Source organism: Tasmannia lanceolata, unplaced genomic scaffold (genome assembly GCF_043159265.1).
Source record: "Tasmannia lanceolata isolate RefF3 unplaced genomic scaffold, GAP_Taslan_0.1 ptg000005l, whole genome shotgun sequence".
In the NCBI taxonomy this organism is placed as follows: Eukaryota; Viridiplantae; Streptophyta; class Magnoliopsida; order Canellales; family Winteraceae; genus Tasmannia; species Tasmannia lanceolata.
This window is the reverse complement of record NW_027518682.1, coordinates 19,103,362-19,230,025: the sequence shown is the minus strand read 5'-3', so window position 1 is coordinate 19,230,025 and position 126,664 is coordinate 19,103,362. Positions and strand designations below refer to the sequence as shown.

The following is a 126,664-nucleotide window of genomic DNA, read 5'->3' as shown; positions in this document are numbered from 1 at the left end:
CTCAGCAGTGGTGCTACTGGAAGAAGCCCCCGCTTGGGAAAGTGAAAATCAACTCTGATGCGTCGTTAACCGATGGGAATGCTGGTATTGGAGGAATTATGAGAAATCATGAAGGTATCTGCATTAAATTCATGTTGAAGTCGAAGCTATTCACCTGCTGGAATTAAATGCCATTCTTCAAGGTGTGGGGATTGTTAGTGATTTTGCATTTTCAAAATCATGTATATTACATGTTTTAGTGTTTTGGAAAATGTTTTATCAAAAGCGTTTGGGAAAAAGAAAATGTTTTCTTGGAAATATTTGCTTTTACAAAAGGATGTAGAAGTGTAGTTGAAAAGATAGTCCCACATCGGATGAGAGAAAAGAAAGAGAAGGGCTTATAAAGCACTACCTTTTCTAACTCTTGTTGATTGCACATTGGGTTGAACCCATGGTTGGACCCGCGGGACGGTGCAACGCACCGTTGGCACACGCGCACGCGCGCGCGCGGCGTGGGCAATGGGCAATGGGCAATGGGCTATAGGGCGCATATTGGCGCTTTATTGGCGCTTTATTGGAGCCTTTAATTTTTCCAGATTTGATCTGCACCGTTGGATCAAGATGAAGGTGGACCGGTCGGATGGGTGGGTCAAATGGTTCGCAGGCCCATCAAGCCGAATGGTTCAGTTGGGTTGGGCTTCGGTTCGGGCCTAACGGTCGGCCCAACGGGCCCATGACTCCAACGGTCAAAGGGTGTGATCAAATGGGTTGTGTCCCTTCCCCCAACGGTCATGTGCCAAGGGGGTGCGATCCACACCATAGATGGTTGATCTAACGATGACTGGGTTGGAGAGAGGTTTTACTCAAACCAACAGTCACCTCTAGAATCGATCATGACCATTCAATATCAATGGGTGCGATCTAACGGTCAGATTTCAAACATTCTGGAAAGGTGCCCTGTAGAGGTGTTTTTCACACTGAAAAGTCACCAGATGGTCTATAAAAAATGTGCAAACTTCAGTCATTGAATATAGAAATCGAATTGGCAATTCTGACTGATTTTACACTCTCTTCTACACTCCTACAAAAATCCCCAAGTATTTCTACATACTGTTTTTCTTTTGTTTACTGTTCTAGATACTGTTTTTCTGCAGAAACAGAATCTAGAGATTTCTCTAAGGCTTGAAATTTCGGAATGGCATTTCGGGTTTGATTCCGCTAGTGCTACGCGTCATCAAACATTAGTAGGGCTTCCCTACTAGGCTTCATTGTATCTTGGAGGCAATTCGCGGATCCCCTTTGCACACTACTAGTGGGGGCGAATCTTGTCTTAAGGAAAGTGATATCACGCCTTGAAGCAACAAGTTTCTGTTTTCTATCATCAACAGTACCCTCAACAAATTTTCCAACAATCTTAAGACAAGATTCTTCTACTGTTGTTTCAATGGCACTTTATTCAGTTCGTCAAATGACCCAAGACTTTGTCAAACTCGAACATTTCGACAAAGGAAATTTCAAGCGCTGGCAGAAGAAGTTGCACTTCATTTTAACATCACTCAAAGTGGTCCATCTTCTCACTACTCTAAAGCCGTCAACAAATGAAAATGAAACTTTGGCGGAGGCTCGTGCAAGGATGAAGTGGGAACATGATGACTACATTTGCAAAGGGCACATCTAAATGCTATGTCAGATACACTATTTGACATATATCAAGGCATGGGATCAGCAAGTGAAATCTGGAATGCACTTGAAGCCAAATACTTGGCGGAAGATGCCAGTAGCAAGAAATTCACTGTGAGTCAATTTTTAAATTTTAAAATGGTAGATGATAAGTCTGTTATTGATCAATTACATGAAATACAACATGTAATTAATCAAATTCATTTGCAAGGCATCCTTCTTGATGATTCATTCATTGTCCCGTCAATTATTGACAAACTTCCACCAAATTGGAAAGACTTTAGAAAAAAGTCTAAAACACAAGAAAGAGGAAATGTCTATTGAAGACTTGGCTCAATGCCTCAGGATTGAGGAAGAGTCAAGAATCAGAGACAAGAAAGAAAATGAAACTGTATCCTCTAAGATCCATTTGGTGGAAAATGTCAAGAATTCGAACCAACAAAGAAAAGATAATTGGAAGAGAAACAAACACCCTGAAAAGAATACTAATAAGAATAAGAAAAGAAAGGGTGCTTGTTTCAACTGTGGCAAACCAGGCCATTACAAGAGTGAGTGCCGACTTCTTATCACCAACAGACAAAGAAAAGTTTGTCGCCATGATTTCAGAGGCAAATATGCTTGAAGATGGCAATGATTGGTGGATTGACTCTGGTGCGACGATGCATGTCTGTAAAGACAGGAACCTGTTTTCAACTTATGAAACAGTTGAAGATGGAAGCGTGTTATACATGGGAAATTCGTCGACAGCAGAAGTCAAAGGGAAGGGCAAGGTGGAACTTGAGTTCACATCCGGCAAGCGACTCACTCTAACCGGTGTCTACCATGTACCAGAAGTTAGAAAGAACTTAGTGTCTGGAAGCATTCTCAACAAGAATGGCTTCAAACTTGTATTTGAATCTGACAAGTTCATTCTTTCTAAGGGGGGTACTTTTGTTGGGAAGGGATATATGTATGAAGGGATGTTCAAACTTAATATCAATAAAGTGAATGTCTTTGCTTATGTTTTGGATTCTTCTTTATCTTTATGGCATAATCGTTTAGGACATGTAAATACTAGGAAAATGAATGATATGGTTAAGTTAACCTTAATTCCTAAATATGAAAATGACTTTGTAGATAGATGTAAAACATGCATGCAAACCAAGATAATCACTAAGTCATTTCCTAAAGTAGATAGAACTTCTAACTTGTTAGATTTAATTCATAGTGATGTCTGACATACATAGTGTTCCCACAAAGGGAGGTAAAATGTACTTTGTTACATTTATTGATAATTATTCTAGGTACTGTTATGTTTATCTACTTAGTCATAAAGATGTGGTTTTAGAAAAATTTAAGATTTATAAAACTGAAGTAGAAAACCAATGTATAACAAGCATTAAATGTCTCAGATCAGATAGAGGTAGTGAATATCACTTTCCTCATTTTTGTGAATCAGTAGGCATAGTCTTATCTGACATGGAATCATGGGAAATCTCTCACTCTTGGCGAGAAGCTAATACTGTTGCAGATTTCTTATCTAAAACAGACTGTCCCTTTAAAGGAGAAGACATGGTTCTTGGACTTGCCCACTCCCACATTCAGCAACTCATTAATATGGACTCCGCAGAAACTCTCTATCAGCACATGTAACTGCTCCTCTCACTTGGATGCCGATGGTATGGCTCCGATAGGGTGTAGTATGAATTGAGAATTTGGCCCCTTGGTGTTCATCTGGGCTTCCAGGGTCTTTATTTTTCTGTTGGGATTCCTCTGAGGATTTCTCCTCGTGTTCTTCGGCTCTAATGCCGCTCTATTTGTAGCTGTATTTTTTCTTTTTTGTTTTCTGGTGGGGGTCCTGCCTAACCCCAGCTTACCGATCAGAAGAAAAATAAATAAATAAATTTGTTGTCACAAATACACTAGAGGGGGCTGTCTAGGGTAGAAATGGGCCGAATACCACAAGTTTCACTAAAGGCCTTTGGTAACACGTTGATAGGATGACCCTAGGGCGCCATTGATCAATAAGCCTCTTTTTGGGTTCTGCCAACAAATTCTAACCAATTGATTTATGTATGTAATATTGTGCGTGGCATTTCTGCTTGGCATAGGACTCGGACTATTTCAAGCGCGACAGGATGTTCTACAACTTTAAGTTTTTCTTTGTTGAACCCTAGATTGAGGGTTAGGATCATCTTATCTAGGTCAAATCAACAATTATGGGCCCCACTTATAGTGGCCAGTCAGATCAATGTTGGGCCAAGAAATCAGCGAGGGTGAGAATAACATAACTAATCATTTCTTACTTGAAAAACGAGGAAGTGCCTTCCTGGGTCACCGGAAAAAGGTTTTTTTCTAGTAATTTAGCAAAGCACATTATTCGTAGACAATATATTTAAGGGATTTGCTAGGCAATTTCGCCGTGCAGACATTTCTCGTCTCACTTTTGTAAGAGAGAACAACCTCACGGTCTAACTTTTTAGTAGATTTTGTCTTATTTATTTAATTTATATGATCTCACGCAAAAGTGAGCCCCATGTAAGGGCCCATCAGATGAATAGTTTGGATCACCCAAACAATGTCGGCCCCGCTCTGTAATAATTAAAGGGATTTGCTAGGGACTATTGCATAAGGCATTTCGCGGAACAGCTGTTGCATGAGTGAGCAGCCACGGAGGCTCACTTTTCAACAGATTTGGTCCTCATTCATTTAATTTGTTTGAGGTGGCTGTGCTCACATGCAACAGCCAATCCGCGAAATGCCTTCTGTGATGGTCCATAGCAAATCCCATGCTTAAATAGATTATCTTAATTTAATTATCTGTATTTAAAACGTAAAAGGATTAACATTCATAAGGTTTTAATAGGGAGATGATATTTCGCATACACACATTTCTCGTCTCACTTTTGCAAGAAAGAACAACCTCACGGTCTCACTTTTTAACAGAGTTTGTCTTACTCATTTAATTAATCTGATCTCATGCAAAAGTGAGCCCCACGTAAGGGCCCATCAAAAGAATGGTTTGGATTACCCAAACAATGTGGGACCCACTCTATTTTTGGTCGACCGACCATATTATATAGTAATAATTAAAGGGATTTGATAGGGACGATTGCATAAGGCATTTCGCGGAACGGCTTTTGCACTAGTGAGCAGCCATCGAGCTCACTTTTCAACAGATTTGGTCCTCATTCATTTAATTTGTCTGAGGTGGCTGTCCTCACATGCAACAGCCGTTCCACGAAATGCCTTCGGTGATGGTCCATAGCAAATCTCATAATTAAAAAGATCATCTTAATTTAACTATGTGTTCTATTAGGTATGAGGAAAGTGTTCCTGCGCAGCTGCACAGGGAGCTTCCCTGCGCTAAGTAATGACTGGCACCACTTTTGTGCCATAAGGGATCCAAAGGAAGGCCTATCAATTGGATGGTTCAGATCAATCAAGAGTGGGCCCCATTATGTCGTGTTAGACACCATCATGTTGTATTACAATGAGGCATTCCTCAATTTTCCAATTTATCAGTCATTATTTGATATATCGGCCAATGATTCAAACTCAATTGCCCATATTTTCCTCAATAAATAAATAAATAAATCTCGGCCAAGAAATCCCGATTTATCCTATTTCTAGGACTCGATCGAAGAGCTGAATCCTAAAAATTCAAGCCTAAGAACAACATGTTACTAATATGAGCCAAACCGGAGTAATGGGCCTGCTTTTGCCAGTCTGGAGTTGGCCCATGTTGCCTTCCTATGGTAGGTGGACATCTACAACAGAGAGAGCAGTTAGGCCTTTTTTTAAATTGCATCTTCAAAAGGGGAGCACATAGGTCAGTTTTATAAGCTACTTATTGTTCCTGGCTTAAGACAGAAGAAACTTACTAAACAGATTTTGATGAACCCTTTTTAAATAATCCCAAAAGTTGGACCCAGCCCATGAGAGATCCGTTTCCATCTGAAGACGACCACCAAAAGTCAGGAAGATGAGGTTAATGTTTTGAGAAGGGAGGCACACTGGCGCACGGACCATAGCTATTAGTGCTTTTATATCTCTCTCAGTTAACTAATGGTTCCAAAGTGACCTTCGATCTTAGATCTAATAAAAATACTAGGTCTGGCACCCGAAGGCCCATAACTTTGGGCCCTTTTCAGCCCAAATGCCAACTTGGCCTAACCCTATCTGGGCCACCTTTGGGTGGGCATACTTACCAGCAGACTAATTTCAATCAATAGTCAAACCAGGTTTGGATCGATTTTGGCCCACTCAAACGTAGGCCATACATACATACCACAACTAATGAAGCTGAGATAACTCAAAAGGATAAAGGGCCCCTACAGGGTGACAAGTACAACATGTTTAACAATTCTTAATGGGTGTTTGAATGGGTCATTCTCGTCTATCCGAAGCAAGATCCGGAGAGACGCGATGGGATATCACTTATTTTGCTTTACCTACGGAATAGTGGTGGCTCAAGTTACGGTGTTTTTCCAAGATTGTCCCTCTCAATTTATAGAAATGACAGAAGTAACCCCCGAGGGGGGAATGTATCAACATGAGCATCTTGAAAACCTCAAAACAAGTGTTAAAAGCTTTAAGAATATCCATATTATAAACAACTTACGGTTATCAACCTTACTATTGTGAAACAACCAATTACTCCAAAAACTTAGGCTGTTAAGAGTTGGTTTTATTTACGTATGACCCCTCTTTTTGGGTTGGTAGTACACATGTATTTTTAATATCAAGATGCTGTTGGGTTTTGAACAGCCTTTCTGCAAAGCCGGTGTAAGTAGCCCTCCCTAGACCCCGCAGCAGCAGAAGCCTCGTGTACTGGGCCGCCCTTCTACTCTTGGGTTTTTAACATAGGACCTGCCATAAGATAATCAGTCTAATACCATGTGAAACAATCAATTATATTACTCCAAAAGCTTAAGTTGTTAGATACTTAGAGTTGGTGCTATTTAATCATTTATACTCTAATATCATGTGAAACAACCAATTACTCTAAAAGCTCGAGTTGTTAGAGTTGGTGTTATTTAATCATTTATACTTGGACAACTACCGACAGTTGTCAAGGTACAAAAGAAGTGATCCTTATTCAGCAGCTCCTCAACTCACTATTAAACAACACCAACAATATAATTCACTCCATTCTTAACCTAGTTAAATCACAACAAAGTGCTAATCTCATAGGTGTATTTGTTGCTCATCCTTTACTTCTGATGATTGGATTGTTGACACGAGTGTTTCTAATCATCTCTCTTTTTCAACAAATCGTTATACAAGTTTCGTACCAAAGACATGGGTGATAAGCTTGGTTTTAAATTACTTCTGATGATCTAGACCGAAACCGAAACGTTCCAAAACCAAAATTGGCGAAATGTACCAAATTTTGGAAATTTTGTGAATTTCTGCAAAATTTGGAAAAAAATATTAATTTTTTATTCCTTTCCCAAATTTCAGCTGCCAAAATTTCGGTAATTTCGGATAAAAAACACGGCATTTTGAGTGTCTTTACCGAATTTCGGGATTTTGGCTGAAATTTCGGTTTCAGCTAGGTCCGAAATTTATGCCGAAACCGAAATTTCAAACCATGGTGATAAGTCCTCGGACTGTTAATTATAAACAGCCTTTAACTAGGTGATTAGAATAATGTAAATAAAGAGAATGGAGGCCATTAGTAAAACGAGGGAGTGCGCATGTCATTTCTGACCTCATGGCCCTTGAATTTTTCCGTTCGCAGGCAGAGACCAAAACATGCGAATGAGACTCGCACATGCGCTTTAACAGGACCACTAAAACGTTTTCTCGAGACTCTTGACTCAACGAATTGTACGAGGTTCTTACTTGACCCAGTCCAATTCAAAAGTGGAAAATTCAAAGGTGTAGTATCTCTATGTTAATACTAGTTTTTAATATAGTTAAAATGTCATTAGCAGTAATTTTTATGAGTGTACATTTTATTTTTAGCATAAATAAAAGGGAAAATGACCAAATGAAAGGACTTTCTACTGACTATGACATATGAAGAGGGGAGACTTGGAAATAACCAATCTATAGTGATGGTGACTGGTTTGCAAGGGTTTAGGACAAAAATACCCTCATTTTTAAAATACCGTCACCTCTCTCTCTCATGGGATGATCCCAACCATCAATTAGAGGGTCACAATTCCTCTCTCTTTCTCTCTCATGGGATGATCCCAACAGTCCATTAGAGGGCTCTCTCTCTCTCGTGGGATGATCCCAACCGTCCATTAGAGGGCTCCAATGCCCCCCTCTCTCTCATGGGATGATCCCAACCGTCCATTAAAGGGCCACAATGCCCCCCTCTCTCTCATGGGATGATCCCAACCGTCTATTAGAGGGCCACAATTCCTCTCTCTTTCTCTCTCATGGGATGATCCCAACAGTCCATTAGAGGGCCACAATGCCCCCCTCTCTCTCTCTCTCTCTCTCGTGGGATGATCCCAACCGTCCATTAGAGGGCCCCAATGCCCCCCTCTCTCTCATGGGATGATCCCAACCGTCCATTAAAGGGCCACAATGCCCCCCTCTCTCTCATGGGATGATCCCAACCGTCTATTAGAGGGTCACAATGCCCCTCTCTCTCTCATGGGATGATCCCAACCGTCCATTAGAGGGCCACAATGCCCTCTTTCTCTCATGGGATGATCCCAACCGTCCATTAGAGGGTCACAATGCCCCTCAGGTTCGTGCACCTCTCTCCGGTATCCTCTTATTCTGAGTGAACCTCCTCTCACAGGTTGGTAGTCTCTCCCTTTCAGTTGTTTAAACCCCTAATTTTTTTTAGAAATCTATGGTTTAAAGCCTTAAAGTTTGGTTTAAACCCCTAATTTTCCCCAAGTTTTTCACAGATTATTGGTTTAAACCTCCAAGTTTGGTTTAGAAATTTAGTTTAGAAAACCCTATATTTTCCCAAATTAGTTGAGAAAACCGTATATTTTGGAAAATCAGTTTAGAAAACTCTATAATTTTCCCAAATCAGTTTAGACTCAAACCAATAAGTTAGGGTTGGTACTCTCTCTCTTTCAGTTTGGAAAATCAGCAACTAAAATCCTAATTTTTTTTTAGAAATCTATGGTTTAAAGCCCTAAAGTTTGGTTATGTTTTTTAGAAATATATGGTTTAAAGTCGTAAAGTTTTGTTTGAACCCCTAATTTATTAGAATTGTATGGTTTAGAGCGTTAAAGTTTGGTTTAAACCCCTAATTGCTTCCAATTTTTTCACAATTTTTTTCGACCCACAATTACGGGCAACTTCTTCCCGCCGATGTATTCAAATGATACCGCATCTTTTACAAAGCCATCTACATGTAAGATAAAAGAAACTCTTCGTTCTACCGTTCTTCTGTTTACACAAAATTAAACCATTGTCAAAATAACCAATTGAAAAAAAATCATTCCAATTAACAAGTAAAGCAGCCATTTTAGAATTATGCACAACTTCAACCACTACTAAATTTTCATAAAACAACATAAACCACTACTAAGACAATTCGGGCCACTTTTAAACACTCTAGACCACTACTAAGTAATGACAAGGAAATATGAACTACTGCTTACCCTATATAAACCACTTATAAATTCTATAAACCACTGTTTAGCCAATATAAACCACTTATAAACACTCTAAACCATTGGTAATCCTAAATAAACAACTTATAAACACTCTAAAACCACTGGTAAGTCTATATAAACCACTTATAAACACTCTAAACCACTGATAGGGTTATATAAATCACTTATAAACACTATAAACCACTGATAAGCCACTCTAAAACCACTGGTAAGTCTATATAAACCACTTCTTACCCTGTATAAACCATGTATAAATACTCTAAACCACTGATAAGCCTACATAAACCACTTATAAACAGTCTAAACCACTGATAGGCTTACCAGTTGTAAAAACTCTAAACCACTGATAAACCTATATAAACCACTTACAAACACTATAAACTACTTCTTACCCTGTATAAACCATGTATAAACACTCTAAACCACTGATAAGCCTACATAAACCACTTATAAACAGTCTAAATCACTGATAGGCTTATATAAGCCACTGTTTACCCTATATAAACCAGTTGTAAATACTCTAAACTACTGATAAGCTTATATAAACCACTTATAAACACTATAAACTACTTCTTACCCTGTATAAACCAATGATAAACACTCTAAACCACTGATAAGCCTACATAAACCACTTATAAACACTCTAAATCACTGATAGGCTTATATAAACCACTGTTTACCCTATATAAACCAGTTGTAAACATTCTAAACCACTTATAAGCCTATATAAACCAATTATAAACACTATAAACTACTGCTCACCCTGTATAAATAATTTATAAATCCTTATAAACCAATTATAAACACTCTAAACCACTGGTAAGCCTTAATAAACCACTAATTACGATTATAAACCACTACGGAGGATTCTTAACCAAAGAAGCTATATAAACCACTTATAAACATCCACTTCAGTACCGGTTTATGGTAGTGAAATACTGGTTAAACTTAAGAAATTAGTGGTTTACAGAAAAATAACAATGATTATAAAGTGTTTAAACTAATTTAAATAAGATTAAATAGTGATTGAAGGCTTTCTGCAATGGAAGACAGTAGTTTAACATGGAAAACTTTCATTCAAGTTTATAAACATGCCTTATAATGGAAAGAGAGGGGAGAGGGGTAAAAATACACATCTTTCCATTAAATGGAAGCTTTCTGCAATGGAATGGTGGTTTCTAGTGAAGATTTTTAAGATTTCCAAATCCAATAACGTTTTTTTCCAATATTTGTTGAAAATGGAGGCGTTGTGCAATGCAATGAAAAGTTAGGAAGGCTTTCACATCTAAAAATGAGGTTTTCAGCAATAGAATGGAGCTTTTGGCATCTAACAATGGAGGTTTTTGGGTTTCAAAAATTGAGGTTTTTGGGTTTTTCATACGTACGTTTTTTTGGTAGGTGGGAGGAAGAAGAAGAAGAGGGAAAAAGGTGGGTTTTGGGATTTGCTTTTCTCTAAATGTAATCATTTCAAAAAGGTGATTTGATAGGGGGGAGAGAGAGAGAGAGAGAGAGAGAGAGAGAGAGAGTCAAGGGCATTTTAGTCATATGCACTCTTGATTGGTGATTTAGAAAACACCCCTCTTAAAATGTCATAGTCAGTAGAAACCCCTTCTATTTGGTCATTTTCCCTAAATAAAATAGCATCAATAAACTTTCATGATTAAGAAAAGGCTTTCAAAACGGGGCTTAGTTTTTTAAATAAAAATGATGAAGAAAATGATCAAAATCATGAAGAAAAGACTATCATGATTATTTGCTCGCTTAGGGAAAGACTTTCAAAACGGGGCTGAGTTTATACACATAAAGACACTCGGGAGGTGGTGATTAGACATTTGGAAGCCACATTCTCTCCCGTTCATCAAACAATTTACCCTAAATATAGGAGATGTGGCCTTGCGAAATTATAGAGTTCCTCTAAACAGTAAAAATAAATTAGAAAACAAGGAATGCTAGAATCAAGAGTGCCCTTGAAAAAACAGCAGCACGAGGTACCCGAGTGAGTTGGAACCATTCATCAAGGTGCATTTATTATTCCTTTATTTTTACATTTTTCATTGATATTATAAATGTGCCTTGATGACTTGGATCCAAGGCACATTTATTCTGAAGGGTGCCTTGAAAAATCAGCCTTGTGGCTGATTTTTTTTTTTTTTTAAGGGCGCACTTCAATTTAGCTTTCATCATAAAAATACATCACAAAGGAAGCCATTACATGTAGAGGTGAGGGATGCTACCCTCATTGGGACTGCGTCATCAAGGTGCATTTAACATTCCTTTATTTTTAAAATTTTCAGTGCTATTATAAATGCACCTTAATGATGTGATCCAATGGGGCTGCCCATGCTGCTAATTTTTGCATATCACATGTAGAGGTGGCAGGAACCCCATTGCTGTGAAACAACTAGTAACTCCAGAAGCTTAAGCTTTTAGAGTTGGTATTATTTAATCATTTATACTTCAACACTCCCCCTCACGGATGCCCCCACTTTTGGGTTCGCCTTACAGATTTTTAATATCAAGGAGTTGTTGGATTTTGAACCCAAGACCTGTAGGGAGACAATCGCTACCATGTGAAAATAACTAATAACTCCAAGAGCATAAGCTTTTAGAGTAGGGGTACTTATTTAATCATTAATCCTTCAACAATTGGAAGGTTGCAACTTGGGTCCGGTTCTATGCGACCCACATCAACCGGTCTGAAAATACCACAGGTTAGGGTTCATAAATCATGGGTATTGGGTTGAGTCGGTTTTGAGGTTGAAAAACCAGATTCAATATAGGATTGGGTCGGGTTTAAAGAAAGGAAAAAAATTCCAAACTCAAAACCTCACTCGACTCTTATACGTATGCTTAATTTGAATTTCTTAATTATCTCTTGGATAACATGACACATTATTTTCTACTATATTGAAATAGTTGCTTTCATTGAGCTGTTCAGGTTTTATATATCAAAAAGGTTTGAAGATTTTCTGCTTTTTATACTCTTTGAAATTAGTCACAATCCTAAGCTAAACATTAAAAACTCAGCCTCAACTAAGAAATTATCTTGGATGGGGTTAGATTTATGAAACTTGGGTTTTCATATAAAAAACTCAATGCGGCCTGACCTGAGATAATTTCTCGGGCTGCATGAACTGAGTTGCTACCCTACTCTTTGCACCCAAAAAATCAGCTAGACACTAAGGACACGTTTGGCTACCATGAATTTGTTTTCATGATAAATCGGTTTCTCCAAGTGGAGACAGGGTGAAGTCGCTAAAAATCAAGAAACAAAATTCAGGAAACTAGTGTTTTTGTTGTTGTGATGTGGCTAAAATCGGGAAAATGTTGATCTGATTATGAGTAGAGTTTATTGTTTCATGATTTTTTGCTACATCTCATCGCCAGAGACACTGGTTTCCTGATTTTTAGCGACTTCACCCCATCTCCACTTGGAGAAACTGATTTATCGTGAAAAGAAAATCATGGTAGCCAAATGTACGCTAAAAGTAGAGGTACATGACACCCATCCCCCTTTGTTTGTCTTTTCAAGAAAATGGCTTCATCTTTGAGAAATTATATGATGAAGGGCTGTATAAAAAGGTAGAGGTGGTACGAGAGACGTACCCCTTAATATTTGATGCAACAGAAGCTCCTCAAAAAATGAGCTGATGTTGGATCAAATGTCAAGGATGAGTACTTGTTTATTGGCCCTTCCTCATATAATTTCTCTTCATTTTTAGGGAGAGACAACCAATTAATTAAAGAGACTGGAGAAATAGCTATATGTGGGAAAATATTAAAAAGAGAGTGGAAAATCATTTCTCAAAAGTAATTGGTTGAGATTAATAACAAAGCCAAACATGTCTGATTTGAGCTATTAAAAAATCCTTATATTTTTTGGGGGGAATTGGTAGCGACCATGTTATAAAAGCAATTCTCAGCTGGCTGTTGCATGAGAGCAGCAACATCAGATAAATTAAATGAATAAGACAAACTCTGCAGAAAACTGAGCCTATGTGGCTGCTCTCTCATGCAACAGCCAGCCGCGAAATGCCTTTCTGTGATGGTCCCTGGCAAATCCCATTTTTTTTAACCCGCAAAATTCCTTTCTCTGATGCAACAGCCACCCGTGAAAAACGTACTTACCCCTGCTCGAACCCAACAGCCAAACGACCAAATCCAAAACGCGTTTGAGGGTTCCTCGACCTTTGGAAATCAGGGAATGTCAATATAAAAAAAAACCCTCTCGTTTTCGCCGCTTCTCGAGTAAAACCGCGTGGGAAATTCGAAAATCCTCCCTCGCCCTTGTTCGCCACTGCCCTTTATGGGCTCTCTACAAAATGAAGCATTTTTTATGATAAGACGAGAGTCCGCACTCTATTTTCTATAGAACGCGTCTAATCGTGCAACGTACGCGGCCAAATTATGTATTTAAACTATGATTCTCCCAAATTTCATAACAAGCTTTCTGCCCTACACCTGCGCTCTCTTTCTTGATGGCTAACACACACCCTTTACCAGCACCAAAACCAAAGATCACAGTCCCTACTGCACCTCGATGGATTCCAACAAGAGGCAAAGTTCTCAAACGAATTTTCAAAATATGTTTTACAGGTCTATGTGGATGTTGCACGAACCCTCAACCCAAAGTAGTTGATTGATTGGAATTCGACTAACTCTCTCTCTTTCTCTCCCTCACTCTTTCCTTATTCTTCTTCCCCAACTCTGTTTTGTTTTTGGGTTCTAGTCAAATACCTTCATGGGTCGACAATTTGGGAAAGTGATGGGAAGGGGACACTGTAGGTGTTTTTTTAAGCGTATTTTCTTTGTATAGCGGAATCTGGAGAGGGAAGGACTGTTTGCAGCTACTCTCTTCTTTTTTTTTCCTTTGTTCAAGTGGCGGCTAGCTTTTTCCGGGGCTGTTTGGATGCATGCATGATGAAAGCAATGACCGAACTACTTTTTGAAGGATTCATTCTCTCAAATTCCATGATGCAAGTAATGCTAACCGGTCTATATGGGGTCGCATATTTCTGAGATTTGAGATCAGCTGGATTTTTCCTAGATCTATTGAATTGTTGTTGCAATAATGGAGCTTTGTGCCTCGGAAGAAGAAAGAGAAAATTTTGTGGGAAGTATGCTTGCTTGCCACTTGGTGGGTGGTATGGAAGGAGAGAAATGCGCGGGTGTTTGAGGGAATGTCCAAGGCTCCTCATTATCTTTATATGCGGATAATTGCTTTGGTTATTAATTGGACGAGATGCCATCCATCTTTCCGGTTTGTCTCAGCGTTTGATCTTTGGGAAGGATGGGGGTGGTGTGCTTGAATAGTGAGTGGGCTAATAAAGTTGTGCAGAGATGGGAACCATCGCCTCAAGGAGTGTTAAAAATAAACTTCGATGGTGCTTGCTTTGGGATTCCTGGTCCAGCCGGGGTGGGAGGTTTATATCGTGATGATGCCGGCAAGGTTCTTTGGTCTTTTTGGGGCCCTTCAGGTGTGACTGACGCTACGGAGGCGGAAGTCCAAGCGGCTTTCAATGGCATAAAAAAGGTGAGTAGGGACCATCCGAAGAGTATAATTGTTGAAGGAGATTTGTTTAATGTTATCCGGTGGCTGAGGGGTGGGATGGCTCCACCTTGGAGGTTTTTGGATATTTTTGACGAAATGGAAGATATATTGGTGGAATAAGATATTGAGTTGATTCATATTAGAAGGTCTGCTAACGAGAAGGCGGACGCTTTGGCTATAAGAGGGGTGATATGCATCTCGATGAATTGGTCTGATCAATTTCCTATTTGATGGCCTAGTCATTTTGTAATTAGTTTTTATTTATATTTTTTTGTTCTGTATCTTTGGGTATTCCCTTTCGGGTGTCCCTTTTGTTTCTTTTAAAATATATGCCATTTCAAAAAAAAGGAAAGAGTTTCTATTCGAGTGTGACATCTCACCGTTGGATCATCAAGGATATCTCCACTAACTCCTGATCATCAAGGATTAATGAAAATCAACCAAGATTAATAGAAAATTTTCAGATTTTATCACTTTCACTGCACAGACTTTTCTCTTATAGATGTCGTCGACGGAATCATTGGAGATTGCTTAATTTTAATCTGAAAATTTACTAATTTAATGGAAACCTGAATGAGCCCCTTTGGCTAGCAGCCCTCAATAATTTATGAACTTTTCTATTTTGGACGACCTAGGCCCTATATGTTTTTTTTATTATTATTTTGAGAACTGATTGCGAGTCCAAGTCTGATTATCGACTCATATTGGTTCCCCAAATCGAAAACAAAGAGGGCCTAAACCTAATTTTCAGTCAAATAATAAATTATGTACTCACAATCGGTTCTCAAGATCCAAAACAAATAGGGCCATGATTCCCCCCAAGGGAATAATAATGTGCCCCCCTTTAACGTGATCTGACATTAAAAAGCATTAAAGTCTACTTCTTAAGGGGGTGAAAAGATCATCTCCCAACAAATAGAGCATTACTTCTTAATTGTTTTGACGCCCCTTCTATTATTCACATACTGTCAAAGCTAATTCTAAGAATCATTTTTTGGGTCCCACCAAAGGTCATTTATTTCTAGTCCAGAGTCCACACCTTTGATCTTGTAAACTATCATGAGGTGCCCAATGGACATTCCATCTGTAAGATAAAGGAGTACAAAAATCAACAGTTTAGCTTTTTGGGCAGTTTTATATAACTAGAATTTATGGATCAAGGAGCTAGGATCATCCGATCCATGCGGGATCGACACCAATGGGCTGGAGTTGTCGTCGCGGCATAAACAATTGATCAGATCACATCCAAGTGGGGTGGATTACGGTTTTGCGATTTAGGAGCAGGTTGGGTTAGGGTTGACCCTCTCGACCCAAGGCTCATGTTGGGTCAGGTTAGGGTTAAGGTCCTTGAGGTAATGCCACCTCGGGGTGTGCTAGGGTTGGAGTTGCACCCCTAACAAGTGGGAGTCACTTGTTCAATCATCCAAGCCATTTATCTGATACGCCTTCTATGGATGGAGCATGCCCCAAAATGCTTCCCCATTGGGTGTATCTTAGTCCTTTGATTTGTGGAGGTTTTATAAATGTACACTTTTTTAGTCCTGTTCTGATAATATCACTTTTCTAATTGGCAATTAAGACCATCTTGTGATTGATTTGTGGAGGTTTTCTAAATGTAGAGTTTTGTAAATAGCACTCACTCTACACCATAACACTTTTCTAATTGCCTATTGAGACCATCTTGTGAATTTTGATCATAATTATTTCTCAAAGCTACATAACTCAACCACTCGGTTTGGTAAGAAGAGTAATTTTCAAAATCCAAAAAGAACAAGGCCGAAGGAATTAGCTGTTGATCACTTCCCTCCCTAGAATAGAATGAATCCTGACTGTAGCTATCCAAAGAGAGATGATCCATCGGTTGATTCCTTACAATGAAGTGTGAAGAAGACAAGTGAAGTGACCACTTACATTTAAGTTCTAACAAAATATTAGACGCAATTGGACCATCAGAACACCCACAGGAAAAACTCCACTCTTTAAAATTCCCAAATGTTCAACGATTCACGCTCCTGTTTCAGGATGATCAAATAAATGGATCAATTCTAGGTCTAGGATCATTCTAAGACAATGTGTGTGGGCCGAGCTGAAACTCATAATGTATGTGGGCCCAAGTGAAGCCCATAATGTGTGTTGGGAGTGGAGCTTTCACATTTGTTTCACTCCCTTAGTAAGTTAGTCGATGTAGGGGGGATGATCAAATAAATGGAGCTTAATATACTTGACCCCTTTCCCATCCCCGGGCCACCCTTTTTAGTTTGAAGATCATGATTATTACCGGCTCTAGGCTCTAGTAGTGGTAGTAGTAGTCTATACACACCACCTCTTATTGCGTAAAAGGGTAGTCACAAATACACTAGAGGGGGCTGTCTAGGATAGAAATGGGACGAATAGATCACTATCCTTTTTTAATAGCTTAAATTAGAGGAGTAATAGGAAAACGGAAATCCGTTTTATAAAAAAGCATGACATCCTCTACTGTGACATGTGTGCAAGTGCGCTAGACAACAAAGAAGAGAGCTCGTATGGGAATATAAATGCCAAAAAAATACATTTGAAAATGACCAAATCATTGTTCATTTTCACTCCCGTCTTTATCTCCTGAACGGAATCCCGTTTTAGAACTGTTTTCACTTAAATTATCACCATATTTGCACCCTATTAATGCTTTCCACCTCGTTCCGTTTTATTTTATTTTATTTTATGAGTAAGCTGGGGTTAGGCAAGACCCCCGCCATTCGGCAAAGACCAGCTGCAGGCTGGGGTTAGGCAAGACCCCCGCCATTCTACACAGAATGATACCATCGCTCGCTTATTTTTATAATGATACTCTTTACTTTATTAAACATAATCTTATAATATTCTTATCTACATTTAACAGCAGGCAAGAAAAGAACAAAGACAGAGAATTGACAACTCCTTATGTTATTAAACATGACTGTAGAGCACTATAATTTAATTAGAAAAGTATAACACAAATTAAATTCGCACTAAAAATGTTAAAAAGATGTTGGAGTCTGGGCATTGTAATTGGTTCTGTTGATCCGACCACCTACCACAAGTTTCACTAAAGGCCTTTGGTAACACGTTGATAGGATGATCCTAGGGCGCCATTGATCAATAAGCCTCTTTTTGGGTTCTGCCAACAAATTCTAACCAATTGATTTATGTATGTAATATTGTGCGTGGCATTTCTGCTTGGCATAGGACTCGGACTATTTCAAGCGCGACAGGATGTTCTACAACATCAACGGTCTGGATTATGCGTACACAATCAGTTGATGCCCATCATAGAAACTAAAAAGGAGGTGACTCATGGACATGGTTTTTAAATTTCGACCGAAATCCGAAATTTCGGATTTCGGATTTCGGTGGAGACCAACACCGAAAAGGACCAAAACCGAAACGGTCATTTATTTCGGCCGAAATTTCGGTTTTTCCAAAATTTGACCCAAAAAAACTGTTTTTTTATATTAATTTAATATTTTACCGAAATTTAATATTAAATAAAATATTTGTTTCGGGTTATGTACCAGATTTCGACCGAAATTTTGAAATTCCATGGACCAAAACCGGTACCGAAACCGAAATTTTAAACCTTGGTCATGGAAGGGAAGGGGAAAATATATCAGCTCTAAAGGTCTAGAATAGGGGTGTAGCTCGGGTTGAAACCAAACTCAACCCAAAACTCTAAACTTTCAACCGGAACCCGATTTCCCATTTGGGTCAGATTTAATCGGGTTGGGTTGACCCAGTTATTGTGATATCTTTCCCCTTTTTGTTTAATGTTCTAAAAAAACAAAATAGAAAAATGGTATTATTTTTAAAATGTCGGACTTTGATGCGGGTCGATCAACCCAACACCTCAACCCGAGCCCGAACCCGACTTGGCTTCAACTTCAGCAACTTAAACCTGAACCCAACTCAAACACAACCCAACCCATGATCTTTTTTGGGTTGAACCTGACCCGAGTTGCACCCCCTAGTCTAGATATGTTTTTAATAAGGAGTGCCAACACTTTGTCACTTTTCTTGTTAACATTTAAATGTAGATTAGAATGCATTTAACAAAGTAATGGTGCCACTATGAAAACAAGCGAGTAAGGATATCATTTCTATAACGCAGTTGCTGCAAATTTGTGTCTGACTACGGGGACAATTGTTGTTAGGATAATAGGATCACTCATAACCGTTATTTTTTGGGCCCCACGTGTGTACAATATCTGTATTGGACAGTTGATCTCGAGGACAGTCAAGAAAAAGATAAATCACATTGTCCTGGCCCAATGCTGAATGGATATGTTTAGGAAACAGGACCAAGATAGGACCAAGATACTTTGATTTCTTACATTTAGGCAAACATGGTCATACGAGTCATATATGCTAATTTTAATTGGTGAATATAATATTATATATATCTGTCTTTTTATATCATTATGACTATTTATTCTGCATCTCCCTGACCAAATCCACCCACGTTAGGATAACTTGTTAATGGTTAATCAAGCTTGATAGATTCACCCTCTGAAACAAGAAGTTCTAGTCCTGGAGGCCAGTGTTTCATTGCTAAGTATAGTTATGGTTTTTTCGGCCGATCTGTCTGTTCAACATATAGATGGCAGTTCCATCTATCAATATCTATGGTCGTTTTCAACTAATTTGTCTTTATTTATCTATTTTCCTTTTTTGATTTTTTCTGGTTCGGCTATCCCACCTAGCCGAGCCATTCCCTTTTATGACTCCAAGCAGGGCCAAACCAATAAAGAAACAAATTGATTCAATGAGCAAAAGGAGAGAGAAGGATTCGAACCCTCGATTGTTCTGAACAAAGAACCCGTTCCCTGTCTTTGTTTCTATTGCATTCTATCTCATCGTATCACATTCTGTTCTACGATATTTGAGAATCACCGTCAATACCTCGCGGTAGATCTGGGATAATCCTTTGTTCCATTGCCCTAAGGCTATTTACAACTAGCCAATTTCAAATTTTCAGATGATGTACTAGCAGTGCATCTTTGATGCAGCCGTCTATATTCCCGAGAGGCCACAATTACCGCGAGTAATTATGTGGAAAGCCGTATTCGATGAAAGTCGTATGTACACTAGAAAAGGAATTTTTCACCCTTTTCCTGTGTGAAAATAATAATGATTCTTGATCCTGTTCGTTAAAGATTACGATTTTCTTTTCCAGGACTATTATAACCATGAGCATGATCTATATAGACACATAGATCCACGGATCCATAAATCTCGATCTGAAAAGAATCAATAGAAAAGGAAAGAATCGGAATTGATCGATCTCTTTCCCGTTTCGCTTGGTGGACCGGGAATGCCCGACTTATCAATTTGTCTGGTAAACTGCTCGGGGTTCACGTAGCCCATGCCGGATTAATCGTATTCTGGGCCGGAGCAATGAACCTATTTGAAGTGGCTCATTTCGTACCAGAGAAACCATACGGGCCAAGGGACAGTTTCAGGTAGACAGTTTCTATGGGGCGTACGCCTCCCAAAAGGTAACGGAGGCGTGCAAAGGTTTCCTCAGGTCACGCTAGATTTACAGATTGTACTTTTCTGGTTAGACCATAAGGATCGAACACCCATATTCTAGGACCGTACATGCCTGTTGCATGAAATGTGCCAAACCCAAAGCAAGCCACTCGATGAAATGGGAAGAATAGGTATCCCAATGCCAAAAAATATTTACCATGTTCAGTAGCTTCTCGATGGCTTCGCTTGCACTGCCAGGAATGAGTGGTTGTTGCGACCATTTTGAAACGATTAAGGATCACCGAAGTAATGTCTAAACCCAATGATTCAAAAGAAAGATAGAGGATACCGGAACAAGGAACCATTCGTTTGATGAGAAATAAAAAGGAATATCAAAAATTCGAGTGGCTGAGCTGAAGCAGCTAGTTTTGAAGTAACATAAAGAAAAGTTCTTCATTACCTAGAATAGAATAACCGCTTAGAATAGCGAAACTTATTATATTTGCCGAGATATCCAAAATGATATGGTTATGATCTTCATTGTGAATTTTGATCAATTTGGCAGGGGAGCCGGCGACCGAAGCCCCGGTGAACGGCGGCAGTAATTATAACGGTCCTAAGGTAGCGAAATTCCTTGTCGAGTAAGTTCCGACCCGCACGAAAGGCGTAACAATTGGAATGATATTAACTTCTATTTATTCATTATCTATGTTACGCCAGATTTTCTATGGATACAAACTATTCAATGTTACAAACTCCTACTATGTGGATACACTCGGACGAATTTTCAATGTTCTTGGAGAGCCTGTTGATAATCTAGGTCCTGTAGATACTCGCACAACATCTCCTATTCATAGTTCTGTACCTGCTTTTATTCCTGTTGAGAAAATCCGCCTGGCAAATCCAGTTCGATCGTCCTCAAATTAAACGAAAAGATAAAAGTAAACAAACAAGTCACAAGATGAACACCAAGATTTTACGTGGTTCGGCCAAACCTATTCCACAGGCAAGAAACACGATCTTCTACTATGAGAAAAACAATATACAAGGATTACAATGGATTAATCTCAAACCTGCAACCCTTTCCTTGCTTCTCAAACCTCAGACCGTACACCAAGAGAAAATCCGAGAGAAAACCCCAAGAGAAACCCAAAAGAATATCCCAAGAAGAAAACACTCTATTCTTCTTCTTCTCCCTTTATCTCTCTCTTCCATTCTCTCTTTCTCTCTCTCCTCACTCTCTCTACTCCAAGAGGCAGCCGACACACCTCTTTCTCCTCTTGCCGTTTTTTTTTATAGCTTAGGCTTTTAGAAAACCTAAAAACATTGTTATTTTGATTTCTACCTTCCCACCCAAGTAACATCACGTGGGTGGGAAATAAGGCAACTTTCCAACAATTCCTAATCACGAATTAAGAATAAAATCAACAACTCTAACTTTTTCTTGGTAAAACCCTAGATTGAGGGATTAGGATCATCTTATCTAGGTCAAATCAACAATCATGGCCCCCACTTATAGTGGCCAGTCAGATCAAGGGATCCTATCACAATCACATCGACGGGACACACATGACCCTAATAGTGGAATGTTGGGCCAAGAAATCAGCGAGGGTGAGAATAACATCAGCCAGATAATAGTGAGAACAACATAACTAATCATTTCTTAGCTGAAAAACGAGGAAGTGCTTGGCTTCCTGGGTCACCGGAAAAAGCTTTTTTTTCTAGTAATAGCAAAGGACATCTTTCGTAGATAATATGGTAGTGATATCAGATAATATATTTAGGGTAGGGATATTCCTCCCCCCTCCCCCCCCCCCAGCAGATATCGTCAGGGAATACCAAGGGGGTGGGGGGGATATCACTACTCTATATTTATGGGATTTGGTAGGCAATTTCGCGTGCAGACATTTCTGGTCTAACTTTTGAAGGAGAGAACAACCTCAGAGTCAACTTTTTAGCAGACTTTGTCTTATTCATTTAATTCATCTGGTCTCATGCAAAAGTCAGCCCCATGTAAGGGCCCATCAAAAGAATGGTTTAGGTCACCCAAACAATGTGGGCCCCACTCAGTAATAATTAAAGGGATTTGCTAGGGACCATTGCATAAGGCATTTCGCGGAACGGCTGTTGCATGAGTGAGCAGCCCGTAGGCTCACTTTTCAACAGATTTGATCCTCATTCATTTAATTTGTCTTAGGTGGCTGTGCTCACATGCAACAGCCGTTCCGCGAAATGCCTTATGTGACGGTCCATAGCAAATCCCATGATTAAATAGATCATCTTAATTTAATTATCTGTTATGTTAGGGATTTAAAATGTAAAGGGATTAACATTCATAAGGTTTTAAAAAGGGAGATGATATTTTCAACCCCCCTAATGCTTTTTGACGTCAAATCACATTATAAGGGGGTGCATGCGTACTAGGGGGGTAAATATCATCGCCCTTTAAGGTTTTAAAAGGGAGATGATATTTTCACCCCCCCCCCCCCCACCCCCCAACGTTTTTTGACGTCAAATCACATTATAAGGGGGTGCATGCGTACTGCAGGGCCCGCGGGGGAGGGGGAGGGGGAGGGGGGGGATATAATCACCCTTTAAATAAACTCTTTTTGTGGCAAGATATTTTAAAATAGAAAGAATTTCTCATTTAAAGAATTGATACCCGCACTAACATACTTTTGTTATGTCACTGCCCACTTTGTTGTGCTTATACTTGATACTTTTCTAAGTGAATGTTGAAATTGAACAGTGTCATTATAAAGAATAATGTAAAACAGAGTGAGTAGTGCCACTATAAAAACATGGTAATACGATATATCAGTAACCCATAAACGCGCCATCTTCATATTATTTTTCTTGTCATCTGTTCGTTTTTTCTGTTGCACTAGTAGAAAGGAAGAGAAGAGAGGTTAAGTCCATGGATGTCCAGCTCCCCATCTCCAACCCATCAGTTCCTCTCTCAGAAATCGATTTGGAATGTTCTTCCAATGAACACCATTGTATCAACAACAGTACAGAAGAAAAGGTGAGCAAGAAAACACAGACCACAAATCACAAACTAATTCGTTTTTTACTGTTGTTCTTTGGAAATTTTCACTTTCTTTCTGATGGATTTGAGTTGGGTTTCAGTATTTGGATTTGAGTTTTCTGTTCTAATTATGTACGTCTCGAGTTTTTGCTTTTGGGCAGGGAGTTCATGGTTGGAAGACTGCTCTTCTTGCTTATAAGACTTTGGGGATTGTTTTTGGTGGCTTGGTTACTTCTCCTCTCTACGTTTATCCTTCCATGAACTTGAAATCTCCGGTGGAGGACGATTACTTGGGGATATACAGCATCATGTTCTGGACTCTTACTCTCATTGGAGTTGTCAAGTACGTATGCATAGCGCTCTACGCTGACGACCACGGAGAAGGTATATACTATACTAAGAAGGATTTCAACTCCATTGTATATCAAGCCCAACTGTTTTTTGATAGTTTGTTTTCTCTGAAAGCCTATTTTCCTTTGTGACATTCTGTGTTTTCTCTGGAATTAGTTTGCCCTGTTGTTTTTTCTCTGAAATTAGTTTTATAGGATATTTGTTTCTCCATTTTTTTCCCCAATTCGGAATAGTTCGATATTTTCACTGTTTTTGTCTCGTAATTGGGTTGATTGGTCTTGTTATTTGGAGTATCAAGTCAATTATATTTCCGTTTCTATTTTCTTAAATTAGCAAAATTGGTGTAGCGGACGTTAGCAATGAGAGATCACGTATTCCCTTTGGTAAAGAACCTTGAATCCACAAGGGAAAGATAAGAGAAAAATTAAGCACTCTTGTTAAACGAAAAACTGATTAAGCATACCACACGACCAATATTTATAGAGTTCTCGCCTTGTTTGAGTTAGTAGTGTAGATTGAGTTTGCGTTAGTAGTGTAATTTGAGTTTGTGCATTAAGAGGAGTTTGAGTGAAGTTAGGAAACAAGGAGAGCTCTCAAAATATTGGTCGTGTGGTGTGCTAAATCAATTTTTCATCCAATAAGATTGCTTAGTTTTTCTATATCTTTCCTTTGTTGATTCAGGGTTCTTCACCTAAAGGGAGACACTGATCAAAAAAAAAAAATAATAATAAAAAAGTATATGCTTGATCAAATATCATCATCATCTGATCATTTCTTTTCAAAAAAAAAATAATAATAATCTAATTATCAATACACCAACAAAAGAAAATATCAATCCTAGCATCCAACTATCATTACCAAGTTACTGACAAAATAATACAGAGTAGAGAGATTAACAATAAGTTTACATATTCTCAATTTCTCATATAAAAAACACCAAGTCACAAGTTACAACAAGCTACCTCTTTGTCTTCAATATCAATACCCTCTTCATTTGTAAAGTGCACGCTCTTCCCATATCCATCCTGGGTTATGAAGAATTCTCTTCCTCAATTGAATATGAGACTTTTCCTTCAAACTTCGACATTGAGTCACCCTTACTCTTAAACAAAAATTTATTTCAATTCAATTGTGGACATTGAACAATGAAGAGTAAAAAAGAAAATTTAAGAAACAATTATACTCTGGCAAACCTAATTTGTCAGGGCTTGGATATACGCGAAGCCAAAGGATGCATAATTGCATACGGCTCCCCTGTTTTGTGTTTCTTTTGGGACCTGAGGGCTTTCACTCATCTTTGCTCTGAAGCCTACGCCTTTTCTCCTCAAGATTATAGTCTTTTAAAGCCATTAACCTATAAAGAAAATGTATTTATGTTTCACATCATGCCACAAGATAACCTCTTATTTATAAATGAAAATGCATTTGCATTTAAATTGACAACTTTATTGATAAACGTCATCTTGATTTGATGTCTGCTTTTAAGGACACATGGTATGAAAATGCAGACCTTACACCCACTCGAATAGTGTACCATATAACCGGTCAAGTGGTTATTCGTAGTGCATAATTCCAGCAAATTTGGATTCAATTAAATCCATAGTCGTTGTTTGCACATGTTTCACACTAATTAACATGAATATTGTTCCTATAGGAAAGGAATCACTTAGTTAGTTAGTTTATGCTTAAAAGTTAAAACATTAACCAATGGAAAGTTGGCAAGGCAAACTAGAAATAAGATAAAAAACAAGTTGGCCACAACTATTGTTGAAGTTCAACAAGCAGCCAATCTTTCTAAATACTTAATTCTGTCAGATGAACTTATATGGAATTCTAGCAAATGAGAAACAAGAAAACAGTTATCCAACAGATCAAATTACTTATATGAAGTAGGCTAAGTAATGTCTATTTGTTGTGTCGAAAATCCTAATATCATTTCCATCAACTACAAGTGTTGTTACACCGAAACCTGTACCCTCCATGGTATCAATAATTGTGCATTTATAATGACAAATTCTAGCTTGGGATGTCACAGTCTTGTGGTCTGTACAAGGTTTTTCCATATTTCCTAGCAGTTAGTGTCTCCTGTTAGCTTCCATAATCAACCTGTGATACATTGCATCTGAGTTTAATCTGTAAAAGTCATCCACAGGAACTTCTTCTCCTTGGTCATTATTGTAATTTGCTTTTACATGTTCCTTAATTCAATGTCACCTATCTTAGTTTGTGCTTGCCCTTTTGCAATTTAACTCATAAACAATATGGTCCTTCTTTCTCATCAATACAAATGAGATGGCATTATTTATTCTGGAAAGATTATGGGAAGTTTAGCATGTCAGTATATAGTACCTACACTATTGCACAATAGGAAGCAATTTGTTTACTCTGACGCTTGAAATTCATCAAGGGCGAATTGCATTGCTACTTTAGAAGTTTAGCTCTCCTCATTACTTTGTACTTTGGGTGCTTACAAGAAAGGATTCTGGAAAATATTTTCATAATTTATGCAACTTGTGAAGCTCTCTCAATATAATTGTTTATGCTTAGTTATTGATCAGTGGCTTGAAATGATGAATTACAGGTGGTACTTTTGCTCTATATTCATTACTATGCAGGCATGCAAATGTTGGCATTCTCCCATCCAAACGTAAAAATACAAACTCAGACATTTCACATGGAAGCCACTACACGAGCACTGAAATGCACAATAAGCTGGGGAAATTCTTTGAACAAAGTGTAGTTGCGCGAAGGTTATTACTTTTTGTTGCCATACTAGGCATGAGCATGCTTATTGGCGACGGCATTCTCACTCCTGCAATTTCAGGTTCCAACTAATCCAATCCATAGTTTTAGTTCAATCAAGAAGTGCTTAATAATTATTTTTAGGGTTACATCTATTTAATTTTTGAACTTCAAACTTGTTTCAGTGTTATCGGCCATGGAAGGATTAAGGGGACCTTTTCCTTCCGTGAGTAAATGTAAGTATTGGTGCAGAGGTGTGTTGTCCTTCCTACATAAGTTGAAGCCTCCGTGTTTGAGAAATCTTTATCTTGTAAATTTCAGCTATTGTTGAAGCTCTCTCTGCCGCAGTTCTGATCGTGTTATTCCTATTCCAAAAATTTGGTACTTCGCAAGTAAGTTTCCTCTTTTCTCCTATCATGGCTGCCTGGACATTCACTACTCCTATGATAGGCATATATAGCATTGTTCGTCACTACCCAAGTATATTCAAATCCATATCACCATATTACATAGTCCATTTATTTCTGCAAAACGGCAAGAAAGGCTGGCTATTGCTCAGTGGAACCGTCCTATGCATTACAGGTATGATAAATTTAGAAGCTGGTTCCCTGCAAGAGATTCTAAAATATTTGAACCATTGTGGAATTTCAATACAATATGTTATATCAGGTTTTGAAGCAATGTTCGCAGATCTTGGGCATTTCAATAGGCGTTCAATTCAGGTATTCTGGTTAACACTATCAATCAAATATTGGTGAGATCTTATGAGGGTGGCCTTTTTACACTGTTTCCCTTCACAGATAGCCTTCCTATTCACCATATATCCTTCTTTGGTTCTCACATATGCGGGGCAAACAGCATATCTGATCAGGAACCTTGACAGTCACAATGATGGGTTTTACAAGTTTGTACCAACTCATGTCTACTGGCCCATGTTCTTCATAGCAACACTAGCAGCAATTGTTGCAAGCCAATCACTAATCTCTGCTACATTTTCCCTAGTCAAGCAATCAGTAGTCCTGGATTACTTCCCTCGTGTTACAGTGGTGCACACATCCCCCTACAAGGAAGGGGAGGTTTACTCTCCAGAAATTAACTACATTCTCATGGTTTTATGTGTTGCCGTCGTACTTGGCTTTGGAGATGGAAAAAATCTTGGAAATGCTTTTGGTATGACAACTAATATACTCCCAATCCATTTCATTTTCTTTACACGTGATTTAAGAAGAAATTCAAGCAATCATAGTGCCTTTCTATTGTCTTTTATATATCTACCATCTACTAATCTATAAAATCTCATTTCAGGTGTTGTTGTTATCCTAGTAATGCTTATCACAACTCTTCTGTTGACACTAGTTATGGTCCTAATCTGGAAAATACCGTTGCTGCTTGCTGGGTTTTACTTCATCATATTTTTCACACTTGAAGGGGTTTATGTAAGTGCAGTTTTCACCAAGATTCCACAAGGTGGATGGCTTCCTTTTGCCATTTCCATAATACTTGCTTTCATAATGTTTGGGTGGTACTATGGGAGGCAGAAAAACATGGACTACGAAATGAACCATAAAATCACTTTAGATAGCCTCGGAGGGCTTTTGTCCAGTCCACAAATCCAAAGAGTTCCAGGATTGTGCTTCTTCTACAGCAATATACAGGATGGGCTGACCCCTGTTCTTGGACACTACATAAAAAACATGCATTCTTTGCATAAAGTCACTGTGTTTACAACTCTCAGATACTTACTGGTGGCCAAAGTCACATCAAAAGAAAGAATTGTCGTCAAGAGATTGGGTCTCACGGGGGTGTATGGGTGTACAATTCAGTATGGATATGCAGATTCTCTCGATCTTGAAGGAGATGACTTTGTGAGTCAGGTTGCTGATAGTTTGCGGGCACACATACAAAAAGGCACAGATGGTTTATCATCCATTGAAGAAGATATATTGGAGCTGGAGAAGGCTAAACTGGAAGGGGTGGTGCATGTGCAGGGAAAGACAAGGTTTCATGTGGGTAAACAATGTGGGTGGTTTGATAAGATCTTACTCAAGTTTTACGAAGCTCTACACAATAATTGTAGGTCAGCATTGCCTGCTTTGGGGATACCCCTTCCACAGAAAATGGAAGTTGGCATGCTTTACGAGGTGTAAAAGAAATTTCTTGTATCAACCACTCTTCTAATCTGAAATGTGTATCTTTCATATTGGTTAGTCTTGGCATATTAGGGGCTACGATTCTGATTTCGTTTCTTAGTTATGATTCTGATTCAAGATTCTGTTTTTCTTATTTTGACTCTCATTCTTTAGAAATATTTTTTGATAATTCTTTAAAAATAATATATGAGGAAATATCAAAACAAGAAATAAATCTTCAAACAGTAAATACAATTATACCATTTATATATGAGGAAATAACAACATAAGAAATAACTCTTCAAACATTAAAGCAACCAAAACAATAGTATGGCAATTGTTTTAGAGTAGGGCAAAAGTGTGGACATTGACCAATGGGTGCTATTTTGGAGAAAAAACCCAATTCCAAGTACAAGGAAGCAACCATATATTGGGTTTTAGGGTGCACATATAGTTGCATCTTTTCATGAAGCATTCCTCAGAAGATCAATTAAACTCCTACAGAGAGAGAGAGAGAGATCATAAATGCATGGTAACACAATTGCATTGGTTATATGGTTTTCTTTCCTGAGTTTCATTGTTATTTTGTACTTACTTTTAATCAATTGACAGTAAACTGTGCTGTACATGGCCCCAATGTATGTTGCAGAATATGTTTATGCAAGCTAATTAGCATTCTTTGCTTGTTGTACTTGTTGTGTCCAACATGTGCTTGTAATTCCAACGGAAGTATCCAACTATCCCTCTAGCATCAACTTTATGTTTATTATTTATTCTCTTTGTTTAAATGATACAAAAGATTAGAAAATAAAAGGTTTCATCATGGTCATTGAACTTGGTCAAAATGTGGCTATTTAGTCAGATTTAACTGATTTACTACTGAAACTGAGGTTTACATATTTAAGTCTTCATGTTGGATTGATGATGATTCCGAGACTTGGAGATACATTCCCATTTGATCTTTATTTGTTCCTGTCATATAATAGAATACAATTGACATTCTGTAATACCATACATTTGGCAATACAGCCTAATGATATAGATCATTAATCTGGGTGGGATCTAGCATAGATGGGTCATGCCAAATCCAAGGTGACAAATATACTGTTTATAGCCCTTGGCCTTCAAACAGAGGATAAAAAAAAAAATGCCCAACATTCATCATTCAACTGGGAACAAATTTTCATAAGAACAACAAAATAAAAGTGAAAGGCCAGAGATTATGGTTAAAACTTAAAACCAACCCGTATTAAAAAAAAAAGAACGTCAAAATCCATGTGAGTAAACCCAAAACAGAGGTGGAAAGTGAAAAATACAATAATTCAAAACTATTGTTCACGAATCTCAAAATAGCAAAACAAATAAAAAGAAAAAAACCGTGATCAACATCATAACAACTGATGGGGTGTGAAAACACCAGCCTCTCACAGGCTGCCACCTGTCCCAGAGTAGGTGAGATCCAGCCTCTCACAGGCTGCCACCTGTCCCAGAGTAGGTGAGATCCAGCCTCTCACAGGCTGCCACCTGTCCCAGAGTAGGTGAGATCCAGCCTCTCACGGGCTGCCACCTGTCCCAGAGTAGGTGAGATCCAGCCTCTCACAGGCTGCCACCTGTCCCAGAGTAGGTGAGATCCAGCCTCTCACAGGCTGCCACCTGTCCCAGAGTAGGTGAGATCCAGCCTCTCACGGGCTGCCACCTGTCCCAGAGTAGGTGAGATCCAGCCTCTCACAGACCACCACCTGTCCTGGACACCTGTCCAGGACACCTCAACAGATCTTCCCTATAAATAGGGGACTAAAGCTCAGACTAATGGGTAATGCTAAAAAACCCTCTTCTCCCTAAAAACTCTGACATTTCCCTTCACTCTTGCTCATACTGACTTGAGTGTCGAAGGACCTGTCCGGAGTAAAATCCGGTCTGGTCTTCTGACCTCGTTTGCCTTGTGCAGGACTAAGCACTCACCACAGGACTCATACTCAACCTCCCTCGTCACTCGCTCTCAGTTCTTACGCCACTGCTGTACCTGTTACCGATTTTTGGTCTAACAGATTGGCGCCATCCGTGGGACTAAGAACTAAAAGCTGTTCTTACATATCTCACTTACAAAAATGGCAGGGCGCAAGAGTGCGCGGTTAGCTTCTGCGCAGAACGACCAAGCCGCGCTACCTCGTAGGACCCGGAGCGGTCGAATCGCCTCGATGGTAGTGGCAGCATCTGCCGACCAAAGCCTTCCTCGCTCGGAGCATCACAATCCCGTGCCCACCTCGGAGCAAGTCCAAGCCCTCTTCCAGCAGATGACGGCCCTTGTTGGTCAGTACCAACAACTACTTCAAGCACCCCCTCCACCTCCTCCAGAGGCCCCGCGATCTGCCCAAGGAGTCCACAGGGGAGAGTCATCACGTCATGGGGAGGGCAGAACTCATCACTCCGCTAGACAAGTTCATCGCCCCATAGTGAGGCACGCCCAGACAGAACCTCATCACCGCGAAAGATCGCGGTCTCGCTCCACGCAGAGGCGCCGGCCTCACGAAGATCGTTTGCCACCGGCAAAATCTCGGCCTCGTCGTAGGAGTCCGGAAAGTCAGTCCGGTTCTGCGGCAAGCCCATTTGTGGGAAGAATCAGGTCCCCAGACCGCAGAACGGATCCGCTGCTACAGAGAATGGAGGAGATGAACCACCGAATAGAGGAATTGACGAAGGATCAGAGCCGGCCCGCCTCCAGAGCGTTCTCAAGCAGAACGCCGTTCACTAGTGATGTCCTGAGTGCTCCAGCACCCAGAGGATTTAAAATGCCTGCCGTCCCTCAGTACGACGGCACTACCGATCCCGTGGATCATTTGGAGACATTTAGAACAATGATGCTCCTCCACGGCGCCTCCGACGGCTTCATCTGCAGAGCCTTCCCAACGACGCTCACTGGCGCGGCAAGAGACTGGTACTCCAGGATCAAACCAAACTCCATCAACAATTTCGATGATTTTGGAGAGGATCTGGTCCGCCATTTCATGAGTAGCCGTAGGCCGAAGAAAACGACTGCATCCCTGATGGCCTTGCGACAGGAGGATAATGAACCCCTGAAGGTGTTCGTCCGCCGCTTCAACAGGGAGGCACTACAGGTGCCCAATTTAGATCCCTCAGCGGCTATGAACGCACTCCTCACCGGTGCAAGATCTGATGATTTTCGTCGAGCGGTGGCTCGGCAAAATCCGCACTCACTGGCGGATCTCATGGCCGGGGCAGAAGAGTACATAACAGTGGAAGAAACACTGGCAGCTCTCAATTCAAACCGGAGGATAACCTCTGAAGAGAAGAATCTGCCTAAACAGCGTAGGGAGGATAAACCTCCCAGGAAAGAGAAGTCTCCACCCCCTCAGAGAAGAGAAGAGAACTTCACACCTCTCAATACCTCTAGAAAGCACATACTGGCGGCAATCAGTGAGGAGGAGTTTGTGAAGTGGCCGCCCAGAATGATCTCCAAGGGAAACAGAAGAGATCCTTCAAAGTACTGTCGGTTTCACAAGGACCACGGCCATGACACAGAGGATTGCTGGCAGCTCAAGGGAGAAATTGAGCAGCTGATCAGCCGGGGTTATTTGAAAAAATACATCCAGAATGACGGCCGCACCCAAGAGCGCAAAGGAAAGAGTCCCCAGGGCCGTAGCCCTCGAAGATCACAGCAGCCCCCTCCTCAAGATAAGACTTCTCAGGTCACCGACGCGCAGCCTGAGGCACCCCGATCTCAACCAAGGGGGGTTATCAATACAATCATGGGCGGACCAGCCGCTGGGGGCACCTCCTCTGCTGCTCGAAAAGCATATGCACGGCAAGTTAACGCCGTTCACACAACCAGCAAAAAGTCAAGAACGGAGAATGAGATCTCCTTCTCGGACGCAGATCTGGACAGCCTTATTTTGCCCCACGACGATGCATTGGTGTTAACCATGCTCGTTGCTAACTGGGAGGTAAAGAAAATTCTTGTGGACAACGGGAGCTCAGCGGATATTCTATACTACCATGCCTTCGAGAAAATGATGATAGGCGACGACCGTCTAAGGCCGGCGAACTCAGATTTGTTCGGCTTCTCCGGAGAGGTCGTAAAAGTGGTAGGACAGATCGAGCTCCCTGTTCTTGTCGGAGATTCACCATGTCAAGCGTTCGCCATGGTTAACTTCCTGGTAGTGAAGGCCACCTCGGTCTATAATGCTATCTTGGGACGGCCTGGCCAGAATCTGATCCGAGCAGTCGCCTCAGCCTACCACCAAAAAATGAAATTCATAACCCCTAATGGCGTGGGGGAAGTTCGCGGAGATCAGCCTCAATCAAGGGAGTGCTATGCAATGGCACTGAAAGGAAAAAACGCAGTGGAATCACTGCCAATCGAACTGCTTGATGTAAGGGACGAACTCAGGGGTACTCAACCCGCTGAGGACCTACTCTCCATCCCACTGTGCCCGGAGGACGGTGAGAAAGTTGCTCTGATCGGTTCCTCCCTTAGTAGTAGCGTTCAACATCAACTCACCGAGTTTCTCCAGGGCAATGCAGATGTCTTTGCATGGGTTCCTGCCGATATGCCCGGCATCGATCCAGAGATCAGCACTCATAGGCTTGGTGTCGATTCAACCTGCAGACCGGTGAAGCAGAAAAGGAGACACTTTGCTTTTGAAAGGCGACAGGCAATAAAAGAAGAAGTGGAGAGGCTTCTGAAGGCTGACTTCATTCGTGAGATTCGATATCCGGACTGGCTAGCAAACGTAGTCCTAGTCAAGAAGACTAATGGAAAGTGGAGAACCTGCGTCGATTTTACTGATCTGAATAAGGCTTGCCCCAAGGACAGTTATCCGCTCCCGAAGATCGATCAGCTCATCGACGCCACAGCAGGTCATGAACTGTTGAGCTTCATGGACGCCTTCTCCGGATATAACCAGATCAGGATGTACGAATCGGATATACCAAAGACCTCATTCGTCACAGATCAAGGGACTTATTGCTACCGAGTCATGCCCTTCGGCCTCAAAAACGCCGGAGCTACTTACCAAAGGCTGGTGAACAGACTTTTTCAGAACCAGATCGGCCGAAATATGGAAGTGTATGTGGATGATATGCTGGTCAAAAGTCGAAGCGCACAGGACCACGTGTCTGATCTCAGAGAAACATTTCAGGTCCTCAAGAAGCACAACATGAAACTCAACCCCACCAAGTGCACTTTTGGTGTCAGCTCGGGGAAGTTCTTGGGATTCATGGTGAGTCAGCGAGGGATAGAAGCAAATCCCGAGAAGATCAGAGCTGTGATAGAGCTTACCGCCCCAAGAACCATCAGAGAAGTTCAGCGGCTCACGGGAATGATAGCGGCATTGGGCCGCTTCATCTCCAAATCGGCGGAGAGATGCCTGCCCTTTTTCAGCGCGGTTAAGGGGCTCAAGACTGCGCCCTGGACGGAAGAATGCCAGATTGCCTTCGACGAGCTGAAAAGGTATCTGTCCTCCCCGCCATTATTGACAAAGCCGGAGCCAGGTGAGGAGTTATTTCTATATCTCTCTGTTAGCTCCACAGCACTGGCAGTTGTCCTCGTCCGCGAAGAGCACCGCCAGCAAAAACCAATCTATTATGTCAGCAAGGTTCTTCACGACGCAGAAACAAGGTACCAGCGGGTCGAGAAATTGGCTTACGCGCTGGTAATGGCTGCAAGAAAATTAAGACCGTACTTTCAAGCTCACACTGTAAAGGTCTTGACTGACCAGCCGCTTCGGCAAGTACTCCATCGACCAGATATCTCCGGACGACTTGTGAAATGGGCCGTAGAGCTGAGCGAGTTCGACATCCAGTACGCTCCAAGGCCAGCCATCAAGGCCCAAGTACTGGCAGATTTCGTAGCAGAGTGCACCATCCCCCAGCAAGTCGCCGACCCTGAAACGGTACTACTCCCAGTTGCAGAGAAAGCGGTTCCTGACGAATGCATAGCAGAAACTCAGACAGAAATCTTGCAACCGCCGGCAGAGCAGGACTCCGTGACCAGCACACCAACTTGGGAAGTATATGTCGACGGTTCTTCAAATAAAAACGGCTGTGGAGCAGGCCTCATCCTCACTGGGCCTGAGGGGTTCACTGCGGATTATGCTCTGAGATTCGGATTCCGTGCGTCCAACAATGAGGCAGAATATGAAGCCCTCCTTGCCGGAATGAACCTAGCAATTCAGACCGGCGCCCGGAAATTAAAAGCATACTGCGACTCACAGCTGGTAGCAAATCAGATCCAAGGGGTCTACGAAGCACGAGATGAGCGTATGGTTAAGTATCTTGCCAAGGTTCATCAACTCTCCAGCCGGTTTGCCAGTTTCGAGGTCATCAGAGTACCACGAACAGAAAATGCCAAAGCAGATGTACTGTCGAAGCTGGCTGCTTCTGGATACACCACTCTTGGAAGCATACGTATGGAATTCCTACAAAGATCTAGCATCGAAAGAGAAGCCGCAGATATAATGCAGGTGGAGAACGAGCCGTGCTGGATGGATGAGATCATTCATTACTTACGGGACGCGAAACTTCCCGAAGATAAGAAGGAAGCCCGTAAGGTGATACAGAGAGCCGCCCGATTCTCCCTCAGCAGTGACATTTTGTATAAAAGGTCCTACACTCTCCCGTACTTGAAGTGTCTGGGACCAAGTAACGCCGCGTACGCATTGCAAGAGACTCATGAAGGAATCTGTGGAGAACATCTGGGGGGCAAAGCCCTGGCGATCAAGGTACTCCTCAGAGGATTGTATTGGCCCACCATACGACAAGACGCGCTGAATCTGGTTAAAAAGTGCGAGAGGTGCCAGAAATTCTCCCCCACCATCCACCAGCCTGCTGTGGCGATGGCCCCAATTATCAGTCCACTCCCTTTTGCAGTATGGGGGATGGACATTCTGGGTCCTTTTCCACCGGCTTCTGGAAAGCGCATATTCGTGGTAGTGGCGATCGACTACTTCACCAAGTGGGTGGAGGCAGAACCTCTAGCCCAGATCACTGAGCAGAATATACAGAATTTCTTCTGGAAGGCAGTGGTCTGCAGATTTGGGATTCCCCGTGCCTTAATCACAGATAACGGCAAACAGTTCGACTGCCGGAACTTTCGGAAGTTCTGCTCTGACCTAAAGATTGAACAGAGATTCACTTCGGTTGCTCACCCCCAGACCAATGGGCAAACGGAAGTAACTAATAGGATCTTGCTTCAAGGGATAAAGAAGAGGCTGGATGAAAAAGCTGGCCGATGGGCAGATGAGCTCTACCATGTTCTGTGGGCTTACCGCACCACTCCTCGCACGACGACTGGTGAATCACCATTCAACCTCTCTTTTGGAACCGAAGCCGTGATACCTGTTGATATAGGCACCCCATCTCCCAGAGTCATCAGTTTCCATGAGCAACTGAACAGCGACGGACTCCGCGCCAATCTCGACTCACTAGAAGAAATCCGGGAGGAATCTCGAATCCGGGTCGCCGCTTATAAGCAGAAGGTGTCGAATTATCACGACTCCAAAATTCGCCCCAGAGAATTCAGGACAGGGGATCTGGTCCTGAGAAAGGCAGCCGTCTCCCAGCCGACGAAAGTAGGGAAACTTTCCCCAACTTGGGAGGGACCCTATCGAGTGAAGGAAGTTATCCGGCCAGGAAGCTACAAGCTAGAGACACTGGAGGAGCACCTATTACCCCACGCATGGAACTCCAAAAACCTCAGGAAATATTATCAGTAGTCGAATTATCCGGCGTGAAAAGGTGATCTTGTAAATTTGTATATTTGTTGTTATGAATAAATAATCTTCTTGCAAATTCAGTGCCACTTTTATATCTGAAAACCCAGTTCACAAAACTTGGGTACTCACTGGAAACCCAGTTCACAAAACTTGGGTACTCACTGGAAACCCAGTTCTTAAACTTGGGTACGCACTGGAAACCCAGTTCTTAAACTTGGGTACTCACTGGAAACCCAGTTCACAAAACTTGGGTACTCACTGGAAACCCAGTTCACAAAACTTGGGTACTCACTGGAAACCCAGTTCTTAAACTTGGGTACTCACTGGAAACTCAGTTCACAAAACTTGGGTACTCACTGGAAACCCAGTTCTTAAACTTGGGTACTCACTGGAAACCCAGTTCAAAACTTGGGTACTCACTAGAAACCCAGTTCACAAAACTTGGGTACTTGTTAAAAGACCAGTTCGTCACAATTCGACCATCAACAGCCTCATTCACAGGTTATCAAAATTAAAAAGACAAAGTCAAGCAAATCACTCAGTTGAGAAGTATCAGAGACAGACAAATGTGATTTCATTGATCAGAATATGTGGGGCCTCGAGGGCCATTACAAAATTCACTTTAAAAATGCTGGTAAGAGTTGTAGGGTCTCAAGGACCATTACAAAAAGAGGTCAAAACGAAAACAAAAAAAAATTCTAAGCATCTAGAAGAGAGGTGATGTCAGCAGGAGCATCAGCAGGAGTATCTGGCTCCTCATCAGTAATCTTCGGCCTGGCAGGGAGAGTCATGTTCTGCATCAATAAGTTTGGATTGCAGGCCTGGAGCTCCTGGAGGCAGTCGTAGTATCCAAGACTATAAGCCTCGCTCGACAGGCTGAAAAGTTCAGCCTCCTTTGCCTCTGTGGCCTCTTTCACTGCCTTCTCCTGCCTTTCAGTAGCTCTTCCTCTTTGAGCCTCCATGGCTTCAGCAGCCTTGGCCAGTTTCCTCTTCTCTGCGGCCAGATCCTCTTTCAACAACCTCCTCTCCTCCTCTATTCGCCCGATGCTCGTTTGAAGCTCCTGCACCTCAGCGGCCAACTTTCCGTTCACCTCTTCAGATGCAGTAATGGCTTGGGAGAACTTCTTACTCTTCTCCTTGAGGTCATTATAGTAGAGCAAGATCTGAAGAAAGAAACAGGCATCAGTATGGTGAAAGGAAGAAATGGGCGGAAAGTTAGCAAATCGAAGCACCACTTCCTTACCTGGTAAGCTGAGGATAACACAGCCTCCTCTCCTGTAGCTGGCGGCTCGTAAAGGACCTGTTGCTTGTCCTTCCGCAGCAAACACTTGCTCATGAGCTCTGCTGCTACTCGGCTCTCGCCTAGGGCAGTGTCATCCTTCAAAACGGCCCAATTGGGTCGAAAGACATGCTCACTAAGCCCCGTGGGAGGACGAGCCCCAGAACCGGTTCCGGTAGAAGCACCACCGGATTTATAAGAGCCACCGCCCTGAGCAAAGGGGCCTATTAGCTTCACCGTAGTCTTGGGCCTCTGGGATGGGGGTGGAGTGCCCTGTGATGGGGCCGGACTCCCCAGTACAGTCGCCTTTCTCTTCTGGCGCTCCTGTTGTGCCTGTGCAGCACCCTCCTGTGCCCGTGGCTGGGCTCCTTGCCTGATTTTCTCGACGGTTGATTGTTTCTTCATCTCTGCAAGACAAATGAGCAGCCAACGGTCAGAAGCAAGTATATAAAAAATAAACAGATTGCATAGACAAGTCTAGCTACATACGTTCTGGAGTCGCGGCACTCACGCCCAGCCCGACCAGAATCGCCTCTTCAGAAAACTCCTTACAACGGATGAGGCCCGATTGCTCGATCTCCTTCCGCATCAAGGCGAATGTTATCCTGTCCTCACCTTCGAGGAGCGGCTTTCGACTCAGTTTTGAGGTATCTGGAGTGTCCCACACTAGAGGGACGGACCAGGGCTCACTGGCCTCCTGATCCACAACATAGAAGAATCTATTCTTCCACGAGTGAATCGACGAAGGAATGCCAGTGATTATCTTCCGTTCAGGGCGCTGGCTAATGTAGATCCAGCCCCCTTCCTTATGCTTCTTCAGGTGTGCACAAGCACGGAACAGTGACAAAGTCACGCTCCTCTCTAACCGACCGTGGACGAGGTATAAAAACCCAACTAATAATCTCCATGAGTTCGGAGCTACCTGGGCCGGGCTAGTCCGTAGTATCGTAGCACCGCTGAGAAAAAGGGGTGCAACGGAAATCGGAGTCCTGCCCTCAGTGACTCCTCATAAATACAGAGGTCCTGGCTCTCGTTGCAGGCTCTGTCTCCCTCTATAGCTGCCCTCAGTTCAAATCTCGGGGGCACACAGTATTTATCCCTGATATCTCCCAGCATAGACCTGGTGAGGTAGTTCTCCTCGACTAGAGCTCGCAAGTTGTATTTTGGATCGGCATCCATCCGCGCTCTAGCGATCACCTCCACCGCCCGGCCAGGAAGGAATGTTGTGGACGCTTCAGCAACGTCGCTCTCAACACTCCCTCCTGCTCGTGGGAGACTACCAGTCAAGGGTGGAGTGGCATTCAGATCTAAGAACACTTCATCCCTATCCCCTCCGTCGTCACTATCTACAAGGTCTATCCTATCAGACGCCCTAGCCACTACAGGCTCCTGAGGCATCCTAAACTCCGAACTACTGCTAGTGGAGGACCCCGTACTGGACTCGGAATTGGAAGTACTACCAGACATAGTAAAAGGAAGGGCTGAGAGGAATACCGGTGAGTGGAGCTCGTAAAGATCTTGGAACGCGACTGCGAGCTACGGGATGCGAACTGCGATCTGCGATCTGCGGACTGCGAGCTGCGAACTGAGAAGTGGAAACTCCCAGAGCAAGAAGAGGAAAAAGATAGAAAAGTAAAAAGTAAAAAGTGAAGGGGGGTAAACCTCCTTATATAGTTTTTAAGAGGCGGTGGGGCAATAAATGCGATGCACGCATCTCGAGGTCATCCGGATTGCGCCACGTGTCCCCTATTTATGACGGACACATTCTCCCACCATCAATACGATCAAGCACGCGCGTAAACATTCACGTCCCAAGAATGGATCTCCGCACTCCGCATTCAGTCCGGAAAAAACCGTACTGGATATAACGCGTTCTCACAAAACGACAAAAATCAGTCCGGTCCGCACCGAACTGGCCGCAAGACGACAAAATTCAGTCCGGAAAAAACCGTACTGGATATAACGCGTTCTCACAAAACGACAAAAATCAGTCCGGTCCGCACCGAACTGGCCGCTAGACGACAAAACTCAGTCCGGAAAAAACCGTACTGAATATAACGCGTTCTCACAAAAGGACAAAAATCAGTCCGGTCCGCACCGAACTGGCCGCAAGACGACAAAAAACAGTCCGGTAAAAAACCGAACAGGATACGGCGCATTCTGAAAAGCGTCAAGAGCCAGTCCGGTTGAAGCCGTACTCCGAACTGCGGGCTGCTATCTCCGTACTGCGACCTCCGGACTGGATACGGCGCATTCTGAAAAGCGTCAAGAGCCAGTCCGGTTGAAGCCGTACTCCGAACTGCGGACTGCGATCTCCGTACTGCGGACTGCGGACTGGATACGGCGCACTCTGAAAAGCGTCAAGAGCCAGTCCGGTTGAATCCGTACTCCGAACTGCGGACTGCGATCTCCGATCTGCGGACTGCGATCTCCGAACGGCGGACTGCGATCTCCGTACTGCGACCTCCGGACTGGATACGGCGCATTCTGAAAAGCGTCAAGAGCCAGTCCGGTTGAAGCCGTACTCCGAACTGCGGACTGCTATCTCCGTACTGCGGACTGCGGACTGGATACGGCGCATTCTGAAAAGCGTCAAGAGCGACCTCCGGATGAAGCCGTACTCCGAACTGCGGACTGCGATCTCCGAGCTGCGAGCTCCGGACTGCGAACTCCAGGCTCTCCATTTCACCTCCGAACAGCATCCGCCCATCCAGAAAAACAACCGACTACACTTTCCCAAGTCCCTCCATGACTTGGAAAACTGGGGGGCAACTGATGGGGTGTGAAAACACCAGCCTCTCACAGGCTGCCACCTGTCCCAGAGTAGGTGAGATCCAGCCTCTCACAGGCTGCCACCTGTCCCAGAGTAGGTGAGATCCAGCCTCTCACAGGCTGCCACCTGTCCCAGAGTAGGTGAGATCCAGCCTCTCACGGGCTGCCACCTGTCCCAGAGTAGGTGAGATCCAGCCTCTCACAGACCACCACCTGTCCAGGACACCTCAACAGATCTTCCCTATAAATAGGGGACTAAAGCTCAGACTAATGGGTAATGCTAAAAAACCCTCTTCTCCCTAAAAACTCTGACATTTCCCTTCACTCTTGCTCATACTGACTTGAGTGTCGAAGGACCTGTCCGGAGTAAAATCCGGTCTGGTCTTCTGACCTCGTTTGCCTTGTGCAGGACTAAGCACTCACCACAGGACTCATACTCAACCTCCCTCGTCACTCGCTCTCAGTTCTTACGCCACTGCTGTACCTGTTACCGATTTTTGGTCTAACAACAACCAAGAAGGCATAGTGTTAGAATTTGTGAGATCACACCGTTGGATTGAGTTGAGAACTCACTGTTGGATTAATAAGGTGTTTGGATGAGGTAGGTAGCTAGATTAGGCTAGTTTAGATTTAGATTATCTTTTCCTGATCAAATCCTTATCTCATGTTTATTCTCTAGCTGTTTTATATAAGCACTGATTAATGTTAATGAAAATCAAGCAAGATTAGGCAATCTTTTCTTTTACAAGATTCCAAGAAAGCCTAACAAAAACACTAACTACTTAGAAACCCTGATTACATGTTACCTCCTTCAACGTCTCTGTATGAACATTGAAATCATGGCACTCCATGATATGTTGTCTCTCTCTGGCATTCTATCGAACAACCAATGTGCATGGTTCATCGTCCCATGCACATCGTCCCGCGGTCCGCCTCATTTGTTTTTAAGAGAGGAAGGAGAAGGGAAAAAGAGAATAAAAGCATGTTTTTTTAGGCTACTGATATTGGCACTACTACGTTTTAATAATTGCACAAACTCTGATTGTCTTTTCTTATTTAATTGGCTTTTAAGAGCTTTTTGGGAAGAGTAATGCTAGGGAAACCGAGAATAGGACCTAAAAAAAGAGACCGAGCTGACGTGAGCAAACAATTATTTTAGGAAAATCCCAGAAAACGTAGATTTCTTTTCAAAACATGGCATATCCTCATTGCAGGTCCCTGTTAGCTACTAAAATTAAGGAGCCGTTTGGACAAGCTGATTTTAGAATCCAGGTTTTTAGTTTGAAAATAGTGTGAAAGAGAGTTCATGATCAGGCTGATGTATGCTGTCCTGACAGTATTTCTTGGATTTCAAATGAGAAATTCAGGTTTTAAAAATCCCTTCTGCATCATGAGATTTCTAAAACCTAGAAATATGGGAGGATCTACTACTCTCTTGCTCATAAAAAGAAGGGCGAGAAGGAAAAAACAAGTCAAAAACGACGGCTGATCCCCTTTGCAACAATTTGAAGAAATTCCAGATTCTAAAATCCGTGTATCCAAACAGCCCCTAAGAGCTTGCTCACGTCACTTGTGATGTTGTGGCGTGAATCAATTTGCCAGTCCCCTTTTAGGCCATATTCTTGGTTTCCCTAGCATTACTCTTTGGAGAACGACAATCACCTTTGACAGCTGTTAATAATAATAAAAGACAAGTTGAGTTAGTGCATTGTCAAAACTTAGTAGTGCCAACATCAATAGCTTTTTTCATTTCGGCCTTTGAGAAATAGATGACTTTCAGGGGACCCACTTTAGACTCGTGAAACTGCCTCTCTTGAGTATTTCACCTCCTCAACTTCGCTTGAAAATGGCCTTCCCGTTGTTTTAGTAAGGGCTGAGATTAATCACACTAAAAGCCTTAGTTTTTAATCTCAGCCATTCACTTTTTTGTGAACGGCTGATTTTTCTTGAGTAATAGCCTTCAATTTTTTTTATAGTTCTGTCCCATCTCCAATAATTATCAATATCATTCCAGCTGATAATAGGCCTTTCTGATAATATGCAGCTCGCTTGCAGCTTGTTGGAGAAGAGAGAGACGAGATAGTGCTGTTCTAGAGGAGAAATGCGAGAGGACTCTTCGATAAACCGGTGAATTATAATACTCTTAATTAAGAGAGTACTTTGATAATGGCACTACATTTAATTTATGTTTTTCTAACTAGCTGTCAAAAGCAATTGTAATTCGTACTTAGCAGCTATTTAATATGGTGAGAATTTATATGATGGGTGGCCGTGAAAACACGTGAAGTCTAAAAAAGTAGCTACGGCCCACTATTTTTTGATGATCCAAACCGTTCATCTGTTTGGGCACAACATATTTATGTTGTGCCCCAAAAATCATTTTCATAGGATGATCCTAACCCTCCGATCCTAACCCTACTTTTTTAGACTTCTCGTGTTTTCACCTATCATATAAATTCTCTAATATGGTAATGGGATATCACTCCCTTTACAAAAAATATTAAATTAAAATAAGGCAAGTGATATATTGACCCCTTTTGATTACTTGAGACACCCAGTAGCAGTGTACGTGGCATTTAGTACCATTGAATCTTTCTGACATGAAGTACATCAGCCCCTCTGCAGTCATTGATACACTCTGGGTGTCCCAAGTAATCAAAAGGGGAGAATTTATATGGTGGTGGTCGTGCAAACATGTGAAGTCTGGAAAGTATGATACGGCCCACTCCATATGATGATCCAAACCATCCATCTGTTTGGGCATAACTTAAATAGGTTGTGCCCCAAAAATCATTTCCATAGGATGATCCTAACCCTCTGATCTGTAAAAGGTTCCATAAATGATTTTTGGGGCAGTACATATACAGATCAGAGGGTTGGGATCATCCTATAGAAATGATTTTTGGGGCACAACCTATTTACGTTGTGCCTCAACAGATGGACAGTTTGGATCATCATATGGAGTGGGCTGTACTTTTTTAGACTTTACGTGTATGCATGGCCACCCATCATATAATTTCTCATCAAGAGGGTATCACTTCCCTAATCATATTTCTAAAGAAGAATTTGCTAGGGACCGTCACGGAAGGCATTTTGCGGACAGGCTGTGAAGGCATTTTGCAGACCTGGTCCCTAACAAATCCCTTCTAAACAAGGACCAGCATCCAAAAGACGCAGTTCATCCCTACAGTGGATGACATGGTGTGCAATTACTCAGTACCCAACATTCATTGCCATTCGATCAAAGCAGCTGAATGTGGATCTTTTTTATTATGTTGTCTCCGCAATGGGGCCCCACCAAAATGAGCGGTCCTAAGCACACTGATATTATGTAAGTGGGCCCGGACTATACCATTTTCTATAGTTGAAAATTTATACCTTTCATTTTCGTTAAACAAATCCTACAACTAAGGGCCCTGTTCGTTTAAGATTATGACAACAGATTGTGAGAGCCAAACCGATTATGAGACTCAAATTCAAGGCCCTGTTCGTTTGGGTTTTTGATAACAGGTGGTGAGCCCCTTCCCAATGATTGGACTCAAATTAAGTAAACCGATTATGAGACTCAAATTCAAGGCCCTGTTCGTTTGGGTTTTTGATAACAGGTGGTGAGCCCCTTCCCAATGATTGGACTCAAATTAAGTAATTTGAGTCCAATTATTGGGATAGGGGCTCACCAACAGTTGTCATAACCCCAAACGAACAGTGCCTAAATGTAATTTTGAGTCCAATAATCGTTTTGGCGCACACACAATCGGTTGTCATAATCTTAAACAAACAGGGCATAAGCTATTGGTAGTTCCACCTACTCCCTATGAAAACTGTGCGGCAATTTGAATATCCTTTAGAACAAGGTCATACTCATACCTTCTGATATGATTTCACTAGATTGTGTCGCCTGGAGAGAGAGAGAGAGAGAGAGAGAGAGAGAGAGGACTTACACTTCACTTTCACTCCTTTCTGTAAATAGAAAGATGCAAAGGTCGCTTTCTTTTACTTTTTTCCTCCACCTGTTCACATTTTCGTGTTTTGTAATGCAGTAATGCGGACCGTGGAGGCTCTGCACCGGCAACAATATAATAACCTCAACTTTCTTCAGCCATATCTTCCCTCAAGACGCAGATCACGAGACTATCTAACGGTTCACATCGCTTTCTTCCCAACCGGACCCACGTCAATGATTTTCCTACGTGGGTCGTGATTTTGGTCTTGGGATCCAGCTTCAGCTTCGTTATCTACCTTTTTGCTTGGCGTGCTCTCTTCTCAATTCCCATCACTCTGTTTTTCATTTCAGACCATGTCGCCCGACACGATTATAAGATACATGACTCGTACTCTCCGACACGGTCAACTCAGTATTTTTTTTTGACTCAGTAGAGTACGTGGAATTTAGTGGGCCTTCGGTCAATGTCATGACTCATAATACGTGCACGCACGTCCTAACTTTACGTATGTTAGAAATTAAAAACACTCAATCACACCCTTATAAATCTACAGTGGGCCCACAAGATGGACCAGATGGGCTTCTTCAGAAATGATGATTTCGGGTGGAACTTCCAAGGTCTTGAGGATCAATGAAGTAGTTTTCTTCAAATTTATTTTTCCCTGGAAAAGACGCCACTTTAGATTCTTGCAATCTTCGATTCTAATCTGTTTTTCTAGCAAAAAAGTTGGCTCCCATTGGTTCACGCAATGAGCCAATGAGAGCTACGGAATTAGCTTCTTAGAGTAGCTTTAGTGCTAACATCTTTTTCATTGCCCAGGTTGCATCTACTGGGTACATTTCACTCACTTCATTAATTAATCATTTATCTAATTTGAAACATTTTCCTAAATTAGGTAAGGAACAAGACTTTGATGAGTTTCTAGTATGACAAGCACACCAAAAACTTTTGCCCCCCCAACATAAGGTAGGTGAAGAAATGTACTGTACCACATCAAAACATCTGAGTTAAGTGTGCTTGAGCAAGACTAGTATTAGGGTGGGTGATCTCTTGGAAAGTCCTTATCTTTTACCTCTTGCTCTAAGCATTCAAACAAAAAGGGGAACTTGCACCTAACCAGGTCAATTAAATAACATGAGTATCACTCATTAAGATATTTCTAACCATTCAATAATACGACTTAATTGTGAACAATTGCTCAATTTTTCTTAATCATCAATTTACAAGCCAATGGTTGAACGATTGGGATCATCTGATACTCTAGTTAATTGTGTCATCTGCATCTAGGGCCTACAAATGAAGGGTCCATTTGAATAGATCAGATCTCACAAGAAATGACGGTTGGATGGTTTGGATATTAAATTAGGAAATTTTGCTTGATTAGGGAACTAGATTAGAATAGGATTATCTCCTTCTCTACTTATTCTCATACTTTTCTTTGTTTATCCTACTGAGTGTGCTAGATAAATAATCATTAGAGCTTAATTATAGATATCACTATACCGTACTAATGTTATGTGAGTGACGTACCCCATATTAGGCTTCTTATAATGTCATTCAAAACTACGAATAATAGGTTTCAACTCCCAAGTAAATTCCTAATTAAGAAAATTAAATACTTTTATTTCAATCTCTTGAATAAACCGAAATTTCGGATTGGCCTGACACCGGCATTGTCATTGCAATTTTGTCTCGGAATTTTCTGAAATTTTTTGGAAAAGAAAAACTTTTCCAGAATTTCCTGCTTTTTCTTTGTTTGATTTTACACATGAAATAAAAGTCATATAAGTTCTACTTAGACTGACCTTCACTTTATAATGATATACCTCTAAGTAGGCCATTCCAATATTAATTCTCTCAATCCTGGAAATGAATAAATTATCAATCTAGAAAGGGTTTTCCACAATAAGGCCCCGTTTGGATACCCACAAGATTAAGATTTGGATTTAGTTCATATTTTGAACAGGATCAGATCCTTTAGATTTCCAAATCAGCTACGACAGTGCAAAGAATTCTGATTTTGAAGTCTGTTATGCGAGACATTATTTGGAAATCAATATTTGTGGCAACTTCCTTCACCGTTGCTGCTCCTCGAAGTTGCTCCGGCAGCAACGAGACATCCATCCCTCTCTTTCTCTCTCTTAAAGCATGATCATGAAGATGATTGACGTAGTCTGTATCCAAAACTCAAATCCAAATCAAAATACAAATACATGAGGTATCCAAACGGGTCCTAAATGTTTTCCTTGCAATTCAAAGAGGACCAAGTTTAAGCCTCGCATCTCAAAATCAAGGTACCCTAACATGCCAGTATGGTGGGGGACCAATTGTGGTCCCACCGACAGCACCACGCATTCCTTACCAACACTGCAGACGTGGACGTAAGTGGGCCCCATCCAATAGGTGGGTTGAACAACTGTAGGAGAGAAATCCGATGGGTCCTGAAAAAGCCAAAACGTTTGTTAGCAAACTTACCTGCACTGTCCAAAAAGAAAAAAAGAAAAGCGTGAATTTGAATTTTGTCGAGCACGTCCTCTCCTCTTTTACATAATTTTTAAAAAACATCATATCTTCGCAATTATTCAGTCCCCCACAGTACACCTCTAATTCCATTTCTTTCTTGTTTTTTAACACAAAATCTCCACAACAAATCACGATAAAGAATAATGGCACCACCTTTTTTGCTTTTTATAGTTTTATTTTTTCTTCTTTTCTCTCTCATTGACTGACTGTGTATTGTGTACTCATATATACAAACTTCCATGGCTCTTTGGGATCTGTCTCTGCTCTTGTGACTATGGCATTTGAGAGCAATCTACTCTCCTGCCCCTCTTTGGGTTGGGATCTCCACAGCTTTGAAGTTTTCAATGCAGATGTGTCTTTGGGTATTTACATAATTACATGTTTTCGATCTTTTTTACTATTGTTGTCCTTTCCATGGATGGGATTTGCTTTCTGAGTTGATTTTTGGTTCAGTTATGCAGGCAACTCCCTTTTCATCCTCAGACACATCTACTGGATATCTTCAAGACGCCATTGATGAGTGGACCGATCGTTGTAAGCGGAGACGGATGCTATTATTCCCTCACGATCAAACAACAAAAGACCCAGATAGTCTTGTTCAAGTAATTTTATAATCTAGTTTATTTTATTTTATTTTCTATTGAAAGAGATTTTCACTTTTGGCTGATTTTAGATGCTAGAACTTACTCTATGATCTTCTTTGGCCTCAGACCTTTTGGAATTCGGATTTCCATGGAGATCCCTTAGAAAACCAGTGGTGCCTTAGTCACGTTAATAATATTATTTCAGGTAAACTTATAAAAACCCATGATGTAATTTCTTAAAAATTTTAATATCCCTCGTTTTAATGGCTGCCATTTAACAGACACCCAACACATTTAAATATTTCGATACAAACTGGATGAACAAATTACTAAGATTATCTATAGAATTTCTGTTTAATTTATAATCTTTTCACTCAGCTTTGATGTTTTATATTCTGCTTTCCCTTTTAGGGAGTGATTAAGCATAATAACGACTTGGATCACTGCTATGAAGCATTTTCTGCATGGTCGGAGAAAGCATTAATGCCTAATTATTGCTCCCCTCGTGGATATTTGGAATCATAACCCGTTGTATATTAAAGTTCTTTTTCTGGCACTCACTGTCCATGTCACAGACTCACAGTCTACATTCACCTGAGAATTTAATGGTGAGTGTATACACAAAAGAATCTGTGTATATACTATTAATGTGCCAGATAATGGGTGCATGGTTGGATGGTTACAACTAGTGAGGCCCATTATCTGCTTCCAACCACCACACTCCAGCAAAAATAGTGTGCTTTATTGAAAAGCTAGGGAGCCGCGAATATATGAATATTCCGTGTATATAACTGTGGCCTTTACTAATACAAAGCTTTTGGGTTTTGATCACAGACGAGAGTCTAAACTACTCAATAAACAGCATTAGCAATGAAGCAACACAGTCAACAGAAACGAAGACACAAGAAAAGTCCATACCCGAATATGAAAATCTTTCTTCTTCATCTTCTTACATAGACACACTGACTACTTTCCAACATGGAAAATGCACCGGAGCTTTAGCGGACCCAAAATCTCCTGGTCAGTGTTGTATACACGAAGCTTTTTTTTCCCACTTTTTGCTACGAGATTTCACTTTTTGTTAAACTTTTTGGTTGTTTAGAGAGTAGGTGTCTTGGGAGAAAGAAGGTGGAAATGAAAGTTGCATACCCATTTGCGTTGGTGAAACCTGGGGGAATTGAAGGGGATGTGACTCTTGATGAGATAAATGAGCGGATCCTGATGCGTCCGACCAGGCCCGTTAGGCACCCGGTTGGAGAATTTGCATGCCTTCCTTGTGTTTCGGCAGATGGGCCTGGGCTTTCTGGAAAAACTGTGGTGGGCCTCACCAGAATCCATACTCAAGGAAGGGGCACTGTCACCATTATCAGAACTAGAGGCTGAATCAAAATAAACCCAGTCCATGCCTTGAAATTATGAATGATTTTAAGGGTACGATGTATGTATGCATGTATGTATTTATCTCTTCTTGTAATTCTAGGCCATGTTTGGCAGCCATGAGAGTTTTTTGTCATGGAATCTTAGTTTATCTAGTAGTGGGAGAGGGCAAGGCCATGAGTGAAGAGATGGTGAGAAGTGGCTCAAAGACAGGAAAAGGAAAAACTTTAGTCAAAAATGAGTTTTTTATTTTCATTTTTCAGCCACTTCACACCATATCCTCACTCATGCCCTTTCAACTCAGTTCCTCTCCTCCTATACCTACCCCTCTCTCAACACTTGGTCATCTAATATTCCCTGAAAAAAATAAAAATAAAAAAACCATGGCCCTAATGATTGGTAAAAATCAATGAAATATTATATTTTGGGGACTAGAACTTTCACTAAGGGTCAGTTTGGTTGCACGTTGTTATCTCGTGGAGTAATGGTGAATTAAAACTTAAGTTGTCAACTGAAATAATAACAGCAATGTACTCTCCTCATAGACTAGTGGCACTGGCAAGTAGTGTTTAGTTGTCAACTGAAATAGTTTATGGTGCGGAGTGTCATTATCAAAATAAAGGGGGAGACAAGGGTGACAAGGCAATCAGTCACCTAGTAGTATGAATCAAAACATGCACACCATAGAGGAAAATTAGATGACGTGGCACCAGTGCACCACAAAACTGGTAAAAACACCTATAAACCCTAGAAATGGGGCATAGAAAGGAGAAGAATAGACTTGAGTTAACTGGAGAGAGTATAAAAATCCCTAGAAATAGTGAAGAAAGAAATACTAAGTTCGAATTGATATTTTTCCTTTCCCTTTTCCTGATTTGTAGGAGCTTTTCATGCTCCTGTCACTCCCTCTCTCTCTCTCAAGTTTGTACCTCTCCTGCCATCTCTCACAACTGGCCCCATAAATATTCCATGGAATATTTTTTCAAGGTTGCCAACATACGGAGAAAAAGTTTTTTCTTGATTCCCAAACATTCTTTTAGTCTACTCCCCTCCAAGTGAATGCCATGTGAAAGACCCTAATGAGTTGTGTGTTTCAAAACAATGTCTTAAAATTTTATACTTCGTATATTTATGTAAAATGATTGTTTTTGGGCAATGATAAATTCGCACCCCCCTCTAGGATATATATATATCGCACCCCTGTAATGTGAAATAAAGTTTTAAAAGCGTTAAAATCTACCGCATACCCTCCTTTTAAGAGTGCGAATTTTCCTACATGGTGTACTAATTTATTTCCGTCGGCATACCAATGAATTCTGCCGGCGTATATCATATTTCCGCCGGCGTACTCTAAAATCTGGAGGCGTACTCTATACGTTTGGAACATATGTTTGAACCCAGAAAATCCGGCAGCGTACTCTATATTCCAGCGGCGTACTCTATATTCCGGTGGTGTACTCTAGAATCCGGCGGCGTACTCGATATGTTTGGAACACATGTTTGAACCCAGAAAATCCGGCAGCGTACTTGATATTCCGGTGGAGTACTCTAGAATCCGGCGGCGTACTCGATACGTTTGGAACACGCGTTTGCACCCAGAAAATCCGGCAGCGTACTCAATATTCCGGCGGCGTACTCGATATGTTTGGAACACATGTTTGAACCCAGAAAATTCGGCAACGTACTCAATATTCCGGCGGCGTACTCTAGAATCCAGCGGCGTACTTATTATCTTTGAACGGGTGTTTCTCGAATCCCGCGGTGTACTTGATATTCCGGCGGAGTACTCTTCAATCCGACAGTGTTCTTAGCCAAAAGAGACGTGAGAAATATTAATATTAGCGTTCTTAGCCAAAAGCTGTGAGAAATAATAAAATATTAATAACGTCACCCTTCTAAGCCAAAAGAGATGTGAGAAATAATAAAATATTTAATAACGTCGCCGTTCTCAACCAAAAATAGATGTGTAAAACAAAATCTTGGAGGACGTGGGTGCGCCACTTGGCACCCAAAATGGTGATATATTGGGATTGTATAAAAAATCTCATCATATCCTACATTTTTAGCAAAATTGTTTCTATTTATTTGAGAAAAAATCTCAACTATGTCCCATGATTTTAGCAAAATTGTTTCTATTTCTCAATATCTTACGTATATTAGCAAAATTTAGGCAAATTAATTGTACTTTGCCCCGTGCATCGCATAGGTTGTCCACTAATATTCAATAACGTAGCTGTTTTCACCGAAAAAATAAGTGAGAAATAATAAAATATTAATTTAAAGATAATGATTGACGTTGGGCTGTGAGGGGCAACATACATGTTGATGTCAGAAGGGCACTGGGGTCTTTTTCCCACCCGAGTTTGAAGAATCACCGTGTAACCGTGTTTGATGCTTCTTTGAAAAGTACCCGAAATCTGTAATTTCTCGAAACTTGCGCCGCATTCCATACTTTTCTCCCGGATCAAAGATGTAGCGTGGAGCTGTGGAACACGTGTGCATAAGCGTGTCAGTGTCTCGTTTTGTGTGCTATTGGTGGAGGCATGTGAGGGATTGCGGCGTGCTATGACTCACCTTCCTTTTCCTCTCTTTTTTCCAAGGCAGGCAGGGGAATGTTTTACGATCTGTACGGTCTCCATATTTCTTTCACTTTTACATTTTGTAACTACCTTTATTCAGCATTTTCGCCCACTTTTGTTTTCCTTTTTACAAAATTTGCTACACTTCCACCACTTTCTTCTTCTTATCCTCAAAATGAAGTCTTTTGCTGATTGTTTTAGCACCGAGCCTGTAGCTAACATAATATAAAGTTGAAAGCTATGAAGAAATCCTTCTCAAGGTTAACACAGAGCGCGTACTTAACATTATTAATCAATACTTCTGCTCAACATCCATTCAGTCTCTAATCTACTAAATCCATCCCAATGTATACTTAATTTTCCCTGGGAAATTATATTCTCCACCCCCCAAACGGTTTCTGTGAGCCCTATAATGTTTTTCTTGGCCTTAAAATCTCATGAATAACGTTAAAGAGGGAATTTTATCCATCCGCTAGGGGGGGGGGGTGTTAGATATCCTTCCCCTTTCCCTTTCATTCAACTTAAGGGCTCGTTTTGGATGGCGAGAAGATTTTGATTTGGATTTCTCACATTTGCAGCCCATTTTGCTTTGTGATTTGGATCTGGATCAAATCCTTGGATTTCCAAATCAGCGATTGACAGTGAAAAAAAATCAGATTTCCAAGTATGCTGTGGAAATAAGGAATTGGAAATCCACAGATCTGGCAGTTCCCTTCACCCTCTTTGCTCCTCAACCTCTTCCCTCCACTAGGAAGTACTCCCTTCCCTCTCTATCTACCTCAACATAGCTGGCAGATCTATTCATTTTGTATTCAAAACTCAATTCCAAATCCAAATACAAAACATGAGGTATCCAAACGGGCCCTAAATGTACTGCTAAATCTATTCCAAAAATGGAAACCCATTTCCATCAATCGAGAAATTATATGGTGTAAGGCCTTACAACAATAAGGCCTTTGTACGGTGGAAGTACCACCCTTGACATTTGATCCAACAGCAGCTCCTCAAAAAGCTCAAAAAGTGAGCTGATGTTGGATCAAATATCAAGGGCGGTACCCCTACCGTATTGTTGTAAGGCCTTACACCATATAAAATCTCCCATCAAGAAAAGAGCAATTACGCAAGTTTTCTTCTTTTCATACTTAATTTTGCATTAAACTTAAATGTAATGCTAAATCTATTCCAAAAATGGCCACCCATTTCCATCAAGAAAAGAGCCAGTATTCAAGTTTTCTTCTTTTCCATGTATTCTATCCATGAACGCCATACATACTCCTGCCATAGACGTTTCTGAAAAATGTCTAAGCTGTGACCCATTAGGTTCCTACAATCACAATATCATTCTTCGTGTTAAATGTTTGAGAACATCTCTGGCCCAGGTCAATAGCATTGCTTCTTGTTTAACTTACTCGGATATACCTAAACACAAATATGGGGAATAGAGAGGTGAAAGCCAGGACTTTGGGTCATATGAGAGAGGCAAGTTAAAGAAGTAAACCAAAAAATTAAAACGGGGCTCGTATGAATGTTGAAAATTTCGAACCCAACCCGAACAAATGAACCAGGTAACATTATACTCTTGTCCACACCATCGGCTAAAGTTAGCAGGTCTGTAGTCGAATTTCCATGGAAAGCTTTTTCTTACATCGCCCTAAAAAAATTCCCACTGCTTTACTGAGCTGTTCTATTGAGAAAACAACAATGGCAACAGTTTATCACTACAATGGTTTAGTTGAACTGGACAGGACCTCAAGAGCCCCCAATTAGTTACCCAGCAACACACTCCAACCAAGAGCTATGGAAATCCACTTCCCATATAAACTAGATAAGATTACTCAGCATTTCAGCAAGAGAAAACAATCACCCTAGAAAAAAGCCAATAAGGATTCAAACGTGTGAAATTGAATGCCACAAAAAAATAACTGGGTGATACAAAAATTCAAATATACGTTCCTTAGGCCATCGCCAAGCCAAATTTCTGAAAACAAGAAAGAACAAAACCATGTCTGAACCGAAGTTGCCATTGCAATTCCAAATAGACATTTACTAAAGGGTCAAAAAAAATAATCACATCATATACAACCGGGCAGATCCCCTTCCCAGTAAAACATAAACCCTGAGAATATTTGGTGCGTGCAAAATTACAATCTAAGGTACAGCAGGTTAGGATACAACATCTGGCTGCAGGAATGGAGAGACTGTAACAAACCGAAACGGCTTTCGAAGAATCATACCCTGATAAAAAGCAGGCACACGCGCAGCCTCCGCAGTGAAGCACTTGCCACATAGAAGAGCCCCACCTTCTCGAAGCCCTGATTTCAAAGAACACCATAATGCAGTTTTTGCCAACAATTGAAGCAAAGATATGGTCCAAATGGTGATATAATCCTTCATGATGAGATGGGCTCGTAGGGATAGGAGAGCCATGGGTGTTTCAGAGCTTCAGCTGCAGTTGGACGCTTCTTTGGGTTTATCTCAAGAAGATGGGCAACAAAATCAATAAAGCCTTGGTCCCCCATGGGCAACCTGTGTCGCAAAGATGTCTTCTTTGGAATCAAGTATTCTAGTCTGTTTGTGTCCTGAAAATAGAACATCAGGTCAATATGAGTTGATTGAATCAAAACCATCAATGATACTCATGGAAGAATTCTTTTTCTGTTCAACACAAGTGTTCTAAAGAGTCAGTGGTTGCTTCCTGGGTAATATCCAAGGTTATGTTACCAAAAGGGGCACCACGAAATGGCTTCCAGTTTCTGTTAGGGAAAAAGGAACAGGGTATTTGACGACTTCTAGAAACACTCCCTTCCCGTAAAAATCACACAATATACAGAACATAATGGGCACGGGCAATGGAACTCATACTGCATCACAAAAGATCCAGTATCCATTACTTAACAGTCCCATTGCAATGGGACAAATACTGCATCACAAAGGTCAAGTATGCATTCACTAGCAGTCCCATTGCATGGTCCGATCAAGGTTTCAGGTTCCAATTTCGGTATGTGTTTCGCTCATGATGGAAATGGAAACATGCAAGTTCAGAAGGAAATTTCGGTGGAAATGCCTTAAAATTACGGAAACGCATGGAAACATATGCAAATGATGGACATTTAAGATGAAACTTCAGGAAATGCTAGAATAAGCACAAACACATGCTCAAAAGCCATCATATAAGGAAAAAAAACCTATAATGGTTTAACAACATCAAACACCTAGTAAGATGTTGTCGCACGTGTACTAAAACAACATATACCATACTTCACATGTAATTCGTATAAATATTTTTTACATAATATATGCGTTGCATTTCACACGTGTCTCATAATTCAATACAGATCACATTTCACTAGTAATTCATATAAAATTTGGGTGGTGATAAATTCGCCCCCAAAACTCCCCCAATCCACCCCACTTAACAGTTGAAGTTAAGTGCCGCTAAGCAGCTGTTAAGGGCGTGGAAAAGGTTCCAACTACACCAAAAGAGGTATTAGTGCTCATTTTCTCCTCTCATCCGCCTCTTCGCTTGTTACCCTTTTCTCTCTATGTAAACAATTTTTATTCTCTCTCTCTTCCTCACAAAAAAAAAAAAAAAACAAAAGAACAAAAACAAAAATAAAACCAAAACAACCCCAACTGAAAACCACCCGGTATCAAAACCCTTATTCCACAGTTAAAATCAATGCCATAAAAAACAATCATATCTACTAGTGTTACAAATGCGCCATCAAACGGTCAATATCACCAACCTTGAAATTGGTCACCATGAAATTGGGGACAACTCTTCGTCATTGTCACCAACTTCAAACCCTAGTCAGGGCCCACCTTCTCAAAGCCCTCTCTACAATCCTCCATCCTCCAAATTGGCACATCCATCCTCCAAATTGGCACCAGACCCACAAATTTGATGGCCAAATACAGCGTCCCGAATTCAAAATTGAAATCATAGCCATTTTGGCCCTTTATTTTTGGTACCGCTTACCTTGATTGCCCCACCCAAACTCTCACACCTTGGTGGGGCGGAAGTCGTAAACGAATGGGGGAGATCAACATCTCACCACCAAGCCTTGAATCAGCAAGGAGAAATTGAAAACAAAAGGCTAAATTTCTTGTTCAATTGAAGATGGTCCATACATCTCCCACAACCTATATTTATAAGCATCAAACCATTGTTTCCTACCCAAGTTACAACCCTTAATAGCAAATAAAATAGAAACTTAAGAATACTTTAGAAACCTAGAATGTGTTAGAAACTCAAGGCAAACAAAGTAGAAAATTAAGGATAATCTAGAATCTACTAGAACCGTCCTACATCATATCCTCTTCACTTGAAAAAAAAACCCGCTCACGAATTGTAATCTGGATTTGGCTCATGATACTCGAATAGATCTGCAACATTGAATGTTCATGATATCGTTATGTCTTTTGGAAGATCAACAACATATGCATTGTCTTTAATCTTCTAGATTATCTGATAGCGGTAGGGGTGTAAACGAGCCGAGCCGAGCATGGCCAGGCTCGGCTCGGCTCGTTAAGCTCAAAAACTAGGTTCGGGCTCGGCTCGAGCTTGAACCAGGCTCGGGCTCGGCTCAGCTCGGGTTATATTATGTTCACACCCCTCATCTTCCCTGGACAGCCCTACTAGTGTAATTTGACTACTTTTTTTACACTATGGGGGGTGGTCCTAGTAACAAATGCGGTTCCAAAAATGAAGTGACATATTTTGCCCCCCCTTTCACTCCCTGGACAACCCTTTCAATGTATATATTAATATAATATATATATATATATATATATATTTAAATATATTAAATTCTTAACGAGCCGAGCCTGGCCTAAATCGGGCTCGGCTCGTTAAGCTTAACGAGCCGGCTCGGCTCGGCTCGTTAAGGATTCGAACCGAGCTCGAGCGAGCTTCCGAGCCCGAGCCAAAATTGACACCCTTAGGTAGCGGCCGATCTTCTCGTTCTTTAGCTTATTATATGTACCTACACGAAAACGCTCTTTCCTTAGATGGACCATCACTTTATCACCTTCTTTGAATATTTTCAAACGCCTATGCTGGTCAACATCCTTCTTCTACTTAGCATTAGCTTCTTACAACTTTTTCTGAATATCGGCATGCACTGTCACAATCCTTTCGACCAATTTGTCACCAGCAACACCCATTCCTGGAAGCTTTGGTAATGATACTAGATCCAATGTACGTTTTGGTGCACGTCCATATACGATCTCGAAAGGAGATTTTCCCGTGGAGCGATTCGTCATATTGTTGACGGCAAACTCAGCTTGAGCAACTGAAAAATCCCACTACTTTGGCTTATCTGAAGACAAACATCGAATGATGTTCCCTAAAGTACGATTCATTACCTATGTCTGACCGTCTGTTTGAGGATGATATGTTTGAAGATGATACGCACTGTTGTATTGTAAGGTAATGTCAAATCGCCTCCATAATGTCCTCCAGATATGGCTTAACAAATTGTGTCACGATCTGAGGTGATCATCGTTGAAATACCAAGTAAAAAATACGACCTCCTTGAAGAGATTGGCTATGTTTGTTGCATCCATCGTCTTTTTGCATCGAATAAAGTGTGCCATTTTAGAAAACCTGCCAACAACTACAAACATTGAATCCATACCTCGTTGAGTCCGCGAAAGACCTAACACAAAGTCTATAGACAAGTCCAGAGAACAACTCGAGGGTGAATTTTTTTCAAGTTGAGGGGATATGATGTATGACAATTCTAATATATTCTAGATTATTCTTAATTTTCTATTTTGTCTGCCTTAAGTTTCTAGCACATTCTAGGTTTCTAAAGTATTCTTAAGTTTCTATTTTGTTTGCCATTAAGGGTTACCGAATCACTCATGCTATAATCTTACACATCCTAGGTCTCTTTGTTTCGTCATCTGGCTTATGTTCCTCATGTAGCATTCAGACAGAATGATTCTATGAAATTACGTTGATACTTCCACATATTGCGGGTAACGTACGAGACATCTTGGGTATGACACAATGGTTTGATGCCTATAAATATAGGTTGTGGGAGATGTACATATCATCTTCGATTGAATAAGAAATTTAGTCTTTTGTCTTCAACTTCTGCCACGCCAAAGTGGTATTTTCGGCAGCCGCCATCAAAAGTTCAGTTCTTCCTGAACTTATCTTCAACCTCCCATCAAAAGCTCAGTCTTCCTGAACTTTTCTTCAACCTCCACCCACCTATCTCCATTGTTTCAGCCCTTCTCCACTTCACGAAAAGCACAAACCTCTCAATTGCAAAACAGCCCTTATCTTTTCTCCCACGTAAACGCTATCTTTTCAAAACAGCCTCAGGACCTTGTAATTCCCACTTCCATAATATTCATGCACATCTGCCCTCCATTCTTGATTTCTTGTGAACCCACAACCCATTAGAATCCATTGATCAACACTGTTTTTGCTCATAGCCTTATAGCCCTTTACAAGCACTTTCTTCCTGAGAACCCATTCTTCTCCTAATCTAAGAACCTGAAAATCAGCTGCATATTCCCTAATATCACCTTTAACCAACAACCCCATCTTAGTAGCCTTCCTAAACCCCTCCCACAATAGCCATATTACTGATCCTGTGAACACATACCCAAACCAGTTAGTGTATGCTCCATTAAAGGCGCCCCAATTTTTCTCTTTTCAGTTCAAAAGCTCCACTTATAGCAGCCCAAATCCTTTGATTAGCTCCCTTCTCTTGCAGCCCAACTTACCATCTTGATTTAACAGCAGCCTCACCTTTTTCTTCTAGCCCTAAACAGCCCCACGCCCCTCGAATTATCAGGCGATTTGCAACCCTCCTGAAGATCCTTCTACCCAAACTGAAGACTACAGTAAATACCCTAGAATTATCTGGCCCTAGGCTCAATTAGTTGACGAGGAGCTCAACTAGGGAGAGAGAGAGAGAGAGAGAGAGAGAGAGAGAGAGAGCAAAAGGAGTTACTGCCTTATTAACATAAACTAGTCATTGAAGGGTGCGGATGTGTGTGTGTGTGTGTGTGTGAGAGAGAGAGAGAGAGAGAGAGAGTGGGTGGGGGGGTGGGTGCGTGGGTGTTGGAGGGGGAGGGGGCGTGGTTCATCACCCTAAATATCTAATAACAGGGTAACACTAATACAGTTACGGTTTTGGTTTTATGCATTTCGGTTTCGATATGTTTCCGGTGGGGATGGAAACTGAAATATTTGATTGTTTCATATTATTTTCGGAACTATGGCACCAATAAACATGCACATAAAGAGGGTGTTTTGATAAGGGTTGGAGACAGTAATTCCTTGCATCTTCAGTGAAGCCATAAATGTTATTTATGAAATGTGTTGAATGAACATCTCCTAACCAGTATTGAAAATGCTAACATACTCATTGTTTTTTTTTTTGAAATGGCAAGATGAATTCTAACATACTCATTGTTTTGATCACTAATTCTTAAGAATTTGAAACAGAAAACGTGAAATGAAAGAAAATTGGTACCTGATTCCTCTCATAAAGCATATGATTCTTTGTGAAATATTTGTATGTATCTCGTCCCTTGGCAAGCATTCCCTGATCAATGGTGCCTATGATTCCAATCACGCGTCCAATTAATGTTGCAGGTGAATCATTCTGAAAGAGAACCTGCACCAATGTGAACTCATTTTAGCCATTGATGCCTAATGCTCATGGATAATTTACCCGCATGGAATTGATAAATAAATTGCATTATATTATAGTCTAAAATCTAACGATAAACATATCACATGAAATGACAATTAAAAGATATCAACTCTCATGTTGATCAATGAATGGATCCAACCGCTAGTTGTGTAAATTAGTTGTAGGAGTAGATTCCAGGGTGGAACTAATAGTTTAGGGAAAAAACAGCAGTAATTGTGATTGTTTAAGAAGCATCCAGTGGTGGAGTTATTTGTAGCGGTAGGGGTAAACATATATTTATAAAAGAAACAACTAGTGGTTCAAGATAATCCCTACTTTATCATGACAATGCTTCTCTAATAGTGAGTGGAAGCGCTGCACAACCCAACACTGGCATTTCATATTATATGCTGCTAAGAGTTCCAAATGGAACTAGGACTCGGATTTTAAATAGGAATGGTTTTGAAGAGATTAGGGTTTGAATAGGTTTATGGCTAGGGTTGAGGTTTGAAGAGATTAGGGATCGAATTGGTTTGTGGCTAGGTTTAAGGATTCGAAATCCTAGCCCTTGGAACCCAAGCCTTAGTCACATTCGGAATCCCTATTTCTATGCGAAATCCTAGTCACAATGCCATTAGAAACACTATCATCCCATTTGAAACCATAGCCCTAATCTTATTAGAAACCGTAATCCTACCATTCCATCTATTTTCTTTCTTGAAAGTCGAGGGCTTTCTCGATTTTTGGGGTGATATGTGTTTTTTGTGTCCTAGAGTGTTCCATTCAATCAACTACCATTTTGTACAAATTCAAGGAGGATGCTTGCTAATGGAGTCATTTTCATTAAGACCAGACTGCAGTTCTGTTTCGCTTGAGATACGGACTGATGTGCCTTTGTTTGAAGCTTAGCGTGCCTTCGTGTAGTAACCATGACTTTATGGGGCCGTTTGAAACTTTGGATCTAGGGAAAAATCAATGTAAAAAAAAAGATCCAGAGTCTAGTAGGTTTGCAATTTCCTCTGAACACAGAAAAATCCAAGGGAAGAATTTTCAAATTAAAATATTCCCTGCATCTAAATACCCCCTGTTATTTGTGGGTTGTGTGTTTCTTTTCGTGGGCTGTTGTTTCTGCATGAGAAGGATCCTATTCATCGTATGGAGTAGCTAGGCTGTTGCATTGTGCTCCACAGAACTATAATTGTAACTGACCTATTTGTGTGGACTGGGCTGTTGCATTGTTCCCGTGTGGACCGTGAAGTTATTTCATGTGAGCTGCCTTGGACTGTTGGATTGTGGATCTGTTACATGTGGGCTGCCTTGGACTGTTGTGTAGCCTTGGCGTAGGCTGATGTGTACCTACAGTGTAGGGTATTGCGCCGCCTTTGTGTGGGACGTTGTGCGGCCTGTGTGGACTGCGGTGCAATCTTCTTGTGGATTGTGGTACACTCTTGTTGTGTAACTGCTTCTCCTGGTCAATTGTGCGGTCTTGGTTTAGATTGTTTCCTTGGATCGTTGCTTCACGTAAACTGATGCCACGAGTGGGTTGTCTTGAACTACAGTGAGTCTTCGTGTGGACTGCTAGTGCAACCTTGTGTAAATTGTTGCAAAATTATGTGCGATTTAAGGTGATGGTTCATGTGGATTCCTTTGAGATGATGTCATTTTTATTTATTTATTTATTTTTAATGACATCATTATTGTTAATCAAGGGTTTAAGGTTTGCTAAATTACTTTTTGGATTTGGTACAAAATACCATTTGGTATGTGGGCCTGGCCAGCAAAGAGCTTCCATCTATGAATAATATGTATTCTAAGTTCTAACATAAAGCATGTTGTGCTGTCTATGTCCTCGCATCAGTGTTGGATAGGAGTCTGCCTTGACATCTACATAACATGCATAGGTGATTATAGTAGAGGACGAGGTATTTTTGGCAGAGGACATGGCCTTGAGTTAGGGGGAAAGCAGTGGCATTGGTAGAGGACGTGAATATAGTGTGATGGTTAGTATTGTGTGCGAGTTGATGTGGTTGAAAACAACTTTTATGAAAGTGATGTGTTTTATAGTTGATAAGTCAATCACCATGTTTCATGAGAGAACTGAGTACATTGAAGTGGATTGTCGGTGCTTGTGAAAAGGTTAGAAGAGCAGACAGTTTGGTGATGCGTGACTGTGTTCTAAGCTGGGCATGGATGACATATATGTTCCAAGCAGGGCATGGATGATATAGTTTAACGTTCATTTATACTATAGTTTTTTAAGTAATGAATTTGCATTAGATACATTATTAGGGTGGTCAAATCCCCATCAAATGGATGTAAAGAACACCTTCTTGCAGGGAAACTATAGAAAGAAGTGATATTGGGTAAACTCCTGGTTTTCAAATTGTTAATGATAGAAGCTATGCTTGGAGATTAAAGAACGCTATTTATAAATTTAAACAAGCTCGTAGATCTACGTTGATACATTCTATCGAGTCTTGAAAGACACAAAAGACACAGGGTATCAGAGGTGTGTAGCAGACAATTCTTTATTCATAAAGAGAACTAAATCCGATATGGTTATTATACTTTGCTATATTGATGAATAGTGATAATATTGAAGTTGAAGCATCATGCTTAGATCAAGACATGACTTTGAAATAAAGGCCTGGCCCCGCTAAATTACATCTATGCATATAGAAGTGATAAGAACTACCAACAGTTGAATGCATTAAGATCCACCAATCTATACAGATAGGAGTATCACCTAAACTTGAGATGATAATAGCATAGAAGGTGATGCATCATAAAGAAAGAATGCTGACGAGCTATTAATACTTTGCTAGAATAAAAATAATGTAGGACCACAATCTGCATCGAAAAATGTCCGAAAATTCCAGCACCCAAAGCACTTGATAACCCACAAAAGTACAATTGTGTGGATGCAACTTACATTGCCAGTGCAAAGTTCGGCTAAGATGCAACCGAGAGACCAAATATCTATCTTCTTATCATATGGAAGTCCCAAAATAACCTCAGGTGCACGATAAGATCGAGATTGCACGTATGAACACAAGTGATCTGTTTGGAAGCAGCTACTACCAAGATCAATGACTTTCACTTCGCACCTGCTGTAACTCTTTACCAAAATGTTCTCAGGCTTCAAATCACAATGAATAAGGCCAAGACCATGTAAAAATTGAAGAGCCTCCAAACACTGAATAGTAATTGACTGCATGAGGAAACTTACAAAACAATGTCATAAACCAGCAGCTAAAATAGAAAATGCAAGCAAATCATTTTGAACTTTAGCAAGAATCCAGTATCATACAAACCTGCAGCCTTGGCATCGTAAAGTAAACCTCTCCTCCAGATTCTCTGTTGAATTTGTGAAATTCATATAAGTTTGCCTTGAGAAGTTCACATACAATCAATAGATGCTCCTGCAGAAGACAAATGACTCAGCTATCAACTCAATGTCTACCATGACAGAGAAGAACAAACAGAGAATAAATATAGGACTCAGAATGTACTACCAAGAACAACTTAGGGAGCCTATTGGGGCATAGCAACGAAACCAATGAAAGAAACAAAGAAATGCGCTTTCCATAAACAAGTGTACTTTTAGAGAGCACCAGGCCAAGAGATGTAGCTTCGTCAAGTATCACAAAAGCCAGAAATTTTAAAATGTTGGTGTTAAGGCTACAAATGCCGTCTTAGTCATTCCAATGTCTAAGGAGAAGTTTCATTTAGTGCATGTCAGTGGAATGCCAATGCCAAAGAAGCGTTAAATTCTAAAAACATTGCCATCTAACAGTACTAGAGAGAGTATTCCTTCTAAAAAATTTGCAGGTAGGAACACAGCATGGAAAATTTCAGATAAAAAGTGAAGTTTTAATAGTGCTTGTGCATCTATCATACTCAAACAATTACTCATAATTCTAAGATTGACTACAGAAGCATAATAAAATCTATTAATGACAAGGAACCGCATGAATCATTCATGAAACCGGTGAACCTTCAATCATTCATGAAACTGCATGAAAACAAAAGCTGTTAATATCGCACTCAATTGAATTTTAAGTCATCTCCTAGGGGCTTCCAAAAGCCGGATCATCATACTCAATTGAATGATACACCAACCGGAACGAAATGCTCTGCCCATTCCCGACGAAACAAAATAGAATCGATGACTAATGGACTGTCCGTTTGACGTTCCCTAGTCTACGGTAAGTAGAGGAGGGTGTTATGTCGCACTAGAAATGTTTCGATTCTCAATGGCACTACCCTGTTCACAATAGAATTTAGTATGACCCAGATATATTTTTGAGATTTCTTTTCTCGATTGACCAGTGCCAGGGCACCATTTTAAGAAAGGATATGAACTAGAGTGTCTCCATTAAAAAATATGGAATAGGAAGCTATTCAAATGGTAGCGATGCCCTCAGTATATGCAGGTTTGCCTTTTTAGAATATTTCATTATCATCCTCTGATTGTAATTTGATTATTAATCAGTTTCCTTGATTTGATTTATAAGATTTGTCTTTTAGTCCGGTTTTAGGCTTTCTATTTCAGTTGTCGTTCGGTCTTTTAGTCTAGTTACTAGCCTTAGCGTAGAAAGCTTCATTTGAAATGTCTTGAAAAAACACTAGTTTAGATAGGCATGAGTGTTTATACCTTTAATGAGACACTTGCCTTAAAAGCTAGTCAAATTGGTCAACTGATTTTGACTTTTCTGAAGTTAACGAGGTGGACTGATCAGTTACTGAGCTGGAGCACTCTTTAGGTTTGATGAGAGAGACCAAGAGTTTCGACTCATGTTGTTCAAGCAGAGGATCTTTTTTCTTTCTTTTCCTTCCTTTCCAGCAGTTCAAGCTGGCAGTAGGTACTACTTGTTGTATTAGTTATACCAATTGTATTAGTGATATCAGTAAGAAGGTTGGAAAGGATTGTTAAGAGAGCCAACAGACACTCTCGGGCAATGTGATTGTGCAGTGATTTGACTGAGATTACCACCATTTTTTTTTAAATGGCAGGATGATTTCATTACCGCCATTTTATCCAACCATCTATTTCATTTCAAACAAGCAATTTTCACAGATTCTAGACATTTGTCTATATACCTGAAAAAAATGAGGACAAAGTTTGTTAGAAATGGGTCCCCTAATATGTACTTTATTTCGTGTGCCTTTCTCATATTCAGCCGTATTAGAATAGATATTTGTCTACAGACCTAGAAAAAAGAGCAACGGCAAAGTTTGGTAGAAATGGAAATTTTCCCTCACCAAACAAAATCGTCTTGGATATCCATAGCTGCCTTTTTTTGAAAAGCGACGGAGATATATTTATAATCATACGAAAGTTACATAACAGAGGGACCAGGAGTCGCTATATAACTACATCGTATGATGGCCTGGGAAATAGCTCCAGGCCCTGAAAAGGCAAAGTTCAAAAAACTGTTCCCCCTTTCCATACCCTTTAGGATCATCACATTCAAGCTGAAATTCCCATCTTTACGATCTTCCTAAGAGATCCTTGAAGACAAAATTATTCTACCAAAAATCTGTGCGATTTTCCCCGAAAATCTTGAAAATGAAATAGAACATTCCCCACCGCAATAGGTCTTTCTCGAAGACCTTGATGATAAACTGCCAAAAGCATAACTTTATACAAAAACTACTGTACAGTATACCCCTAGAAACTCCCCTTCAAGAGGAACACTTTCCCAAACTCTTCAAGAGAGACTCAATTTCAAATTCCAGTCCATCATCTTCTGAAATGAAAGGGGGAGGATTTTCAGGGACCAATTCCAAGTTTAAGCGCATATTTGTCCGAGCAATCCATTATCCAATTTTTGAATTCCCACCGCCTTTGCAGCCTCCCAGCGAATACTCCGCAGTCTCCTCTCATCAACAACCAGCGTTTTGTTGAAGAAAGGGTGTTTGTACATGGGTGTGTGAGTCTCCTTTACATTATGAATCCCAGTTAGACGGAAGAACTCATCAGAATTTAGATGGGCCGCCTCCTTGAACAATTTCCATAGCTGCCTTAACAGGCAAACCTAAAGCTATAAGAGAACATTAAAAACTTGGAAGAACCAGTAATATTTGATGAAAGAATGCCCAACAAGGTGATCCATTGTTGCCTGATGGTCATGGGTTCGAGTCACGGAAACAACCTCTCTGCAAAGCAGGGGTAAGGCTGCATACACCTAGCCCTCCCCAGGCCCCGCACTAGCGGGAGCCTCGTGCACTGGGCCACCCTTTTTTCCAAGAAATAAGTTTAACAGCCCTAACTTTTCGTCAATAAATTTTTCTTCTTTCTACTAACCAGTGCTTTTTCATTGAATTTTCAAGCCTAAGTCATTCCTTGCTAGTTTGTTGATTACGTAAACCTTGATTATTATATATTTAGGTTTTTGCCTCATACATTCAACTACGAACAATGTCAATGATATGATGAAACATGCTAAGTCCACTAAGCAACTAAACATATGCATTTATAAGCTTCTTCTTTTTTTTTTTGGGCATTAGCGTTAAATATGCAAAATGCATTAGCGTTAAATATGCAAAAGGAGAAACTTTGCCCTTATGAATTTTAGAATTATTTTGTGAAGTCTAGTTCATTGGGTGATTGTCTGCAAAAAGAGTGTTGACAGAATAGGTTGTTAAAGAATTGAAAGATGGGATTTGCCCATGCGAGCTTGTCATACTCATAAACATGCACATTTAGCGAATTAGAAATTGCAACATTCAGTCAAAGATGGCTAAGCAGAAAAAAATGTTAATGTTTTGACCTGCTTTCCATTTAACATGAAACCGTATATCACTGAGTTTTGCTCTTATTTCTTTTTGGTTTCATCACCTCTACATGTGTGGGTTTTTTCTATTTAGAAGTCACATGGTTCGGTTCGCAACTTATCGATAACATGTCAAGAGTGATTCCCTCTAGCTCAATATTATTCTCTTTTTATACTTGTCCGCTTCTGCAGCCAAGAAATACAAAGGATTGATAAGATCTTTGAGCTGAAAGCTCTTCTCCAAATAATCTTTAAGTAGCAATCCATGCAATGATGAAGTCGTCAACATATACAAGACCGACAACATCAGCCTTTTATATCTTAGTTTCAGGTTTAAGGATTGAAATATGTAATAGGCGCCCTCCAGGAGATAGATCTCTCTTGCAAGAACATCAGATATGTTGTTAGCAATTTGTGATAGTGATCATAAATGAATAATTGAATAAGCTGAGCATGATAGATTTATAGAGATTGGAAAACATTAAAAGCAGAAATTCAGTTCATTTTAAAAATACCAAATAGCTATAGGAGCCAACATTTATCAAAAAATATACATTAATACAAAACATAAACAAGAGGGAAACATTGAAACAACAAGGCAATTGAACGTCACTTACACGATAATAGAAGTAATCGTACAGGCGTAGAATATGGTACTTGTCAGCTGGATCATTCTTGTTAACAAACTTGAGAAGCTTTATTTCATCAAGGCTCTGATCAAAAAAGTCCTTGTTGTTCTTTATAATTTTCACACAAACATCCAAGCCTGTGTGCAAATCATGTGCTTGAATAGCTTTGCTGAATGCAGCTGATCCTAGATATTCAGTAACATGATAACGACCCGCAATCACTGAATTTAGAACGACGTGGAAGTTTTTATCTTCTTCAAAGCCAGTTCTGAGAAAAATATAACAAATAATCAGACATAAAAATGGCCAGAAAGCAAAAAGCACAGAAAAAGGATAAAAAACTATGGAGATATACAGAATTAGAAATTAGGGTATACATTATTAAAGCAGGGTATAGGAGGTTCAAACAAACAAACGGATAATAAAACATGCCTGTTTTTCCTATGCACAATCTTGAGATTAAAAGTTTCAAATTCGTCCTCCTGAGCCCTTATCTGTCTTACTTGCTCTTGCACCGCTGCCGCTTCTTCATCTTCTAGTGTTGTCGCTGGGTCTTCTTCTCTTGCATTACTTGCTTTGTCATCTTGACCTTTCTTGACATGCTCTCTTTCAACATCACCATAGTTTGAGACTGTTGATGGAGTTGAATTTGTTGATCTTACTGCATTACCAATATTTTCATCCCTAGAATCACTGCTCCTTTGCCTCCATGTGGAAAGCATGTTATCAGTCCCTATCAAACCATTCCCATAATCATCTGCTTCGTCACTAATCACCACATTGGCCTTGCTTGACGACAAAGCTTTACCAGAGTCACCCTGCACCCCATCCCCATCTCTCAACTGAGGTGGGAAAGAAAATCCAAATCCGCCATCACTATAACCAACTCCAAGTGTACCCCTTTCAGGCCCCACAATGCACTTATTTGTATCTTGTTTAGATTTCCCTGTTCTATCCCCATTTGACCTCTCAATGAAACTCTTCTTTTTATCGTGATCATGAAAATACTCCAAGTCCCCTTCACTAATACCTCCAACCAAACTTTCTCGTACTTCATTGTTGATGCCCACCCCAATGGACCTGACTGCACCATGCTGATCATCATCCATGCAAAGGTCATCTGGTCGACGCCGGTCACACTCATTTAAAATTCTATCATTACTTAACAAGATGAGCTCATTAGTCTGAGTAACAAAGCCCTGCCAAACAGGTTCTGACTGCATCAAATTTAGTTCCACGCCATCCATCAGTTGCCCATCATACTGAGCTATCAAATCATTTTCATCTGCTCTTCCATACATTGGGCCCACCGAAAGCCCTATAGGATCCTCTGAAGCACCAACCTGTTCAATATTTTTTGCCTGAAAATACTGCTCACCGGAGAAGTAAGAATCCTCCTCAGTAAACGACTGGTCATCATCCTCATCTTTTGTGGGACCTCTTTCTTTCTGGTCTGGGACACTCCCACGGCCTGTACCCTTTTCATTGTCACTTGGATAATCAATTTCATGAGCCAGAAACCAGGCCTCATCTTCAATAGGCTGTCTCATGTATCCCACATCATCATCGTCATCGTATTCATCAGAATCCCAATATTCATTTGGATAGTCAACGGATCCACTCAATCCATCACCAATAGTTCCAAAACCAGAAACTAGATCAGAAGCATCCTCAGCAATTCCCTGACTTACAGATAGCCAACTATTCCCCACTGTCCTTTTCCCACCTGTTTTCAACATTTATCGGATCAGAAGTTCATATATATATATATATATATATATATATATATATATATATATATATATATATATATATATAATTATTTTTTGAATGGTAAATGATTATATTAGAAGTTCATACTGCAATTATTACAGGTATTTAACAAAAAAGAAAAAAAGAAAATAATGCACTTACAATGCCATAAGCAATTATAATGGGAAATACCTCAGGACTATGGCTTGCAAACCAAATATTGAGCTTCAAGAAATAGTTCAGGAAACAGGTTGAGTAATATTCTGTATATCTGAGCACACAGTTACCATTAGTTTCTTCTAAAGTCAGATGAGTTTACCAGTTACAGTGACCACAACCGATAGTAATAATACACATTTGATAATGATATAGCCCACAACTGATTGTGGATGTCCGTCAGGCATCCAATTGAAGATTCGCCTATGGGACGTACCACGGTTGTCAGCCACAAGAAGCACACAGAAAGAAAAAACATGTTTCTTTCTATGCACAGAAAGAGATGCACACCAGCAGTGGACAACAAGCAAAAAAGTCCTAAGGATGATTAAACCACAAATTTTAGTTTTCAGATTCCATTTCCTGGTGGAAGTTGGATGATACATACTCTAGAAAGTAAATTAAGAGGATATCTGATGCGATTAGGGCTTGATGGCTTGACATCTTTGGCGACAATATAGTTTCTATTTTTCTTTGGTAGACATTTTCTATTTTGCTAATTTTGCTAATTTGGAGCCTTGATGTGGGGGTTGTCCACATAACCTACGGTCCACAGTCCACACCACCTCACACCCCACTCCATTGCATACTTGGAACAGGTTAGCCCCCTAATGAGTAGTATTTATTTGTGACTTAAAGGTATTTAAGTCATTTATCAATTATTTATGATTAAAAAATTCTTATATCCTATTGGTTGGTTATTGATAGGGCTCACACACTTAAGCAAATCTCACCTATAAATATCTTTTTGCGCCCTAATAGAAGCATCATAAGAGAAAAATGTGAATACCAGCCCAAGGTTAGGGTTTCTTCCTCCTTCCCCCTATCTTTCTCCATTTCTCCTCTTTCCTCCTCTATTTCTCCTCTATTCTTTTCCCCTTCTTCCCTTCTTACTTTCCTTCTCTTTCCCTCTTTCTCTTCTTGTTGTCTCAGCCCTTGTTGTTGTCCACTGCAGTCACTTGACTTTCCCCGCAGCCAAAAATCCTCTTTCTCCTCTTTTCCATCTTTCTCCCTCTCCCTTGTTGTTTGGCCCATCTCTGTATCGTAGTGCAGCTGACGACGCGTTTTCTCCCTCTTATTCTCTCTTAGATTAGAACTTTGGTTGATCTGCTACTTCCTTTTCTCCGTGTAACAGCCATTCATCCAGGCTGGTGTTTCATCTTTTCTCTCGGTTGTCCTTGGTCACTTGCAGGAGATCTAGCCCTTGTTTCCCCCCTTCATACCAGTCCCTTTGCTGTCCTTCTTGTTCTCTCTTGTTGAAACTACAGTTCTAGTAGTTCTTTCGCATTCACTTCTACGGGCTGCTATCTTGCTGCTCATTTTCCAACACTTTCCCCCATTCTACATCATATCAGTGGTTGGTGCAAAGATGTGGCCAAAGAGAACTCAACAGAAACCAGATAGATCAAAAATAAAATGCCAAGGCTCACAGGTAAAACCGTAGTGGAGCAGTAGATAGTCAACAGACTTGGTTTCAGCAAGGCACAACGCACAATGGTTGACATGTCAATCATAAGAATCCTGTTAAGACAAGTTGTCCAACTGAATGCAAGAAGATGTGGCAGGGCATGGAAACTTCAGATTCTTCGCACATGCAAGGGAAGGTTTGAAGGATCATGTGATAAAAGAAGGTGCGGACGTCAAAGGAACCATCTGATGCCCATCACCTCATCTCCAAACCCTTTTGTCTGTGCCCACCTACTTATGCTCCGTTTGGTTGCCATTGGGTTTTTATTTGCCAGGAAGTTTGATGGAGAATAGCTTCCATGTAGGACAAATTCCTTGTTTGGTTGCCAAAATAGCTTTGGACTCCCCTTTTACTCCCTTGGATGTTGGGCCACCAAGAAGCAGCATGTGCATAAGATGAGTGTAGATGCGAATGCTTAGATGGATGTGCGGCCACACAAGGTTAGATCGAATAAAAAATGAAGACATCCGTAAAAAGGTGGGGGTGGCACCAATTGAGGAGAAGATGAGAGAGCACCGCTTAAGATGGTTTGGGCATATCCAACATAGTCCTTTGGATGCTCCAGTGAGAAGAAGTGACTCATGCCAAGTTGATGGAGTAAAAAGAGGTAGGGGGAGACCGAAAACAACTTGGGTAGGAACAGTGAGGAAAGACTTGAGGGCTAGAAATATAACAGAGAACATGACCTTGCATAGGATAGAATGGAAGAAATTGATCCATGTAGACGAACCCAACTAGTGTCAGGATTAGACTAAGTCAATTTGAGCCAGGTAGATCCTTTCACCTTCTTCATGAAAATTTTCTAAAGGATTCATTACCCGACCCCAACTAGTTTGGGACAAAGGCTTTGTTGAGTTGAGTTGAGTTGATGTCTCCCATGTAATAATTGTTTGTCTGCTTACATGGACTCCTTGTCCCCTCCTTATAACTTTTAAGCAAAATTATTTCAAAACAAAGACTTTTGGTTGAATTTTCTAGGGAATGGTGCTCTCTCACTTTCTCTCTCTTCCTTCTCTCTCTTCTCTCTCCCTATATTGGTAATGACACACCTACTTATTCCCCTACTCTCCGAGTATATGCCGCGCAATCAAACACTACTCACACTATTCTCCAAGGTTATTCTAGACATATCAAAATGCTTGTCTCCTCCCTTTTGACTTCATATTCCACTACTCTCCGAGCCACCCCCGAGCAACCAAAACGGAGCATTAATGTAAATCAATTTGATTATGGCTATGCGATATGCTACATTATTCACTTACCAATCGAAAAAGTTCCTTTGAAACTCGATGTTCCAGTCCACAACACCATCAATTATGTTATCATTCAAAAAAAGTAACCCCATCAATTGTGTAAATAATCAGCTATGTTGCTTTCTTAGTGGGAAGCGAAACTATAAAGCATTGAGAAAGCATTCTTTAGTGCCCTACTGCCACACCAAGTGTCTAGACATAATCAAATCTTCTCCTCTGCTCCCAGTTGAAAGAGAATCCCCTTTTGGAATGCAAGCTTAAGTTTCAGAACATCCCTCAAAGGCTCCAAAGCACTACCCTTTTAGTCAGTCAGTGAGAGCCCAACCTCCAAAGTTGGAACCGTACTTAGCATCCATCATTAAATGCTAAAAGTGCTCCCTTTCCTCACCAAATCTCCATTGCCATTGGCCCAGTAATGCATATTTCATTAATCTAAACTTCCGAACCACTAAACTTCCTTCATTAAAGGGCTTGCACACATCATTCCAATTAACTAGGGGGTATTTCCTTTTATTTCCATTGTCATTCCATAGGAAGGTTTATTGAAGTTGCTCTATCCTGTGGCTTACTATACCAGTATGTGTTTACATATTTATATTTAAATGAATTGAGGGTGAAATGTAAGATATGTGTTATGCATACATATTTATACAAATAACATGTGAAATGTGGTATGTATTGAATTATCAAACATGCATGACAACGCATGTCACTAGGCGTTCGATGTTGTTAAACTTATATGATGATTTCTACGTGTGCAAATATGCTTATTGTAGAATTTCCTAAAGTTTTATCTTAAAATTAAATCATTTTATACTTCCCATGCGTTTACGTGATTTAATAGAATTTTCACATAATTTCCCAACTAAAACCAAAACATTTCCTTTTCTGACCCATAATAAACTCTTCGTGCAATTGGCAAACAAATATGGGATCCTAACAAAATGATTGTTGCACAATAGGAGATCCAAATTTACTATGATTATGCCTTTTATGCGTCCCTAGAAGAGGGGATGTAGCTAATTTCTTAATTGGTTGAACTAACGCTTATAAAGCATTGTTCTTATGGTTCGTTTTTTTTGCCTTGTTTGCCCCTTAGAGGTCTAGACGAAGTGGAGATTTCCCTCGTAGTAACAAAAGGGCCAGATTGTTCAGTTCTTTGTTTGCCTCTAGATCAGGAGGACTGAGTTGTTATTTCCAACTACTCCACTAAAGTACAAAGTCCAATCTATATACGCATAGAAAGGAAAAGTTATGTCATGGTGTCGGGACCCAAGTAGAGCTTTCTCTCAAAAGATAGCCGTTAAGGGGAGGGTGCCCATCCCCTTATAACCCATCCACATCTATTCAACTTATCCGATGCGGGATCTTTTGCTTTCACGTGGAACCCCAACAATCACCCCCTCCACATGGAAGCACCGTGGACAATCTCGCCCCTCCACGCAGCAAGAGAGTGGAAACTATGAGATCTTCCCCGAGGGATTTTTCCGTCCTCAAAGGCATACTGGGGTTACCGAGATCTTCCCCAAGGGATATTTCCGTCCTCGGAGGCACACCGGGGTTAGCACGGCCCGGCTCTGATACCACTTGTTGTGGAATTGGGGCGCCAAATAGCCCGCCGCGGTGACTCATTAACAATTCGAACATAAAAGTGTGTTTTCCAATTCACATGTTAACAATACGCAGAGTTTATGAAGTAGATTTGCAAGAACAAAATAAATAGAGTGCAAGACAAACCAGAAATAAAGAACACCAAATTTACATGGTTCACCACACGTCTGTGTAGCTACATCCACGGGAAAAGACTACAAAAGATTTCACTAAGTGGGAAATAAAGAGATTACAAGAAGCACTCACCAGATTACAAAAGCCAAAGCTTTCTCCGGATTACACGGGAAACAATCTCTACGCAATCTAAGATCCAAGCGTCAATGCTCCCTAGAGTAGCCTTGCTTCTTCTTCAACAAGCCCTTCAAGAGAGAAAACCCAAAATATCTTCTTCTCTTTCACTTTACCCGTGCCGAGAAAAACCCACATGTTTTTCTCTTCCTCTGTTGAAGTCATACACAACAACCCTAGAACGGCTCTCTTTTATTCGTTTCTTATTTTCTCCATGTTGCACGTATGCTTTGAGTCCTATTAGAATTGTCGAAATCCCATACGTTTCTCTCTCCTTTATCTTATGAAAGGTAAAACCAAGAGTCCCATTAACTATAGGATTTCTATTTAAAAAGAAACCTACTAATATAAGAAAACCCAATTTGTGCAAAACGTAACTCCATGGCTTGTAAAATTCAAGGCAACAACAACATTCTCCACCTTGGCTTGAGAATTTGGTTCATCCACTATCTGTAAATATCTTTCATCACAAAGTCTTCTCCACTACACCCCGAAGGGTGCTAGTTCGACCCAACATGTCGAATGTTAATCAAGTCGAAGAAATGCTTGAACTTCTCTGTTGGCATAGGCTTAGTCAACATATCCGCGACATTGTCCCTCATGTTGACCTTTTCCAAGGAAATTTTATCTCCGTCAATGACCTCTCGAATAAAATGGTACCTCACGTCTATGTGTTTTGTCATCACGTGAAAAACTTGATTCCTTGCCAGGTCCAATGTGCTCTGGCTGTCGCAATACACACAAGTGTTTCCTTGCTCGACTCACATCAATTTCACTTATCCGATGTGGGACTATTTGCTTTTGCGTGTAACCCCAACAATCTCCCCCTCCACGCAGAAGCAACATGGACAATCTTTCCCCTCCACGCAAAGGCAACGTGGGAACCATGAGATACTACACCATGGTTTCCGAGATCTTCCCCAAAGGGCATTCCCGCCCTCGGAGGCAAACCGGGGTTACCACGCCCTGAGCTCTGATACCATATGTAGGGAATTTAACCAGGTAGAACTCACCCCTAAAAGCTAGCCGTTGAGGGAGGGTGTTCATTCCCTTATAACCAATCCACATCCATTTCACTTATCCGATTTGGGACTATTTGCTTTTGCGTGGAACCCCAACAATCTCCCCCTCCACGTGGAAGCAACGTGGACAATCTCACCCCTCCACGCGGCGGCAACGTGGGAACCACAAGATACTACACCGGGGTTTCTGAGATCTTCCATGAGGGACATTCCCACCCTCAGTGGCAAACTCCGAGGTTACCACACCTCAGCTTTGATAACATTTGTCGGGACCCGGGTAGAACTCTCCTCAAAAGCTAGTCGTTAAGAGGAGGGTGCCCATTTCCTTATATCCCATCCACACCTATTTGTTTTTTCCGATGTGGGATCGTGCTTTCACATGGAACCCCAACACATGGTTGGGTGACTATTTTCAAGATAGGTTATAGTTAGTGACAGTATTTTGCCTACTAATCATGAATGTTGCAGATTTGGATGACAACGATTCCTTTGCATTTTTATTGGAAATCGAGGCAAATTTCATAGCTGAACAATTGCCATTCAAAAATAAAACAATTAGCTAATTACGTCGATTTCCGATCATACTTAAGATTTTCTCATACTGGGCGCCGTTGTTTCCCCTAAGTTTGATACTTTGACCTGGTTTTTTCATATGTATTGATATAAGTGGATCATATGCCGTCACTTCTTTTCTATAAGAAGTGCAGTAGAATAACAACATAAAATCAAAATGCATATTAGCAATAAATCAGAAAGGAGTATCTGAAAAAAACAAGGCCAAATATTTGTGGTGCATCCCCAGTCGAAGGAGGTATTACTGATATTTTGGAGCATGTATGGGGTCAGGGAGAGGCAAAAACAAATATAGCAATGGAACTTATCTATTCTTCTAAGATAAGCCTAGTAAGACTATAAATACGAAAACGAAGTGGATAAAGGAAAATTGGAGACGATTTCCTGAATGAACTTATCCGCAGCAATAAAATAAGTGGCCATTTTCTGTGTTTTTTAAAGCAATTGCATAAAAAAGAAACACCAAAGGCATGCATGAAATGATCATTCCAAAAAAAAAAAAAAAGGCATGCATGAAATGCAGAATATAATTATCAAATATATTAACCACGTGATGAAAATTATACAAACCTGACGAGCTGATTTCTTGTCCAATTGGAACATCAAGAAATGACCCGAGCAAGAAGGTGTCATCCCCACCAATGATCTTGGTTCCAGATCCATGGCGATCAACTTTTTCCTCCCAATGAATGTTTACCGGCTTGTCTTCCGACTTGAGTTTAACAGGAGGCAGACGTGGTAACTCTTCCTTATGATGATCATTGATCAGTTGCAAATCTATGCTCCCAAAATTCTTTTGTTCTGTAAATCCTTGTGGCTTCCCAGATAATAAAGATCTGCTCACACCCACCTCGTCAATCTGCTCTTTGGTTGCAGACCTGGTATCGTTGCTATCTGCGTGCCATTTTCCTTCTTTTCTCCTCTCACCACCAGTACCAAGAATACTATCGTAACTGTATGATGCATCCCCAATAGGGAATGGAAAAGCAGTCTTGATAGAGCCCTTTTTCCATGGGTCAGAAGACTGCATGGGTACCTCATTTATCGACCACGGATTATCAGATAACGCATCTTTTGAGTAAATGATGTTAGGTTTACCAGGTTGATCGAGTTCCTTATCATGCTTCACGTCAGTCTTGGCTTTGCCCGTGCTTCCTAGCCATGACATTCTCTGTTCCCCTGATGCCTGTGGTTCCATTCCAGAGCTTTCTCCAGGATTCACCACCCCAATTGATTTCCCTCTCTCTGAAACCGAATTCCCAGATAAGAGTAGCTTCGAAAAATTATTCGTGACTGCAGCAGCATCCTTGGGAAAGGAATTGCCAGGACCATCACTGGGATCAAAGTTCCACGAGTACAGATCTGCTAAAGTGTTCTCAGAACCCAGGGTGAAATCGAAACCCTTTTCGCTTGCCCCGGCAAATTCATTAACTTTATTTCTTTCCCCAACAGAGGCAGTTTTCAGTTTGCTCTCAGACCCATTTCTCACGTTTCCGCACTCAACCTCTTTAACAATAAGCTCTCCAGAAATCTCGCCACTATGAGTCCCAACACCCTGATGTTTCATTGCTGTTCTGCTCTCTTTTTCTTCTTCCTGAGTAGGATTCAAATCCTTATCTTCTGAAATAGGTTTCTGAATGGACCCATTCAAATCCGACCGGTTACTGAGCTCACCACGCAAAGCAGCCTCAGCCCGCGTAAATCGATTTTGTTTCAGGAAATCCAATATGGCATCGACTGAATCTGCCATTTCTCAAACCCAGAAGTGGCTAGAAAGAAGAGCTTGGAACGCCTGATAAAAAATATAAAAATAAAAAAATGCAATCCCAGACTCAATTTACTTAAATAGACATTCTCCAGATCAGTAAACTGCAGAAAATCTATCAAAATATAACCAAAAGGAGCCATAGTCAATAAAACCCTAATGTAGAAATCCCTATTCCCTTTCACAAACCCTAAAAACCCCTCCTTCCCCACCTTTCATTCCCAAACCAAAGACAAAACGAACACAACAAATCTAACCCACTGATTGCGAGATGGGCAGCTTAAACAAACCCTAGAAACCTAAAAATTCCAGAGAAAAACGAAATGGGATAATAAAAAAATAAAAAAATAAAAATCCAAGACATAAAAACAAGAAAGCATGTAAATGAAGGAAATTAAAAAGAAGTATAGGGACATACCAATCGAAGGAAAATAAATTCCATTGCAAAATAAGAGATGATAATCCAAGAACTGGTTAGGGTTTTCTGCAAGGAATAGAACCGGCCGTAGATTCCATCGCCATCAAAAACCAGAAGCTACAACAACATTACAACATTTTCCTTGCATAGGGAAAATTGAATATAATATGGGGATTTTATTTATTTATCTATTTCGTATATTTTTTTAATTTCTTTATTCATACGGACCTGAACTCGCTCTCTATATTTCCTCCCCTCCTCGGATTTTTAGGAGTGAAATGACGGAATTACCCTTGTAGCTGATTTTATCAATTGGAACGGGATATTCCCCGTCTACGGGTCTTAGAGGGATCCAATGTGGTTAATAACCTTCAAACCTATGTTGGGCCAAGTGGCCAACAATCTCGTTCTATGATAGACATAATGGGGAAACTTGGGCGGCCCCCAGGATGTATAAAACCTTATAAATAGCAGAGTTTCCTTTCTCTATTAAACAAGTGTGTTGTTGTCTTGTGTATAAGAGATAATGGTATGATAGAGACAGATGGCAGTGTATGAGTAATTTTGGAATTAAATGGTTTATAATGACAATCAATGTGGGTGAGACTTGGTGTTCATTTGCTTTTTATGCTTTGTTGGATTAAGTGAAGCCAACTTTTGTATTGCCATAGATCCAATTATTTGGATCAATGGTAAGGTGAAGTTTCACTTTTGAACCTCTACGGCACAAGATTGAAAGTGATCCTTAAACTAGATTAGCTGTGACAGAACTCTTTAATGTCTGGAAAACACTTCAAAATGGGATTTCGTTAGGAAAAATAAAGATGAAAGTGAAATTGACAAAAAAAATTTGTCATTTCCACAAACTTTTTTGTATTTTGCGGGGATTCGAGCTAACTTCCTTATCTTCTTGCGCATGGTCACAACTGTTGGGTATACATGTGTATGGTATAACCCTAGTACATATATGTTCTAATATAAGCCCAATAGGTAATGGATCAGGTGTAGTGGGCCCATATGGGCTGAAGCCCATCAACCTCTTATAACCCTAGTGTATCTATATATATAGGGGCTGTAGGTAACAAACTTGGTATTCCAAACTAAATACCTTGGGTGTAATGCTTCAAGCAACCTCTTGCTTGACCTAATTCCTCTAAGAACAGCATAGAGTTTTGCCTTTTTCACAAAATGGATTTTCCTTTTGATAGCATCCCTCTTAATGTTTTGAATTCTTTTTTGGAAAGGTAATGTTTGGATTTTTAGGGCAATTGGGCGAGGGTGGGGGCACTTTGTTAGTGAAAAACAAAACAAAAGAACAGTGAGAGAGGCGGTACTATAAAACGCTACCCCGACAAAGCTTTAGTGAAAAATGGTAATTTTGATTTGAAACAGTCTTCTACCACAATGGGTAGTAGACTAATGTGGGTGGGGCATTAAATACTTTAATGTTTCGCACAAATACTTCTAAGGATAGCCCTCAAGCCATTTAATAAGAGGAATGATCCTATCCAATTATTGGCCATCTAAGCAGGCCCCACCTTCGATTTCCCATGGCTCAAAAACAATCTCTGGTAGAATCAAGAATTATTTTGGATGATATATGCAGATTGTTGCATATATTATTTGGAAACGGGTATTAACACATAAATTTAGGCATTTCCCACTTTGAGGGTTTTTCTTGTTTGATTTGCTTCTCATTTCTTAGAAGTGGGACAAATTAACATGAGGTTTCACTTCTGGTTTTAAAGATGATTTTACCAATCGGGAAATGATACTTCCATCCCCTTTTCCAGCATTTCCCCTCAATTCTGTCTGTCTTTTCCTCAGCTGGGAGTGGAAATGCTGGAAGAGGAGGTGGCAAAAACATTACCCCCATCAATACTCTATTATTCTCTTAACTATCCATTTTTAGAAAATATTAGGTGAGTTGCTCCCATTGCCAAAACATGGTCGTGCCAAAATCAGTAGCCTTTTTTATCGGACGATTTGGAAACTATGATGGGTGTGATTTTTGGCCCCGTATTGGAGTCCAATGCCAGCTAACTCTATTTCTTCAAGTCCATGGTGCAACTTTACCCCTATTTCTTCGAATCCATGGTGCAACTTTACCCCTATTTCTTCGAATCCATGGTGCAACTTGATTTGATTTGTGGGAATTCGGGTTGAGCTTTTGCCATAAAATCGAGTCAGAAAAAATTGTTCAGTAGTCTTAAAAGCCGCTAGGGAATCCACAGTTAAAGTGTGTCCTGTAAACACTACTAAGCCAACCTAAAAGAAAATCAGTGTGTTTTGCACCATGTAAGTGCTCAGCCCACATATGCACCTAGAATGTACCTTTTTGTTCTGAGCCCCTGGATAAAGATGGTAGTATAAATCTATATGTATTCATGGAGAAGTATATTGGCAATGTAAGTATATGTTCAAAATGCTTACTTCATTAGAAAAACATAACTTATTTAATTTCGGTAGCTGCTTTACTTCAAGATGTTGATATCGGGTAGAAATGTAACTGATGCACACACTGTTTGGAAGTTTACGAGAAGTAAAATCTTGAGTGTAAAAAAAAACAAGAGGAGAAACTTGGAAGTTGGAATTGAAACAAGCAACAAGAAAATCTACCTAAGTGGGATGATAAGTGGATTTGGTAGGAAGGGCTGCTCTGAGTTTAAGAGAGCAAATAAGGACAGTCAGGATAGGCACCCATCTCGTAATTGAACAGATGATGACAATTCCATAAAACAAGCAACAACAATGAAAGGGTAAATGTACAGAGAACTTAATAAAAGCTTGGAAGAATGGATACCATCATGAGACTAACTCTTCACCTACAAAACACTGACCAATCACAACAGTTAGAATATAAGCAGGAAGAAAAGGAAAATGACTGCACTATAATGATTTTCATAAACCGTTATTTATATAAAGAGAGAAAAAGAAAACATGAGAGAGAGAGAGAGAGAGAGAGAGAGAGAGAGAGAGACAACCATATGAATTTACAAAATGAATGAAGGAACACTAGAAAATGCAATGCTCCAAGTTAAAATGAAATCCATTAGATATGCACCTATTCGATTCAAAGAACTAAACAATGGTGCCTCGATAAACTTTACCTAAAGGATGGCACCATATCCTTCCTTGATATCTTTGAGAGATGAAATCTAAAATCAAAGATGTGACAGGGAACAATGGATAGAGTTAGGATTGGAATATAATTAGGAAAAATTAAATAGGAGAAAAGGAAAATTACCTTCTAATCGCGTTTTCAAATGCAAATATCTACTTATACATTTGTTTCATGCAGGTACACATAATTAATGTCAAAGGTTACTCTAAAACTAATGCATAAAAAAAGTAACTCCAAAAGCAACAAAGCAAAAAGAAAACGGCAACAAAGAAGCCAATAATGAAAATACAGAATAACGATCCTCGGGGAGGGAGACGATCAAATGTCACAATTGAAACTCTCTTGATCAAGGTGCATAACTATTTGCAGAGCAACAGACATGTCAAATTTCTATGGCATGACCATCAATCATATCAAGAACTTCCTGTATAGCATCTACAAACCTCAATGGATAGCAAATCCAATCTCCCGCCCATCTAATGAGACTGAGGGACTCTCTCTCAATAATGAGATAATCCGACTGAGTCAGGTCCCATGGATGCAACTTGGGTCGGGGTCGGGTTGAGATGCTGCGTAAAAATAAATTGGAATCAACCCAAAACCGACCTGATTTTATGGTAAAATCCCAACACGAATTCCCAAAAATCAACCCGAGTTGCATCCCTATCTGGTCCACAAAACAGATTCAACCGAGAAGCATCTGGACCTTCGCATTATTAGTTATTCTCTCCAATACGCATTGAAAAATCCCACATATCTCAAAAGTCCTAGGAAGACCACCAATATCAGTTGGGCCCAGATCGCCAAAAATCGATCCGTAGAATTTCAACTTCAAAAAACTGGGAGGGGCTCATCTGGGTAAGGACATTCCTTTCTACACTACTCACCTGAATCTTGTCTCAAGACTTGTGAAAGGAAGTTGCAAAAATGCCATTGAAAATAGGAAGGGTTGTCACCCATGACCTACCGTCGAGAAGATTTTCCTCTAGATGTTGTGCATTTCTAGAGACCCCTTTAAAAACTATCTTGTTTTGTGAGCTTCGAGACCAGCCAAAGCGAAACATCAAAAAATAAGATCCAAAGAATTCAACCTCTGAAAGGTTATGGAGCGTAGGCCCAAAACTCAAAATGATCTGCAATATGAACAAGAAGAACCCAACTCACCCAGATGTGACCAAGAATAAAATACCAAATATTATGCAAGAAACCACAATGAAGCAAAAGGCGATCAACAGACTTGGCATCAGGTATCAAAAGAAAAAGGCTAAGGCACAATGATTCACAACAATCCTGTCTTTTATGAAGGTCGTCAACGGTGAAAATCTTACCAAGACACATTGTCCATTTGAAAGCATTAACCCTATGGGGGCATGAGACTCCATGCTCTCCAGGCGAGCGAAGGGCTCATACGTTGAACAAGTAGATTATAGAAGGAATGAACTGAAAATTAAGCGACTGAAGACCATCTTCAGACCCTTTTATCATCATCATGTCTCTTTATGCAAACCAAGTTAATTCTTGTCAAGAAAGACGCAACCATGTCAACCTCCAATCGAAAACTTCCTTCGAAACTTAAATTTCCAATCCATCGGATCATTTTTATGCCAAAGAAATAAGTCACACTAATCCCAGTTTTAGAGGCATCATTGAGAAGTATGGGAAATCCAATTTCAAAGGTTTTTGATCTTCTAGATGTCAGGGCTGCTGAAGAGTAACGTATCGTCATCATATTAAAGTGCGTGATTTTAACCCGGTTCGACCGACATTGAAATATTCAATCAGTCCTCTGGATTTGGATTTTTCCATCATTCAAGTAAGAGAATATGCCAAGAAAGAAAACACAAAAGGAGATATGGGATCCCTTTGATGTCATCCTTCTATCGTCTTGAAGAAATATCTAGGGAAACCATTAACCAAAACAGAGCACCATGCTGACGATATGCAACATCTCATCCAGCCACGTCACTTAATTCTAAATCCCATTCTTCCCATGAGATGATCTAGGCAGCTCCACTCCACTCTATCATACACTTTTTTTCACACCATAAAGCTTCATCAAGAATTTGTCTACCATGGATGAACACACTCTGAGCTTTTAAAATAATTCCTCCTAAAGCACTCTAAAACCTATTAGCCAACACTTTAGCCAGAATGTTGTAAATACTTCCCTCTAGACTAATTGGCAAAAAATTGAACAAGCTTTCGCCACCAACCTTCTTAGGAATAAGCAAGAAAAAGGAAGCTCTCGCGCTTCTAAAAAGACTAAATCCTTCATAAAATTCCTCGAACATCACCATGACATCCCATATGACCCAATCCCAACACTCCTAAAAGAAGAGTTTTTCCTTCTTTGATAGCTGAAGAAGAATGGTTAAGGTCTCACACCCCGCTGCTATAGTTCTTAAGCTCTGTTTCAACTCCCTGATTCATTGCATCTGGCATGAACGAATTCAGAGAATTTTTTATAACTCACCGAAGCACAAGAGGCTAAATCTGAATTTTATCCTTTCTGAGATTAGCGTAAAGATGAATGGCCTTAAGATCAGGGACAAGATTACCAATGGCAATATTTTCTCAGCAGAAAAGTTCAGATACAAATTGATGCCTGCCCCTATCACTACCAAGTTTTGTTACTGGGTACATCCTCAAGGAAATGAACTCAAACTCAATACGGATGCATCTCTCGACTCTGATGGTGGAGGTTTAGGGGGTATAGTTCGAGATTCAGATGGAATGATGATATCCATGCTCTTAGAAAATGTCAGAATCGAAGAAATTTACGAACTGGAATTGTTGGCCATTAACAATGGAATCATCCTATCCATGTCTTTGGGCATCCAGCGGCTATGGATTGAGTCGGACTCTAAGTTTGCTGTAGATATCATACAAGGCTTCTCCCCTACTCCTTGGAAGAAGATCCCCCTGTTATTTCAGATAAGACAGAACTTGGCCACTTTCAGTGCGTGGAGGATCTCTCACATTTGGAGAGAGGGAAATGCGCCTGCTGACCTTTTATCCAAAATAAGTTATCCCTGGAAAGGATATCCCATCCCTATCCCCCTTGCCCACCCATCCTTGCTCCAGGCTGTCAAGGATGATAGAGATGGCATCTCATTTCAAAGGCAGTAACATGTCCCCTTCTGCTCTTTCTTTTGTTTATCTCCTGTAGTTCCTCTTTTCTGTTTTTCAGTTTGATCTATTGGGGAGCCTGTTCCCCTTTGGCTGGCGCTCTTGCTCCCTTCTTGTATTCAATTGCTTTTTTCTTTAATGAATCTGGTAGGGGTTTGCCTAACCCCAGCTTACCCATCAAAAAAAAAAAAACACTCCTAAAAGAAAGCCATGCACGCTTTCGCCACCAACCTTCTTTGGAATAAGCAAGATAAAGGTAGCTGCCGCACTTCTGAAAAGACTAAATCCTTCATAAAATTCCTCGAACATCACCATGACATCCCATTTGACCCAATCCCAACACTCCTAAAAGAAAGCCGTGCAAATACTGTTGGTCCCGGAAGCTTTATCTATTTCCATAGAAAAAGAGATTTTTTAGCCTCCTCGGAAAAAAGACTTTCTAAAGCCGATATAGAATTCCGGTCCATCTACGCAAACACCAACTCCTCAGGAATAGGTAGCGTCCACTTCTACAAGGAGTACAATGATTTAAAGCACACAATTTATGAGGAAATTAAAAAAAAAAAAATAAAAAAAAAATAAAAAAAATATATATATATATATATATATATATATATTTTTTTTTTTTTTGTGGACAAATAATGTCTGTCCATTTTGACCTCCACAAATGGATGGGTTAGGATGATCCTATAGAGCTGATTTTTGGTACACACCCCATCTATGTAAGGGCCTTTCAAATGAATGCTTTGGATCATCCTAACAAAGTAGGCCCCAATGTGATTGGGCGCTTAAGCTCACCAACACTTTCCTCATATATATGAGGAAATTCAAAAAAAAATTTATGAGGAAATTCAAAAATAAAATAAAATGAGGAAATTGTCACATGATCCACCACCCAAGCCCTACCAACGACAAGAGAATGGATTCTATTTCAACTCAACGTCTTCTAGCACTAGAAATAATGTGGAAATACAGCGTACTTTTATCTCCCTTTTTCATCCATTTTGAAATGAATCTTTGTTTCCAATTCAATTCTTCCCGAGGAAAAATCTGATTGTAGTCCTCCCAAAGTTGAATTCTTTCCATTATCTCTTATATTGTTAAATTATTGAAATCACCCTTTGATTCTATCCAAGATGGTTGATTTCCTCTTACTCACTTCTCCCATCAACTCGAACAAGTAATAATCCATTGTTTCACATTTGTGATAAACAAAACAGGAATACAAGTAGTTGATTTTCCATTGATTTGGTATTGGCAACAAATAAAACACAAGGGAAAATAATCCTACATCTATGAATAAGTTCCCTTAAAACAAAAATGAATTGGGCCACAAAAGTGTTGAAACATCTAAAACCTTCAATACCCAGCACTCTAATGATGATTGGGCCATATTTCTGCCATGGAGGGTGCTTTCAGCAAGTACATTCACCCAGAGTATGCACCATCCTTAGTCTGAATCGCACGTAAAACCCTTTCCAAGCTTCTGGATCGCAGAGTACATTTTCGGCTGAGAACCAACAGCATTTATACTCGTATCCTTGAGATCCTCCAATGTCAACAGTGGCAGCACCTCCTCATCCACCTCATGTATCTAAAAAATCGGTGCATATTGACCCAACCCCAATCCATTCAGATTTCAGCCACATGCTAATGTCATCCTCGATAGACATATGTGCATGCACATAACTTCAATTCCAACTTCCTAGCATGTTCCGTGGCAATTCACATTCCCTTTCATTACATATTTGAGTTTCAAGTTTTAGTGGTCTTTATACTCTGAAATAGCTTCAGACCTTTGCAAACTAAAAAAAGCATTTTCTCAGATACAATGAACATGTTTCCGGTTCTACATATGATTTATGTAATCTTATTCTAGTCCTTAAGAGGAAGTAGAGATGATGAAATAGGCTAAATTCATCGGGCTTCTCCTATGATCCTATCTCCATTACCCATTGTTTAGTGTTTAAGCTATTGGGCAACAAGAGGCAAACATCATCAACCAGAAGATATCAAAAACAAATTACTGATACACAGGGAGAAGGGAACTCAGCAGAACGGTTCTGTCAAAATGGAATGGATATAGTTCCAATGTGGAGATATGAAGGCTTCTTAAAACCATTTTAAACACAACTACAACTGTATTGCAATTGCACACTAATTGTACATGCTAAAATTGCGTGCCAACCCCCCCCCCCCAAACAACAACACACACACACACAATGAAGAAAGCATGCAAGAACCACTACACCCTATAGTGCTCCATAATAATGAGTAACATCAATATTTGTCTGTCATAAGCATGCATCAAATGCCGGGCCTCCGCCTTTGCCCCGGCATTTGATGCATGTTTATGGCAGACAAATAATTATTTCTTTCACAATGAAGAAAGCATGCAAGAACCACTACACCCTATAGTGCTCCATAATAATGAGTAACATCAATATTTCAAGCACAATGTATAAGAAATACGATGGAGTATGATTCTATCTTATTGATAATAAACAGGCAGTTACTAATACCAATGTAAGTACTTGTGTCAATGCCTGCTCAATCCAAACCCACGGCTACGAATACAGTCAAATAAACACCAGTAATTGATATTTCCACTCCTTATAGCATTTCAAACCAATCTATTTTGTGTTTTTCATAAGGGTTTTTTGCAACAAAAAACCTTATGAAAAACAGGTCATGAAATAAATTTGCGACAAAAATACCCATGGTAGATATTTTTAATTCATAGAAAAACCAAAATATCCTTATACATGAAAAGATGAAAATTAGCTTGTAACAGAACTAAAATACCCGTGATGTTCAATGACATGGTTTGATAGGTGGGTCCCACCAACTCAACCCAAACCCATGCATCGGGCAGGACCTACCATTTTGTGTCATGTTTGAATAGGTAGGTTCCACCTTCTCCACCAGAGCCCATGTATAGGTTGGGGTCCACCATTTTACACCTCTTTTTTTATGGGGCCTTCACCCGTATAAATTTAGCTAGGAGAATAAGAAAGGCACTTTAGAGCATTGCTAGTACGAACAAAAGAGACATGGTCAGGCAACAAAGCAGTTAAGTTGTTCTACATAGAGCTAATTATTAATATTTTTTTTTAAAGGAACTTCCATATAGAAATTTCCATGGGACATGGTTTTATAATAAGGGTGCAACTCGGGTTGAGCTTTGCTAAAAATATGATTGGAATCAATGTAAAATCTCAACCCGAATTCCCACAAATGAACCCGAGTTGCACCATACTTTACAAATTGCACCAACTATGAGGCTCATGCAATCAGATTAGCTCAGTTACGAGATGCATGATGAGTGTTAAGTATCACAATTACCAATGGGAAAGACAAGCGACTTTGACTTGGAATAAAGTTTACTCATCAATAAAAATAAATTACCGAAACATGAGGATGCCAGTTAAAAAATCAGAGCCGGCAACACTTGCTCTTAGCCTGCAAAACAAAAATAGTATAATGTTTTAAAAATGAGCTGCTGACCAAAAGCATAAACGCATCTTCATTAAGAAACATCAGAGTGCATACAAAATGATGAAGGTATTCAGGAAAAAAAATGAACAAAATCTATATCATGCCGTCTAGGCCGCAAAAATAATATCCTTGCGTCTGGGAGGCCTGTCTGGAATTGACCCCGGCTTACACTGGGAAGCCTCATGCCTCGCCAGCTCTGGAGGCACCCGGCTATTTGTCGGAATAAGCATTTGCTTAAGAACATAAAACACATTAGTGTCATTATGAGTAACGAATGTAGTCGCTACGCCCGTCTTCCCAGCATGTCAGTAGTTGATGATATGTAAAACGTATGGAATATCAATACCACTTCCCGCAACATCTGTCGCAACAAGAACTGTACACAACTTGTCCCTGAAAGCTTCAAGACTAATATCATGTTGCTGTTGTGTCTTCCCACCATGAAAAGCAGCGACTCTATAACCGGATTTATTCAATGAATTGGAAAGATTATCGACGGATTTCTTTGTATTGGTGAAAACTATTGCGGTCTTGTCTCCAAGATCATTCAGCATCTTCTCCAAACTCGACATTTTATCTGATTCCTTCACCATTATCACATTCTGGGTGATGAGATCAGTGGCCTTCCCCTGGTACCAACAGCAACCACAACAGGGTTCCAAAAATACTTCTTTGCCAGCCGCTCAACAGCGAGGGGCATAGTTGCGCTGAACATGTAAGTTGTTCGATAAACCCGTTTTTCATCAGGCTCTTCAAATCCATTTTCGGGTTTCAAATTGCTGGAAGGCATGGCATCCAAAACCTGGACGACTTGCGGCTCAAAACCCATATCAGTCATCCGATCAGCTATCAATCATCCGATCAGCCTCGTCAAGAACTACATAATTGCATTGATTGAGAACAATATGGCGCCTCTCCAAGCAATCGAGAATACGTCCGGGAGTGGCAATTACAACCTCACACCCCAGTCTGAGTGATAGCCATTCAGATAGATCACTCTCCACTAAACCAGAGATGAGTCAGAGAAGTGAAGAAAGGAATGCTAACCTGCAACACAGTCAAAGAGGAAGGAATAAACAACAACCGATTTGGATGAGAGATTATGTTGTTACTAAGTAATGATGGTAATTAGGTAGTAAATGAGAGATTAGTTAGTTTCAGTTTCTAGAAGAGAATATGCCAGTTGTAAGAGAATCAATTAGTGTCAGCCATTGGTAACTAACTGACAGTGACAGCTTCTCCATAAAAGAGCATCACTGATGTAGAAAAGGGCAGAGAATAACGAAGTACTTTTGTCTTTTCTTCTTCTTCTTCCCTTCCCTCTTCTCTCATTTTACTCTGTTTTTCCTGCAACTTTTCTTCAGATATAGATTTGAATCTATCAAATCTGTATCATTGGTGCTTTCATTGATCCCGTTCATCTCCGATGGCTGATAACACACGCGCTCAGGCAAAGATGGATGAACAATTCAAGCAATACCAACAACAGTTCAATGATCTGCGTCTTGTTCAATCTCAGCAACACGACGAACTCGTCGCCATGATAAAACAGTTACAAGCTCGTTCCCAACCCGCTTCTTTCCAACGAACTAGTGGAGAAGAACATTCTACAAGCAGTTCAGAGGACGGAATCGTTGCAATTTCACCCAATTACAGTCGATTTATTAGCATGGATGTTCCCAAATTCGATGGATCCGATCCAATTGGCTGGTCATTTAAGGTTGAACAATTTTTCAACTATTACAGTACGCCGGAGGATCAGCGATTGCAAATCAGTTCATTCAATTTGGAAGGACCTGCTTTATCCTGGTTTCAATGGGCTCAAAACAATAAACTCATCAATTCATGGAAAGGATTTCTGGATGCCATCCAGTTAAGAATCGGGCCATCTCTCTACGAAGATCACAAAGGCGCTTTGGCCAAATTACATCAGACCTCCTCCGTTGAGGAGTAATTCCGATTCGAGGATCACTCTAACAAGGTTAGTGGTCTTCCTGAGACATTTCTCATCAGTTTTTTCATTTCTGGGTTAAAACCAGATCTCAAACGAGAGCTGTTGGTCCAACATCCAACTTCTCTCTTGCAAGGATTTCGCTCGCTCGAATCTATGAGCAGAAATATGAGGACATGAAACGAGCATGGAAGCCACCTTGGAATAAACCAGCGATGGGAGGCTCTGGATTGTTACTTACTCCTACTACTCCTACCGGCAACCCCCTCAAGCCAATCACAGCTCCTCCATTGAAGCAAATTCCTATTCGCACTCGCCAGTTAACATCAGAAGAGATGAAACTCAAACGAGAAAAGGGTCTCTGTTATTTCTGCGATGAGAAGTACTCTGCAGGGCACGATTGTCGAAAACGTCTCTACCATTTAGCTGCCATTGATGATATCTCAGATCTTGGCGTCGACGCTGACGGAGATGACATACCAGACGATGTCGGAGAACATTTTGCTGAAATTAGTTTTCATGCCCTTGTTGGCCAACTCAATCCTAATACAATTCACGTTACAGGGGTAAGTAATACACATTCTCTTTATATATTGATCGATAGTGGCTCCACTCACAATTTCGTGAAGGAACAAGTTGCTAAATCAATGAATTGGCCTATATTTTCTACTGCACCTTTCAGAGCTCTAATCGGAAATGGGGAATCCTTACTCTGTACTACAAAATGTACTAGTGTTAAACTCACCCTCCAATCTCATGAATTTTCCTTTGATCTGTTTCTTTTACCCATAAAAGGAGCTGATATCGTTTTGGGTGTACAATGGTTAGCGGAGTTAGGACCGATTCTAACGAATTACAGGGAGTCTACAATGGAATTTCAGTGGCAGAATAAACCAATCAAACTGGTAGGAGAACCGGCCCTCAATCTAAATCCCATTAAGGCTTCCCATTTCAAAGGTCTCTCCAAAATCGATTCCGTTGCTTCTTGCTTCCAACTGATTTGCGCTGACATTTTGAATGATACCCCTTCTACTCTGGCAATCATATCTGCTGATATTCCACCTGACCTTCCATCTTCCATAGCTGATCTTTTACATAATTTCAGTTGTGTATTTCAGTTGCCAACTGAACTTCCCCCTAACCGTGTCATTGATCATCAAATCCATCTCTTACCTGGGTCTTGTCCCGTGAATGTCAAACCCTATCGATACCCTCACTTCCAAAAGACGGAAATTGAGAGGTTAGTCCAAGAAATGTTGGCAACCGGTCTCATTGTACCAAGTCATAGCCCATTCTCCTCCCCTGTTTTATTAGTAAAAAAAAAGGACAGTACATGGCTTTTTGTGTTGATTACCGTGCCTTAAATGCTATCACCATTAGAGATCGTTTTCCTATTCCAACAATAGATGAATTGATGGATGAATTACATGGGGCCTCTGTTTTCTCTAAGCTGGATCGTCTACGATCCGGATACCATCAAATTAGAATGAAAGCCGACAATTGTGCTAAAACTGCTTTCCGAACACATGAAGGCCACTATGAGTTCCTCGTCATGCCTTTTGGCCTCACCAATGCGCCGTCCACTTTTCAAAACCTCATGAACACCATCTTCAAACCCTTCTTACGACAGTTTGTGATTGTGTTCTTTGATGACATTCTTGTCTACAGCAAATCAGTTGATAGCCATATAAACCATTTACACTCTGTTCTTCAGTGCTTATCCATATAAACCAAATGTCAGTTCTGTCAACCCAAAATTGACTATTTAGGGCATTTAGTAACTGGTGAAGGGACCAGACCCAAGTAAGGTTCAAGCGATGCAAGAGTGGCCTCATCCGACTAATTTGAAACAGTTGCGTGGTTTTCTGGGGCTAACTGGATATTACCGCAGGTTTGTGAAACATTATGCTACTGTAGCTTCACCTCTCACCAATTTACTGAAAAAGGATGCATTTCACTGGTCTTGTGAAGCCCAATCCGCTTTTGAGCATCTCAAAGTGTTAATGACACAGGTTCCTGTATTAGCACTTCCGGATTTCTCTCAAGAATTTATCGTGGAAACTGATGCTTCTAGCATTGCTGTTGGCGCTGTACTAATGCAAAACAAGCATCCCATTGCTTATTTTAGCAAGAAAATGACTCCAACCTTGTCTCGTGCTTCAGCTTATGTCAAGGAGTTGTTTGCAATAACAGAGGCAGTCAAAAAATGGCGCCAATATTTGTTGGGTCGATGTTTTGTCATTTGCACAGATCATAGAAGTTTAAAGAACCTCATGGCTCAGGTTGTTCAAACCCCCGAGCAACAACAATACCTATGTAAACTACTGGGGTACGATTACACGATCGTTTACAAGCCCGGGAAAGACAATCCAGCTGCAGATGCATTATCTCGAATCGAAGACACTACTCTTCTTTCAGAACAAGGTTGTCCCTCCAACATGCAAATGACCGTCTCCAAACCAGTTTTCAAAATTACCAGTCAAATTCATCTCGAAAACATCACAAATCCAGAGTTGTTACAGATACATGAGGAAATCCAACAAGGGAAGGCTGCACCGGAATTCTCAGTAAAAAGGGGACTCATCTTCCATAACCATAGATTATTCATCAGTTCCAAATCGGCTCTCAGGCATCAAATCATGTATGAATTTCATAGTACCCCTCAGGGCGGTCACAACGGAGTCTTACGAACCATTTTATGTATATCAGCAAGTTTTTACTGGCTCTCCTTACGGGCTGATGTCAAGCAATTCATACAACAATGCCTTGTATGCCAGCAAACAAAATATGCGACTTCACCTCCAATGGGTTTACTCCAACCACTACCGATTCCTCAACAAATTTGGGAAGATGTCGCAATGAATTTTATCACTGGGTTGCCTCCTTCGAACGGATTCACTTCTATTTTCGTTGTTGTTGATCGATTGTCGAAGTACGCGCATTTCGGGGCTCTTCCAACCTCTTACAATGCAGTCAAGGTAGCCAAATTGTTCACCGAACTTGTTGTCAAATTACATGGCATTCCCTCCTCAATTGTGTCGGACAGAGACCCCATATTCCCAAGCAAATTCTGGTCCAAATTATGGCGCTTGAGTGGCACCACGCTCAAATTATCTTCAGCCTATCACCCACAAACGGATGGCCAATCTGAGGTATTAAACAGATGTCTGGAGCAGTATTTGAGGGCTTTTTCACAAGACAACCCCAAACATTGGCAGTCCTATTTACTCTGGGCAGAGTATTCCTACAATACATCGTTCCACTCTGCCACTAAAATGACCCCATTCGAATCTGTGTATGGTCGAAAGCCGCCAACGTTACCATCATATATTCCAGGGTCCTCTGTGATTGAAGCTGTCGACGATGAACTGAGTAACCGGGATACAATTCTGAGTCAACTTAAGATGAATTTGATCCAGGCTCAAGCACGAATGAAAATTTTAGCCGATCAGAAACGTCTTGATAAGCACTTTGAGGTGGGCAGCTGGGTCTTGTTGAAGCTACAACCTTACAGACAACATTCAGTTGCTACCAGAGCTTCACACAAACTCAGCAAGAGATTTTATGGACCATTAGAAATTGAATCCAGAGTGGGAAGCGTTGCCTACAAATTGAAACTTTCTGAGCATAGTAAAATCCACCCTGTATTCCATATTTAGTTACTCAAGCCTTACTATGGTCCTTTCCCACAAATCATTTGCAATTTACCCACTCAGAGTGTTGATAATCAGCCAGTTATCTCACCTCTCGCCATTGTGGGAACACGGACTATCCTGCAAAATGACAAACCCCTTCAACAGGTCCTGGTACAATGGCACGGTCTTCTTCCAGAAGACTCTTCCTGGGAAAATTTGAATGACTTGTAAAACGATTACCCCTACTTAAACCTTGAGGACAAGGTTTGTTTCCAAGGGGACGTCAATGATAGCCATTCAGATCGATCACTCTCCACTAAACCAGAGATGAGTCAGAGAAGTGAAGAAAGGAATGCTAACCTGCAACACAATCAAAGAGGAAGGAATAAACAACAACCGATTTGGATGAGAGATTATGTTGTTACTAAGTAATGATGGTAATTAGGTAGTGAATGAGAGATTAGTTAGTTTCAGTTTCTAGAAGAGAATATGCCAGTTGTAAGAGAATCAATTAGTTAACTGACAGTGACAGCTTCTCCGTAAAAGAGCATCACTGATGTAGAAAAGGGCAGAGAATAACGAAGTACTTTTGTGTTTTCCTTTTCTTCTTCTTCTTCTTCTTCCCTTCCCTCTTCTCTCATTTTACTCTGTTTTTCCTGCAACTTTTCTTCAGATACAGATTTGAATCTATCAAATCTGTATCACTGAGCCTAAATGCCTGCTCATCAATTGACTGACCACCAACTAGAGAAACTACCTTAATATCCAAATAGTGAGAGAATTTCAGAGTCTCCTTTTCAATCGGCTGTGCAAGGTCCGGGGTGGGGGCCAAGACGAGAGCATAAGGCCCTTCATCCCTGTTATCATCATTCATGAGTGGAAGTTTAGAAATATAATTAAGCATAGGGAGAACAAAGGCAGAAGTCTTACCAGAACCAGAACCAGTCTCAGCAATGCCGATGACATCACGCTGTTGCAATCCGAGTGGAATTGCAGCCATCTGAATTGGGGACGAGGTCTTATAGCCTGCTCTCTCTACTGCTTTCAAAAGCTCGGCACTGAGCTTGCTCTCGGACCAATTCCTTATAGCCTGGCCTTCTCTTACGAGGGAGAAGAGAACCCTTTAATGAGATATTGCGATCCTCTAGGAAAATTCTCCAGTCGCGTTCTGTCATATGCTCCAACTTCTTCTCGGACCAGTGATCGTAGTATGTGTAGGGCTTCTCTTTCATGGATTCGACCACCTCTTTCTCCCGTTCCCGCTCGCGCTTCTTGGGAAGAAGCAGCTGCTCTGATGAAGGGGTTTTTAGGCGCTTTTGGAGATGGAGGGCCTGGATTTCTCATCTTCTCCTTCTTCCTTCTTCTGCTCGCGCTGAGCTTTTATATAACCATAATGACTCGCTATTCAAGCTAAGACTTTTTCGAGACTATAAAAAGGACTTCGAATCGAGTCTAATCTCTCTCGATTCATAATTCCGGAATAAATAGGGTATGATAAATTCGCACCCCCCTATAGAATACTTCGCACCCCTGTAAGGTAAAATGACGTCAAACACGTTAAATTCTGCCACATACCCTCCTTTTTTACGCTTTTTGACGTTAATTCAAGGTACAGGGGAGCGAATTATCCTTTAGGGGTGCGAATTTATCATCTGCCAATAAATATTACATAATCCTATCTTATAACCCCTCCTTCCTAAATTTTCTCCGAAACCCTTCCTAAACTTAAAGGCTTGGGATAAATATTACATCATCTTTAATTTATAATTCCGGAATTAGCTATTGGATAAGTACCCTTTGCCGTTTTCATAATTACGGGAACATCTCTCATGAACAATGGGGCTTGAATTGGCACGAAATAACAATTTTGCGCTAGTGTTTCATAAATGATTAAAATCACCTTAATATGGCAGTTACCAAAGGCATTGGATCCATCAATTGAGGGTTTTATCCCCATGACCTCGCTGTCCGGGTTCAAAATTGCATTAACCCAACTTTTATGTGAACCATATTCGGGTATGTTTGTTAATTTACATTGTATTGCCTGTCTTAACATTTTCACAAGGTAACAAGTCTCAGCTCACTTTTGCGGGAGACAGTAGCAACCTCGGATTAATCAAATGAATAAGACGAAATATACTACTAGGTGGTTGTTCTTCCCTGAAAAAGTGAGCTACCAAATGATTCGTTTTTTTGTAAAATTCATAAACAATCCCAAGATTCAAAGTTGAAATTGTGCATTGAACTATTTACCATTTATGTTGGTTCATAATTTGCAAGGTCTATCCTAATCTTGTTAACCACTCTACAAACCAGTTTGCTGGCGTGTATCAATTGGAGTTGATGGAGTCTGACTCATTTTGTAAGGTTGCTCCATTGTGACCTGGTGGTCATGAGTTCGAGTCACGGAAACAAGCCTCTCTGCAAAGCTGAAGCCTCGTGCACTGGGCCGCCCGTATCAGAAGAAAGTCTAGGCTGAAAATACATTGCCATTCAAAAAAAATAAAAATGTCGATGCTGATGAATTATCCCAAGGCCTTGAAAGAACTGAACAGTTATACAAGAGGTATACTAACCTCTGTTGAAAGGTCAGAGTACCTTTATAAGGCCGGGCTCAATATTTGGTGTGAATCATGGCCTAAAATACTTCAAAAATAGATAAAATCTTCATAAGATAGATCCAAGTGGCACAAGAGTAATCACCTATAAAGGTAACACAATACCTGAAACCGTCAATAGATGTGACTGGAGAGGGACACAAGTCCGAGATATCATAATGAACCAAATCAAAAGAAGACTGACATCGATGGATGCGAGAGGGGTAAATAGTGCTGACATATTTAGAAAGTTCGCACTTGTCACACAGAAATTTTACAGTTATACAATATATTTTTAAAAGTGGACATCATGGTGCATAGGAATAGAAATCTAACATGCTCCACTCTGGAATGCCAAAAAATAAAATAAAAAATAAAGTCTCATGATTGTCTACAATTGGAACAACACAATTAAACAAATGAAATAGGAAGGTATGCAATAGATTCAGCAACATGAGCTGCTGGACAGTTCAAATCAATACCAAAGTAGAAAATCGTCCCTCTCTCAACTCCTAAACCAACAATCCTCGTAGTAAGCTGAGAATATAATGAGGATAATATATCACACGACCATTCAATTGTTTTGTAAGACTACTGACATAACGAAAATTGAAGGATAGATGAGGAACATGCGAAACACTAGAAAGAAAAAAAGGGGATGATAGTGGGATGGTTCCCACTCCCATGATAGGAGTGGAAGAACCATCAGCTAAGTGAACTGGAGCACGTGTGGAAAGTGAAGAACACAAAGAGAAACTCTGAGACTCATCATTCATATGATCTGTTGCCTCTGAATTAATGACCCAACAAGAACACGAGGGTGAGTAGTGGCAGCAAGGATGGAATTGAAGTATCCGGAAGCTTAGCAGCTGTATAAGAGGAATGTCCCACTGGATCGATGGTATGATCCTGAGAGCGCAGCTCACCACGAATCATCTCCACTATCTCAGCCCTCAATGTGCTAATCAAGTCAAACAATGCGGTGGATGCATGGTGATAACTTTGCGAGCAAATGGGCAAGTAGTAGTCGAAGAACAATATGAAGGGCGAGCTAGATATCCATGCACCTTCTAAGAATAGTAACAGTCATTCCCCATGACTCCACTATGAGAATAGGCAGCATGCGCATAAGATCTACAATGTTCACAAAACTGAAATATTCCCCCATAGATTGTTCCCCCTGTTTGCATGTTGCTATCACTTGGGTAAGTTGATAAACACTTAATTATGTTCACTAAGACCAAAAGTCACAACCAACTTGTTCCAACTAGTTCGATGAAATAAGCTTGCGCGTAACGGATGATAGCATGCAACCTTGCACGTAAATTGTGTGGTTCAGTGAGGTACTCCATCTTCATGCAGCCTTGCACGTAAGGGATGATAGCATGAGCCCATTCCAACTAGTTCGATGAAATAAGCTTAATAGTGGTGATACTAGTAGGAATATTTCTGATCTCATTGGTTTATAGCTATCAATAAGGGTTATATGATGGTTTATAGCTGTCAATAAAAGGGTTATATGATTATATCCATGAAAGGAGGAATACCCGAAGAAGCTAAATGCATATTGATAGCAATCTTCCACAACAACAAAAACAAAAAGAAATCCAACAGCAGGAGCCATGAAATTGATTGAATATCTGACCTCCCAGGAGAAAACTGACCTTGATTGATAGGCAGTAAACTCCCTTGCAAAAGTCCCAAAATAAAGGTTGACATCAGTGAAATAAATGACTAACATCAATGGTGAAATGAAGAGGCAAGAAGAAGCAGAAAAAGAAAAATCAGCCAAGAAACTTGGCTCTTATTTCACGTTGATTGCTTGGATAGATTAGTAATAATGATGGAAAGAAATGAAGAAGAGGAGAGGTGGAGGAGATGAGATAGAGAAGAAGAGGAGTGAAAATGCTTATGGAGACAAAAGGCCTCCTTTGTCTTATTACGGACAACATATAACAATGACAATAACACTCTTAACAAAGGAGGTTTGTTTTAGTGTTGATCGGAGAGCTCTTGTCTCGCAAAGGTGGGAGTCGCCTCCCCAAAATATGCTTAAGGTTAATTTTGATGGAGCGAGCTTCAGCAATCCGGGTCCTGCTGGGGTGGGAGGAGTGTGTCATAACGAAGAGGGGAGAGTAGTGTGGGCATACTATGGCTCTATAGGTGTCTGTGATGCCTCTGAAGCTGAAGTGAGGGCTGTGCATTTTGGCATTTTGCATATTGATAGAAGTCTGTTGGATCAGACCATTATTGAAGGGGATTCACTAAATGTGATTCGTTGGCTGAAAGGTGGGCAGCTCCTCCGTGGAGATTTCTTTCCATGTTTGATGAGATTGGTGATATAACTTCGGGGTCTTTTATCGGATATCAACATGTCAGAAGATCGGCAAATGATAAGGCTGATGCGCTTGCCAAGCGTGGTGTATCTGGTGGTCCTTTTAGGTGGTTTGACCACCTTCCTCCTTGATGAGTGGTGTGCCGTTGATTGTATATTTCGTCTCTTTTGTCTTCTCGTTTTCTTTTGTAAATGTGGGAGTTCCATCTCGGTCTCCTGTTTTTTTTTCTTTTTTTCCATCATTTATAATATTGCCATTTCAAAAAAAACAATAACACTCTTAACATGGTTGAAACAAATAAACAACATATATAAAAGCTAATCACTACTCTAACAGCTACATAACTACTCTCCACATACAGCTAACAACACATCTAAATTAAATATGGTAAAGTTCTACTTATATTTTATTTATACATGTCTTGTGTCATATTTCATGGTACCACTACGAGATACTTATATGGTACTTGTAACATCTTGGTTTCCGTGTCCATATCCATATCTATCAGGGAATTGTATGTTTTACACAATTTTCAGCTCTCTGGTTCATCTATCATCAGATCTAACCAAATTTTTACTCTGGTATTTTCTTTAAGCTGTGGAGAACATTCGTGGTAGATGTGGTCATACAAATGATCGGCACAGATTATGCCAGAATTTTGTGAGCAATTTATGCATTTGCCGAGGTCACATGTTAAGTGCATACATATGTACCATTTTTTGCAAACGTAACTGGAACCTTTTGTTTTTACACAGATACCTCTTACTGGGATGTACAGTTGGGTATCCGACAAGGACTGACTGGTAAAATATTTTTGAGATTTGGCATTATTTTCTTCTCAGAGCATGAGCCTCACAGCTCCCAGCTACTGCAAGGTAATTAACTCTGCTGTTAGATGTAAATGTGCATTTCCTTGAACAAAAAGCAGAGGTAAATGATCTTTTTACTAATCCATCAGACAAGCAAGCATGGGCGCTGATAAATCCATCACACACGTACACACAAAAAAACTGCCCATTTTCTAATGTACTCTCATGTAGTTGAAAGCCATTTTCAACCTAGCTTAGAAGAAAGAGCAAATGTATTGTAAAGCCTTGAATCCTCAAGGAGAATAGAGCAAATGTATTGTATTTAATAGAGAAGTAGCCATTTCATTTTGTTGGTTACAACTTACATCCATATATAAAACAAGACTCACAGACCCTCAAAACCCTACTCTGCGCGGAGAAGTATTTTTGTATCAAATATAGTAAAAATCTGAAAAAATCTAGACTCTTTTTACCAAAAATTGACAGCAGAATGTGTATGTTTTAGTCATCACCCAATGCACATATGTTGAGCATGTGTTGGATGGGGCATGGCCTTTAAACCTTTTGGATTGGATGTGATCTTCACTTTTGATCACTGGGCCTTTACAAACCATTTATAGGAGGGCATGATCTTCCAAAAGAGCAATTTTTGGATCGAAATCGTGGCCCCTTATAAGGTGGGGACCATCTGGACTGTCCAGGTCTATGGCAAGATATGTGACTCTGCATACTTTAGTTCGATCTAGACCGTCCATGTGTATTCCTCCCATGGTACTGTTTCTCTCTCATAATCAGTGAGGACCATCAGCTGATAAGATGACGAGAGGGGGCTACCAATTACGACACTAACTTTGACGCATTTGGGTGCCACCTTTTGCCTTTTGGTGACTAGAAGTCTATAACTTAGGGCGAGTGATTTATTCTCCCCTTTTTTTCCCAGGCCACCCCTCTTGCGTATTTATGACTACTCTCTTTTACACTAAGTGGGTGGCCTGGGGGAACAGTGGGGGCGTATATATCATTTCCCTAATTTAGGACTCTTCATTGGCTGGGTACCAGCATGAACGTGCAAAGAAGGCACCATTTTGACAAACCAAGCTGTTGAAGGAGGCCCATTCCAATATCTTGTCACTCTCTTCCTCCTACGTCTAAACAGTATCCACAAAAAATCGGCATTCAATATAGAAAATATGTGGAGCATATAGAAACTCATAAAGATAAATAGGTCGGAGGAGAAAGAGCTTTCTTTCTTAAGACTATATTTTCAGAGAGTGAACATGGGAAGAATACCTTCAGTAGTATTGAACTCGGGTTGGAGTATTCCTTTGGTGGGCATGGGAACAGCAACTTACCCTATCCCAACACCAGACCTCGTTGAGGAATCCATTATCCATGCCATTGAATTGGGATACAGACACTTCGACTCAGCCAGTATCTACCAGTCGGAAAAACCCCTCGGCCAAGCCATATCCGAAGCCCTCCGGCGAAACCTTGTCTCCAGCCGAGATGAACTCTTCATCACTTCCAAGCTCGCCTGTGCCGACTCACAGCCCGATCTCGTTCTCCCGGCTCTTCATAAAAGTCTCCAGTTGGGAAAAAAAAAACCCCCCAACTTGTTTTTGTCATTCCTTTTAGAATTAGAATGGACTTTGTGAGAATTTTAAAGTATTCCTATCTTGATCTGTGTTGTAGGGCTTTGGGGTTGCAGTACTTGGATCTGTACCTTATTCATTTCCCGGGGAGAGTGAAGTGTGAGAAGGGATTGATTTTCACAAAGGAGGATGTTCTTCCTTTTGATATGAAAGGCACGTGGGAAGCCATGGAAGAGTGTCATAGACTGGGTCTAGCAAAGTCTATTGGAGTTAGCAACTTCACATGTAAGAAGATGGCCCTGCTGTTGGCCCATTCCAACATTTCCCCTGCCGTGAATCAGGTAGATACCCTTGAGCAATGACTTCTTATTTTTGTAATTTAATACCATAAAGAGAACAAGTGTTTCTATCTTTCAAAAAAAAGAGAAGAACAAGTGGTTCTAGCGTTGGATTGTAACAGTTAATGATAAAATTTTATAATATTTTAAGTTTTGTCTTTAAAAAACTTTGATATTTTATTAATAAAATGAATCAAATTCAAACAGTGAAACGTTACACGTTGCTGCCATTTATTATTTAAATAATAAATGCATTGTAACGTTGAATGATGATTCATGATGATTTAGTTAATTTTTATTATTTTAATACTTTTCAATCATTAGTGTTTTTTACCGTTTTACAACGGGATAATACAACGGGACACTAATGATTAGTGCATGTTTTTGACCGTTTTACAACGGGACACTACAACGGGACACTAAGAAATAGTGCAAGTCTCTTGTATATATATATACAAGACACATCTCATATGTAAGGTGTGCCTTTTCTTCTACTTCTTCTTCTTGGTTTTTATACACTGTTCATGTATCTATTTTGCTGATTTTTGTATTTTCTGATCAAGTATATATCTAAATACTTTGATCAACTAGCTTTAAGAGTTTCCAAGTTTCAATTTTATTGGGCAAAATCATTCGGCATAGATCGTGTTCGCAAGGTCCGAGCCGGTGCGTGCACACCGTCAACGACAAGAAGAGTGGTGTTGTATCCTGGAGATAGGTCGCAAGAGAACCCGATTGCATACCTAGCGTGGTGGGGCGATAATCTATCTTAAGGGTAGCGTTATTCCGTAACGTGCCTCTACCACTAAATTCTACTCAATTTCTCACATATATGCTTTGATCTTTGGTTACTGATTTGCGGTTTACATTCGGGATCATCAAAGGTAACCCTTTCTTTATTTCATTTCAATTAAATAAATCACTAGTTTTGTTGAACTAATCTATTTAACCCATAAATTTCCAACAACTTAAGATAGATTATTGGATTAGTTCAACATGGCCGGTGAAGATTACACTCGTCCAGAGAAGTTTGACGGATTGAACTTCAAGCGTTGGCAACAACGCTTATTCTTTTGGCTTTCAACTCTTAAAATTGCCTATATCTTGACTACACCCAAGCCTAGTCCCGAAGAGCATGAGCCCGCTCAATCCGAGGTTACTCAAAAATGGGAAAATGATGATTTTTTGTGTCGTGGTTATATACTTAGTGCCATGTCGAATTCCTTGTATGACGTGTATTGTGGAATGAAGACCGCCAAAGAAATGTGGGAAGCTTTAGATAAAAAATATAAGACCGAAGATGCCGGAGTGAAAAAATATGTAGTTGGAAACTATCTTAGATTTGAGATGATAGATGGAAAACCCGTCTTAGGACAAGTTCATGAATTCCAACTCCTATTGAATGAGATCCTAGCGGAAGGAATCAAAATGGATGACCGTTTCCATTCGGCGACCATTATTGATAAACTTCCACCTTCATGGAAAGAATTCGGAAAAAGTCTTAAACATAAAAAAGAAGAATTATCTTTAGAAGATCTCCTAGTAACACTCCGAATAGAAGAAGAACATAGGAATCGTGATCAAAATGACAAAGAATCGAAATTCCTTTCTAAGGCTAATCTTGTTGAAACTAGTGAGAAGAAAACAAATAAAAACTTTGGGTCTCATCAAAACAAGAAAAAGATGGAGAACCGAAACCACTTCAAAATTAACAAAAAGATAGACAAAAATAAGAAGAAAGAGGGTTGTTTCAATTGCGGAAAACTTGGACACTATGCTAGACAATGTCGACATAGAAAGGGGAAAGACACTTCCCAAAATGTCGGAAACTCTCAAGCGAAACCCGCTCCTCAAGCCAATATGGTGGAATCTGGAACTGTTATTCACGGAACCGAAGTGAAGAAGCTTATAACCGTAGACTCTGAAGTGAACATGGTGTTCAATGTGAGTGATTGGTGGGTAGACACTGGAGCCACTATACATGTCTGTTGTGACAAAAGTGCGTTCGTCACCTATCATCAAGTAGATGAAAGCGAAATGCTTTTCATGGGTAACTCCTCAACGGCTAAGGTCATGGGGAAAGGGAAGATTGATCTCAAACTCACTTCCGGCAAGGTTCTCACACTGCACCAAGTTCTCTATGTTCCAGAAGTCAGGAAGAACTTAATTTCTGGCTACTTGTTGAACAAGCACGGTTACAAGCTCGTCTTCGAATCTGATAAGTTTATTCTCACCAAGGGTGGGATGTTTGTGGGAAAGGGTTATGCTTGTGGAGGTTTATTCAAGCTCAATATATCCATCAATGAAATCAATAAAATTTATGATTTTTCTGCTTATATTATTGAATCGTATGATATGTGGCATGGTAGATTAGGACATGTAAATTCACAATCTATAAAAAGAATAGTGAACTTAAGTATGATTCCAAATGTTTCTATTAAACAAAAACCAAAGTGTCAAATATGTGTTCAATCAAAATTTAGCAAAAAACTATTTAAATCAGTAGAAAGAAATTCAGAAATTCTAGGACTAGTACATAGTGATGTTTGCGACCTAAAGAACACTATTACTAGAGGAGGAAATAAATATTTTATTACCTTCATAGATGATAAATCAAAATTTGCTATGGTATATCTTCTTAAATCTAAAGATGAAGCTTAAGAAAAATTTATAACCTATAAAACTGAAGTGGAAAATCAGTTAGAAAAAAGAATTAAAATACTTAGATCAGATCGAGGTGGTGAATACACCTCCAATGAATTTTCTGAATATTGTAGAAAATATGGAATTATTCATGAGGTGACGGCACCTTATTCTCCACAGCAAAATGGAGTTACAGAAAGAAAAAATAGGACTCTAATTGACATGGTAAATGCCATGCTATCTAGTTCAGGGCTACCACTGAACATGTGGGAGCCTTATTATTGGCTTGTCATATACTAAATAAAATACCTTATAAAAATGAAAATGGAACTCCATTCGAGTTATGGAAAGGTAGAAAACCAAGTCTTAAATACCTTAAAGTGTGGGGGTGTTTAGCTAAAGTAAGATTACCTCCCCCTAAGAAAACAAAGTTAGGATCTAAAACATTGGATTGTGTATTCATAGGGTATGCACAAAATAGTGCAGCTTATAGATTCCTGGTGGTAAAATCTGAACATAATTCCATAGATGTAAACACTATATTAGAGTCTAGAGATGCAGAATTTTTTGAGGATGTGTTTCCTCTTAAACAAACTAGTGTAAGTCAATCTCTAATACCTCAAACAGAAGTTGCATCTAGTAGTCGTGGTATTCCTCAAATAAAAAACCAAGAACCTAAAGGAAGAAAAAGAGGTAGAGAAGAAGGTAGCCTAGAGATAGAACCTAGAAGAAGTCTAAGAGCAAAGAAAACTACTAACTTTGGCTCTGACTTTTATACCTTCTTGGTGGAGGATGATCCATCTACTTTTAAGGAAGCTATGTCTTCTTTGGATGTAAACTTCTGGAAAGAAGCTATAAATAGTGAAATAGAATCCATTATATCAAATAACACATGGGAGTTAACGGATTTACCTCATGGGTGCAAACCAATAGGTTGTAAATGGATTTTTAAAAAGAAACTTAGAACCGATGGATCTATAGAAAAATTTAAGGCTAGATTAGTAGCCAAAGGTTTTAAACAGAAAGAAGGGATATATTATTTTGACACCTATTCTCCTGTAACTAGGATTGCAACAATAAGATTGTTGATAGCTATAGCAACTATCTATAACTTAGAAATTCATCAAATGGATGTTAAAACCGCTTTCCTAAATGGAGAATTAGAAGAAGAAATTTACATGGAACAACCTGAGGGATTTGTAGTCCCAGGTCAAGAACGTAAAGTGTGTAAACTTATAAAATCTCTTTATGGTTTAAAACAAGCACCAAAACAATGGCATGAGAAATTTGATAAAGTAGTGTTATCAAATGGTTTTACTATAAATGATTCTGATAAATGTGTATACAGTAAATTTGAAGGTAATTCTGGAGTTTTGATCTGCCTGTATGTCGATGATATGTTAATCATTGGTACGAGTCTAGATGTTATAAATGACACCAAAAATCTTTTGTCAGAAAATTTTGACATGAAAGATCTTGGGTTGGCAGATGTAATCTTAGGAATTAAGATAATTAGAAATTTAGAAGGGATTGTTTTAACACAATCTCATTATGTTGAAAAGATCCTTAGAAAATTTAACAAATTTGATTGTACTCCCTTGAGTGTACCATATGATCCTAGTTCAAAACTTAAGGAAAATACTGGAAAAAGTATATCCCAATCAGAATACTCCAGAATTATAGGCAGTTTAATGTATCTAATGAATTGCACTAGACCAGATATAGCTTACGCAGTTGGTAGGCTAAGCAGATACAATAGTAACCCTAGTCAAGAACATTGAGATGCACTTATCAGGATTTTAAGATATTTGAAAGGCACAATGGAGTTTGGACTCCACTATGGTTGTTATCCCGCTGTATTAGAAGGATATAGCGATGCAAATTGGATTTCAGATTCAGAAGAAACTAAATCCACAAGTGGATATGTTTTCACTTTGGGTGGTGGTGCTGTCGCTTGGAAATCTACCAAGCAGACCTATAGAGCACGTTCCACCATGGAATCTGAATTTATTGCTTTAGATAAAGCAGGTGAAGAAGCGGAATGGATTAGGAATCTGTTAGCAGATATTCCTCTATGGTGCAAGCCAATTCCAGCTATATCTATTCATTGTGATAGCCAAGCTACAATAGCAAGGGCTAAGAGTAGAACATATAATGGTAAATCCAGACACATACGTCTGAGGCATAATAATGTGAGGCAATTGCTTTTAGATGGAGTGATTGCAATTGACTTTATAAGGTCAGAGAGAAACTTGGCAGATCCACTGACCAAAGGACTAGCTAAAAAGCTAGTGGCTGAAACATCAAGAGGGATGGGGCTAAAGCCTATCAAATAGAATCACCAATAACGGCAACCCAACCTATATGACTGGAGATCCCAAGAACTAGGTTCAATGGGAAAAACAAGTTATTCAAGTGATCGGTGAAAGTACTGTACTTAAATTTTCAAGAGAATGAAAGACTTCTCTTGGCCTATCCCTAAGATGTAAATAGTACTAACTGTAACGATATGGAGGAAGAGCTTTGCTCTGAATGGGTCTATAGCTGTTTATAAGCGGGGTGCGTGGTTACAGGTACCCTTGATGGACTCACCTATATGAGTGTGGAAGTGGGGCCTCTTCCTATGAGAATTAAGGCTTGTTCTCTAGAGCTCTCATGAAACAGGATCAGCGCATGGCCGAAATGTGCTACCCCGATAGAACACGGTTACATTGCCGGTATCATGTGTGTAATATGTGAAGGTCTATTACTCAAGGTTCTTTGTTCAAGATGTAGTTCACTTGGAATCTTTATAGACTGTAATATATGAACACTAAGTGAAGGTTCAAGTCCACAAGACACCTTCGCCCATTGCATGATATCTTGGTTTGCCCATATTTATTTAACATTTTTTATTTTGAATTTTGATTCATGTGGGGGATTGATAAAATTTTATAATATTTTAAGTTTTGTCTTTAAAAAAGTTTGATATTTTATTAATAAAATGAATCAAATTCAAACAGTGAAACGTTACACGTTGCTGCCATTTATTATTTAAATAATAAATGCATTGTAACGTTGAATGATGATTCATGATGATTTAGTTAATTTTCATTATTTTAATGCTTTTCAATCATTAGTGTTTTTTACCGTTTTACAACGGGACACTAATGATTAGTGCATGTTTTTGACCGTTTTACAACGGGGCACTACAATGGGACACTAAGAAATAGTGCAAGTCTCTTGTATATATATATATACAAGACACATCTCATATGTAAGGTGTGCCTTTTCTTCTACTTCTTCTTCTTGGTTTTTATACACTGTTCATGTATCTATTTTGCTGATTTTTGTATTTTCTGATCAAGTATATATCTAAATACTTTGATCAACTAGCTTTAAGAGTTTCCAAGTTTCAATTTTGTTGGGCAAAATCATTCGGCATAGATCGTGTTCGCAAGGTCCGAGCCGGTGCGTGCACACCGTCAACGACAAGGAGAGTGGTGTTGTATCCTGGAGATAGGTCACAAGAGAACCCGATTGCATACCTAGCGTGGTGGGGTGATAATCTATCTTAAGGGTAGCGTTATTCCGTAACGTGCCTCTACCACTAAATTCTACTCAATTTCTCAGATATATGCTTTGATCTTTGGTTACTGATTTGCGGTTTACATTCGGGATCATCAAAGGTAACCCTTTCTTTATTTCATTTCAATTAAATAAATCACTAGTTTTGTTGAACTAATCTATTTAACCCATAAATTTCCAACAGTTAACTCTGATAAGGGAGTGATGTATAAACTCATCCCCTTCTCTCAATTAGAACTCTAGATTGTCTTTTGTTTTCAAATTTGGGGTTCTGTAACTCTCGCCCTTGGAGGGAAACTCCAATTCGGAGAAATTTTCTCTCGAGTTCGTCCAAGAAAAGGAACATTTGAGCTGGAATCTAAGCTCTACTTCTTCCTTGTTTGTTTTCAGCCGTGTGATTTCTAAGGTTTTTGATTCATTTCTTCTATTTACGAGAAGAAAAGAACTATGAAGTTTTCAAGTCTCTCTTGAAAAAAAGAACACCGGGCCAAGTAAGTCAGTGCCAAAACCTCCTCCGTCTGCATGAACAGAGGAAATCGTGCCCAACCTCCTTGGTTGGTGCAGAAAAATCGTAGAGCAAGAAGGATTGAGAAAGTAGAGGTAAAGAGAAAAAATGGGAAGATGGGGGATTGGAAGTGCTGCAGGTGTAGGTTTTTCAACTTCCGAAGAAGAGCTGAGTGCTGGGGTTGCGGCAAAGCCTGGTCATCGATGGATGTTAATATTGAGGGAGATAGAGAGAAGCGCAAACCTCACGAAAAAGCTGAAATAAGGAAGATGGTTGAGGTAGATGATGGTGTCAAGGAAAGGTTACCACATCACCTAATCAGTTTATTAACTATGGTGACTCAGATAGTGGGGAGATTGTGTCACTTGCATCCATAAAAGGGGTTGAAAACAGTTTATGGGGAAAAATTAGGTGTGGGTGGTCAGGTAATGTTAAGGCCATTGAGGAATGGTTGAGAAAAAGAGCAGAGATTGGTGGGGAGTTAAAGGTATACAAGATAGCTGAGCTTGAGGTCTTGATTATTATGCAATCCAGACCGGAGATTGAGAAGGCGAAAATGATGTGGTTTGCGGCTAACAACTCACCATTCGTGGAACTGTTAAACTGGCATAAGAAGTTCGATACTCTGAACGAGGAGGGGTGGTGGAGAATAACTAGGATCCCACCACCACAAGCCTGGTGTTTGGAAAATTTTAAGAGAATTGGAAGTAAGATTGGCAGAGTGTTAGAAGTGGATGATTCATGTAGATCGGCAAGGGGATATTTCGAGGAGAGAATACGATTGGCGACTAGCCGGAGTTGTCCGGTGGTGGTGGCGGTTCCGACCAGTGTTCAGGGAGTCATAATTTGGGCCAAATGTGCTAGAGTTGAACATACGGTGAGTGACAAGTCAAAATCGCCGGATTTGGATGGGTATGAGGACTCTAGCTATGATTCCAGCAGCTTTATGTCATCCCGGAGCAACGATAATGGATCAGAGGAGGAGCTATCGGCGGGGGAGGCTCACGTTAACGTTTCTCCGGTAGGTGTTCTGTTACCGGCTTATTCTAGCGAAAGGGCGCAGGATAGTGACGAGTTTGAAAACTCTGAACTAGAAACACGTGTTGGTTTACATGAGGCTGCAGTTGGGCGGGATTACAGAAGGATGGAAAATAGCTGTATCGCACACGATAACAATTACTTGATGCGTGAAAAGATCGGCTACAGTGGGTCTCTTTTACCGGGGATAGTAGGTCACCAATTTGAGAAAAATCGGAACATTGGGAATGGGGTGGGTACGAAATTATTCCTGGGATTCATTCGAGTGGGCCCCTGAGTGGGTTAAAAAATCACCTAAATCTTTTGGTGGATAGTTTTGTGGGCTTTTTGGAAGGAAATGGAGTGGCTAAAACTGGGTCCAGCACCCCTAGTTTTGATAGGAATGGAATTAGGAAGCCCGTACAATCTTCTCCGGCCCTAATCAATTTATTCCAACCATTGGAAAGTCAGGGTATCCAATTCGGTGTGGAGAGTGCGGAGAGGGAAGTTGATCAAAGCCCAGACTTGGCTGCTGCTGGTCTTTCTTCTTTGAGGGTGGAGAGCAGAGAAGACGAGGTTGGCTTCAAACACCCTAATGCGGTGAGGATGAAAAGGAGCTTTAGAGACATCATTCAGCAGCAGGTGAGCACTTCAATTAATGAGGATGGAGTATTCAAGAGGATTGTTGAAGATTTGGACAGCAATCCACTTCCGAATCAATTGTTTACTGGATCTGCAGATACCTTGGGTTCTTGCCTGGATGGATGGTGCCACAGCCCTAGCTTTCAGGTATTTGGGAGCAATGAAAATATCGAGAAAATCAATTGTCCTCGACAGAGGTTAGGGGTCAGTATCCTTTGCGGTGCGCTAATGGAAGGTACTAGCAATTTTAATTCGATTTTGGATAATGGGTTTCTGTCTCCTTTTGCTGAATTGCAGGGATTAGATGCAGGAATCAGCAGTGTATACGGGGCTTCTGACAGGAAAAATCTAGAATTTTTGAGTTTATATTCGTCACATTCTTCTCCAATTTCTCTAGATGTGGCTTTTGATAAGACATCCAAGAATAGTCCAGGGCCTAATTCTCAAGTGAAAGTTTCTTCTGACATCAGGCGGGGGGGGGGGGGTGATGAAGAGGTAGAAGGAGGGGATGGTTTAGATGGGGTAGAGGCCATGGTGGAGCATACAATTGGTGTTAGTAAGGTGTTAGGAGTTGAATACTCTGGTCCGGTGGGTGGCTTTCATGAGATGATTAGGGAGGCCGAGGTTCGAGAGGCAGAGGGAGTTTTGGCTAGGTCGGAGTGTCCTACTGAAAAGAGGATGATTAGGGAACTAGCTAAGTTAAAGACTGAGGTGAATTATGGGGGGAAAGTGGGTGAGGGAAAAATGGGTTACTCTCCCTCCGATATGAAGAAAAGTGGTCGGAAGGGGAGGAAATTTGTCAAAGTTGGTTCCCTATGAAGATTTTATCATGGAATATTAATGGTGTGGGATCTTTGGAGAAAAAGGCTCAGGTTAAAGAAATGGTTCGAAAATGGAAGCCGACCCTATTATGTATTCAGGAAACTAAGTTGGAGGTAGTGGATAGATATCTATTGAGAAATATAGGTGTTAGGGGTGATTGGAGGTTCTCCTTTGTGGAGTCAAAAGGGGCCTCGGGGGGAATATTAGTAGCTTGGGATGAGTCGGTGTGGTCTTTTAAGGAGGAGTGGAAAGGATGCTTCTCCTTATCCATCGTCCTTTTGAGGACGGAGGATGCTTTATGCGTAACCTTTACTGGGGTATACGGCCCTTCGTTAGGAGCGGAGAAAGGGTTATTATGGGAGGAACTAAATGGGGTTAGGGAGAGATGGGACCATCCTTGGTGCATCGGGGGTGATTTTAATGCGATTAGGTTTGTTGGTGAAAGATTGGGGTGTAGCGGATCGGTTAAAAACACGAGGTCATTTGATGAGTTCATTGCAAAAAATGAATTAATTGATCTTCCATTGGCTGGATCTTGATTCACGCGGTGTCGGGGTGAGTCTCGGAGTAGGATTGATCGATTTCTCTTTTGTCATGGATGGTTGAAGCTGGTCCCTGAGGTTTTTCAAATGTCCATTGTTCATTAGTCTCGGATCACTGCCCTATCATTTTGGACCCGAGAATGGAATCTTGGGGTCCCCCTCCTTTCAGATTCGAGATTGCATGGTTACTGGTCCCTAGCATGGTAGAAAAGCTAGGTAGCTGGTTGTAGACACCCCATTTTGACCAGACCCAAATTCGTATTGATTGTGCAAAACCCTGTCCAATGAGTGAGTACGTGTCCCAAATTTAACCCCAGCGTAGATTAGGGTCCCGTCCAGATCCTCACAAAATTTCGTCGAGATTTGAACCCATTCACCTAGCCAACGAGCCGTGAGAATGTGCGTAGTACAGATGTAGAAAGGGAGGGTGAATCATATGTAAAGGGGCTGTCCATGGAATGGAAAGGAGGCGAATTTATCATTTCCCTTAAATATCTACCGAATTAGGGCTTTCAACAGAGGAGGGCGCCTCATTTTTCTCTCTAAACAAAAACAGAGAGGGAGGAAGAGAACTCGACCCCACAACTTCATCTCCTCCGGCCACTCCTCCGGCAAATCCCTCTGTTGCCGCCACTACTACTTCCTCCATAGCCACCCATTCTACCCCCCATTTGCCTCCATTTCCATTAGACCTAACCTCATCCCACCTTCATTTCCACCGACCACTTTTTCTTCCCTTTTTGCCATTGATTCCGGCAACCTTGCCGGAATCCGGCGAGCCCAAGACCATCACCACCACCATCTCCATTAAATCCGGCCCACCCTAACATCAAACCCACTTCAATCGACCTCTAACCCATCTCCACCATCACCGAGCGTTGGCCAAGGCACCTACTTCGGCCAATACCCCATCTGCTCCGGTAGACCTTCTTCCACCCACCACCGGAATCCGGCTGCATCATCCCCAACCGAGCCACCATCTTCTCCCCTCCTCTGCACCAGCCGAGCCACCCAAACCCATTTCCCCTGTTAAACCCTTACTCAAACCCACTTCGATTTCTCCATTCCCTAAACCCAAATCAGCCATTAAAACCCACATCTACCTTCCCCCCATTCCATTTTCTCAGGCGAAATCCCATCTTCTCCGGCCAGGGTTGCCGGAATCCGGCGAGAAGCCACCAACCCCCCTCAAAACCCATCTCTACAATTTAATCCAAGCCCTTGCCTCATTTTCTCCTTCTTTTTCTTCTTTTTTCTTCTTCTTTTTCTTCTTCCAACCACCACCCTCTCCTCCTGCCGAACCCATCTTCTTCGGCCGATTCTCCCCCTAACTCCGGCAACCTCAAATCCATTTCTACAGACCAATACCACCATCCAATCTTTCTTTGCCATCGCAGAACTCATTTTTCATTTTAACTAGGATTTAGAGAGAGAGAGAGAGAACGAGCAGAGAGAGAGGGTTTGAGAGGCTGAGAAAGAAGAAATCTCCATTTTCCGGTGAGGTCATCGGAGCTCCGGCCGACCATTTTCCGGCTCTTACTAGTTTGAATCCTTCAGGAGATCTTGATCTATTAATTCAAAGTCATTTGCAGATCAGAATAAGGTAAGTTTCTGTTCTAGCTTGTTCATTTCATGGAGCTTGTCTGATTGCTTTACTATTTGTTCTATGAATTCTGTTGGCTGTGAAATGCCTCCCTATGAAATTCCTTAGCAAGAATCTGCATATGATATTCGATCTTTGAGTAATTTCTCTGAGCTGAAATACTAGAAGGGTTAGGTGTATTAACACCCACGTATATGATTTAAAAGAGATCATGTGCGTTTATTCTAAACTGTTGGCAGATTTATAAATTGTGGTTTTCCTCATCATGTTTTAGTAGCAGTTTGCATCAAATTTTGTTATTTTGTTGGCATTTGTGATTAAGTTCAGATTGGCATAAATGTTATAATATAGATGATGTCATCATGAGCTGTAGAGGTATTTCACTTTTAGAATAAAAGTTCAATGTGTATCTTTCATCTCCTTTTGCATCAATTTGGACTTTGAAGATGAGTCTCTGTAGTGTAAAGAGTTGTTATAAGAGAAAATTCTCATAATGTGTATTGTGCGTAGATCTCATATTAACTATTTGCGGGGAGTGGAACCCATTCATTAACAAAGTGTCTCTGTCCCCTACAGGGCGATGAAGGCGCTAGCCTAAGCCCATCTTTAGGGGACTCGCTCAATCCAAGTAGCGCTCCCCTCTTTTGTTTAGTAGGCCTACCCAACCTTTTGGATTTCTTTTAACCATTTCCTTTTTTTTAAAAAAGAACCCTTCTCTGGGCAATGATAAGGTTACTTGGAGCCCGTCTTTATGTTTTATGGCTCACCGCTTCACACTTGGATCTGCACAAGTTGATGTCCCATGTATGCACTGAAATTTTTAATAAATTGGAATTATCATAATCTTTTGATATTTTTTTTTATATTCTTCTCTTGTACTAATCTTTGAGTTAGGTTTTGAAGATGATAATAAATGGACTGCTCAGGTGAGACTCTCTTGAGGTGCATAAACTTGTCTTTTATTTAAATAAATTGTTTTAGGAAAGAAGGAGATCAGATGACTACTCTATTCGATATTATCGACATGAGTACTGTCTGATCTCAAGGCGGGCTTAGAAATATTATCCTGTGTATTTGTGATATCAGATGATTACTTTAGCATCATCTGATTTTACCCCCATATTGGGGCAGTGGTACTTGTGGTTGGGCATAGAAGTGTTTAATGTTGTTTCTTGCTTTATTAGGCTATCCAGCGGCTGGTTTGGACTAATTTATGTTGTTTATCATTTTATGATTGCTATAGGTTGTATATTTTTTAATTGAAAATTCTTCTTTGCTTAACACTTGATTTATTTTTATAATAATTGAATGAAAATCTGAGTTTGCTTGATAACCTTTTTCTTCACTTTGATTAGAGACTAACTCAGTCTTATTAGAGCTTTGCTTGCTTGGGATCTTGGATCGTTTTCTCTCTTCTTGGGGCGCTATCTTTCTTGTTGTGGTTTGTCTCTTTGAGACGCCAGCTTCTTGTTGTGGATCGTCTCTTTGAGACCTTTGTTGCTTGTTTGGGGTTTCCCCTTTTTGCTTTAAGGCTTTGCCTTAGTTTATGGTATTACTTGCGTGTCCCCTTTAAGATTGAAAACATTTAAAGGTTTAGAGCATTGGAAAAGCTTTAAAATCCAAAAACATTAGAAATTTAAAACTTAAAAAAACATTTGAAAACTTTAAAAATATCAAAAACATTTAAAAATATAAAAAACCTTAAAAAAATATAAAGTGTTGAGTGTTTCTTTTAGAAGCGTAGTTTGAGAGTTCGTTTTTGAACTACGTTGGCTTGATCCTCTTCCACGAGGTACGTAGTGCAGCTTGGGATCTTCATCCCAAGTCCAGCCAAACTTTGTAAATAAATGCTTTAACCCTTTTTCTTCAAAACCTTGTTTTCAACAAGATCTTCCTCTAGAGTTAGGAGTTTGTCTTAGATAGAGAGTTTTAGAGTTAGGAGTTTGTCTTTTATTTGTTGTGTGCTTGTTTGTGTTGTTTTAGAGTTAGGAGTTTGTCTTTTGTTGTGTGCTTGTTGTGTGTCTATGTTAGAGTTAGGAGTTTGTCCTAGCTAGGAGCGCCTCCGTCCGGTCAGTTGGCGATTCACATCGCCGACTGATGACTAGGTCTAGGATGCGTTAGTGATCCCATTGTTTTCCTTAGGAAATACAGCCTAGTTACACATAGGTTGTAGGAACCACCTGCATTAGCCTAGGGCTAATCTGCATTTAGCTAGGACATATAGGGTGTCTTAAAATTCACAATTCACTGGAATTTAAATAATCGTACAATAAACTTTAATAACTAGTCCGGTCTTTTAGATCGAGTCTAGGATAGAGGTCTAGGTGTCTTAGGCATCCTAGCTTAGAATAGGTGCGAAGAACTACGTTGCCTTGATTCTCGTGGAGGCGGGGATACGTAGGCTTCTTTGGATGAATACCAGACCATCCGAGGACTCGGGCTAAATCGTTTAGAGTCTTAGGATTTGTTGTGTCGTTATATTGTATATTTTGTTGTGTTTTCTTACTTTCTTGTGCAGAACTATACCTTTAGCTGTAGCATGCATGTGTTTGTCCATCGGAGCTTAGACACCAGTTAGGCATGTCACTCATAACCTAGCAATATTTAGGTGGCATCTCTTTCATTTATTTTTTGTGTGCTTATTATTTCTATTCTCAGGAAATGCATGCTTAGATAGACGACTCCTGAGGATTGTTCCCATTTCACATGATTTTTACCCAAACTTCTTCGAAGTTAATAATAAATGGCATAAGAGACCAAGTGTTCGCACTCGGGCGAATTGGGGGCGCTCTTCGGACCTTCTCCATTCGTCATCAGGCACGGACCTTTTGTATCTCTGGTTATCCATTGCAAACGGAGCATTTGTTTTTTGTTCCATGGCGTGTCCATGGATGGCGACTCTGAGTTATTTTTAGGTATATCTTGGTTTCGAGCCCTAGCTCCTGATCAGGATGTATCTCTTTCGTTTTTGTATCGCCACTCGTGCTATGCTGTGAGGGTGGCACCTGTTTCGAGAGTTCCTTGGCAGAGCTCTCCTTCACATTGTGAAGATCTAGAGGATTGCAGGAGGGATCTCGCGTCCCCTCGGCACTCGTCCTCCGGATCGGGGTCCACACTGGTGGACATCCTATGAATCTGTGGGTCCATCTGATGTTAGAATCGGTAGGAAGCTAAGATTTGTGAAGGAGAAATTAAGGGAGTGGGTGAAGGAGCAAATGAGTATTGATCTAACCCGGAAAGTGTGGATGGAAAGTAGAATAGGGGAAATTAAGGACCTCGAGGAAAATGGGCTAGGGTCTTTTGATTTGAGGGAGGAGCTTGGTATAGGATAAAAGAAGAGCACAAAGGGGTGTTGTTACACAAGGAAATCTCATGGAGACAAAAATCAAGAGATAGGTGGATAAAGGAGGGGGGTAAAAATACGGCATACTTTCATGCCGTGGCCAGTGGAAGGAGGAGGAGAAATAAGACAGATTCTTTAGTAGATATGGGAGTGGCAGTATCGGGTAAAGATGAGATTTCCAGAGTTATTTTACAGTTTTAAAATTCCTTATATACTTTGGATGGGGTTCCCAGACCAACTCCGGAGCATCTTGACTTTAGCAGTTTGGATCTATCTTTGTGTGCGGAGTTGGAAAAACCGTTTGAGGAAGAGGAGATTGAGAGATGGGTTTTTGCTCTGAGCAAATATAGAGCTCCGGGGCCGGACGGTTTTGTCTTGCCTTTTTCCAATCTTGTTGGGAATATGCGAGAAAGGACATATTAGATTTTTTCATGGAGTTTTTTAATGGTGTGGAGCTGGACAAGGGCACGAGGGCTACCTTCATCACTCTTGTTCCTAAAGTAGCGGGGGAAACAAAAATTGCCGACTTCCGTCCTATTAGTCTTGTGGGTAGTTTATATAAAATTTTGGCTAAGGTTCTAGCGGAGCGCTTGAAGAAAGTTCTACCGGTAGTTATCTCTGATTATCAAAGTGCTTTTGTAGCGAAGAGACAAATATTAGATTGCTCCCTTATTGCCAATGAGGCCATAGATTATTATCGTAGGCTCAAGTTGAGAGGAATTATTTGCAAATTGGATATGGAAAAGGCTTACGATAGAGTGGAATGGGACTGTTTAGATTTATTGTTTGCTAAAATGGGTTTTGAGAGTAGATGGCGCAGATGGATTATGTCCTGTGTATTTTTAGCATGGTTTTCAGTGTTGTTAAATGGGTTTCCTAAAGGCTTTTTAAAGTCTTCCCGTGGTCTTCGGCAATGGGACCCTTTATCTCCCTTCTTGTTTGTCATCATGGCGGAAACTCTGAGTAGATTGTTAGCTAAAGGATGCGACGTAGGGTTGTTCAATGGCTTCAGTATTGGGAGAGACTGTGTGGAGGTCTCTCACCTCCAGTTCGCGGATGATACGCTCTTGTTCTGTGTTTCGGAGAGATCCCAAGTGTTAAATCTAAAGTCCTCTTTGAGATGTTATGAAATGTTAACGGGTCAAAGATCTAATTTCCATAAGTCTAGATTGTTTGCGTTGAATGTCCCCTTGGATGAGGCTCTGGAGTTCGCGAGGTTATTGGGTTACGAGATGGATAATCTTTCGGCCTCGTATTTGGGTCTGCCCTTGGGGGTTGGAAGACCAAATAAGGCATTTTGGGAGCCGATTTTAGAAAGGATTGGGCGTAGGTTGGATACTTGGAAGAGAAATTTAGTATCGAGAGGTGGAAGATTGGTTTTAATCAAGGCAGTCTTAGCAAATATTCCTGTATATTTTATGTCTCTTTTCAAGTGTCCTGTCAGTGTCTCGTTGAGGATTGAAATGATCCAACGTAGATTTTTGTGGGGAGGTAATGAGGACAGAAAATGAATCTCTCTGGTGAGTTGGAAGGATGTTTGTGTGCCCATCAAGGTGGGTGGTTTGGGTATTAGAAGATTTAGGGAGTTTAACCACACTTTACTTGGAAAGTGGTTATGGAGAATTGGCGAAGAAAGATCTCATTTGTGGGTTAGGGTTATTTGTAGTAAGTATGGTTGTCAACCCGGAGGGTGGGAGTCTTTCGATAATTTTAAGTCAAAGGGGTTAACGGTGTGGAGAGATATTTTAAAAATGTCCCCCCTATTCAACCTGAATATTAGATTTAGGGTTTATGGAGGGGATAGAGTTAAGTTTTGGAGTGATTTATGGTGTGGTGATAGCCCGCTCAGGTTGTTGTTCCAGGAAATTTTTCGGGTTGCGGTGAATAAAGAAGCTATGGTGAGTGAGTGTATGGTTAGTAGGGATGGTGTTTGGGAATGGTGCCCGGCTTATAGAAGAAGGTTCTTTGCTTGTGAGTTAGATTCTGCGACTAGACTTAGGAGGCTTTTGGATAATGGCTACATTAAAAGAAAGGGGATGGATAAGAGAATATGGACTGCAGATTCTTTTGGGTTTTTTTCTGTCAGATCTTTCTATACGAGCCTGATGCCCTGCCCTACTCCCTCTTTTTCAGCAAAGGTGTGGAAATTTCATTGTCCGCCGCGGGTTAGTATCTTTGGTTGGGCCGCATGTCGCGACAGGATTCAAACCATTAACTTTCTGAGAAACCGAGGTATGTGGCTTGTTGATCATTGCCCCCTTTGTCTTGCGGATGGGGAATCTGCGGATCATCTATTTATGCATTGTTCGTTCACCCGGTCTATATGGGGTCGCATATTTCTGAGATTTGGGATCAGCTGGATTTTCCCTAGATCTATTGAATTGTTGTTGCAACAATGGAGCTTTGTGCCTTGGAAGAAGAAAGGGAAAATTTTGTGGGAAGTATGCTTGCTTGCCACTTGGTGGGTGGTATGGAAGGAGAGAAATGCGCGGGTGTTTGAGGGCATGTCCAAGGCTCCTCATTATCTTTATATGCGGATAATTGCTTTGGTTATTAATTGGACGAGATGCCATCAATCTTTTCGGTTTGTCTCAGCGTTTGATCTTTGGGAAGGATGGGGGGTGGTGTGCTTGAGTAGTGAGTGGGCTAATAAAGTTGTGCAGAGATGGGAACCACCGCCTCAAGGAGTGTTAAAAATAAACTTCGATGGTGCTTGCTTTGGGAATCCTAGTCCAGCCGGGGTGGGAGGTTTATGTCGTGATGATGCCGGCAAGGTTCTTTGGTCTTTTTGGGGCCCTTTAGGTGTGACTGACGCTACGGAGGTAGAAGTCCAAGCGGCTTTCAATGGCATAAAAAAGGTGAGTAGGGACCGTTCGAAGAGTGTGATTGTTGAAGGGGATTCGTTTAATGTTATCCAGTGGCTGAGGGGTCGGATGGCTCCACCTTGGAGGTTTTTGGATCTTTTTGACGAAATGGAAGATATATTGGTGGAATCAGATATTGAGTTGATTCATGTTAGAAGGTCTGCTAACGAGAAGGCGGACGCTTTGGCTAGAAGAGGGGTGGTATGCATCTCGATGAATTGGTCTGATCAATTTTCTATTTGATGGCCTAGTCATTTTGTAATTAGTTTTTATTTTTTATTTTTTGTTCTGTATCTTTGGGTATTCCCTTTCGGGTGTCCCTTCTGTTTCTTTTATAATATATACCATTTCAAAAAAAAAAACTTGTAAACAAAAATCCCTTGAGAGAGGTGAAAACCCTCTGCCACAGTAGCCCAAATTGGTCTCTTATTGGAATTTATCATAGCTCCTCACCCCTGCATTCTTATTCCGAGTCCATCATATTCTTCTTTGTAATTCCATCATTGGTATCAGAGCTCTCTTCTCATCTTCATCCTCTCCGTACATTCTGATTCTCAGCCCATCAATTTCTTCTTTGTAATTCAATCAATTTCGTTTGTCAGTTTCTCTCAGAAGTAGTGTGCTTCTGTGAGTGAGCACATGAATTTTCCACTTTTTGGCCGTTTTATGTGACCTTTAGGGAGCGCGTGTGAGTGCTTCCTTTGTGCGAGCACATTCTTAATTATATGATTTTAATTTTAAATTAATTTATTAATGACAACGTTCAAGCCGGTTGGAAACATGGTTTGATAAGTTTCGTCTTCTATTTCGATTCGATCACTGGTCTGATTTTACTGTCTGGTTTTTAGTTCATTTTACATGTATCCTTGCTTATTACGTTAATAAGTACCAATAATACAAGCAGCTGCTTTATTTCCTTTCAAGTAAGCCATTTACTCATCTTATGCATGATATCTTGGTCTGGTTAGGTGGAAATGCACCCCTTATGGCAGCAGAAAAAACTCAGAGACTTCTGTGAGGAGAAAGGTATCCATGTGAGCGCTTATTCTCCTCTTGGAGGGTATGGAGCTCTGTGGGGGTCCAACTTGGTGCTCGAATCTGAAGAACTGAAACAAATAGCCCAGGCAAAAGGGAAGAGCGTCGCTCAGGTAAAGAAAAAAAAATGTTTGTTGAGTAAGAACTAAGAACCATATAGGTGTTAATCAAGGTGAATGCAGGTCTGTTTGAGATGGGTATTTGAGCAAGGAGTAAGTCTTCTACCTAAAAGCTTTAACAAAGAGAGGATGAAGGAGAATCTTGAGATATTTGATTGGCCGCTGAGCGAGGAAGAATTGCAGAAAATCAGCCTTCTTCCACAACAAAGGTTGAGCCGCGCTGAAACATTCGTGACCCCGAAAGGACAGTACAAATCCCTTGAGGATTTATGGGATGGAGAAATATGAAAAATGTTTAATCTATACAAACTAGGAGAGATTGTTTCATGTAGATTTTCTACTTTGATTGGTGCAGTGCTGCACTGTTAAAGCATAAGTAAAGAAGCCAGGTTGCTTGAAACACAGGGACACAGGACTTCATTATTTTTAAATTGAGAGAGCTAAGGCAGACACACACCCCTATTTTCAAATAAAACCATATTTTTACCAGTGTTTCAAAATTATTAACTTTATCAGTGTTTCAAAATGAGGATGAAGACCAAAAGCAGCCAAACAAATGCTGGTTGATTCGGCTCAACACAGTCAGTACTTGGTTGCTGCAACTGAGTACTTAGTTGACACAATGATATATAGTTTGGGGGAGTTAATGAGTTTTTATTTTGTAGGGCAAAAAGTAATCTTAGACAAGATTACAGGCAAGGTAAGAGGGAGTGATTCAGGTGAGTTGAAGATATCATGCAAGGTAAGAGGGGGCAACTCAGAATGTTGGACCACCAAGAAGAAGCATGTGCATAAGATGAGTGTAGCAGAGATGCGAATGCTTGGGTGGATGTGCGGCCACAAAAGGTTAGATATAATTAAAAATGAAGACATCCGTAAAAAGGTGGGGGTGGCACCAATTGAGGAGAAGATGAGAGAGCACCGCTTAAGATGGTTTGGGCATATCCAACATAGGCCTTTGGATGCTCCAGTGAGAAGAAGTGACTCGTGCCAAGTTGATAGAATAAAAAGAGGTAGGGGCATACTGAAAACAACTTGGGTAGAAACAGTGAGGAAAGACTTGATGGCTAGGAAAATAACATAGAAAATGACATTGGATAGGAGAGAATGGACAAAAATGATCCATGTAGACAAATCCAACTAGTGTCAAGGTTAGACTTAGTCAATTTGAGCGGATAGATTCTTTCACCTCCTTCATAAATTTTTTCTAAAGGATTCATTAGCCGACCCCAACTAGTCTGGGACAAAGGCTTAGTTGAGTTGAGTTGAGTTGAGTATATCATGGAGAGTATCGAAATGGTTTTCTAGATTATATTGGCCCATGGGGGGTTGACCTTGTAGAAGCTAGTCCTATTGGCCGCATTTTGGGTTTTATGGAATGAGCAGAAAGCTTGCACATTCAAAAATTTAGTCATAAGCACTCCCTTTCTAGCCATTGGTTGTAACTCTGAGTGGGGAAATTGATGTACATTATGGCTCTGTTCACTTGCGTTCCCTGGAGAGCAAATCCTTGGAAAAAAGCTTATTTTTCCCTGACAAGACCTTGATAAGACAGAATTCTGGTGTTCACTTGCTTTCCAGGGAAAATAGAATTACACATGTGAAATATTTGCAAAAAAGCAAAAAATGACATGGAAAAGCCCATTTCCCCACCCTTTAGGCTCTGTTCACTTCTTTTCCCTGGTGCTGTTTCCCTGGAAAACAGCCTTTTTTTCCCTGACAAGACCTTGCAAGACATAATTTCTGTGTTCACTTCTTTTCCAGGGAAAAATATTATCAGATGTGGAATTTCTTATTTAAAAGCTGAAAATGATGTGGAAATTGACTTTTTCCCTGATACTCGAGATTTGGTTTCCGATTAAATATATCAGAAAGAGGCTTTCCAAGGAAAATGAAACCTTTTCCTTGACAGTTTCCCTGGATTCCTTTTCCTTCTGCCATGTCACCCGGAAAGGAAAGGAAAACGAAATCCTTTCCTTTCCGGGGAAAAGAAGTGAACAGAGCCTTAGGGATTTCATTTCCGACCAAAAACACACGGATTTCGTTTCCCTGGAAAACTAGTGCAAAAAGAAGGGCAAGCAGTTTCCCTGGAAACCTTTTCCAGCCCAAGTGAAATAGTCTAGGGAAACTTTTTCCTGCACAGATTACCTGGAATTTGTTTCCTAATGCCACGTCAGGTTCCCGAGAAACATTTTCTTTTCCTTTCCCGAGAACAGAAGTGAACAGAGCCTATGTGACTAAGAGGGGAGAGTCTCTCGAAAAAGATGTGTAAGGAGGGTCTGTTATTTTACTCTTGAAGGTAAGCGTGAGTAGGTTTTTGTTGCTGTGTTTTTGCATTCAAATTATAATCAGGCCTATAGAAGTTCCTAGAATTCTAACGGACAACAGTAATCCTCAAAAATCTACAACGCATCATTATCACAAAACCCTAGACCCTATATCCCAAGCCCCAAATTACAAAATCCGAAAGCGTGAGATAATAAGCATTCTAATCACAAAACCCCAGGCACTATATCCCAAGCCACAAATCACAAAATCCTAAACCCTAACTCGAGAGAAAGAGGTATGAGCATACCTGAATGAATTCGTGGAGAACCAGAAACCCTAGAATGCTAGAAGGCAAGGACTGAACGAGACCCCTTTATTGTGCAAAAACAGAGTTTTGAGAAAAGCCGAAAGGACATTCGTCCCTTTATTGTTAATGTGAGAACTAACCCTAATCTGTTAATTATAAATAAGAATGGTTGCTTAATGGGAGCAACACTAAACAGTTTGATTAGGGTTTTTAATTAATACCTAACAACTACCAGTTCGAAATGAAAAATTGCAAAAGAGAAAACAGGGAAAAAAGGCATCCAAACATTAATTCCAACATTTTAAGCTTCATCACATTTCTTCTCAATCACAATTTCAGCATCAAAATATAAGAAATCGATAGCTAGGATCTTATTTCTAGGAAAAGCATTGAGTATCCCATTCTATATTCTTGTTTTAAATTTCCCCGTCCCAAAGTTCCTCCAGTGACTTGAAAGGCCCATCTGGAGAAACAAGCAATATTCCTGAAAATCCCCTGGCTTGTGGGATCTCATTGATTTGTTGTTCCTCTTCCTCACTCAGTTCCCAATCGAAAATGCTTAAATTCTGTTGCATCCTATCCTTGTTCACGCTCTTCACCACCACACTCACTCCTTGTTGATGCACCCACCTCAGTGCAACCTGCGTTACAGTCAATATCTATCATTAAATAGCAATTTTATTAGGTCATATTTAATCCTAATAGAGTCCTCACAGTAGTCGACACTAAGACGTCGAGCGTTGCCTTAAAATCATATCTATGTATGGCTTGGATTCATCCTATGGAGTGGGCCCCACTATAATTTTTGCAAATTAAAAAAGTCTTCTACTTTAATTTATGGGCAATGATAAATCGACTCCCCAAATTGATAAATCGACTCCCCATGTGTCTATGAGGAGAGAGATAGACACATGGGGAGTCGATTTATCAATTTGGGGAGTCGATTTAGACACATGGGGAGTCGATTTATCAATTTGGGGAGTCGATTTATCCCTGCCCTAATTTATTTGTAAAAACGGTCTTCTAGTTTGACTATTTACAAAATTTCCTTGAAATGTTTTGATAGTGTGGATCCCACTAACTCAAATCAAAACCATGTATAGCGTAGGTCGCATGATTTCCACCCGAGCCCATGTATAGCATGTATAGGTTGGGGCGGACCTTTTTACACCTCATGCACCCTCTGATTCAAAATATATCATTGACCGCCACGGGTATTTTGGTCTTTTTACAAGGTAATTTTCGTCCTTCACATAGAAGGGCATTTTGCTATTTTTATGAGTAATAAAAATCCACCATGGGTATTTTGGTCATAAATTCATTTGTAAATGGGCAAACTAGACGTCCCTTTTGTTTTTTAACAAATAAAGAAAAGTAGAAGACTTCTTTTGCAAAATCCTATAGTTGGGCCCACTCCATAGGATGAATCCAAGCCATTCATCCTATGGAGATGATTTTTGGGGCAACGGCCTACTTATGTTGGGTCCACACAGATGAATGGTTTGGATCATCTTATGGAGTTGGCAAACTGTAATTTTTTAAAAATTATATGCTAGAAATGCTCCTCTATATAACAGGAAAACCTAGGGGGGCCGAGTCTATTTAAAACCTTATAAATTTAAAATCCCCTTTGTATAAGCTAAATCTACGCCATTGATATAATAAAACCCTGCATGGATCCAATATTATTTAAACTAAAGTCGTCTTTAACTATTAAATAACAAACTTATAATAGTAAATTTTAAGTATTAAATCTCCTATACAAGTAATTTTCTGCACAGCTGTTAAATACTTTTATAGTAAAAAACTAAATGTACGCCATCGATATAATAAAACACTTGCATGGACCCAATATTATTTAAATCACTAGTTGCAGTCCCGTGCGATCCACGGGGCGAAGAAAAATTATGGTCGTGATAAAATGGGATATGATCTTGATAAAATCGGGATGGAGATGGATATGTGCTAAAATATTGATAACCCCAATAATTTTAGGATATTTAATCCGTAGAGAGAGATTATTTTAATCAATCCTTGATTTTAGGCGATATTATCATTCCTTGATTTTAGGCGTTTTTTCAATTCCAATATAAGAAGCGTTTTAAATTCAGGGTACCACATCCCCTTAACACGTTTTTAAATTTCGTTATTAAGGTTACGTGTATATAAAGTAAAGTCCTTTTCGTTTTCCAAAAGTCTAATTATTCAGTCGAAACGTATCTTATCACCTATTTATTTGCGCTATTTTTTAGGATTTAGGTTTCAAATTTCGGATAAATGCGTTAATTGCGTTTTTTTAATTCTCTCTCGTATTAAGCTGAATGCGGTATGCAGAGGGGGTGCCACGTGGTGCACCGATTCCGGGTGCCACATCCTCTTAACACGTTTTTAAATTTCGTTATTAAGGTTACGTGTTTATAAAGTAAAGTCCTTTTTGTTTTCCAAAAGTCTAATTATTCAATCGAAACGTATCTTATCACCTATTTATTTGCGCTATTTTTTAGGATTACGTTTCAAATTTCGGATAAATGCGTTAATTGCATTTTTTAATTCTCTCTCGTATTAAGCTGAATGCGGTATGCAGAGGGGGTGCCAAGTGGCGCACCCTCGGCATACCACATCCAGCTTTATATATATAGATAGATTATAAGAATTTTGAAGTCCTCTTTAACTATTAAATAAGAAACTTATAATAGTAAAATTTATGTATAAGTATTAAATCTCCTATGCAAGTAATTTTCTGCACAATTGTTAAATACTTTATACACATCTAAGTTTCTTTACAGCAATTAAATAGACATTTTAAAGCATCGACTCTATTAATAGCTTATAAAAAATTAGTTATAAAATAACAAATTTTCCCTCAAATATTGTTTGCGCGTGGTAGCCGAAAGATAGTATGGCAGACTATATGAAAATACTTTTTCGAAGATGCCAAGGACAGAAACCCTTTAGGGCCCGTTTGGATGCATAGAAGATTTTGATTTGAATTTCTCACATTTGCAGACCTTTTTGCATTGTAATTTGGATCCGGATCAAATGGATTTCCAATTCAGCAACTGATAGTGAAAAAAATAAGATTTCCAAATATGCTGTGCAAATAAGAAATTGGAAATCTAGGCAGGTTCCTTCATCCTCTTTGCTCCTCAACCTCTCTCCTCCACTAGGAAGTACCCCCTTCCCTCTTTGTCTCTCCCTCGTAATGAGCTGGTGGATCTCTTCATTTTGTATTCAGAAGTCAATTCCAAATCCAAATACAAAATATGAGGTATCCAAATGGGCCCTTATATATATATATATATATATATATATATATATATATATATTTTTTTTTTTTTTTTTTTTTTTTTTTTTTTTTTTGGGTAGGTAAGCTGGCTTTGAACCCCCGAAATCTGGGTCAAAGAACAAAGCCTTAACCATTGAGCTAGAGGCTCAATGCATTAAAAGCTCCTAAAAATCACGGAAACAAAGTCTGATTTTTTCACTATTTTTTAAGTATGATAGATGCTCTGTCCGCACTTCCAGCACCCCAAATCTCACCATTTCCTTCATTCCTTCCGTGCCCCTTGAAAAAAGCCCCACGATAGGCCAAAATTCAAGAACTAGATAGAGAGAGGGGGTTCGTACCTGAGCCACAGTCTTTCCTTTAGCCGCTGCAATTTCTTTTATTACAGGACTCTCCATGACAGCCGGAGTTCCCCAAGCGTTCCCAGACGCTCCTAAAGGGGACCAAGCCGTTATATGTATCCCCTTTTCCTTGCAGAAGTCCCTTAGCTTCTTCTGATTCCATACAGGGTTCATTTCTACCTGAGAAAAAAAAAAAAAAAAAAAACCATCACCCTTTTAAAAAAAAAACCATCAACCTCCTTTTGAAATGGAAAAACCATCAACCTCCTTGATAGCAAAAATTGTTCAAACCTCCTTGATAGCAAAAATTCACATGCAATGGCCGACCCTAAAGTAGGGCCACATGTACCACATGTAGGCCAACACAAAGAAAGAGGGGCCACACGTGAGGAGGAGTATTAAAGTATAAAAGAATAATAACACCTTCTCCAAAAGCTTAAGAAGGTGTTATTTATTCTTTTATACTTTGACACACCCAACCTTACGACCACCAACTCATCAAAATCAAATCCATCATCCTCACCCCTAATATCTTACCTGGTTCACAGCCGGAGGAATCATCGCATTCTCCAACAATTCCGAAAGCTTCTTGCATGAGAAGTTACTGACACCTATAGACTTGGTGAGACCCAGCTTCACACACTCCTCCATGGCTTCCCAAGTAGACTTATAATCCATGGGGAAAAGATCCTTCTTATCCAAGGAAAATGTTAATTTCCCCGGCGTCGCCCTCACAGGCCAGTGGATCAGATACAAATCCAGATACTCCAACTGAAGATTCCTACAAAACCACAACCATTTCACCAATAATCTATCTCATATCAACAAACAAGGAAACAAAAATCCACAAGTTTATCTGATCGACATATATAAATACTACTTGAGAGTGTTTTGGATTGCGGGGAGGACGCAATCTTGATCGACATCTGAGCACCAGAGCTTGGATGTGATGAAGAGTTCTTCACGTGATTTGATAATCCCACTTCGTAGGGCTTCAACTATGGCTTCTCCGAGGGGCTTTTCGGTCCCATAAAGAGCCGCAGTGTCGAAGTGCCTGTAGCCAAGCTCCATGGACGTGACAAAGGCAGCTTTCATAAAATCAGGAGGAGAGGAGGAAGGATCTACTCCCGTTCCCAAGCCTAATATTGGGATCTTGTGGCCGGAGCTCAGAACAGCCTCTGGAATTACTGCCATTTTTTCTCAACCAGATGAATAATAGAAGATGAGGCTCGATTCATTGCGTGCACTTATAGAAGACGAATGTGTAACGTACTAACATGTGAGAGAGAGCAGGCCACGAGTTATTACTGGTATCCTTCTAGATAAGGGTGTCAATTTTGGCTCGGGCTCGGAGGCTCGCTCGAGCTCGGCTCGAAAAAAGCTCGGCTCGAATCCTTAACGAGCCGAGCCGAGCCTGAGTTAGGCCAGGCTCGGCTCGGCTCGGCTCGTTAAAGCTCGTTAAGAATTTAATATATTTAAATATATATATTATATATTAATATATACATTAAAAGGGTTGTTCATGGAGTGAAAGGGGGGGAGGGCAAAATATGTCACTTCATTTTTGGAACCCCATTTGTTACTAGGACTACCCCCCATAGTGTAAAAAAAGTAGTCAAATTACACTAGTAGGGCTGTCCAGGGAAGATGTGGGGGTGTGAACATAATATAACCCAAGCTCGGTAAGGCTCGCGAGCCTGACCGAGCCGAGCCGAGCCGAGCCTGGTTCGAGCCCGAGCCCGAGCCGAGCCTCACTTGTGAGCTTAACGAGCCGATCCGAGCCTGGCCAAGCTCGGCTCGGCTCGGCTCGTTTACACCCCTACTTCTAGATATTTTACAATCTTTTGTAAATCTTTTTTATTCTTGTGGGGTCCACAAGCTACCTAAGTTTTGTAGGCCATCTCAGTCTCTAATAAAACTCAATTTGTTTTATTGGGTGTCGTGTCTTTGGACCTTACCAATTTTGTGCCGAGTATATATCTGTGGATCATTTACCAA

General features: G+C 40.4%; 5 protein-coding genes, 1 long non-coding RNA gene and 1 pseudogene across 7 annotated transcripts; 3 read left to right on the top strand and 4 right to left on the bottom strand.

The window, feature by feature from the left end:
• The first annotated feature begins 23,117 nt into the window (after positions 1–23,117).
• LOC143877849 (putative potassium transporter 17) lies at positions 23,118–28,613 on the top strand. The gene is made up of 7 exons (XM_077380113.1): positions 23,118–23,302; positions 23,467–23,689; positions 26,238–26,480; positions 26,584–26,634; positions 26,720–27,120; positions 27,199–27,568; positions 27,704–28,613. The coding sequence occupies exons 1-7, from the start codon at positions 23,195–23,197 to the stop codon at positions 28,543–28,545; spliced, it is 2,238 nt and encodes a 745-aa protein (XP_077236228.1). The 5' UTR covers positions 23,118–23,194; the 3' UTR covers positions 28,546–28,613.
• Positions 24,481–41,221, bottom strand: LOC143877851 (uncharacterized). The gene is made up of 2 exons (XR_013250814.1): positions 41,118–41,221; positions 24,481–25,010 (listed from the first exon to the last, which is right to left on the bottom strand). It is a non-coding gene; the product is annotated as an uncharacterized LOC143877851 (long non-coding RNA).
• Positions 41,222–46,832: 5,611 nt separating this feature from the next.
• LOC143876790 (uncharacterized) lies at positions 46,833–48,994 on the top strand. 2 transcript variants are annotated; one of them, XM_077378484.1, is made up of 5 exons: positions 46,833–47,140; positions 47,240–47,380; positions 47,489–47,567; positions 48,197–48,382; positions 48,465–48,994. In XM_077378484.1, exons 1-5 carry the CDS (start codon positions 47,123–47,125, stop codon positions 48,743–48,745), a joined length of 705 nt encoding a protein of 234 aa, XP_077234599.1. In that variant the 5' UTR covers positions 46,833–47,122; the 3' UTR covers positions 48,746–48,994. The 2 variants fall into 2 exon arrangements, with proteins under 2 accessions (XP_077234599.1, XP_077234597.1); XM_077378482.1 differs by having other exon boundaries at positions 46,834–47,140; positions 47,232–47,380.
• A 4,210-nt stretch (positions 48,995–53,204) lies between these two features.
• LOC143877848 (uncharacterized) lies at positions 53,205–77,101 on the bottom strand. The gene is made up of 8 exons (XM_077380112.1): positions 76,754–77,101; positions 75,141–76,362; positions 66,820–68,113; positions 66,376–66,655; positions 62,294–62,401; positions 61,912–62,190; positions 58,818–58,961; positions 53,205–53,897 (listed from the first exon to the last, which is right to left on the bottom strand). Exons 2-8 carry the CDS (start codon positions 76,318–76,320, stop codon positions 53,709–53,711), a joined length of 3,474 nt encoding a protein of 1,157 aa, XP_077236227.1. The 5' UTR covers positions 76,321–76,362; positions 76,754–77,101; the 3' UTR covers positions 53,205–53,708.
• A 9,319-nt stretch (positions 77,102–86,420) lies between these two features.
• Positions 86,421–93,423, bottom strand: LOC143877846 (DEAD-box ATP-dependent RNA helicase 21-like; annotated as a pseudogene).
• Positions 93,424–98,973: 5,550 nt separating this feature from the next.
• LOC143877847 (7-acetyl-epi-neemfruitin B aldo-keto reductase-like) lies at positions 98,974–118,953 on the top strand. The gene is made up of 4 exons (XM_077380111.1): positions 98,974–99,420; positions 99,525–99,765; positions 118,279–118,458; positions 118,528–118,953. Exons 1-4 carry the CDS (start codon positions 99,110–99,112, stop codon positions 118,750–118,752), a joined length of 957 nt encoding a protein of 318 aa, XP_077236226.1. The 5' UTR covers positions 98,974–99,109; the 3' UTR covers positions 118,753–118,953.
• Positions 118,954–121,305: 2,352 nt separating this feature from the next.
• Positions 121,306–125,929, bottom strand: LOC143877845 (non-functional NADPH-dependent codeinone reductase 2-like). Its single transcript, XM_077380110.1, has 4 exons — positions 125,547–125,929; positions 125,204–125,447; positions 124,667–124,846; positions 121,306–121,680 (listed from the first exon to the last, which is right to left on the bottom strand). The coding sequence occupies exons 1-4, from the start codon at positions 125,858–125,860 to the stop codon at positions 121,456–121,458; spliced, it is 963 nt and encodes a 320-aa protein (XP_077236225.1). The 5' UTR covers positions 125,861–125,929; the 3' UTR covers positions 121,306–121,455.
• Between the last annotated feature and the right edge of the window lie 735 nt (positions 125,930–126,664).

Bases quoted from the DNA above. Each gene is read 5' to 3' on its own strand.
- LOC143877847 (XM_077380111.1), top strand. From the start codon at position 99,110: ATGGGAAGAATACCTTCAGTAGTATTGAACTCGGGTTGGAGTATTCCT. The intron at 99,766-118,278 runs GTAGATACCCTT...TGGTCTGGTTAG, and splicing joins TTTCCCCTGCCGTGAATCAG to GTGGAAATGCACCCCTTATG. The intron at 118,459-118,527 runs GTAAAGAAAAAA...AGGTGAATGCAG, and splicing joins AAGGGAAGAGCGTCGCTCAG to GTCTGTTTGAGATGGGTATT.
- LOC143877848 (XM_077380112.1), bottom strand. From the start codon at position 76,320: ATGGCAGATTCAGTCGATGCCATATTGGATTTCCTGAAACAAAATCGA. The intron at 62,402-66,375 runs GTAAGTGACGTT...TGTCTTCTGCAG, and splicing joins ACGATTACTTCTATTATCGT to GAGCATCTATTGATTGTATG. The intron at 62,191-62,293 runs GTTTGTATGATA...TTCCTCATGCAG, and splicing joins TTACGATGCCAAGGCTGCAG to TCAATTACTATTCAGTGTTT.
- LOC143876790 (XM_077378482.1), top strand. From the start codon at position 47,053: ATGGCATTTGAGAGCAATCTACTCTCCTGCCCCTCTTTGGGTTGGGAT. The intron at 47,568-48,196 runs GTAAACTTATAA...TTTTGATCACAG, and splicing joins CGTTAATAATATTATTTCAG to ACGAGAGTCTAAACTACTCA. The intron at 48,383-48,464 runs GTCAGTGTTGTA...TTGGTTGTTTAG, and splicing joins AGCGGACCCAAAATCTCCTG to AGAGTAGGTGTCTTGGGAGA.
- LOC143877845 (XM_077380110.1), bottom strand. From the start codon at position 125,860: ATGGCAGTAATTCCAGAGGCTGTTCTGAGCTCCGGCCACAAGATCCCA. The intron at 125,448-125,546 runs GTAGTATTTATA...GTGGTTTTGTAG, and splicing joins GCAATCCAAAACACTCTCAA to GAATCTTCAGTTGGAGTATC. The intron at 124,847-125,203 runs GTAAGATATTAG...TTTTTTTCTCAG, and splicing joins TTCCTCCGGCTGTGAACCAG to GTAGAAATGAACCCTGTATG.
- LOC143877849 (XM_077380113.1), top strand. From the start codon at position 23,195: ATGGATGTCCAGCTCCCCATCTCCAACCCATCAGTTCCTCTCTCAGAA. The intron at 23,690-26,237 runs GTATATACTATA...GATGAATTACAG, and splicing joins CGCTGACGACCACGGAGAAG to GTGGTACTTTTGCTCTATAT. The intron at 27,121-27,198 runs GTATTCTGGTTA...TTCCCTTCACAG, and splicing joins TCAATAGGCGTTCAATTCAG to ATAGCCTTCCTATTCACCAT.